This window comes from Ursus arctos, unplaced genomic scaffold, assembly GCF_023065955.2.
Source record: "Ursus arctos isolate Adak ecotype North America unplaced genomic scaffold, UrsArc2.0 scaffold_23, whole genome shotgun sequence".
Classification (NCBI taxonomy): domain Eukaryota; kingdom Metazoa; phylum Chordata; class Mammalia; order Carnivora; family Ursidae; genus Ursus; species Ursus arctos.
Window position 1 is genome coordinate 40,974,740 of NW_026622908.1, and position 122,839 is coordinate 41,097,578.

The window sequence follows — 122,839 nt, forward strand, 5'->3', positions numbered from 1 at the left end:
GGCCCGTGCTCTGACAAGTCCTATTCCGACGGCTGGTTAACAATTCTCCGTTGAATTTTAACATGAAATATCTTTTTGACGCAGCAAGGAGAGCAAAGTCCCTTAGGTGAAGGAAGGCCAGGCGTGCCCGCGCCGCCAGGCACATGAAAGGGAAGCTGCCCAGCGCTCTCCTTGACCTATTTAAAGCACTTTTGTTCAATGGGCTGGAGGCACCTGGGCCGGGGGCTGCAGTCAGGAGGGCTGCGGTCAAGGCCACCGCAGCTCACACGAGGAGGCCAATTAAAGCCACAGTGTGGTCACCCGCGAGCCCCAGCCACCTGCCCGCGATGGCGCCGAGCCGGCCACTCGCAGATGCCCCCCACCCAGCATCCCCCAAGTTGGCGATGGCTACCGCAGGTGGCCGCCCACCTGCTCCCCGGGGTCAGCAGCCTCGAGGCCAGAGGAGAGCGCGCCCCAGCGCGGCCGACGCCGGTGACTGCTCTGGAGCCGTGCCAGGGACAGGAGGCCGGGCTTCTGGGCACCAGGGCCCGCTGGGGCCGTATCCGAGGCAGCGCCCACGCGGTGCAGCAAGGCGGCGGGGGGGACTCTGCAAGTTGGCTTGGGGAAGGCCGCGTTTCTGTCCGAGGAAACCTCTCACTGAGTCTCTCGGCCACACAAAAGCAGAGCTAAAATCGGGTCCAGTGCAAGGGGAGGCCGAGCTGGCGGCTTGGAGCAGCAAAGGCGTCTCTGGCGCAGGCACCGAGGGGCTATGACAGGGACTGACTCGGGGCTGCCCCTCGGGAGGTGCTGAGCTAGGAGATGGGGGCACTGGGGCTCCAGGGAGAGGATCTGAGGATAGGGGCTGCCAATGGGAGGGGAGCAGGACCCCAGGGAGAGGGACAGGGGCGCTGAGTCAGGGACACTTGCCAGAGGCTTTCAGCGGCTTCCCGACATCCTCCCTGGCTACCCACCAGCCTTCATCTAACCTCAGAAGTTAAAAACAGAGCTACTGGAGCTCAACAGCCCCGGGCTGGGGTCCCAATTCTGCCACCGAGTGGCTGTGTGCCCTGGAGTCACTGCTCTAAGCCTCAGGTTCCACAGCAGTGAAAATGGGTGTAAGAATGGAATATCTCATTGGAAGCTTGTTGGAAGGATTAAATGAGTTAATACAAGGAGAGAAGGTAGAATCATGTCCAACACAGAATAAAGACTCAACGACCGTTAGCTATCGGCCCCATCACCACCATCATCACGAGACACTGAGGCACTTCTCAGCTGTCCAGTGGGGAATTCGGAGTTGAGCCCGTGGTCCCATGGGGGGCACATTTGCTGGTGATGAGGAGGAGGGGGGCCACTGTGTCCTTCCAGAAAGGGAAGTTCTAGACTTTCAGAACTGCCTAGAATAGCAGTTTGGAACAAGGAACAGGCAGGAGACCAGACCTTCAGAGGTTCTGGAGACGTGGTAACTCCAGGCACTACCACGTGTGTTGGGGGCTGTCTGGAGAAGGTGAAGACCCCCTGAGAACCACGACGTCTTGTCCTGGAAACAACCCCGTGAAGCAGGGTCTATGATGCTCTTTCCACCAATGAGGAACTGGAGGCTAGTCAAGCCCTGGTCTGAACGCCGGGTCCTGCTCTGGGCTCTGTCCGGGGCACAAGGACTCCGACCCGGCCCTTAGGATCCATGGAGCCATTATCTGACGAGGGAAGAGCTCAAAGCCAGGGCAGGGGCAGCAGGGAGCAGCTGAGAGGGCGGGGTGGGCTTAGGCTGATGGGCTGGTGGCAGTGGCCCTCGGACAGAAGAAAGAGCAAACAAGAGGAGACCGCATGCGGGCATTTCAGGAAGGAGCCGTGTCTGTGGGGGCCGGGCCCAGGCCACGTGAAAGAAGCAGCCCAGCGAAGGCTCTGAGGGTGAACTGGGGAGCCAAAGACTCCAGGCGGCTTGGCCTTGCCTCTGGAGCACTGCGGTGTCATCAAAGGCTTTGCAGGAGGGTGACAAGCTGGAGGCTGGCTGACACCTTCAAAGGGATCAACCCAGAGTACTCTCCCGGGATAGCCATCCTGTCTTAAGGAATCCAGCCCATGGAGATGAGGGAAGGGAGGAAGGAGATTGGAGGCTCAGATGCCGCATTCATACTGTGTCCCCAGTTCTGGGGACCCTGGAGGCAGGAGCAAACCCAGCTGGCTCTGGCTGCCTCCTCCTCCAGCCTCCTGCCTGGATTCTGCCAGCCCTGCTAGCCGCCTGGGGAATTTGCTGAGTCACTGACACTAAGCACTCCCGCCTGCCCTTTCTCTTGCCTGGCCTGGGACCAGAGGCAGCTGCTGACACCGCAGGACATCGGGGGTTGGGAGGAATCACAAAAAAACCCTACTGCACGATCCAGCCAGAAAGATGTCCACAGTGCACCGCCAGGTCCAAGAAAAACCCACGGTGACGAACACGGCGTCTGTACCCATTTTCGGGCGGTATACGTTCTCTTGAGAACACCTGATACTCTCCAAGGCGGGTTCTGGGCAGGGGACTGCTAGGCCTCTCCACAACGCCATCTCCCCTCTGTCTTCTGCCCATCTGCCCCACCCTCTGCTCCCCGTCCCTCTCTTCTCCCCCTGTCACAAGCGAAACCACTCACTTTTGCGGGATCATCCTCTTCCTGACCTCTACAAATTGGCTACCAGGGGCTCCGTTTCAGACCTCATCTCTTTGCTCCCTCCGTGACCTCACCAGTCCGGGCTTGGAACGCCTTTCAGGCCTCACGGTATCAAGGGGCTGACCCACCCATCCGGCCGCATTGTCTTCAATTTGCTTCTTTTCATCAGGGAGAAGATCCTCAGCTGAGATGGACATCAAAGGACCCTTGTGTTCTCGGTGTAGAGCTGTTGTCTTTGGGAAGGCTTCTTTCTCTCTGGGTACATAGTTTCATTCTAGCTTAGGGGAGAAGGCCTTTCAGAAAGTTCCTATCAGCTTCCAATGTGACCAGTTTCTGACCGTAGAGCTCCTTTTTTAATCCCTTCAAATATCTTGTTAAGTTGCAGTGGGAGCAAAGAGTAAAGATTCCTGGTAGTATTGAAGGACTCCAGGGATGCAAGAGGTGTCCCCAGAGAGGGCGCAAAAGGTATCACCCTCCCTGAGGCGCCTGGGTGGCTCAGTCGTTAAGCGTCTGCCTTCGGCTCAGGGTGTGATCCCAGGGTTCTGCGATCAAGCCCCCCATCGGGCTCCCCGCTCAGCAGGAAGCCTGCTTCTCCCTCTCCCACTCCCCCTGCTTGTATTCCCTCTCTCGCTGGCTGTCTCTCTCTCTCTGTCAAATAAATAAATAAAATCTTAAAAAAAAAAGATACCACCCTCCCAAGATCCAGAGCCACTCCCAAAGACGGCCAAAAGAAAGAGGACTGAGATGAATACCCCGAGAGCTGGCAGCAGGTGGGACGACCCTAGCTGCAAATGGGGTGCAACCCATGCTTCTGTCTGACCATATTTTGGGGCCCCCAACGCAACGTGGAGCTGCCTGCCTATACCAGAACTGATAACCTGAGCGCCCTTTGTAGACAGGAAGTCAAGCAAGTTCTCGGGATGTGAAACCAGACAGACAAGGAGGCTATGGCTGTCCCCAAGAGAGAAAAGATCGACAACCACTGCGAACCTGAATTTACAAGAGTCTGGATTTGGAAAGGAAGGGACAATGTGAAATTTTATCTTCCTTTTCAACAGGGCTCTACAGAGATCCGGGAGAGCAGACTCTGGTCAGAATTCTCACCGTTTGCACCTGTACCCCAATGTTTCTAGCAGCCATGTCCACAATAGCCGAACTATAGAAAGAGCCCAGATGTCCATCGACAGATGAGCGAAACGAGTCAATCAGGGAAAGACAATTACCATATGATCTCACTCAGATGTGGAATTTAGGAAACAAAACAGAGGATCGTCGGGGAAGAGAGGAAGAAATAAAACAGGACAAAATCAGAGAGGGAGACAAACCATAAGAGACTCTTAATCATAGGAGACAAACTGAGGGTTGCTGGAGGGAAGGGGGGCAGGCGGATGGGGTAACGTCGATGGGCATTAAGGAGGGCACGTGATGTGAGGAGCACTGGGTGTTATATGCAACTGATGAATCACTGACCTCTGCCTCTGAAATCAATAACACATTATATGTTAATTAATTGAATTCAAGTTTTTAAGAAGAGGGGGGAAAAAAAGAATTCTCACCCTTTGCCAGCTTCTGCCAGTTTTCCCAGGACCCCACCTGCAGTCTGCTGACACGGTGCCCCGGGCAGGAACAGCTCCATCTGGGGCCTAGAAAGTTGTTCCAACAGGCCCCCAAGCTTAGGCGGTTGGATTAAAGCTCAGCCTCGCAAGGAGAAGTCCTTGAAGATGTGAATTGTCCCAACAACAGAGAAGAAGACCGAGGACCGGGAGTGTGTGGGGAAGAGAAGGAAACAGCGAAGGAGACAGAAGCAGGTGCGGACGGTGCAGGCCCAGGGTAGTGCCTTCCAGAGGGAGAAGGACCAGTGCTGTGCTGGCTCAAGTAAGGGGAGCCCTGAAATCATCACCGAATGCAGCCTCAGTGAGGTCATTGGGGACTGGGGCGTGACAGAGACAAAAACCTGATGGGAATCGATCCAAAAAAGAATGGGAAAAGAGACATCGGAGGTGAATGCCAGTAACGCTTTTGTGGGATTGTACTAGAAATGGTAGCAGGAAAAGAGGTGGGTGCTGAAGAGAGGCATTAAAAGGGAGGGGACTTTTCTAGGATTGGGGGGGATGGCATATTTGTGGGCTTTTAAAATTTAATTAATTTATTTTTTTAAGTAACCTCTACCCCCAAGGTGGGGCTCGAACTCACAACCCCTAAATCAAGAGTTGAACGCTCTTCCAGCTGAGCCGGCCAGGCGCCCTAGAAATGGGCATATGTGTACATTGGTGGAAACTACCCAGTAGGGAGGGAAAGACAGATGCCAAAGAGGCTTGAGCGGGTGGAAAGGTGAGCTGCAGGGCACATGGCGAGGGGGCCATGATGAGGGGAAACATGGGGGCCATCAAGGTGGCAGGAGCAAAGGTGGAATGGTGTGGGAGGCGAGGCAGGTCAGAGAACGAGACTGTTTGCTTCTGATGACTTCTATTTCCTTAGTGAAATAAGGAGACAGGACATCTTTTGAGAGAGGATGGAGGAGGAGGGGGCATAAAATAGCTCCAGGTAGGGGGGTAAGCTCCCATCAAAGGCTAACAGAAACGCAATGCACCATCGCCAAGCCAAGACAGAAGCGAAATAGAGCAAGAAAATGCAGTGGGTTCAGCGAAAATAGGAACAAGGAAACAAAGACGTAAAGGGACAATACGGCAAAGAAGAAAACATACCGGAAGTGCACACGTGACCAATAAATGTGAACAGCCTAGAATCGCCAGTTAAAGTCAGAGTCTTTTTGTTTGGGTTTTACGAGAGGAGACGTTAAGCTTGGTTTGCAGCCCCGAACTAAGAAGCTGAACGTGCCCATGACCAGAGTGGACTCTAGAAGTATTTATACCGAAGGGTCAACAGCAGCGATCACTGTGGGAGAGTTTGGGACTGATTTTTGTTTTCTTTGTACATTTCCATATTTTCTGAAATTTTTGGAAGATGTGTACATTAATTTTATACTCGGAAAAAAAAAAAAGAAGAAGCTGCTGTTAAAACCAGCTGGAGCGAATTTTTACAGAGCCTGCACCGGCTGTCCAAATCCGTACTGGTCGCAAAGGCGCTTTACGGAAGGGTCCTTGCCCTCCAGGACCTAGCTGGAAATGAGACCGGCAGGATGGTAATAGAAGGGTGCAGGCCAGTGCGAAGATGGGGCTCCACTCCTGACTTAGAGCCCAGGAGGGAGGCAAGAATAAGCCAGCGGAGCCCCCTGGAGAAGGAGGCACTTACGGTGCCTGCAAAACGTGGCGCAAGGGTGAGCCCGGGGATGGCATCCCAGGCTGGGAGCCCCGGCAAGGACGGGAGCCCATTAACCAGCCCAGGGCACACTGGGGAAGCAGTGGGGGGAGTCAGGGGACAGAGGCCAGGGAGGCAAAGAGGTTGTACCTGGTGCACTGTGTGGATGGGCAGAGGGAGAGCGGGCAAGACAAAGAGCTGTGGGAAGGGAGTTACTCCTAAAATAGACAGCCTCATGCCCCAAAGCACAGGAGGAGAAATGGCTGGGTCACCGTCATTGCTCCCTTGCCCCTCCTCTAGCTGCCACACATCACACACACACACACACACACACACACACACACACACACACACACACGAGACGCTGCAGAGCCCCATGAAGGGCTCGGAGAGGGGGACAGCCAAAGGAGCAGGGGCATCAGTGGAGCAGACAACAGAGTGGGGGGCTGGGGGACACCCACGGGTAGGTCGGGGTGCAGATGGCTGCCGACCACGATGACTCGGACCCAGGCCACACACACACACACACACACACACACACACACACACACACACACAGAGGTCCTCCCAGCCCACAGATGTCGCTCCTGGCTCACACCAGTCCCAGGATCAGTAAGGTCCCCGGCCAGCGGCTCTCCTGCTTGAGCCCTGGAGAGTCCCCCTGTGAGGCAGGCAGGGGTGCAGAGGGGAGGCGACAGCCCTGCCGAAGCCTCCCCCACACCTATCAGAGACCAGGTGCCCCTGGCCAGGCCTCCCCGCCGGGCAGGAACAGCTGTGGTCTGGTCTCTGGGCCTCCCTCAGAGCTGGGTTAAACTTTGACTGGTTCCTAACCCCTGTTCTGTAAATGTCACCTGGTCACAGTTTAATTCCAGTGTGGGTGACTTCAGTCTCCACGTTCCCCACTTCCTGTAACCAGCTTCTCCTGGAGGTCCAGGGCCAGCCGCGTCTCTGGAAGGATGCTGGTGGCTTCAGGGTTATGCATCACAGCTCCTGGTCCCGGTTGGAGCCACCCTGAGTGACCGTTGCTGGAGAGACATCTGGAGAGCCCTGGCCCAGAGTCAGCGAGGCGGGCGGCCTCTGCCATGGCCCAGGCTTCTCTGCTGGAGAAGCAGGTGCTACTGTGAGGGAATCAGGCCCCCCGGCGTCGGCCCCTTTGCCTGGGCCAGCTTCTGTGACGTGGGCACCTCCACTGGACCCCCTGGGCAGGCTCCATGGCATTTTCTGAACTTCTGGACCAAGTGGGTGGCCTGGGCAGGTTCCAGGTTCTCCAGGTGGTGGCTCTGGTGGTCCCCATCATGTGGCTGACCACTCAGAGCATGTTGGAGAACTTCTCGGCCGCCGTGCCCAGCCACCGCTGCTGGGTACCCCTCCTGGACAACAGCACTGCCCAGGCCAGTGTCCCCGGGACCCTGGGCCCCAAGGACCTCCTGACCGTCTCCATCCCCCTGGGCCCCAACCAGGAGCCCCACCAGTGTCTCCGTTTCCGCCAACCACAGTGGCAGCTCCTGGACCCCAACGCCACGGCCACCAACTGGAGCAAGGCTGCCACGGAGCCGTGCGTGGACGGCTGGGTCTATGACCGCAGCACCTTCACCTCCACCATCGTGGCCAAGGTAAGAGCCTCTCCTGACACCTTCCTCGAGTCCTGGCACTTTAGAGGCCAAGGTCAGAGCTCCCATTTGACTGGATTCAGAATGGCCCCAGACTGGGAGGGACCCGCGTCGCCTCGGCAGGCTTCCTCACTCAGCACAGGTGGACTTCCTGCCCCTCCTCCAGCACATCGCCCTACAGGGGAGTCGGCAGCAGGGCTCCAGCCTGGAAGACTGGGTGGTACCGAGAGCTGGGGCCCGGGACAGCCAGGCGGGCCGGCTGCTGCTGCTTAGCTGTGACTCAGGCAGCTCTCCGCAGGGACCGCAGGGCCCACTTCGGTTGCCGGTCTCAAGGGGCAGGCGACTCCCCGGAGGCAAATCAGGCAAATCTGGGCAAGTGGGAGGGGCGGCCCAACCCAGCCAGGGGAAGGGGCCTCTTCACAGAGCCAGAGAGGCCTGGGGCAGTGGGGACGAGGCATGAGCTCCGGGTGGGGCTGCCGAGTGGGTGAGGCAGGGGAGAGCAAATGAGTCTCGAGAGGGCTTGACCCTGGACCAGAGGGCACTAAGGGGCCAGCCCTGCCCCACCACCCTAGAGGTCAGCAGGCCATCACACACACCTAGCTCCCACGGGCCTTCCCATCCAGCGCCTCTGCCCCCTCACCTCTGGGCTCAGCTCCCACTCCTCTCCCACCAGTGGGACCTAGTGTGTGACTCCCACGCCCTGAAGCCCATGGCGCAGTCCGTCTACCTGTCCGGGAGCCTGGTGGGAGCTGCCGTGTGCGGCCACACCTCCGACAGGTGAGTGCCCCCAGCTCGTGGCCTCGCGCCCCTGCGCTTCTACAGCCCTGGCGTCTTGCAGTGGGGGTGGGGAGAAAGCGCTCCTGGCGACAGGTGGAATGAATGCCTGCACGTGGGTCTCGCTCCTGACACCTTCCAGCTCTGCCGCTGAGCCAGCTCATACCCAGCCTGGCCTTGGTTTCCTCCAGGGCTGTAGAGGGTTCTCTCTCCTATCCAGAGTTCATTGCCAAAACCCGCTCGGCCCCAAGCCTGCCTTCACATGTGGCTTGAGGGCTCCCGCTGACGGGGAGCTCATTCTCTGCCCGGCGCGCCTTCGAGGTGCCCGGACCTTGGGGGCACTGCCCGTGCATCCCAGCCTTCCGTGGGGGGTAACTCAGGTCCGGACGCAGGCGTCACTTCCGCCCCAGCTCAACACGCAAGCCCAGGGTGGCCCGGGGCCCCGGGGCCGGTGCAGGGGTGCGCTGCAGACCCAGCCACTGTCTGCGTGTCTGTGCGCCTGCAGGTTCGGGCGCAGGCTGGTGCTGACCTGGAACTACCTGCAGATGGCCGTGTCGGGCACGGCCGCCGCCTTCGCCCCCACCTTCCCCGCGTACTGTCTGTTCCGCTTCCTGGCGGCCTTCGGCGTGGCAGGCGTCATGATGAACACCAGCACGCTCCGTAGGTCACCTGACCCGGGCCCTGCCAGGGAGGCTGGCGCAGGCTCCCGGCTGATGCTTGCGGTCTCCTTGCAGTGATGGAGTGGACGTCGGCGCGTGCCCGAGCCTTGGCGATGACCTTGAACTCCCTGGGCTTCAGCTTCGGCCAGGTGCTGATGGCCGCCGTGGCCTACGGTGTGCGCGACTGGGCTCTGCTACAGCTGGCCGTCTCTGCCCCCTTCTTCCTCTGCTTTGTGTACTCCTGGTGGGTGCCAGCTCCCTCCTCCGAGAAGACCTGTGAGCAGAAGGCCGGGGGTGCAGGAGGCCAGGGACGCGGCTGGAGGGGGGCTGGCACAGCTGGCGGCCACAGGCCCACGCTGCTCACCCAAGTGCCCGCAGCGCCGCTCCCCTCCCTGCTCCTCCCAGGTGCCTCCTCCTCTACTCATCCTCTCCCACCCCTTCCTTCCCATCACCTCTTGGCCCTTTTCCCTCACGCGTCCCTGCGTGCCTCGGCCCGCTTCCCACCCTCTGTGTGACAGCTCCGTGACTGGGGTCTGGGCATCACAGATGTAACATCTCCTTGCACCTGCTGTTTCCCAAGGCTCCCCCAGCATGGATAGCAGCCCCCGCCCACCAGGTCCCAGAGTCAGAGTTGCCATGACACGTCCTGTCCCTCCCTGTCCGCCCACCCCAAGTCCAGCAGGTCGCTGGGTCTTGTCGACTCTACCTCTAACATGTGCCTTGAGTCCCCCTTCTCTCCCCAGTTCCGCTAACCCTGAAGGACCTCAAGGCCCCGTGCACGTGGCACAGGCAGCCCCAGCCCTGGCTGCTGCTCCCGGGGGGACAGGGGCCTGGATGGGGGACCTGCCTGAGCAGAGGCCCGGAGGCAGGAGCTACCGTAGCGTGGTGGGCACAACTCAGTGGGCTGGGCCAGTGCAAGGGGTCTGGGCTGATGCGGAGGGCGGCGGGGGCCACGTTAGTGTTAGGGGCTGGGTCCAGGCGTGAGGAGGGGGAGCTGGGATGCGCCAGGCCAGCTAGCGTTCTGGCATGGTCGACAGGGTCCAAAGTGAGGCAACGGCAGTGGGACGGGTCAGGTGCAAGGGGTACTGGAGGTGAGGGGAATTGCTGGCTGACTGGGTACAGGTGGAGGGGGCTGGGGATGTCAGGACCAAAGGCTCTGCTCCAGGCCTGAGCCCCTGGCTGGGTGTGAAGCCACGTGCAAGGAGGGGCCCCAGGAGAGGAGCCAGCTCCTGCTGGAAGGTGCGGCCTTGAGGGTGAGCAGGAAGTCTGTGTGACAGCAGGGAGGCACCGGACAGGAGGGGACCCTGGGGGGCTTGCAGCCCATGCTAGGCTCACAGGCCTGCCCTCCTGTAACCGCTGGGGCTCCTTACTGCACACGGGCTCACCTGGGCCTGGTTTCCAGGTGAGGCAAGGGAAAGGCCACAGGGTCAGGAGGGAGGCAGGGGGGGAGGACAGGGCCTCCCAACCGCCATCCATCCGAGAGGGAGAAGGAAAAAGGCAGAAAGGGTGGCCTGAGCCTGGGGCCTGTGCTGCCAGTGAGGCCACCCCCCAGGGCAGAAGGAGACAGATGGGCAGTGAGGCTCATCCAGGCCAGGCCCTGGGGGCCACAGGCAGTGCCCCTCCCATCCCCCCCCCAAACCCCTGCAGGTGGCTGGCAGAGTCTGCCCGATGGCTCCTCATCACAGGCAGGCTGGAGCGCGGCCTGCGGGAGCTGCGGAGAGTGGCTGCCATCAACGGGAAGAGGGCGGTGGAGGACACGCTGACCACCGAGGTGAGGCCAACCCTCAGACCCTCCCCCTGCCCCCACACAGGGCCCCTGGGAGGATGAGGGTCAGTGGGAGGAGGGCCGGCCCAGTGCTGCCAGGGCTGACAGGGCACCCTCTCACCCCTCCACCTCCCCACCCCCGCAGGTCTTGCTCTCGGCCATGCAGGAGGAGCTGAGTGTGGGCCAGGCCCCTGCCAGCCTGGGTGCCCTGGTCTGCACACCTGGACTGCGCCTCCGGACCTGCATCTCCACTCTGTGCTGGTAGACACCCCTGCAACCCCGCCTCGCCCGTGGGCCCTGCCTCTGCCTCTGGCCTCCCTTGGGCTGTCCCCGGGGACCCTAGAATCAGGGCTCTCGCTGGCATCCAGTCAAGGGGCCTCTAATGACTCCCCTGTCGGTCCCACAGTCCTGACAGCACCTCCAGGACAGGGCGTGCAGCATGGCCACCTCTCCTCTAGCAGTCAGGCTCCCTGGAAAGCAGCCCAGGCCAGGTGGGGGCAGGTGGAGAAGAGGGGCGGCTGAGATGCCGGCTGGGGAGGAGCGCGCATGCCCCGCCCCCCATCTGGAGGGGCCAGGGAGGAGGGAGGGGGATTATCAGAGCCCAGGAGCCAGTGTCACCCAGCAAGGACTGGAACCACTGAGGCCACAGAGGAAGGACACGCTCAGTAGAAGCCTTAGCTCTGGAGGGGACACGGCACCCCGAGGGGGAGGGGAGGAGGGAATATCCTGGCCTTCCCGGCTGGCTGGTGCACCTGCGCCCCTCACCAGGGCCTCCATTGACCAAACCTCACCATGGCCAGCATCGGCAGGGGAGCCCAGGGAAAGGTGGTACAGAGAACACACCTCCGTGACACAGAGCGGGCAGGAGGAGGGTGGAAGGGGTCTGAGAGGAGCCAACGAGGAGCCCCGTCCCCAGCCTGACTCCACCGGCCCCGCCCGGCAGGTTCGCCTTTGGCTTCACCTTCTACGGCCTGGCTCTGGACCTGCAGGCGCTAGGCAGTAGCATCTTCCTGCTCCAGGTCCTCATTGGGGTGGTGGACATCCCGGCCAAGATCGGCTCCCTGCTGCTGCTGAACCGTCTGGGCCGCCGGCCCACACAGGCGGGGTCCCTGGTGCTGTCAGGGCTCTGCATCCTGGCCAACATGCTGGTGCCCTACGGTGAGCACGCGGCCTGGGCGCGCACGGCTGTGGCCCGAGGCTTCCCCAGCTGGGGGTTCTGAGCCAGGAACAGAGGCCCTGCCCCCCCCCCCCCCCAGAGGGCGCCGGACCAGAGCAGCAGCCTGGTTAGGAAGGAGGCTGCTGGGGCATCCGGGAGAGAGGGCGGGGGCCTGTAGCAGGCAGCAGGGGCAGGGATGGCGTGGCGGGGGTGGCATCGTGACAACCTGCGGAGATAAAATAAGGCTCGGAGCCAGAGTGCAGGGGGGAAGGTGGGGAGCAGGGGGTCAAGGAGGACCCCCAGGGTCTGGCTCCGGGTGTCAGGGTGGGCGGCAGTTTGGAGGCAGTGAATGTAGCCATGAGGTCACTCGGCATGTGTTCTGGGGTCACCCAGGTGGAGGTGAGTCACAGACACTGGGAGGTCAAGGAGAGGTCTAGGCTGGAGAAAGCCCCCATCGGGGCCCCTGCCACCAGCTTTGCTAACCCCATCTCTGTAACCCCATCTCTGTCCACAGAGATGGGGGCCCTGCGTTCAACCCTGGCTGTGCTGGGACTCGGGGGCTTGGGGGCCGGCTTCACCTGCATCAGCGTCTACACTGGTGAGCTCTTCCCCACCGTGCTCAGGTGAGGGGTCGCCCGGGGCTGGGAGGTCAAAGCCACAGTGGGCAGGCAGAGGGGGGGCCCTCACTGGTGTGTCTGCGGTGACAGGATGACCGCGGTGGGCCTGGGCCAGATGGCAACCCGCGGGGGAGCGATCCTGGGGCCTCTGGTCCGGCTGCTGGCCGTCCACGGCCGCTCGCTGCCCCTGCTGGTGTATGGGGGGGTCCCCATGCTGAGCGGCCTGGCCGCGCTGCTGCTCCCGGAGACACAGAGCCTGCCACTGCCCGACACCATTCAAGATGTGCAGAACCAGTGAGTGAACTCCGCCCCGGGACCACCCCCTCCGTCCCTTCAGGGAAGCCCAGGATGGGGCAGACCTGGCCACCCACGCCTTCCACTGGGCAGAGGGAGAAGCAGGGGTGCAGAAAGGGACAGACCTGGCTCAGAGTCACACCGTACGTCTGTTGGAGAGGAGAGACCAAAGGCTGGGTCTCCTGCCCTTCATCCCGCCATTTGCGGCCCTGATAGGGGGGCTGCCCCCCACTCCACCGTAAGGGAAGTCAAGGGGAGGGAAGTGTGTGGTCCTTCAGAAGAGAGAATGGCCAAGGGGCGTGACAGGCATGGCTGGGAGGCCTCACAGGCCCCAGACTTTACCCCTGAAGCCCCGGATGGCTGACAGGGCTGTCACCACTCCCCGCCTCGTACCCGGGCTCCAGAGAGCAGCGTGGCAATACTTCCTGAGTCTCGGGGAGACACAGTGCAGGGGTCAGAGGTCACACTGCTCCCACAAGATACAACCCTCTTGTCCTTCGTGCCTGAACAGGACAGTAAAGAAGGCGACACACAGCACCCCGGGGCCCACTGTCCTGAAATCCACGCACTTTTAAGCCTCCTGAGAATTCAGTGAGGCAATGCCCGGAGGAGCACGTTCCATCCTTCGGAGAAGCAGGATGGCAGAGGCCGCCGTCTCCAGAAGAGGGTCCGGGGGCTGCCCCTCTCCACCTAAGGAGCCACCTTCAACAGTGAAAGGGCAGAGGATGGCTTCCCTGGCTGGGGGTGCCCCGCGCACCCTCAGGGGACCCTTCCTCGTGACTGCGAGAAGCGGGACCCGCTGGAACCTGTCCACCCCCTGCTCCCCACCTCACGGCGCACGGCCCTGCGCTGTCCACTGCCCCCCGCCCCCCCCCCCCCCGAGCTCGGAGGCCACCATCACCCACGGTCAAAACTTCCCCAGCTCCTCCCACAGCCCCCAGGGCCCCCGCACAAGTCTCGGTTCCTCCGCTGTTCCCAAAAGGGAGCTCTGGCCCCCCGGTCTTCCCTCTCCACATTCCAGCCACAGGGCCAATCCTTCCTGCCCCTTCTCTACCTGACAAAGTCCCTCCGAGACCCAGGGCAATGGCCTCCTTCCAGGGGCCCAGGGCCCAGCCCGAGGCCCTAGTGAAACCCGTACCCACAGCCATGGCCCCTCACCCACACCTGACTCCCACCCCGCCAGCCTCAGAGTCTCCAGAGGGTTGGGTGGCCGGCTTACCCCTTGACCCCAGCTCCCACACAGAGCCTGGCAGGAGAGGCTTTGGTGCGAGGCAGACAAAAGAGTGAATAAAGGAACAAATGTCAGCCCCTCCCTGACTCCGGGGATGAGCTGTGGGTGAGGGTGGGGGTGAGGGTGGCGGAGAGCTCTGGGGAGCTCCTCCAGGGCCTGGCCCATTCCCAGGCCGGTTCGCCTGCCCTGAAGGCTGGGCCAGAGCGTCTGCCCTTCCCAGGCTTTGCTGCGGGCTAGCACCGCCCTGGACACCTCAAGGCACCCTCTGATCTTTTCCCAAACCCTTCAAGGAAGACAGCCCATTCTACAGAAGGGAAAGTAAGGCTCAGAGAAACCAGCTGCCCACGACCTGCAGCTGGGAGGGGCAGAATCAAGAGCCCAGCTCCGGTGTCCAGAGCCCCGCCCTGGCTACGACACCCGCCCCCCCCCCCGGCCCCCCGGCCTCAGGCCGCACAACTGGGCAGACAGTAATGCTTCTCGAGGCAGGCACCCCGCTCTCAGAACCAGCCGGGACCCCGCAGAGTCCACTGGCACCACTCACAGGAAAAGCCCGGGCAAGGGCTCAGATGGACAGGGATGGACGCCCGAGCTCCCCTAACACAAATGCGGGTGCAAGCGGCCCATCAGGGACCCCACCAGCTGCTGATCTACTGAGCTGCCCCAGACCTGTGCTCAGGTGATCTCTCCATTGCCTGTGTCACTGCTTCTGGGCACCTCCGCAAAGGGCTGTGCCCCTACACACGTGCGTGCGCACGCACACGCACAGTGATGGACGCAGCTGTGCTTGCACACGCGGGAAGATGAATGGAAAAACAGAAAGCCCTGCTTGCCCCTGGGAGGCAGGATCACTCCCTGGCCTGGTCTTATCCACCGCAGCCCCTGGGCCTCTTTGGCGGGGGGGGGCGGGGGAGCGGGCAGAGGGATCGTGCCTCTCAGCCATTGGCCTGTGGCCACCCCTCAGTGAAGACCCCCAGGACAAGGGGGGTGGGGGTGGGGATCATGTTTGCAAAGCTGCCCGAAGGCAAGGGTGTCTCACCCTGCCCTGAACTTTGGTCCTGTCTGCCTGCTGCCCAGCGGAGCCCCAGCTACTTTCTAATCCTTGTTCAACATTCTTGGGGCCCCCTGGTGTCTAGAAGCTTCCAGAAGAGAGAACCTGGGGTTGGTGAGAGATGGCTCCTCCTTTCCCCTTACAGCGTTCTCCCATTCACCACGTGGTCATAGCTATCCCTCTGCCCACATTCACAGCAGCCTTGCTCCTGGCCTTTCCAGGGGGTCCCAGTCTTCTAGAACCCAGGACCTACCTGCTCCCAACATGTCCTCCCCTCACTGAACTCCACAGGACCTGGAAGCTGGGAGGGTCCAGGGCCCTGCCCCTCTCGGGCAGCTGGGGGGTGAGTGTCATCACCATGGCGGAGTGGGTGCTGCAAAGGGAAAGGGGGCTCTCTTGGCAGCAGTCACAGGCCTGCTTTCCAGCTGCATGCCACCACCCAAATGGCAGGCCTTCACTTGGGACACCACAGGGAGCTCCTGACCCCAGAGACTACAGGGGCACCCTGCAACGGAAGAGCCAAGGGAACTGGGTATGGGAAGGAAGAACCCATCAACTACCCCCACAGCCTCATTCCCCCCATGGCGGTAGAGGCCTTAGGGTGGGGACAGGAAAGTGGCTCAGGACCCACTTTGGCCATTCTCCTGTCTCCAGCCAGGCCTGCAGCTCTCCCAGAAGGGTGTGTGGGGAGGGCAATGCAGGCTCCCTCGGCTCCAGAGCCGCCTCCAGGAAAGCGACATCTTCCCAGAAGAGTCCCAGCCCTGGCTGAGCCTGTGTTCCCTCCCCTGGGGGGTCGTGTGGTCTTCAAGGTCAAGGTATCAGCTAGACTCCACTTTGAGCTTCCTCCCCAACTCTGTCTTTGACCCTCCCCAGGTGGAATCCCCTGACATATCCCTACAAGTAGCAAATGTCAAGGAGCAAGCTTCCTGGAGTTTCTGTCACCCCCAGATGCTGTTTGCACACTCCTGGAGGTCACTGCCAGGCCAGCCAGACCCTGAGAAGCTCACCTCAGGCTCAGTGTTAAGTTCAACATCAGATGCCCAGAACAAGGAGCTGAGACTGAGGTGACCGTATCTCACAGATGGGTAAACTGAGTCAAAGGTAGAGTCCAGAAATCTTTCCTCTTACAACCAAGCCCTTGAGTGACAGGAGCTCTTAGCCTCCTGACACAGAGAGGAAACACCCAGTCCTATGGCCACATTGCAGTGAGCAGGACTGGGGCCTATCCTTCCAACGCCTGCACTGTCCCTCTTTCCTGTCCCCTACTCTGACAGACTGTTCAGGACCATTCTAGAAATTTCTGGAGTAAGAACGTTCCCTTCTTGGCACCACGGAACTCCTGCCTGCCTCTATTTGTTTTCTTTGGCTGGTGGTGATGGGGCAGGGGAACCTGAGATGTTTCCGAGCCTTAGACAGAAGGAGCAGCAGCCAAAGTCCCAGCGGCAAGGGACAGGATGCCCTGGCAAGACTGTCCCGAGTCAGGGCCTCCCCACCGGCTTCGACAGGGGGTTAGAGCTTACCTCAGTTTCCAAGACTGTGAGCAGTGGGGGACAAGCAGTGCCTTCCCCAGGTGTTGGTTCAGGAGGGCCAGGAGAGGCCAAGTCTATGGAAATCCACACCTGGGGGCGGCTGCAGGAGAACCCACTCTCCCGCCAGTGACAAGAGCCTGGGGAAGAGCCCTTAAAGGTCCCTGGGGAAACACCCCAAAGTAAGGAGGGTCCTCAAACAAAAGCCTCATTTCAGGATGGAAGGAAGGAGGGGGAGGCGGGGCTCCTGTGCACACCAAGCCCAGGACCCTGAGCGGTGTCCAGGCCTACACAGACCGGGCTTGGGAGGCGGAAAATGCTGCAAGAATGAGCTGGCCGGCAACGGAGCCGCCCGTGGATGGCAGCTCGCGAAGCCGATCCAATTGGCGGAGGGCGATGGCGAGCCAAAGGCCCAGGGAAGCGGAGCCAGGAGGGGGAGGCGAGATGCACTGAGCTAGAAAGTGGAGGAGACCTGAGTGGCGGAAGCGTGGCTGAGTCACGGCTCATGTGTCCAGTGGCGGGGCGATCCACCGCCACCACCTGGGAGATGAAGGCCACCCACACTCTCCCCCTGAGATGCCTGCCCGCTCGGGTCCTCACGTGCAACCCTTGCCACTGACAGGCTTAGCAAATACACACCGGTGTCTCAGCGTGTGTGGGACCGTGGGCCTGTTCAGTGTCTCCAGGAAGCAGCACACACCTGGGGATGAGGTTCCGCAGCCCCAGGAGCCCCCCAGTCAGCCAGCATGGACTGGAGGGGACTGGGGGAGGGGGGCTGCAGACCATGGGGTCCAGATCCTTAGGGATGCGGCGAAAGCAGGGACTTTGGAGTTAGGCAGAACTGGGGGTGAGTGTGGACTCAGCCACCGAAGCTCTTGTCACCCAGGAGTAAAACCACCTTCCCCCAGGGCCATGGCAAGATCCCTGCACAGGCAGCCCCCCCAGAGGCCTAGACCCCTGTGAGCCACTAGGGGGCCACATGATGCTCTTACCTCTGTGGGTTTGTCCTGACCCGCTGGGGGGGGGGGGGAGCCCACCCCATACACCAGCTGTTCCTCAGCCCCCTCCTCAGGCCAGGAGGGACGTGGGGGGGGACAAAGACAGGCCACCCCCAGGAGCCCAAAACCATGCTCAGCCCAAAACTCTGGAGGCTACTTACCAGCTCTCACCGGCCTCAGTTCGGGCCCCAACCCCAGCCCAGAGCCAGGACTGATGTCCCAACAGTACCCATCCCGAAAAAACTGCACAGGACCGTTGGATTTGGAAAGTTTTTGTTTTCTTTTCCCACACATTTCCGGGGTTGGGGTGTTTTCCAAGACTCAGACACATTTGTTAACAAAGAGAGAAAAAAAACTGGGGGAGCAGGGAGCCCGTGGGCAGAGAAGTGACCCCAGCAGTCAGCGGACAATGCCCGGCTCTCTCTTCCCTGGTGCCCGCGCCCAACGGGTGCCACAGGCTGCTGCTCGCGGTATCTAGATAATTTGTCTTTAATATATATCTGCATTTGCCTTTCCCCTCCCACCCGCCCCCCCCACCCCTGCTCCTCCAGCAGCTTCCCTATCAATGCACGTCGCCCGGCGGCACACAACAGAACAGGCCTTTCCTGGCCCGAGCCCCTTCCCTGGGCGGCACCAGGCCAGCGCCTCCTCCTGGTGGGCAGAATCAGGGCGCTGGGGGGGCCGCCCTACTGCCCCGCCCCGCCCCCGCTCCCCCTGCTGGGCTGCTCGGCCCACCCGCCCGTCCTTCTCCCTCCGACTCTGGAAACCCAAAGGTAGGAAAGGGAGAAACCAGACACACACAAAAAAAGAAGTGGAGAGGGAGGGTGGGGACAGAGAGACACAGCAAGCCTGGGATGGGGGCCGGCGGGCTTGGGAAGAGAAGGAAGGCAGGAGGGACGGAGGGAGGAAGAAAAATGGAGGAAATGAACAGGACGAGTGGTGGACACTTTACAAAACCCCCAGCCTTCCTTCCCGCCCAACGCCACCAAAATAAAACTACCCCCCCTTAAAAAAATAAATCAACCCAGGGCTGTGAGCACGTGCCCTGCCCGGGGCGGGCGCAGAGCGGAGAGGGACAGACAGCCCCAGGACTGACAGTGCCGCCGCCCAGGACGGCAGGAGGAAGGGGACGGGGTTTCCTTTTCTATTTTTTTCTTTCTTTCTTTTCATTTTTTTTTCTTCCGTTCGTTTTTTTCTTTCTTTCTTTTCTCCTTTCTTTTTTTTTTTTCCTTTTTGTTTTTTCCTTTTTTTTTTTTTTTTTTTTTTTTTTTTGCGTTTCCTCTTCGTGAGAGAAGTCTGAGGCAGCCAGGGAGCGGGTCCCCGGAGCCCCGGCAGGGAGAGGGCGCACCGTCCTCCCGGGCCCTCCCGGGAGGGGCAGCTGGCAGTGGGGTGCGGTGCCGGGGCTCAGACGTAGTACTCCTTGTCTTTGTTCTTCTTGGCCTTGCTGGGCGTCTTGGGAGCGGCCGGGGCCTTCTCTTTCACCACCGCCCCGTTGCTCTGGGCCGAGTTACTGATGTAGTTCCGGCTCTGGTCCACCTGGTAGGAGCCCTCGTCGCGGTTGCGGTACTTGTACATGGCGTAGAGAAGGATCAGAATGCAGAGCGCCGCTGCCGCCACGATGCCCACCACCATGCCCGTGGTGCTGCTGGACTCCCGGATCACCTCCACGGCGCCCGGCGGGCCCCGCTCCCCGGGCCCCGTGGGGTTGGCTGTGGGCAGACGGGGGAATCCGGGGGCGGAGGTCACGCCGGGGCGCAGGGGAGGGGGCCTCCGCGGCTCGAAAGACGTGGGGGCCCCGGGCCCCAGGGGTGGGTTCTCCAGCAAGGGCTGCAGCGGGTCTCGGTGGTTCATTTTGCCCGCAGGCAGGTTGGGGGCCGGGGCGGAGGGGGCTAGCAGCACCCCGGGGGCGCCCGTGGCCCCATCTGTCCTGAGGTTGGGCCGGGGAGCGGGTTTGCGGGGTGAGAGGAGGGTGGTGCGGTCCGTGACCAGGGGGAAGGTGGTGTAAAAGTCCTCGTCGTCCGTGGGGGGGAGGCTGGAGTCAAAGACCTCCCCGGACGCAAAGCCCGAGGCCTCGATGGGCTCCTCGCAGTCGCTGTCGTCCTGCTCGGCCTGGCACGGGCCCCCGGCGGGCGGGCGGCGGGCCGCGGGTGGGGGCAGGGTGTCTTGGGTGGCGCCCACGCCCGTGAGGAAGGGATAGAAGGTGGGGGGTGGGGGCACGAAGGGGGATCGGGTGGCCACGGGAGGGGGGTCTAAGGAGTCCTCCGTGATAATGGGCAATATTAACTCTCCTCCTAGAACAAGAGAGAGAAGAGAAAAGAGAGGGTGTCAGCGAGGGCGCAGGGTGCAGGCGGCCGGCACAGAGAGAGAAACAACAGCCTCACACACCCAAATCGGTTCCAATTGGCTTTGGCGGAGACTAGAGCGGGCCGGGCCCGCCCGCCAGCCGGAGCACTGCGCTTTAAGCGGGCAGCGGCTCAGATGCCCTGGGCACCCCACGCAGGGGCTCTGTGGCTCACTGGGTTTTGGTCTTTTGTTTGTCTTAAGAAACCAAAAGGAACAGAAAGGAAAGGAAATCGAAAAGAAACGGAAAAAAAAAAAAACTCTACTGGTTTAAGGCTTAAAAACAGATACAAGAGCAGCATTTAAACAAACCTAACAACAGTATCTTTTAGGGTTTTTTTTTTTTTTCTAGATTTTTCTCTTTTTTTGCTTTTTTTTTTTTTTCTTTTGTTTTTAAAAAAGAAGATAGCATACCACGGAATTCAGGCAACTTACATCAACAAATAGGCCGTGTGATTTTAGCATGAAGAAAAAAATTACAAACAGAGCTGTGTAAGCGGGTTCTCCCGGAAAAAATAAGAAAAAACAACTTTTCCGTACAACTTTTCTATCTGTTTGGTATCTCCCTCCCTCACTCTTCTCTCCCTGGACATCTTGCTTCCTCCTGAATACTCTCTCTCCTCCCTCACTTGTGCCCTCTCCCCCTCATTAAACACAAAGCTAAAATCTGCACAGTGCAGGCTGGCATTGAGAAACTGTTACCACCACTTGGTGTCAGCGTGCAGGGCGGGGGAGCAGTGGGAAGGAGGGCTGGAGGAAGAGGTGCATGACTGGCAGCTATGTAGGAATTGCTACATGGGTGAGAGGACTTGAGAGGGGATGATCATGGGAAGGAGCTCTGAAGGCTACTTGCAAGCCGGCCATGGGAAGATGAGAAATTGAAGGTGGGAGGTGACAAGGTCCATGAGAAAGAGTGGGCAAGGAGGAGACAGACACTTTGGAGAAGGGTCCTGTCCCATTGGACTTTGGGTGAGGTGGTGAGAAGCCATGTAGAGGCAGCGAGGTGGGGAGGGGGTGGGAGTGAGGGAGGGAAGTGGACAGGGACACATGAGTCCTGAGCTAACCCTAATTCCCCGACTTTCTCTTTCTTCACCCTCCACCTCTGACCCCCACTGGCTTCCCCCCTCCCCCTCCCCAGAACCCCCATGGGCCGCCAGGACCTGACCAGGGCTTGACTGCCTCTGGCCCTCTTATTATTGTTAAAACAATAATAAAACAACGGAAAGAAGAAGAAAGCAAAAAAAGAAAAGAAAATACATACACAGCCAACTGGGAAGGAAGCACTTGCTAATACAGGGCCCGGGGCGGGGGACTAGTGGGGAAGGTTTGGAGGGGGGTGATTAGGTCTCCTCTCTCCCTAGGTCTGATAACTGAGGTACCTTGGGCATAAACTGCAATTCCCATCAGCCCCAAAGAGTGAGAACTACAACTCCCATTAGCCCTTGGAGGGGTGTGGACTACAATTCCAAGCAGCCCCTGGGTCAACTCCCATGAGCCCACTGCCCTTTCCCCAAATACTGCAACCCACTGGCCTGGGGTAGAGCCAGCTGGAGTCTGGCTCTAGGGGGCTGCGGGGAGGGCTTCCTCCTCTTGGGCATCTCTGGGTCTGGCTGGGGTTGGAGATTTCCTCTCTAGCTTTCCCTCCACCCAAGCCCTGCCCCCATCTGATTGCGTCTCCCCAGTCTCTGCAGGGTGTGGTTTTCATAACTCCACAACCCCCTACCCCCTCCATCGGAAGCATCCCAGAGCCCCACTGCAGCCAAGCCAGCCATGGGCCACTGCCACATCTTTGCGTCCCTTCTCCTGCTCCTTGCACCCTAAGCCCTCCAGTCTCTGTGCTTGCTCTTCGAACACTGCCGATCTTCACAGCCCAAGCTCCAGCAACCTGGCAGAGCTGTCCTTGGCCACAACTAGCCCGCCACAGCCAAGATCTTGCCACTGAACTGACAGCCTGGCCGAGCTCCTCAGGCTGCTCCTCCTACCAGGCTCTACTCTCCCCCTGGGCCAGGGCTCACCTGCACCCCAGACTGTGAAGCCCCGGGGCACCTGGCCCTCCTGGGGCTCAGTCACACTGACAAACTGAGCCAAAAGCAGACAAGCATGTTCTGTGGAGCTGGGACCATCCAACACTGGCCTTTTATGAGGAGGATGCTGTGGCCTGCGGAGGGCAGGACTTCCCAAGATCACGAGGGCCACGTCTCACAAGGAGCCTGGAAAGGCCTGATTCACCCTCCCCGCGCCTGTGGTAATCTGCTGGAGTCTTAGCTTGATTGTTCACCTGGGAGGTCGCCCCGTGTGACTGTGGACAAGCTCTTCTTACTCTCTGGACCTCAGCTTCCTCATCTATAAAATTAGGGTACTGGGCTCCAGGCCCAGGGTGAGACCAAGGCCTGGCTCCCACAGACCTCCAGCCTATGGATGAATAATTTGTCCCCCTAACCCCTCCTGAGCCCTGGACCCACTATGGATGGCCCAGCACCCGGGTCCCTGGGTAAGGGCCGCACTCAGCTCTCAGCTCTTGGGGGAGGCTGGCAGCCTGTGTCCAATCATGGCAGGGTTCCCCTCCCTGCTGGACCATACCCCCTGCCCTCTTCCTGACTTTGCCTTCTGTTCGCAGCACCTTGCCCCCGCAGATCTCTCACTCATCCTTCAAGTCCAGCCAAATACCTCCTCTTCCAGAAAGGCTTGAGGCCCAATTGTCTGTCTCCCTAGCCCCAGCACTGGGCCTGGTACAGAGGAGGGGCTCATTGTGTTTTGACCAACGGAAGGGGAGGAATACTCATCAAGGATGTTCTCTGAACAACGCCAAGGCAACGGGGTTCTGAACGCCCCACGTCTCCCAGCCCATGGTCAGCAGGCACTGCTGAGTTCAGCCTGACAGGTGCCTTGCTCCATGGGCCCAGCTCTCATCCACAGCCGTCTCTACCTTTGATCTTACATGGGGCCACCAGCGGCTTCTGGCAGCTTCAGGATCAGGCTTGTGGCCCTCAACCAGCTGCCCATTGCTAGGGCCCAGGGAGGAGTCCCTTGTTGGGGGCACGTCATGCCCTAGAGGGGTTGATCAGACCAATCAGGGCACAGACCTTGTCTCTCTACTCTCTTTCTCACCCCCAGATAGACTGGGGGGGCGGGGGGTTTCAGGCCTTGGGCCACAGACAAATCCTGCCCAGCCTGAGCCCTGTGCAACCATTTGCCTCAACTGACTGGTTCTTTAGGTCCTTGGGGCACACAGGCCCCCCCCCCAAGTTCCCCCTGTGCAGTCTCCCCAGGCTCCAGAGCCCTCCCAGGCCTGGTCACACTGACTCTTGCCCCTGCCCTTCAACCCCAGCTGTGTCCTGGTCTCCATATCTGGGTCTCAGCCCTGTTCCTGCTCCCTCAGCGTCTGTAGGACCTGTCCCTGGGCCCTGCTCTGTGCGTGGCTGTGACAGCGTCTCCTGAGGGTGTCCTGCACTCACCCACATCCTCCACACCAGCCTCCATCTCTGTCCCCCGCAGCTCCTGCTCTCTCCACAAGATAGCATGCTACTGAGACCCCACACTGTCTTCCTTCCCCCATATTCACTCCAGCCGATCTGGGCCCTGCGGCCAGCAAGTCACATGCAACATAGGGTACTGGGTTCTCCTGGGGTCATACACTGGTCTGGGAGGGATCAGGCGAGCTTGCCCTCATGAGGGTCTAGAGGAGGGGAGGACCCCTCAGAGACTCCTCACTGAAAGTCCAAGCAGCGGCTCCCTGGGCCGCCCTTCCCACTGGGCACTGGAGGGAGCAGACTCCGGCACCACAGCTCTACAAGGGTGCACCCAGGGATGGGGTGCCCCTGGGAGTCTGATAAAGACCCTACGCCACTCCCGTCCCCTCCCCCACGTCAGGCAGCCACAGCGCTTGGAAGTACTCACAGGTGCATTTCTCACAGACGCCACCCCCCTCCACTCTTACGTTGAATGTCAGGGCATGTCAGTCCCACTTGCTAGAGAGAATTCCATCTGGCCAAGGAGACGAGCAGCCATTCCTGTGTACCCCTCCTCCCCCAGCTCCCCTACCTCTAGGGGCTGCTGCCCCAGCAAGCTGAGCTCTTTCTGCCTTTAGGACACAGAGGCTCCTGACTGGAAATCGACCCAAGAACCCCATTCCCACCCAAGCAGGTTGTGCCCACCCCCAAAGGAGCAAGGACAACTGAGGCCGAGTGTCGGAGCTCAGCCAGCAGCCGGCAGAGGCCTCACCCACCAGCGCTGGGTACCTGCCAGAAAGCCATTAGGCCACAGGGCATTTCGTGTGGGTTAGAAACAAGGCAGGGCCCTCGACATGGCCATGGCCCTTCGGGTGCATGACCTGGCCAACGGTATCTCTGTACACAATCAGAATAAGGTGTTCTGTCTTCCTGGGGGACACAGCCCTGCTCCCGGGACCGGGACAAGCGGCTTGGTGAGCAGAGAGCACGACTAGATTTCAGCCCTTACTCACCTGTTCCAGCAGGTGCGGTGGCTGGAAGGATGGAGCCCCACCCCGCTCAGACACCCCAGCCCAGCAACAGCAAAAATCAAGGCGGACGCAAGGTCAGGCGGGGGTGTGTGTGTGTGTGCACGCGCACGTGCATGCGCTCAGAGTCTGTTTCTGTGCACCTGGGCATTCGTCTCTAAGCCTGTGTGTGCGCGTGTACACGAACCTCGATGGACCTGAGCGCACGGACGGGGTGTCAGGGAATCTGCAGGTAAGCGAGCCTCTCACTGTGTCCACACCCGCCTCTGAGCCTGGGTCAGAACTCGTGTGCGTGTGCGAATGCCCGCCTGTGCCGCTGAGAACGTGTGAGCACGTAGGCCTCTGTGAGTGCCCCTTTCCCCAAATTCAATTTCTCCTTTTCCTGGCCACTGAGACTACATTTCCCAGCATCCCTTGCGATTGGGTGTGGCAACAGGCCTGAGCCGTGGGCTCTGCTGGGTACTGGCCCACAGAAGTCTCCTGTGTGGATCTCCGTGCTCTCTCCTCCTTCCGGTGACCTTGCAAACCAGCTGAACGCCGGGGAAGAGCCATAAGATGGAAGGAGTCTGGATCAAGCACCCCCTTGGGGCAGAGCCACCTGCTGACCAGGAGCGCCCTGGTGGGGCTTCAGCTGACAGAGAGACCTCCCTCGAAGTACCCACTGAGATTTGGGAGCCATCTATTCCAGAAACCAATGCTACCTGAACTAATACAGACACTGAACCAGAAATGTGCGTCACAAAAAACGGCAGCATGGGGCGTCTGGGTGGCACAGCGGTTAAGCGTCTGCCTTCGGCTCAGGGTGTGATCCCGGCGTTATGGGATCGATCCCCACATCAGGCTCTTCCGCTATGAGCCTGCTTCTTCCTCTCCCACTCCCCCTGCTTGTGTTCCCTCTCTCACTGGCTGTCTCTATCTCTGTTGAATAAATAAATAAAATAAAAAAAAAAACAAAAAAAACAAAAAACGGCAGCCTTCCCATAACAATCCAAGGAAACGGCTGGAAAGATGCAGAACCATAAAATGCGGGGGCAGGACATCCGGTTCAGACCCTGCTTGTGATGACCATGTGCCTGTTGAGGCTCAGGCACAAAAGGAACCTGCCAGAAAGTCGGGGTGACAGTGCTGGCTTTTCCTGTCTGCTTTCAGTCACATACCACAAGAAGCTGACGTTAGGCAAGAGTGGGTGGGTTTGCAAGCAGAGAAGGGAACAGAGAGAGCCCAGAAACGTGGGGCTTGCCAAGTGTCAGAAGAGCCCCAGCTTCCAACCCGCAAATCACAAGAGAGGTCAGGAATGGCTTTGAGGGACAAAGACCCCGGGAAACCTCCACCTGAATGAGGAGGGCTCAGCCGCGCCCCACAGATCAGACTACGGACGTGGCCTCCCCACCTACTGTTTCAAATGCCCTCAGAATAGTCACGACTAAATTCAGAGACAGGCAAGGAATCAGAGAAACAAGGAAATAGACGCTTGACACGTCTGTCTAGGTAAGAACACGGAGTATAGTTACCTTGACTGCTTGAGCCTTTGGGCCCCCAAACATGTAGGAGCAGGAAGTGGGCTGCCAACACCATGGGGCCCCACGAAGGACATTTTACCAACACCCACTTCAGAGATGGCCATGGAGGACAAGAACTGGGAAGAACCTCACGCCAGGGCCACAGACAGAGACGAGGGAGTTTCTCAAAGACAGGAGAGGCAGGGTGTAAGAAAGAAGCTTCCCCACTGCAGGGCGGGGGGGAGTCTCTCGCAGTGAGAGCTGGCTGGATTTCCTCAACGCTTAGAACTAGGGACCTCTGGGTGTCGTCTTCCATCCCTCCCTTTCTTGAATTAGAGTTTTTACTGTGGTGGCTGCCGCTGGCCCACCCCTGGATTCGGGGGGTGTGCTGAGCTGTGTGGACAGTGAGATCCGGACCACATATGGGTCCTCGGGAGCAAGTCTGGACCCAACAAGTGGGCTGCCACCTGCCAGACGCCCTCACCTTTGCCAAGAGGGCCCCAAGTGGGTGGGGCTTCAGAGTGTCTCCCTCGGGGAGGGGTGGCTGTCGGGAAGAGTGAAGTGGATGGTTGGTGACCCAAAGGCCACACTGGGCAGGTAAATTGCTAGCTGGTCCCCAAATCTGTTTCTGCTTCCTCCTGGGGGCACAGCAAGGCCACACCCTCCCCGCCTTCCTGGACGCAGAGCTGCGGCCACGTGACTAAGCAAAAGCAGCAGGTGTCCTGTGCGTCTGGCCCCCGGGCCTGACCCATAGAACCCACCCCTTCCTGAGCCCGCCTGTTGGTCACCTTCCACCACAACCGAGAAAGTCAGCTGGGGAAGGGGACGAGGCCCGGAATCAGCGCCTGCCGGGGAGCTGCCCACCCACCAGGAACGCTGGTTTGTAACCTTCCATGAAGGACAATCACAGGTGTTGTGGAGGTCACCGTTACAGCAACAGGTGTCACCCGAAGAAACGCTGGGATGCGAGCACATTTGTGCCTCCATGTTTCTGAGCTAAGTGTGTAGGTCTGAGCGAGTGTGTCTGTGTGTCTGTGGACTTGAGCCTGTGAACACCTCGGAGGGCCTCGTGTGTGTGTGTGCATGGGGGCCAAGGCTCAGGAGGGTGCACACCTATGGGGTGAGTGCACGAGCTGCTCCCGTGGCCTGAGCACACATGGGCGTCTGGGAATCTGAGTACGCACGTCCACAGGCACCCTTGTGGGTCTGAGCAGCTCGCACGGAGGTGGGCATTTTGCTGGGTCTGAACCTGGCTGTCTGGCCTGAGGGCCTGAGGATGGGAGGCCTTCCCCACGCAGCTCAGGCGTACGTCTGAGCACGGGAGTAAGTGTGTCAGTACCTGTGAGGGCCCCTGTGGGCAGTGTAGACACGTGTGTGTGTGTGTGTGTGTGTGTGTGTGTACACACCGCTGTAGGACTCAGGACGAGTCTGTATGTCTTGAGAGGTCTGAGCATGTGTGTGGCTCCCAGCATGTGTGTGTCTGAATGTATGTGTCTGAGTGTGTGTGCGTGTGTCTGAGCGTGTGTGTGTCTCTGAACACATGGGTGTGAACGCAAGAATGAGCCTCTGCAGGTCTGAGCTATGGGGGGCCTCGGAGGGTCACTCTCATGGGGCCAGGGGAGGGGGCAGGCGTGGGTCTAAACGAATGTCCAGATGAGCATGGCCCCTGGGGTCTGGGGACACAGAGCCCACCTCGGCGGATGTGTGCACACGTACCCTGTGGGTCTCGGCACACAGGTGCCTTTGGTGTGCACGTGGGCGTGCCTCAGTGGGAATGAGCCACACATGCTGGGACACGACATCCCTTCGAGGCTGTGTTTGTGCGTCCTGGCGCCTGTGAACTTATTCTCGGATACCGTAGGTCACGCGGGATACAGCACAAGTGCACACTTGGGTGGAGCTGTGCCACATGCTCCTCTATGAGCCCGGGCACAGATGCCTGCCTCCCTGAGCACATGCAAATGGGTGTGCATGTGTGTGTGTGCACGTGTGCGGCTACACCTCGGAGGGCTGAGCACAAGTTTCTGCACATGCGCACACGGTCCCTCTGAACCGTCTGTGAGCACCTGTAAGTCCGAGCACGCACGGAGGACGTGGCCGGAGCACGTGTGTTATGCAGGTGGATCTGTACACATGAATGTGCCTCTGCGAGCCGACTGCGGGGGTGGAACTCTGGGAGTCCAAGGACGCGTGTGGACAAGCTCATGCTGTCCACATGCAAGCTCGCACATGCACATCGCGAGCGTCTGAAATATGTGGGTGCCTCTGAGCGTGTGCATGTGATCCCAAACATTTGGTCTGTGCCTCAATGGGTGTGAGTGTGTGTGAGCGTGCCTCCGTGGGCTGAAGACGCCCCGTGTGTACACCTTGGTGTGACGAGCACATGTAAGTGTGAAACACTGTGGGTCTGAGCAAGTGGGCACCTGTGAGCGAGTGGGCAGGTGTGAGTTTGCTGCGAGATCCATAAATGTACATGCAGGGATCTATGTGTGTGCACCTCTGCGTGTGCACGTAAACGTGCGTCTCTGCGGATCTGAGTCTGGGTGTGCACTTCCTGTGCACCTCAAGGGGTGCACGCTCCGATCCCTGCAGGGGCCAGGCCCACAACATAATGTGAGGGTCAGGCTGGCTAGGACAGGGAGACATTACCCACTTTGCAGAGCATGCCCCGCTAACAGCGCTCCCATTCAAAAGAATCTAAACACTGTATCCGGCAAACAATACCCTTCTTTGACTGGATTGTCAGCCTCAGGTGAAATGCCCATGTTAGATGGTGATTTCACCAAGCTGCAAGGAGGAGGAGGAGGAGAAGAAGTGGGGTCTGGGGTCTGTGAAGGGGCCCAAGTCAAGAGAAAGGGTGGAAAGCGAGTAGGGATGATCCGAGGCTTGACAGCTGGATGCAGGGAGGAGGGTCTGGCAGGTGGGAGAGATGCAAATGCCCTGGGGTCCCTTGGTTCAGCCCGTGGGTAGCCACTGTCTCCAGCCAGGCTGCCTTCACCTCTAATGCTGACCTTGGAGCCCAAGGAGCTAGAGGAAAAACCCTCCCTGTACGGGGACACAGGAGGGCCTCTGGCTGGAGTCCCCTTTCCCTCTAAGTAGGGGAGTGGCATGGTCTAGATCAGCGCAAGGGGCTCTGGAGTCATCTTGGTGTTCACCTGGCCTCCCATCAAGATAAAAATCCCACTTGAAGCACTTCAGAGTGCAAATGCAGGCATGCGCCCTGCACGTCTCAGGGAGAGCCGGGACCTTCGGACGGCTTCCTCTGGAGGCTGGAGCACACACTCTGCCCTTATTTTGAAGCCGGGTGCCGGGCTGCCCACCGGCCTCTCCCTACCCCCCAGCTTCCATTCCTCCTCTGCCCTCCATCCTCCCCTCCCTGGCTTGGCCCTTTGACTGGGGGAGGGCGGCTGACCCTGCCTGCTTCAGCTCCACCTCACTCCCTTGTCTCCATGCAGCCTGAGGGAGCTCGGCCCCCAGTGCATACACTCGGCGCCACAGCTGGGAAACTAGAATCTTGGTAGAGAGCGTGTGGCCCTGGTATGGCCCGGGATGTGCTGCGTGTCCCCGCACAGTAGCCGTCTGGCCCAACACTCCTCTCCGTGGGGTCCAGGGAGAGCAGACCCCTCCTCTCACCCGGCAGCCCCCGCCCCTGCAGAGTGAGCACACGTGTGCAAACACATGGGACGGGGCCAAATGCCCTTCTCTCATGACCCGCCAGCCCTTTGTCCCCAGAGTCGTATCCCAGGACTCTCACGCGGCCATTCATCACAGCCATTTGTGGCAGGCCTGGGCTCGAGCACGGCCTCCACCTCCAGGAAACCCCAGTCCGGACGAGTCAGAGGGGTAAAGCAGAATCTGGGGGGAGTGCCACATTGAAGCTGCCAGATGCGCAGAACCTCCCAGAGCAACGGCAGAGCGTGAGGGTGCCTCCCTGAGCTGAGATGGCCTAGTGAGATGGAGCCAGATGGCCCCCCAGCGGAGGGGCCTCCCCACAGTGGAGGGCATCTGTTCCAGAAAGCACCAGCTCTTGGCTGTGGACACAGAGGCCTTTCCAACCCAATAGCCTACAGCTCCTCCAAGTGCCTCAGGGCACAGGACCACCAAACAACCCTCTGCAGCCCTGGCCTATGGTGTCGGGGCCTGTACCCCAGAACTGCCTCTGCCCTTGATCTCTGGAACCTGAGCCTCTGCCCCAAGGCTCCATGGTTTTTCTTGCTCTTCCACAGTTGCGGCCTGTCCTCAGCCTGAGCGTCTCCTCTGGGACTGGCAGACACCCCCCCATGCCCCCACCCCAGGCCAGATTCACAAGATATGCCCCAGTCACACTGCCCACCTCACCTGACCAATCACCTCCCCCAACCCTGCAGGCATCCGTCCCAACCTCCAGCCTTCCAGTAGCAACAGCCCAGGTGCCACGCATTGCAAGGTAACCAGGAGAAGTCTCTGGAAACCCAAGCCAGGGATGAGGCTCCCACAGGCTCACCCGGGCCACCACCAAGTCCTATGATCCCTCGCTGCGAAATCTGGCCACATTCAGTCCTTCCTCCCTCCCTTCGGCCAGCTGTGAGCACAAGGACCTCAGCCCCTCAGGCTCTCGCTCCCCCCCCCCCGCCCCCGGCTCCCCTCGGCCACCCCCAACCTGCTCAGCTGAGCAGCCTTTGCACCCACCACACGGCTCCGCTCCATCCCCACACTTCTCAGTTGGCACTCAAGGCCCACCCTTCCTTTGCCAGTCGGGTCTCTCTCTGGGGCCACACCCTTCTCTCCAGCTGAAAGGATCCAGCAGAGGCCTGGAATGCCACCCCCAGGAAGCCTTCCCTCCCAGCCCTGCTCTCCTGCAACAGCAGCTGCTCCACTAGAAATCTAGACCAGACCTCAGGTCCCAATCTCCTCAAGGGACCACACATCTGGCTAGGGGCGCCTCCCAGCCACACACTGCCTGACACAGCGCTGCCGTGAGGTTGGCCTGGCAGCCCTGGCAGAGTGTGTGGCCACCTCCCTGAGACCAGGAATGAGGAGGGTCCTGGATGCAGCCGAGATCGCCTCTACTGCTGACCCAGGGAAAATCAGGCCTCAGGGACTGATGGGAGTTGCAGTTCTGGACCCAAGAGCTGATGGGATTTGTAGTTCCTAGGCCTGCATTCCCCCACCTACCCCCCCCCCCCATACCCAATAGACTCATGGGAGCTGCAGTTACTCATCTTGCTAGGGAAAAGTCTCCCTCTTTCCTTCCCAGCATTCCTTGGCCCTGAACCCCAGGATCCCAAGCTAAGGACCTCACTATCTCATGGGGCCGGGGCATCAAAGGGCCATCAAACTGCCTTGCCGGAGGGACAATTTGAGGGACCTGGAGGGGAATGGCAGGAAGGCAGAGGAAGCTATCGGGGAAAGGTAAGGCCTGGCAGCAGGCCCCTTGGGCTGGGGCCAGGTGGCAGGGACAGTCGCCCCCCTCCCACCAGCGTCACCCGGGCCCGGGGCAGGGGAGGGGGGAAAGGCACTCACCAGTACTGGGCTCACACTCTTCCAGGTCCTCGTCATCACTTGGACACTCGGCAGAGGCCACCAAGAGGTCATCTGTGTTCTGTGGGCGAGAGGAGGGAGGGGTGGGGAAGAGGGTTCGGGGGTGCGTCAGTAGGCCCCAAAGTCACCTCTTGAGGCGTGGGGCCACACAGGAGATGGGTGCTGGGCTAAGACACACACCCTGGTCCATGCCCCATTTCTCCCATTGCTGGCTGGGTGACCGACAGCCCCCCCATTCCCCACTGTGCAAAGACAGACTGGCCAGTACCCACCCCGAAGCAGCTCCCACGGCTCCCAGGGATCAGTGAGATGGCTCATGCTGTGTCTTTTATTTCTAGGAAGCCGGGGAGACTGGACGCTGGACCTTGGGGTGCAGGGCTGGAGCAAGGGGGCCTAGGGCATCAGGGAAATGAGGCATGGGGGCCTCTGGAGGCCAGCACAGGCAGAGAAGGGGAGCAGGACCTGGGGGGGGTGGCTCTTGGCTCCAACCTCACTACCCCACCACCCTCATCTCTCTCCCAACCCCCTTCCCAGAGCCCGGAACCAGGCTGCACACAATAATTAGGGCTGTGGTTGCCATGACAACGGGAGTCGACTTTGTCAGCATTTTCTCTCCTCCTGATTGCAAAAAAAGAGAATCCCCAAGATGAGTGAATGTAAGGGGGTGGGGAGGGGAGTGCACTCAGGGTGTGTTAGGGAAGAGACCCAAGGAGGGAAACCCAGAGTCCAGGCAGGAATGGTGCCCAAGAGACTGCACGGTGTGGGGAGAGGCTCCTGAAGGCCAAGGGTGGGAGGAGTCCCGGGTAGGGAGGGCTGAAAGGGTCACACGGTGCCTCTTCTCCACTCCCACACCCCCCACTCCACCCCCCACCTTCAGAAGACGGGTTTTCCTTTTGTATCCTTGCTCCCCTGCACCAGCCTCTCCTGTGGGGTCTTCTCCAGCACAGTTGTGACCCCTAAGGCCCCCACCCCTCTCTTCCACCTGGATGGTCTGCCCATCACCCTCCCACTGAGACTGGGGGACCCTTCTTGCCTCTGGGCACTGGGCATAGTTGGTGCCCAACCTTGGGTAGGACCAGGCCTTTCTCCCAGGGCTCCCTGCTCCCTGGGGCAAGGCCTGGCACTCAGGGTCCCTAGCTTTTCTCGGCAGTAAAGGCAGAGGGGAAGAGGGTTCAGACTTATCTCTCCTGCCTGCATGAGGCTGTTAGCCAGTGCCCAGCCCCCCACAGCACAGACTGGCAGGGATGAGGGGACCTCGAACTCATTTACGAACACTGAAGGCAGGCTGATGGTGGAGTTGGGGCCCACCCCCCAGACCGCCCCCAGACCTCTCCCTCACCCTGGGAGCACAGAGTTCTCTCCAGGCACAGAGGCTCAACAGCCTTGGGCGATGAGGGACAGAAGTAGCTTGGGCAGGGGGGCGGGGTGACTGAGTAAGGTCTCCTATGCCAGGTGTGAGCCGTCCCTGAGCCACAATCATCAATGGCAACAACCAGAAAACTCAGCTGGGCCCCCGAGTTGCCTCCATAAGTCACACATGCTCAATTGGCTTTTGGCACCAGGAAAGCCAGGCCTGTCCTGCCCCATGAGAGCCTCATTCCCCAGATATGCCCCCCCTCCAGGTACAAGAGAATATCAACTCAAGTCACTTGGGCTTGACCTGATCCAGAGAGGGCAGCTGAGCTGGAGGGGCAGGCAGTGGGGAGGGTAAAGCACCAGGGAACTGTCCGCACCAACACCCCCCTCCGATCCACAGGCACAGGGAACCCTGAGGCTGCCAGGCCGGGGCACCCACTCAAGGTCCCGAGGAGAGGACCCGAGAAGGCAGTGGGCTTGGAGTCCCACTGTGAGGACACCGGCAATTGGGGAGACACTGTTCCGGGCCTCCGCCAGCCTCCAGAGAGGGGAAGCCACCCCCAGCTGAGCCTCTGGCCCCTCCAGGGCGGTCTCCTAGGTGCCTGGCCAGAGCAATGCCACCCTGGTTGTACCCATCTCCTGCTCGCTGCCCACACCACACCGGGCCCGGCCTCCAGTATGGGGCAGGCACACGGTCATTCCACCTTCACCCCAGTCCAGACTTCCTCCCTCTTAGGTGGTCTTCCCTGGTCTAGCTGGAGTACCGAACTCCCCCTTAATGCTGGGCCTGGCCCCTAGAAACAGTGACCACCTTCCCATGTATAACATCCCTGGTCCCCAGGGCAAAGGCCACTTCGTGAAGAGAGGCCTTTCCCACCTCACCTGAACCATCACCATGACGACAAGGATGAGAGAGCAGCCTCCAGAATCCCACCAGACCCCTCAGACCCTCCCCTGGGCGCCACCGTTGCTCTGCAGACATCAGCCCCATCCCCCACCTAAGGCCTCGCTCCTCGTGCATCAGCCCCAAGGGCCCTCACCTGGGTGGTGCTGTCCCTCAGCGTGGGGGAGCGGCCCCGGCGTGTGGTTGTGGTAGCCATGGTGGTGGTGGTCTCCATGATGGTGGTGGCCATGTCGGCCAGCAGGGTGGTGGCCGTGGTCTCTGCACTGAGCAGCACGGACGGCCCCTCCCCCACCAGGCGCAGGTGGCCCTCAGTCCGCACATTGGGGTCGCTCTCGGCGGCCAGCGCCAGCACCTTGAGCCCATTGTAGTAGAGGCCGGACACCTGGCCCTGGAAGGGGCGGCCCTGATCCCGGCCCCCGATCTTGATGGCAGCCTGGCTGTTGAAGATGGTCAGCTGGCGGCCTGGTGGGGAGGGGAATTGGTGGGGGCAACAGAGGAGGGGCAGGCAGCGGGGGAGAGATCAGAGAGGGATGGGGAGAACAGAGGGAAGCCAAGGGAAGGAAAGAGGACCGAGAGGGAAACCAGCAAGGGGGCGGGGATGGGGGGTTGGAGAAATGAGGAAGGGGCAGACACCAAAGGGAAAGTCCTCGTCAGCCACAGCCCCCAGCCCAGCCAGGTGGGGAGCCCAGAGGGGGAGGGTCCCCAAGGCACACATGGGCTGGGAAAGGGAGCCCAGCTCCCCCCTCTCCCCACCATGCTCATGCCTCTGACCTTCCCATCCCCCTCTCCTCTCCTGCTCCAGGGGCATCGCCCCCCCAATTTCTTTCCCTTCCCTCCATTTGATCCCCATCTTCTCCCTCTGCTTCCCCAAACGTCCCACACCCAGTATCCAGCCCCGAGCCATGGAGCCCTCGGAAGCAGCAGACAGAGGAGACAAAGAGGCAGAGACAGAGAAGGAAACTGCCAGGCTGAGTGGTCAGTGCGTGTCAAAGCAGAGAGGGAGGCGACACCGACGTGCCAGAGGTGAGGACGGTGCGCAGGAGGAGGGCTGGCGTGCGCGAGGGTGGGAGCAGCCACGCAGACCCCACTCTGCCCTGCCAGCCACCACCCAGCCCACTGACCTCTGGCCAGGCTCCCCTCTCTCCTCCCCCCTCCAAGGCCCAGCCGCTGCCCTGCCTGGGGAACCAGGCCCTGGAGAGCAGAGGCCTTCCTCCCCGCCAAGACGTGCAAGCACAGAGATGGAAAACGTTAAAGGGACCTTGCTTCGCTCGCTGACAGCCAAAAAACACCGCTCCAGCTCCAGTCTCGCTCCCCACTCAGCATGACACCTCAGCATTCCCACCTGGGTGGGGTTCGGCTGTTGTTTTTGGTTTTAGTGGATCTGGGGGTCGGTTTAACCCTCTGAGTTTGTTGCTTTGGTTTGGTTTTTAGAAAAGATATTTATTATGTTTAAGTTTAGATTTAACTTTGGTTTTGGTGTTGCTTATTTTGGAAGGAGGGGGGCAGAGGAACTACTCCATTGCCCCCTGCTCCCCTGGACCTTCAGCTGCGGGCGCTGGGGGGTTTAAGACCTGGCTTAGCCCTTGTTAGCCTCTGGTTAGTGCCTCATTAAAGATCTGGTTTAGAGTTAGGTGTCTGTAAGCCCTGCCCCCAAACCCTGGGCTGAGGATAGTCCAACTTGTGAAACCCACACCCTCTTTGGAAACACGGGTTCCCTGGGCCACCAACCATCTGTCTGGTCTGCAGTCAATGACCGTCCACGGTGGGGGGAGTCTGCTCGGCCCTCTGCTCGGCCTCTCCGCCTCTGACACCCTCCCTCTGCCCAGCCCCTTACTCCACCCTGGAGCAGCGTCCCCATCTTACAAATGGGGGAGCCGGGGCCCACAAAAGCTGAGCACTGGTTAGTAACAGCTGGAATACCAGACCCAGAGAGGAGCCTGAGGACTACTGAGCCGGAGACAGCTCCCAGGCATGAAGAGGAGAAGGCTCACGGTGGTGGAACAAGTTTGGGAAGCAAACACTTCACAATTAAACGACAGGTTTCTTTCTCACAGGACTTCTCAGAGCCTTTATTAAACCAACGTCCATGTGCTTCTCCAAGAGGAAGAAACGGGATTCGGCATTTCCCAAGCTCATTTTACCACAAATCTCTTTCTTGAGAAGCCTCTCGTGGGACTTAGGCCTCCCCGGACATGTTCTAGAACTGGAAATGGACTCATTCAATAAATATTTATTGAGCACCCACTACATGCCAGATGCTGACAGAAAATCATCCCTCCAAGAGGGCCCAGATCTTGTTCTTAAACACCTTCCTGCTCCTTACGTCATCTCATTCTCCCAGCAGCCCCCAGGAGGTAGGCTGAGGGGGCGGAAGGGGCTCACCCCTCCTGAGAAAGGGGAAACGAGCTTCTCCTTCCACACTCTGGGAAATACCAGAGCATTCTGCCCAATCTTTCACTTTCTAGAAGCGGAATTAGAGATCTAAAGAGAGGATGCGGCCCCGCAGCTAGGGAAGGACCACTGGGGTCCACCATCCCCTCCACCACCCCTCCCCCCCAAGGGCCTGTCCAGCTCTGCCTACCTGGGGTCACAAGTTGTCCCAGCCTCAGCCCAGGCTGCTCCCCTGGCCTGATTCTGGGAGAGGGAGGTGGGTAATGGAGAGTAACCTACGTAGGTTGGCGAACTTGGCCCCTGCAGCCCTACCCACCACGAACTCCTCAAAGGGTTAAAGTTCACCCCGCTGGCGAGAGCAACCCAGTGCGGCTGGGGGCTGTAGGTTTTAGCGATGTCTGTGACAGTCCCTTTAACTTTTTGTCCTGTTATGGATTTATCACATCTGGTTATCAGTATGTTTAGTCCCCGCTGGCTGTGAGGGGGGCTGGAGGTGACGTTTGGGGGTTTTAGCTGGGGCAGGCCCCAGGGGACATTTAAAAGCACCGTTATCAGCTGGTTAGGTGGGGCTTTAACAGCTCTACTTCCCCCCTAGAGTTTAGCCTTAGAGGTACAGAGCTCGCCCCCTCTCCGAAGGGCATGGGATGGCTTTGCCCTTGGCCCCAACTTCCCTTGGTGACAAGCGGCCTTCTCCCTCACACCCAGCAGTGCCTCGCTGCTCTAGGTAGCCACTCGGCTAGCCCATGCTGTCTTCCTCACCAGCTCCGCAGTTACAGAAAGCCCTGTGGGACGGCCGCCCCTGCCCCTACCTCCTAGGGTCCCCCTACCCCCGCCTCTGTTACTTCTAAGAGGCCTTCTGGACCAACGTGGGCCCATTCCAGAGACTGTGCCCCACAGCCACTCCCTGGGGAGGGGGGAGCTTTCCAGTAGGATGCGAGGTCCCCATGCTTCCCTTTCCTCCTGGGACGACCCCGGTGAACCTTTTCCACCCTCCCTTTGGATCCTAGGGTCGCACTTCCTGCTCCTCAGAGCCCTGTGGCCGGCCCTTCACCAAACCCCGCCCCCGATCTGCACGCCAGCCTGCTTTACCAGGGTGGGCAGCCTGCTTTACCAGGGTGGGTCGGGAGGCTCAGCTCCATAGTCCCGCGGATTATCCTAGACCATCCTGGCTTCGGAAAGAGCCCAAGGACTCCCTGTCTCCTGAGCAAAACCCCAGCCCCGTCCAAAACCACCGCTCTGCTTCTAAAGACACAGACGACTGACTCCAGAGAGGAGAGGGGGGCATCCCGGTGGCATCATCAGGCCTCCGCTGAGGGGTGGGCGATGGGGAAGGCACGGTGGGGAAAGAGAGAGCTCTGCACCTTTAAGATAGTGTTTTTAAAGTTAATTAATTAATTAATTAATTCTGGTTAATTACCTTTGTCGAGCAGCCACTCATCTACTACTCGACCAAGCCGGTAGGGGATTCTCTGTCTAGCAATCGCCAGGCGCTCGTTATCAAAGTTTCCTTGGAAAAGTTTAGAAAGACAGTAGGTTTCTCAGGCGGCGAAGTCCAAAGGAGTTAGCAAAGTAATTACGCATTTCTCAGGAGACTCAGAGTAAAGCAGCAACACCCACCGGAAAGGGGGGGAAGGTCCACCCAAGGCAGGAGAAGAAGCGCTGGGTCCCTCGTCCTCCCGTCCCCTCCCTAGGCTCCTGCCCAGAGCCAGCCCCACCCGAGGGGCACGAGTGACCCAAAGAAAAAGACAGGGACATAGAAGAAAAGAAAAGGGGACGGAAAGAAAAGGCAGCTGGAAGGTCAAAGGTCAGAGGTTAAACAGGTTTATCTGCGCTCAAGCTGTTGTGCACACCTTCCTTCCCCAACCCAGAGTGGGGCGGTGGGGGCAGGGAGGGGCATTTAGCGGGTTTAAGTTAGGGGGGTGGGGGGCCTCAGTGGCCCGGCTGGTTACTGAGTTTAGAGGGTGGTTTAGAAGTGGGAGGGTTGGGTTACGTGGGGTTTATGCGGCATTTAGGGGGTGGCCCGGCACTCGTACTTAACAGTGACATTTAAACCACTTCTCCAGGCACTCAGCTCCCTTTCCCTTCCGTGCTCAGCTCCCCGCGGCGCCCCCTTTGACAGCTCACCCCACATCCCTACCCCACCAGCTTCCACCCCGATCCCTCGCTCCCTGAAGGGCCCACCGCCACCGCAGCCTTGTCGCCCTGCCCCCCACCCCATCTGCCTGCCACCACTACAGGTCACCCTGCCACCCTGCCACCCCGCCACCCCACCCACCCCTCTCCCCTTCTCCGCCTCTTCCGCAGCCATCTTGCTCCCCTCAGCCTGCCCTGGTTCCCTCCCTACAGGGCCCCCCAGCCCCTCTGTCTGGAGGCTCTCTTCCCCCGTCTCAGTCCCATTCCAAGACTCTCAGCCTCGGCTCTGCTCTGGTCCCCTTTCATTTCTGTCCTGGGGACCCAGCCCAGCTCCTGACCCGCTGTCACTCACTAGACTTTCTCCTTCAGGCTCCTTCCCCCAATTCCTAACCCCACCCCTTCTCCACCCTGCCTGTCCCTCTCTCCACTCACCATTGTCCAGGCCCTGGAGATGGGGAGGGAAGATTGTGCATGTGTGTGTGTGTATGAGAGAAACAGGGTGTGGAAAGGGGTTTGTCAGCGTGCCTAGGAGTTCGGAGTGCTCCTCCCCACCCCCACGGGCTGTGGATTATCCAGTCTGTAGCTGTGGAATGGGAATGACTTCCTTTGGGAATCTGGCCACTCTTCCCATTGAATCCACATATAGTGCTCCGTAACGTGTCGGGGGGCGGCTTTCCTGCTCCTCTCGCACTGCACAGCTACTCGGGCCCCCAGTGAGGCCTGGGCCCGGGCTGCCGTGGACATCTCCTGTGAACAAGCAGCACACGGCATGCCTGTGTGTGTGTGTGTGTGTGCGCGCGCGCACGCGCGTGCATACGGCTGCTCCCTCCCTAGGTGTTTCTGATGCAACAAGACCCTGCCTTCCCTACAGATTGAGGTCACAAGCGTTTGAGTAAAAAATAGATTGTTCACTCATTTAGTCACTCAACAAACATTTCTTGAATGCCTGCTCTGTTCCTGGTGCTGGGTATTAGAGATGCAAAGGCGAAGGCCTGGCCCTTACCCGCAGAGTGCCCCAGCCAAGCAGGCGAGACTGGCAAGGGACCAGCAGTGTTCTTCGTTCTGCTAACGGTAGCACAGGGCATCCCAGCCTGGGGATGGGAGTGAGAGGGACCAAAGAAGACACTGGAGGAGAGGAGCAGGGGCCAGAAGGGAGTCAGGCAGGGCAAGCTGGGCGGGCACGTATGCAGAGCCACAGACTCAGGAGGGCAGGAGGCTCTTAGGGATCTCCTGGGTGTGTCTATGCAGTTGTCCCTGTGTGCGTCCCGAGGGGAAGGGAAGAATGTACACCTGTCTCACTGGAGCACGTAACAGTTCTAACCAAAGCTCCGTTTGTTGAGCACCTCCTCTATGCCATGCCATTCTAGAGCTTTCCTTGGGTTATCTTGTGGGATTCTCATGGTATTACTACAAGGTGCCTATTAGCCCTATCTTGCAGAGGTGGAGACAGATTCAGAGAGGCTGGACGCCTCGCCCAAGGCCACACAACTTGTCAGTAGGAGTCCAGGATTAAAGGAACTTGGAGTCTAATAGCTGAGTCTCCGTGCTCCCGAAAAGTCTGGAGGCCCAGGCTCTGGGCCGGTGCCCTCTGCCAAGCCAGCCTGACAGCATGGCTCAGGCTGACACTCGGCTTTGGTCAACCAGGTTTCTCAGCTTTGCAGGTGAGGGGGCACCCAGTCGTCTTCCCCACCCCGGCCAGGGGTCCCTGAGCGGAGAAGAGCAGGCATGAACCCTCCCACCTGGCCTCTGGCCTGCCGGGCTCCCAGGGAAGAAGGCCTGGACCCGAGTCACGGATGGATGTGGTGAACCCTTCATGTCTTCCCAGTACAACCCTATTCATCCCAGGCTGGGGACCGCACCGCTACTGAAGTTGCCCTCACGTGTGTGTGGCTGACAGAGAGATGACTGCAGGGCGATCACACCTGCACAGCCTGGCCTATGTACCCGCAAGACTTCACACAGGAGTGTCTACGGGCCCCTGCGACCCCACACGTGCCCAGAACCCGGGTGCAGGCTGGCATCCCTCAGTAGGGCTCTTGTTTCTCCTGCATCGGTCTGACCTTATGAGTCTTTGCAGTCATCCGTGTGTCTGTGGTTGGCTGTATGTCCATCAGCCTCTGTATTTCTTGGGGCAGGGGCAGGGGGGCATGTGGTTCTCTTTAGCTCCAGAGAGTGTTGGGCACAAGCCTGCACGACTGGGAGCTGGGAATCTAGCTGGCGTGTTTCTGCCAGCTAAGCAGGCCCATGAGGGTTTGCACACCTGCACCGTCCCTGTCCTTCTGCCCACACCCTTCTCAGCCTCTCTGCCCCCGCCTCGGCTGTCACTTCTGCCTCAGGGAGGGACTGAGGCTGCAGATGCTCTCCCTTCTCCTCAGTCGCCCCCGGGTGTGACTGTGCGGGGTCGCTCAGCCAGATTATACCACCACAAGTCTGCATTTCTGCAGTTCTCCCTGCAGCGGCTTCTTTCCCCTCCCTCTCGGTCTCCCGCACTGGGCTCTCTTCCTCTCCCTCCCGAGGCTCTGTCCACCTCTTCTCCCTCTGGCTGGGTCCGTGCCACAACGTTTCCTTATATCTCTCTGCATCACTCCAGGGCTGCCTCCGTCTCTGCTCCTGTCCCAGTGACTGTTCCCATCTCTCTCCGTCGCCCCTCTCCTGGCTCCCCCGCACTCTGAGGCTCTTTCTCTGCCTCCTCATTTCTCCCGTGTCCTCATCCCCTCCCTCCCCTTGCTCCTCAGACCTGGGTTTGTCCTGGGCCACCACAACCATCACACTGTGTGATGCTGTCAAAAGAGGTTGTTTGCATTCCCGTGCTCCCCCCTCCTAGCCGGTGAGCTCCCTGCAAGCAGAGGTTGTGGTCTGCCCCCCGTGTCTCCCGAGGCTGCCACCCAGGAGGCTCCCAGTGAAAGTCTGTGGAATGCGCTTGCACTCTTGTCACTTGGTGTTCTCTCCCTTTCACCGTGTCCCTTATTCCCTGAGACACTGGGGTTCCTTTTCCCTGAGCCTCCGTGGTCACGTCTCTTCCTTTATCTAGATCTCCTGATATGAATCTTTGATTTGTTCTTTGTAAAGACCTTGGTTCATTCCTTGGTTCTGTCCTTGGAATCAGGCCTGCCTCCTCGCTGAGATATATTTCGGGTTACTTACGGATCTTCTCTCTTTGGTATCTGCATCTGCCTCCTCATTTCTGCCTGTCCCTCGATTCTAAACCCATCCTTTCCTCAATCGTGTCAGAGTCTCCCTACTTCTACCCCTCTTCCTCTTCTCTTCTCCCCCACCCCCACCTGGACCCTGGCCTTGCAGCCTTCCCAGCTCAGCTCTGCCCTCTCCCTCCTAGCCCACCGACTCCCAACTCCCACCACTGCGGTCTAGCTCCGCCTTGCGAATCCTGAGGTTGCTCTTTAGCCCCGCCCCCGCCCGGGTCCCCACTAACCTCAGCTTTCCCATGGCCTCTCCCCAGCACAGCCGGAAACCTCTCCGCTTAGCCCCGCCCCCAGTGCAGGCAGAGATCCTATAAGCGGCCGCCCTGTCAGCCCCGCCCTGCCAACGCCCCGCCCCGCCCGAAGCGCCTCCTCCGAGCGCCGGCGCCGCCTACCTGCCGGGTACCGCTCGTTGACCGGCCAGCTGTCCACCTGCAGGGTGGCGTTGCCACCACTTCGAGTGAAGCGCACCACGTGGTATTTGCCGTCGCTCACGATGGCGTTGGGCTCATCGATGGTAATGTCGTCCGTGCCCACGTTAAAAATCACCCCCACAGTGCCCTGGTCCTGGGGACAAGGAGGTAGAGGTCAGCAACCAGGAGGGAATAGCCGTTCACTCTTTCTAGAACTCCACCTGTGACCACCACCGGCCCAGATCCGTGGCACTTCACAGCTTCACAACGCACATCTCCCAGTCATGCCTTTGCTGATCCTCTCACCCGCCCAAAGAGGTGGGCAGGCTTGCCTCTTCCCCACATGCAGGCAAGGGAGTGACCTGAAATTCAGAGAGGTTGGCACCGCGGTGGGGTGCAGAGCCTGGACCGGGAGCACTTCCACTAACCATACCTGCCTCTTGTCTTTTGGTTTGTTCAGAATATTCACAAATGTTCACAGGGCATCCATTCTGTGCAAGGGCCACTGAGCCCAGGGCCCAGACGTGGTGCCAGGACCAAGCTGGGGGCCAAAGGGAGCTCAGAGGGTAGAGGCCTCCCTAAGGCACGACCAACAGAGAAGTCCGTGGAAGCCAGACCCGTGCCTGAAGAAAGTCTGGCCTCCCTGCTCCCCACAACCCCCAGCCTTCAGCCTCCCCTTCCCTGCATAATCAGCACTGAGCGGTCCCCAGGGACCCCGCACTAGGCAGCTCAGCAGGCTCCACGTTGGTCAGGCCTGAGTGTGAAATCATAGGAGTGGAGGCAGGGGTCTGAACTGTATATTCTGGGGTGGGGGGTGGGGAGGGTGGTGAATATGGAAAGAAATCAGGAGGACAAACCAAAATAGACTTACTAAGGAAAGGTGAGCTAGTGGGTGTAGGGTTAGAAGATGGGGCTGGGAGCTGAGGAAGGACAGGAGAGGAAAGTCAGAGACCCAGGCCTGGAGAAGGGGAGCAAAGAGTCAGTCTCAGTAACCTCTGGGACGCAGGGTCCCATGCTCTGGACAGGGCAGGGCCTGGGGAACCTTACAGAGGCCACCCAGGATCCAGTCCCAGAGGAGTTCCATCGATGGCACTGGTGTGAGAGGGAGCACTTCACTGAATCCCTAAAATGTGCCGGGCCCTCTGAGGATACCTCGCACACAAGTTCTCGTCATCCCCACAGCGACCCTCTCAGGAAGCTTATGGCATTCCCGATTCACCAAGGAGAAAACTGAGGTACAGGGAGGTTGAGTAACATCCCCAAATCCACATCACAGGAAAGGAATCCAGATTTGAACCCCAGTTGGCCTGACTCCAAAGCCAGTGCTCTCTCTCCCCTACCCACGAGTCTAGGGAGACACTGACTCAAACTGCACGGGGGATGATCTGAGCAGCTACTGAGGCCAACCCACCTGAGAGAGGCCCTGAACCTGAGCCCCTATTCCATTCTTCTGCACTTCCCAGCAGCCACTTGAGCTCAGCCTCCTGAATCCCCCACCCCCCTCCTCCTGCACAGGACAGACACCCACACAGGCTCACTTAGGCCCCCTGAATCACACACAGTCATAGGACCCAGATCATCAGAGAACACACACACACACACACACACACACACACACACACACACACACACACACCTTGGGTCTTCCTAAAAGACTACCCCAGTCCAGCCTGGGCATGAGGGCCCATTCAGCTGCCAGCTCCTGTATCCAACAGAGCCAAGGAGCTTGGTGGCCCTGAGGATGGGATGGGGGGCCTGCAGATGGAGTGGGGATTGGGGTCTTGCAGAGACTTGGACACAGGGTGGCCAGCTATGGCTCACTTGGAGATCTAGGCCCAATCCTTTCCCCACTCATGGGTCTAGTTCTCCCCCTCTTAGAACCTGGGAAAACCAGACACACACACACACACACACACACACACACACAGATATCTGCATGTAGCGTCTCTCCTCAGATGCAGTAAAGCAGGGAAACTGAGGCTGGGCTCACCTAACAAAGAGTACTCGCAAGCCCCACGCACCCACCACCCACAGACTGACAACATCCCAGGGAGACGGGATGATCACATGCTCCCCACACACATGAGGGGAACAGCCGATGCTTCTCAGTACTATTATTAGCAATAACATCGCCCAGAATAGCATCAGCCCCTTGGACACCTCAGAGGGTTTCTCCCCATGAGGCTCAGGCCAGGCAGTGATGGTGGTCAAGGAGCAGAGGCCGCCTGGGAGCTGGGGTGTCGGGGGGCCAGCCAGGGCGACTAGAAGGCAGGACACCCGGGTTTCCTAGGAGGCAGCCGAGCTCAGAGCCATACGCTCCGGGGGAGAGGCAGCTCCCAGAGCTGCTCCCGACGTGAAGTCAGTTGTCACTTCTGTTAAAGTCATTAATTCCTAATTCCCCAATTACCTCATTAGGCGGCGGTGGGGAGAACGCGGCCGCTCCTACAGCAAATAATTATGGGAGTCAAAATTAATTTGGCAAAGTGGAGCGACGCTTTATTAGAAACGTCAAATTGCTTTTCTCTTATTTTGCTGCCGCCTCCCCACTCTCTGAGAGCTGCTAATGACGCAGCGGTGGGAGCTGGTGTGTCACCAGGAGAGGAGGGCCTTGGGGGCTGCCCCCCAGGGGCTTCAGCCCATCAGGGCCCAGCGCTTCCCTCAGGGTTGGCCTCTCCCGAGGCTCCCACACTTCCTCCAGGGCGCCCACCCTCCCCAGGCGCCCCACCCCTGCCTTCAGCAGCACCAGGCACCAGGCCTCACTCCTCCATAACCCTAAGCCCGGTGAGGCCTGGGGGAAACGCTGGGAGAGAAGAGGGGGGGTCCCTTCTCCTTGCACCCCAAGCCCCTACACTGTCTGTTCAGTGCTGGGGAGCCCCGTCTCCTAACACCACAGGCACAAAGACACACAGGGGTGGTCAAGGAGGCAGACCCAGGGCACAGGAAGATCTAGATCTCCAAGTGGCCAGCTGTGGCTCACTTGGAGATCTAGGCCCAATCCCTTCCCCACTCGTGGGTCCAGTTCTCCCCCTCCTAGAACCTGGGAAAGCCACACACACACACACACACACACATACACACACACACTCGTATCTGCATGCAGCATCTCTCCTCAGATGCAGTAAAGCAGGGAAACTGAGGCTGGGCTCACCTAACAAAGAGTACTCGCAAGCCCCACGCACCCACCACCCACAGACTGACAACTCCCCATATCCTCCTAGAACCTAGAACCACAGATGATCGGGCTGTTGGCTGACACCGAGTGCTCCCTGTTGGCTGGGCCGCGTCCCGAGGGCTTCACACACACAATCTCACTGGAACCTCACAGCCTCCCTTTGTCCTTTTACCATCCTGTTATCGGGCCGTGCCACAGATGAGGACGCTGAGACTCATGGGGTGACTGCACGAGGACAGAGCTGAGACTCAAACCCAGGCTGTCAGCTCCGAAGCCACGCCTGGCCTCTTGTGACTGTGTGGAGAGAGAACACAGCCCTCACTCACAGACAAGGCCATGGAGATACAGCGGCACCTGCCACGGGGTCAGGAGACCGGAGTAACAGCAAGTACCACTCCCCTGGGAAAGGCTCACATGGAGCGACACACGTGATCAGAGGCCATGAGCCTGTCCCCCGCAGTCCCCCAAGGTCCCACTGTCACTCCTGACTCCATCAGTATGCACCCAGCCCCACACGCCACACAGAGTCATGTGTGCCGTCCACAGCCACGGTCTCTCACATCCAGCCGGAGACACTGTCCCGCTCACACAGGCACGAACCTTCTAGGCCTTCTCCCCAGGCGACTCGCCCCTCCACACCCCTTCCCTACACGCTTCTCTGCCTGGCCTCCCCCGTCCAGCGCCCAGCGGCTGCCGCTCCCACTCCTGCTCCACTCAGCCCACGGGACATCTCACGCCTCCTTCCTTTGCTCCCTGGTGTTGGGGGAGGGGTGTACAGCCAGGGGACCCTGAAAAGCTGATGGTCACGGAGGGGCTAGTTGCCACAGTCCAATCAGATGGGGAGGGGCCAGAGCCCAAACATGCTTCCTCGGTCCCCCTAAAGCCCAGGGCCCCCCACCCAGATCTTTCTGGCACATAGAGCCTGGCCGCCCTGCTCAAACACCCAGCTCAGGGGTCCTGGCCAGGGTCAGCATGTGGGATGCAGACTTAGAGGTAGAAGTGGAGATGGAGGTCAGAGGCCCAGGGTTAAGACCATGGGAAGGGGACAGGGGAGAGGCTAAGCGCAGAAATGAAACACAGCAAGGGCAGAGGCCACTGGGAAGCATGTGGGGTAGGACTAGAGATGGGGAAAGGGTCAAAGAAGAAAAGGGACTGCCTGAAGACCAGAGTTAGGATAAAAACTGAGAGGAGCCGTGAATATGTTGGGGGGGGGGGTCGGGGCATGGTATGACAAGTAGGGGGTATGACAGGTAGGGTGTATGACGGGTAGAGGGGTACGGTGGGCAGGGGGTATGGCAAGAATGGTGGATATGGCATATGGTGGGTAGGGGGGTATGGCGGGTTGGGGGATATGACGGGGGGTGTATGGTCTGTAGGGGGGTATGGCAAGAACGGTGGATATGACAGGTAGAGCAGATGGGGGTATGGAGTGTAGGGGGGTAGGGCGAGTAGGGCAGATAGGGGCACGTTTGGCAGGAGGCCCAGAGGGAGACACTGGAAAGCAGCTGAGGTTGAGGAGGGGAGCTGGGCAAAAAAGGGCAGAGCCAAGTGGGACAGGAGGTCCGGGTGGGGATGTGGCGCTGGGCCAAGAGGTCAGAGAGGAGTGAGTGTGGCCAGAGAGGGTATAGGGGAGGCAGGGTAAAGGGGCCGCTGGGAGGGCAAAGGTCATGGGGACAGAGGTTAAGGGCAGAGCACAGGCAGCCGCAGGGTCCATAGGCAAGGAGCAGGCATGGACTGCTCGGGGGCCAAGAGGTAGGAACAGAGCGAGAATCCAGGCAGGACACAGGGGGCCGCCCTGGGTGGTCTAGCAGTGAACAGACGACGGCCCTGGGCAGTTACCATGTGGGGATGCTTCATGGCCTGCAGGAGAATGGCCAGAGGCTCAAGGAGGCCCTGTGTTCAGGAAGGTCAGAAGCCACAGATGGAGTCAGGGAGTGGGGAGCTGGAGAGCTTCAGATCAGCTAGGGTGGCTCTAGGAATGCATGACACGAAGGGAGTGGGTCTCAGAGGCAGAGCCACGCAGAGGGACCTCCGGGAATTGGGGAACACATGAGGGAAGATTCGAGGTGCTGATCCCATGGCAATGAGGGGACGAAGACCGGGGGTGGGGCCGGGGCAGGGGCCGGGGCCCTGGACCCTTACGATGTGCAGCTGCAAGTAGTCTCCGAGGCCGGAGGCACTGTCCACCCGCACCAACACAGCACTCCGCTGGTGCGTGCTGAAGCCCACGGCCAGGCGGTCCATCCTCGTGCTGGGCCGGTCATTGGGGGGCCACGTGTAGGTGATGAGCGCTCCCCCCTTCCCAAAGATGTATGTAGTCCCGGCTGCAAAGAGAAGGGAGAAAGGGAAATATGACTTCAGGTGAGCGAAATTGGCAGGTTCTCGGGGCCGCAACCAGAGCACAGGGCCACCGGGCTTGGGCTGTGATACCCACAGCAGCCGCCAGGCCCTGCAGTGCTCGGGAACAGTTGGCGGGCGGGTGCCCGGTGAGAGCCCGTGCACGAGCACAGACAGATGTAGCTGCCTCATCAAGAATTCTCGCTTTAATTACAGCAAAACAGAGAGGCAACAGAGAGAGGGACACAGAGAGAGCCCGGAGCGAGGCTGCAAGGGGACCGAGAAGTGTATGGAGGGCAGGCAGCACCCGGAGGGCCTGGGCCCCACCAGCTCAACTTCTCCCCGCTCTGGCAGAGGTGACAGATTCGAGGTGTGTGCTTCTGTGGGGCCAGGCTGAGCGGGCACCAAGGCGAAAGGAGCCCCAGGCGATGGCGAGAGGCGCAGGGGCTGTGTTCAGCTCTGACTCATAGCCCACAGCCTGGCACCCTTCCACCACCTGCCCCCACCCACTCCCAAGCCCCTGGAAATCCTGGTCCCAGTTTGCCCAGGACTCCTTGCTTCAACTCCCAATTAGGGGGCTGCCTTCCCAAAAGAGGGGGTGCCTGGAGCCTTGCCCAGCAAAGAAGAGACAGATATTGGGGCTGGGGGGGGGTTGGTATGGAATAGAGACTGACAGCCAGAGGAGGAAGGAGGCAGAGAGACAGATGGACAGAGAGGGACAGAGAAGGGTGTAGGTGAGAGAAAGTGGGAGAATGGGAGCCAGAGATGAAGGCTCCCTCTCCCTGCCCTCCCCCACCCCACCCTCCCTCCCCCTCTCAGTCTCCTCCATCCGGCTGCCGGGGGCGGGTGTGAGGTCCCTAACGATCTCAGCCCCAAAATAAACCCCATTAGTTGCCATGTTCCCTCCTGCGGCTGACTGGGCTCCCTGGGGGGGTGGGGGGTAGGGGCAGACCGATGGCTGGGGTGGGGGTTGGGGGCTGGTCACCCAGTTTCCGGGAAGGGAGTCTTGTCTGGGAAGCCTTAGAGGACTAGTACTCTGGGGCCTTCAGAGAAGGAAAAAAACAATCTTGCATTCTTTAGAACATAAATGGAGCAGATGAGATTCATAAAATGATTAATTAAATAATTAGCCACTAACGACTCCTCTCAAAGCACTTCTTGGGGGAGAGGGGTGCAGGGGAGGACTTATCCGGAGACAGGCAGGTGGGTCCTGACAGCAAAAGCCTGAAGTAACCGGGGAGGAAAGTGGGGCCTTCAGGTAGGATGGCAAGCCCTGGGGTCAAGGAGCTAGGAGCCAGGGAGGCCAGGCTCGAGGAGGGCCTGAGGCCTGAGACACTTGGGAGGCACACACCCGCTCCGTCAAGCCAGCAGCCCAGCTGGTAATACTAAGGCCAGGCCCCTCAAGCACCTTGGGAGTCTCTCACCTCAGGGACTGGAGCCCCAGTGCAGTTTGGACCATCAGGGATGAGGGGGCGCTACTCCAGGAAGCTCCTAGGCCCCTCAAGGAGACTCGACTCCGAGGGCCTTGGAGGGAGGCGCCCTCTGCACCACCTGTGGGCCCAGGACCGAGCTGAGGAGAGAAGGGAAGGCTGCTGCCTGGGTCCCAGAGAGGCAGTGAGGCCAGCAGGGGCTGGGGGTTGGGGGGAGCAGGAGCTGTTCTCCAGAGCACTTGTCATCAATGCCCTCCATCTCCCCAGATCTGGCTAGAGAGGAGGGAGGACCCCGGCCCCAGGGCAGCGCAAAGCAGACAGGAAAGAACCACCCTGATGCTAATGACAGACCTGTCACTACGGCGGACAGAGGGAGCGTAGCGCTGCCCCCTGCCCCCTGACCAGGTACCCTTTATACCTGGGGGCCCTGGGGGCCCAGGGTGAGGGCGGAACCCTCAGGACGGGGCCCTGGGATTGGGGAGGAGAGCTGGCCGGAGGTAGGGTACACAGCGAGCCACACCCCCACCCCGGGCGGGTCACTTGCCCGGAAGGGGCTGGGCCTGCAGGCCAAGAGCAGGGTAGGCGGCAGCCGGTACGGCCTCTCCACTCCCAACACTGCAGCACTCTGAAAACCCGGCTGTTTCCATGGCAACCATCATACCCAGGGTCCTCCCTTCCCCCTCCACTCATAAGCTGCAAGTCCAAATTTGGGGGGTGCGGAGGGCCAGGGGAACTGAGATTGCTGACCTTCCTCCACACACCCCCCCTCCCGGCCTCCCTGACCCGAGGCCGCTGCCTCTTCACCCCATGGGCTCCAGGGCCCCCCAGTCAGACGCAGGAGGGGCTCATTGGGTCTCTCGGTCCCTCAGACCTGCCATACCCCACGTCCGTGGGGCCTGCTCCCAAACCTCCCAGGTCTAAGGGAAAGGAAGCCCCTTCTCACGGCCCCACCCCAGGCCCCCAGACAGCACATCAGCTTGGAGAGAACCCTGCCTGAGGCCGGAGAGGGTCTGAGGAGCAGGCAGGCCCCACGCTCACAGGGCAGGGAGTTCTCTGGGATCAGAGGCCCCGCGGGCACCCATCCCCCAGGGACGCACCCGCAGACCCCACACACAGGCGACGACACACCCAGCGGCACACAAAGACCAGTGCGGGGAGGCAGGCTGCGAGAGGAGACACGAGGCAGCCGGCGAACATGGCGGGGAGCGCACAAAGACGGGCCTCCGCAGGCAGCGAGGACAGGGCTCCGGCGCAGGACAGGACCGGCCACACGTCCCCGCCCCCGAGGCCAAAGGGCACCCCGCCCCCAGCCCTCCAGCCCCCAGCCCGCCCCCGGGGTTTACGGCCCAGCTGTTGTAACACTGCAGCCAGTTTATTACGCGGGGCGGGCCTGTTAAAGCCTAAGGGCGTTTATTACGCTGTGGGGGAATCGGGTGGAGGGACGCGTCTTGCTGCTTATTGGACTGGGGCAGCAGTAATTACCCTGGGGAGACATCTCTCCCCCCAGCAGGGCGCTTCTGCCAGGTGAGGGGGGCAGGCAGGCGGGCAGGGGGGTGGGGCCCCGCTAGGTCCCTCCCTGTGGCTCCGGGCTGGATCCTGAGTCCTGAAGGTAACACCGGGCTCCCCCCCCACCCCCCCGCAAGCTGTCCTCTACACCCTGGCCACCAGACTCCCTGGGGCATGGAGACAAGGAGCCCAGGACACCACACCACGTCCAGAACCTCTGAGAGGTTCCGGAAAGGGCTCCGGGGGCGGGGTCTAAGCCAAGTCCCAAAATGTTACTCTAGGATGGCCCAGACCGCTGTCTTTGACTTCCCCATGTAGCTAGTGAGCTACATAGTGCCTGACAGAGGAAAGGGGGGGCGCCAACAACCCTGAAGCCCAAGACAAGAGAGCCTCTGGCCACACACAAGGTGCCACGGGCCCAGGTGCCCACCACCAACGGCCCAGGGCTGGCGCCTTCTGTCCACACCCAACATAGTCTGGGCCTCCTGGACCCCGAAATTCACTGATCCCAGTAAAACACTGAATGATCAAGAATCTTCCATAGAGTTCCCACACACCTGCATTCTAGAAAAACACAACAACCAACCATTAACAATGGTTAGCTAATGCAGACCCAAACAATAAACTCATTCCACATAAAAAAAACAAAAACAAAAAACCATAAAGTGATGCCCCGTGGTTAAAACTACCTGTGCAGCCCCTCCGTCTGCCCGCCTCCCCTGCAGCATCAGAAGCCATGACAAAAACCTTCTAGTAGACCTAGAATCACGAGAGGCTAAAACTCCTGTACAATCCAGAAAAGCCGTGGTCCTGGGTGCCCACAGCCCATACCAGCGGTTTATATGGACCTCCACAACCCAGGGGGACCCCCACAGGTCCACATCCCTGGGCTCAGCTCTCTTGATCGAGAATCCCAGAACAATATCCCCTCAATTCTTATGCCCATTCTTGGCCATAACCATCCAGTCAGAAACCCAAGGTAACACACCCATTTTCAGAATCAAAGTCAATGTCAGCCCCCTGTAGAAGCAAGCTGGAGGGATGAACCAGAACCGCTGGAAGGTACTGACTCAGGACTGAGGCTGGAATTGACCCCTCCACCCCTGGCTTCAGGGAGTAGCAGAAGTGAAGGTCGGAAGGTCTGAAAGGCTCCGAAACCAAAATCGGGGTCAAGGACCAGGAGAGTGACACCCCCTCGGGGCATTTTTAGGAGCCAGGTGTACTGGTCCCCCCCACGCCCAGACTGACATCAGGTGCAGGGGTGTCAATGGGTGTCTGGCGGGTCGGTAGGGATATTATGTAATAGGAGGGATTGGGGGTTGGAAGGTAAATGGAGGGAAGGAAGGCAAAGAGAAATACAGGGAGAAGCCAGGAGAACAGACATGGAGACGCGAGTGCAGAAGGAGAGGCTCCCTCACACTGGGGGATGCTAGGGAGATGGTGGGGCAGAGAGGACGGATCTCCCAGGGCCTAGAAAGCTCTTCCAAGCTGGCCTCTTCCTCTAGCCAAGCATGGGGTCCCAAGAGAAGCCTGCCCTTTCACCTCTCCTCATGACTAAGGTCAGCAGAAGTGGGGGTCAGCCATAACAGATGGCCTCCTCCCTACTCTTCTAGCTGCCCTTTGACCCTCTTCCCTCCTCTCACCTGCCAGACCCTTTCCAGCTCCTCCCTTCAGGCTCCCACCTGTCCTGCAGCGCCCTCCAGCCCCTCCTCTGCTGCCATGTGGCACTGGGCAGCCATTAGCCCTCTTGGGGCTGTTCTTCTCCTCTGCACAGCAAGGGGGTGGCCATCTCTGAGGCAACCCCAACACCAACATTTCATACACCACCACCACCACCCCCCCCATGCTCTCTCCTCCATTTTCTCTCTCCTGGTCTCCCAGCTCTTTGCATCCTGACTCCAGCTCCATCATTGAGCCTCCCTGTGCCACTCAGCTCCAAGCAAGGCCCCTCCTTCCAATCTGCTCACCTCCCCTGGGCCAGCTCCTCTCTTGGTCCCTTCCTTTTTCACCTCTGGCCCTCTGGCCCTCCCCCCAGACATTCTCCCAATATCCCTGCCTCCCCTTCTGAATCTCACCCCTCCACGCCTCACCTCAGTGCCCACAAGGACCATGTCCTATCTGGGCCCCTTTGGGAGCAACACTGGGTCTCTGGGGAGCCAGAGAGAACAATGAAGAGGAGGGAGGAAGGCACAGAGGGCCAGAGAGCTCCTGGGGAGAAAAAGGGAGTCAAGAGCCAGAGAAGGTGCCGGCTGGGGAAGTGGAGCGAGAGAGAGAAGAGAGAGTGCTACATGGAGAGGACCCCAGCTGGGACAGGGACAGAGATGAGTGGGAGGGACACTGCGCTGGGGAAGAGAGAAGAAAGCAATGGAGAGGGGGCTGGGAAGAGGCCACTCTTGGGAAGTGAACAAAGACAGCATAGAGGCATGAAAAATGAGCTAAAGACAAAGGAGGTGAGCAGGGGAGAGTAGAAACAAGGTGAGAAGATTGGAAGGGACATGGGGGCAAAGTTTGGAAGCAAGGATGGACAGATGTGGAGGGCACTGGGGAGGCAGAGGGGACCGCAGACACGGTAGGCCCTGAGGGGCATGGCTGGGAAGGGAGGAAGATACAGGCGTGGAAGATGAAGGGGGAACAAAAGTGGAGTAAAAAAAAAAAAAAAGAGAGAGAGAGAGGTGATGGATGGGCAGAAATGGGAAGTGATGGAAGTACAGAAATGGGAGGCAACAGGGTACAGAGTGAGAGCTGGTGGCAGCACAGTGATGAGGGGCCAGGAGAGTCAAGCTAAAAGGTGATGGGAGCTTGGAGATGTCAGGACACCATGGTAGTCAAGATAGGAGGTGATGGTGGGACAGGACTAGGAGGCAAAGGAGGTACAGAGATGGGAGGTGATGGGGGACGGGTCTGGGAGGCAAAGGAGGTACAGAGATGGGAGGTGATGGGGGATGGGTCTAGGAGGCGAAGCAAGTACGGAGATGGGAGGTGATGGTGGGACAGGTCTAGGAGGCGAAGCAGATACAGAGATGGAGGTGATGGTGGGACAGGTCTAGGAGGCGAAGCAGATACAGAGATGGAAGGTGATGGGGGATGGGTCTAGGAGGCAAAGGAGGTACAGAGATGGGAGGTGATGGGGGACGGGTCTGGGAGGCAAAGGAGGTACAGAGATGGGAGGTGATGGGGGACAGGTCTGGGAGGCAAAGGAGGTACAGAGATGGGAGGTGATGGTGGGACAGGTCTGGGAGGCAAAGGAGGTACAGAGATGGGAGGTGATGGGGGACGGGTCTGGGAGGCAAAGGAGGTACAGAGATGGGAGGTGATGGGGGATGGGTCTAGGAGGCGAAGCAGGTACGAAGATGGGAGGTGATGGTGGGACAGGTCTAGGAGGCGAAGCAGGTACAGAGATGGGAGGTGATGGTGGGACAGGTCTAGGAGGCGAAGCAGGTACAGAGATGGGAGGTGATAGGGGATGGGTCTAGGAGGCAAAGGAGGTACAGAGATGGGAGGTGATGTGGGACAGGTCTAGGAGGTGAAGCAGGTACAGAGATGGGAGGTGATGGAAGTGCAGAAGTGGGAGGTAAGAGAGGTACAGAGATGAAAGTGGTGGGGGTCCCCTCTAGAAAGTGATGGCAGTGTACAGGGAAGGGAAGTGATGAGTGGACTAAAATGGGAGGTGATGGGGCCTCTGGGATGGGAGGTGACAGGAGGTGTGAGGTGGAATGTGAACGAGGGACTGAGATGGGAATTGATGGGGTCTGGCACGGAAACGAGGTGAAATGGGAAGACGGTCGGACGTGGAGGTGATGGAGAGTGCACAGACTGATGGTGTGGGGTGCAGTGATGGGAAGTGAAGGGCCACAGAGACCAAGGAGGACAGAGATGGAAGGTGGCAGGTACAGAGTCACAAATGGCATACAGAGACCCTTGGGGTTGGAGCTATGAAGTGATGAGGGGGCTGAGACGGGAGGTGATACAGGACAGAAACAAGAAGTGACAGAGATTGGAAATGGAAGGTGATGAGGTCTGAGAGGGAAGATGAAGTAGGTTTTGAGATGGAAGGTTATGAGGGGCTGAGATAAGAGGTGACAGTAAGTGGAAAGTGATAGAGGACTGCCACAAGAGGCGATGGGGAGACTGGGCAGGGAGGTGATGGGGAGCCTGGAGTGGGGGTGATGGGGTGATAGGGAGACTGGAATGGGGGTGAGGGAAAGACTGGAATGAGGGGTGATGGGGAGAGGGACTGGGAGATTACAGGGAGCCTGGGTTGGAAGGTGATGGGGAGCCCAGGATGGGGGAACTTAAGCTCCTAGCAATAGAGCTGTAGAGGTGAGAGATGCTGGGGGTCAGAGGTGGAGGTAGGGCAGAGATGAACGGGCATGCAAAGGAGAAAGGAGGCTGAGAGAGGCTGGGACGGTGGAGCCATCTGGGAGGTGAGGGAAGGACGGTAGGGGGTAAAGAAGGGAAGGTTGCTGGAGGAACAGAGGTGAAACAGAGACGGACATGGCGAGGTGAAAGAGGAAGAGATGGGACATGTCAGAGGCAGAGATGACAGATGGGGCAGAGGGGAGCACAGATGGGGGGACACAGATAAGAACCCGGGTACAGAGACGCTAGAGCAGCCATGGGAAGGTAGGGAGAGGCAGAGGTGGAGGGAAGGTGGCTGAGAGATGGTAAGGGGCAGAGATGGAGGAGATGGTGAGGAAGAGAGACCGGGTAGGGGAGAGCCGGACAGAGGATGAAAGGACAGAGATGGGGAGGTGACGGGAGCGGAAACAGGAAGGTGATGACAAACCCGAGATGGAGAGAAGGAGGTGAAGGTGAGGCAAGAAATGAGTGATGGAGGCAGAGCTGAGGGCGAGGAAGGAAGGGGCTGATGGAGAGGCGAGGGTGGGGCTGAGAAGATGGGAGCCGGACATGGTAGGTGAGGGAGCGCGGGCCCGCAAAGCGGAGGGGCCGGGCTGGGCGCGCACAAGCCGGGGTGCGGCCCGCGGGGCCGGGGCCGCGCGCACTGGAGGCCCGGGGGGGGGGGGGGGGCGGGGGGGCCAGCCGGCCACGGCAGCGCCACTTACCGTGCCCGCCGCGGGTGAGGAAGGGCATGCGGTTGATGGCGATGGGCACGGTGCCGTGCTTGCTGTGGAAGTGGTGGACGTGGTGGGTGGTGCTGAGGCTGGAGGAGACCCGGGCCCCCTCGGTCGCCCCCAGCAACAGCAGCAGCAGCAGCAGCGGTGGCAGCAGAGGTGGCGGCGGCGGCGTCAGGGGCCCGGCCAGGGCGGGGGGGCGGCGCAGGCACCCCCCCGGCCCGCTCCCCCCGGGGGGCATTTCGGCCCGGGGGCGGCCGCCTCACAGCCCCATGGCCGGGGGCGGGGACGCGGGGCTGCACAGCCCCGCGAAGCCCCCCTCCGGCTCCGAGCCCCGGGAGGGGGGTAAGGGGTGAGGAGAAGGAAAACCAGAGCCCAAGCCTCGGTCCGGAGCCAACGAAATCAACTGGATCCCGCCGGGGAATCCGAGGTCCGCGGAGCGGCAACGCCAAGGTCCAGGACGCCTGGGTCCATCTCGAGGAGCTAAGGGTCTGCCCGCATCCCGGCGGGGTCGGATCGGCGCAGAGGGCCGTCAGAAACCCGGGGGAGCGCCCGGGGGAGGGGGCATGGTGCCGGGAGGAGAGGCAGGAGAGGCGCGGGGGCCAAGCAGGGATGGGAGAGCGGGGGAAATCCTGCGGAAAAACCGAACCGGGGGAGGGGCACTGGAGGGGAGAAGCGGGAGCCCGACGGAGACTAGGGCCGGCCGCGCCGCTGCTGCCGCTGCCGCCCGACGGAGGCCGGGGGAAAGGAGGGAGCGGCCGAGGTGGGGGGGGGGGGCGGGAGAAGGGAGGAGGGAAGCAAATCCGGGTGAGGGGGGAATGAAGGCAGGAGAGGAGGGGAGAGGAGAGGAGGGGAGCGGGGCTGAGCAGAGGAAAGGCGCGAGCCTGCGAGATTCCGGCGGAGAGATGGAGGCAGCGGAGTGTTGCTGCAGAGGCTGAGGGCTGGAAGGGAGAGGGAGGGAGGGAGACAGGGAGGGAGGAAAGGAGAGGCGTGGAGAGGGGAGGGGAGAGGAGCGCGGGAGGAGGAGGGGGCAGGGCAGAGGGACCCGAGCGGCTCCCGATCTGCGGGCGGCGCTGGGCAGCTCCGCGGCTCGGCACCTGGCTAGCCCGCTAGGCGCTCGCCTCTCCTCTGCGCGCGCCCCGCCTCTCCCCCGCGCCCGAGCGCGCGCTCCCCTCCCTCCCGCTCCAGAGACGGGGCCCTGCTGAATAATTGAACAGGACTGAGGCTAGCAAGAGAGGCAGCTCTTTTCCTCCTCCTTCCCTTCCCCCCGCACCTGGGCGAACCCCAGTAGTGCTCTCTGGTCCAGCGCGCAGAGATGTGGCCACGGCCACCTCTGCACGCACCCCTCGGAACACACGTGCACGCTAGGATGTGGACGGGTATAGAGACACCCACGTGCCCATACAGGCACCAGTGAGCGCGCAGGCACACATAGGCTCAGACACATACATGCATACATGTGCTCATAGATACTGGCACAGGGACTCACACTCAGCGCGGGGGAGGGGCACAGGGTGTACACACGCACAGAGGCACACATACATGTCCGACCACAAGCGCTGAACAGCCAACATACACAGACACCTCCTCCCAACTTACCCTCCAAAAACAATGACCCAGAGCCTCAAGGTATTCAAGAGTAAAACATGTCACACACGGATACAGTCTTCTCACCACCTCCCCAAAAGAATGCTCCCCCTACCCTCTGCACATCCCTGCTGGACTCCTCCAATCCTTCCTCTTGACTCCCCCTGCCCCTCCCCCAGCCTCAACCTCTCCATCCACAGAGTTTCCAGGACACCCGTCCACTGAGTGTCCCACATAGGACAAAACCCTTCCTGGGTCACTTATGTCCAGCTGAGGAAGCCACTTCTTCGAGGTGCCCCTCCACTGGGATCTGCCCCTCCCCGGAGTTTTGGGGTCTCTGGAAAGCACTTGTCATAGCCCAAGAAGTAAGTGCAGAAAGTCTCCCTTCCTTTCACCTGGATATGACCTCTGCACCCACGTCAATCCGGGTTGGGTTAGGACCAGGGAAGGGGTTGTGTGTGGGGCGGGGGGAGCCAGAGGGTAGAGAAAAGAAAAAGGAGGGAGGTGAGATGGACCTGGAAGGAGCCAAAGAAATAGTGTAGTAGAGTGGGGAGGAGAGGTGGTGAAAAAAGAGCAAAAAGAAGAGCGGGTGATGTGAGAAAGGGGAGAGAGAATGGGGGCACCCAGGGAGGAGAGGGCTGGCTCCTGCTTATCAATTCTGAATTCCGTCTTGGAGCAAAAACTGTCACCAAGAGCCGCACATGTACTTCGCGCCGCTCCCGAATGCCGTCAGCACCCGGGACAGCTCCTCTGTTGCCACTGCCACCTCCCCAACCTCGTGAGCTGACGGGGGCGGTGGGGGGGCGGCACCCCGTTTGGCCCCAGGCTCAGAAGTGAAGAAGGGGGTCCTCAGAAGAGAAGGCTTCAAGATGCTACAGGGCTCCAGGAGGGAGGAGAAATGGCAGCCTGGGAAGCAGGGCTGGGGTCCCCCAAAGCCTTGTCCTCCTGCCCTCTCCATCCCATTCTTATGCCCCTGGCTTGGGAATAGAGACTGACAGAGCTCTGAGCAGGCAGAAAATGTATGGTCCCAGAGGGAGGGAGGGAGGAGCCGGTGGTGGTGAAAGGAGAGGAAGGGAAACCGCCTAGAGGCCAATCAATATCAGTGAGTGGGAAGTGGAGAGAGTTGGAGGAGGTGATGTTGGGGAGCGAGGGGGGAGACAGAGGGTACAAAAGAAGAGAGGTGTGTGAGAGATCAATAGAGGCTGCAAAGAGGGACACAGCAAGAGGAGGAGCCGAGAAACAGAGACGAGAAACAGAGACGGGGCAGAAACAGAGATGGGGGCAGACATGGTGAAGAACTGCCTGTCTGTGAGGGACAGGCTCTGGAAGACAGAACCCCCAGCAGACCTGATGGGGCGCCTGGGTCCCGAACCCCAGCCCCATGGCAGGGAGTGTCCCTCCTTCTCTCTTCCCTTCCTCTCTCGCTTCATATTCTCTTTTTCGTTCTCTCCCCTTTCCTCTCTCTCATGGCAAGGATGGGCTCCCTCCTGTGATCTCTCCTGCCTTCCCAGAGCAGACTAATGAGCTTTAAAGGGACACAGAGGTCCCTCACACCCCTGTCACAGATGGAGAAACTGAGGTCACAAGTTGGGAAAGGCTGTCCTGAATGAAGGTCAGACGTCTCCTCATCCCAGTCTCTACCCCACGAGACAATCCCACCCTCTAAGGACACCTTGGCCATGCCCACCCTCCTTCCCTGTCTTCAGGCACTGAGCCCCTTGATGCCCAGGGGCAGAGTGAACTGAACAGGCCTCTTGGCCAGGTTCCTGCGTGGCCTTGAGCCTCAGTGGGGCCCGGACGAGACCAGCCATAGAGAGGCAGCATGAACAAGAAACAGCTGAGGGAGCGTAGAGAATTAGGAGGCACCCCCAGGGAGGAAGGAAGTATGGTTTGGGAAGCAATGGCAGAGCCCCCAGCCCTAGGTTCCTCCCCTGCCCTTCTCAGAAGGTCCCCCAAGGCTGGCACTCGGAGAAACAGCAGGCAGAATACTACCGGCTGCCAGGCTGCACCCACCTTGTCTTTACCTGCATGGCTCTGCTCAGGCTCTGCCACCAGACACACACACCAGTGCTCGGGGATGGTGATTCTTCCTGGGACATGCCCTTCTCCCCAGCCCTGATTACCCCTGCCTCCCGCCTGCCTGGAACCTGGAGAAGCTGTTCGGGCCTCTCTTCCCACCCTTGCTAAAAGATGGCATGACTCCCTAAACCCCCATCAATCACTAGACCCACTTCCAGAAGGCTCCAGGGGGTGGGAGTATAGTAGTGACAATGGGCAGCAGCATTTCTTGACCTTGATCCCTTGCACCCCAGGCAAGAAATGCCCACTATTAGCACCACCAGCACCCGGGACTAAAAGAGCAGCAGGAGGTAAGAGAGGCAGGAGCTCCTAGGGCCTAGCTGCACTCTGCCGCTAGCAGCCTAGCACTTCGGGCATGGAAATGGCCTCGGTGTCCTCATCAGTTAAACAGGACTGTCGGTCTCCATCCCCCTGCCTTCACTGAGGAACAAATTCATAGGGCCTTGTAAGCTGCCAAACGCTAAACAATCAGCAGGCATTGCTACTATTACGCAGCAAAGTTACCACCATCTACAGCTCTCCTGTGCACAGCGAGCGAGCTGGTCAGAAAGAGGCCCAGCCCTGTCTTTATTCCCCGGCAGCCAGGGCTCGAGTGTCCCTGAGCTGGCCATCATCTGGGGGCTTGGGAAGGAAGAGAGAGTCGCATGTCAGATGAGAAAATCCTGGAGACAGGAGGGGGATGTGGAGGTTCTCAAGGCTGGGCCATGCCTGAGAGCACAGGACAACGCTGAGGGAGACGGGCTGGGCATATTTCCAGAGGAGAAGGAAAAACCAAGGCCTGCCCAAGAGCCCAAGCCCTGGAACATGCAGGTTTACCCCGTAAGAAAGTCAGGACTCAGGCCCAGATGGCGAAGGCTCCAAGGCCTGGCACAGAGACAAAGGCACCCACCCCAGTCCTTAGCCCAGATCTATTATTAACTACCCCCCAGAAATCCACCAGAAACCCATCCAACCTCCAGGCCTCAGTTTCCATCATTGTAAAATGAAGCCCAGTGCTGCGTGGTGTGTGTGTGTGTGTGTGTGTATCTTTCCACAGACCTCTGACATGTCACATCCCTGTTCTCTCAACAGGGCTACCCCAAGGAAGACCATTCAGGGGATGCCTGAGAAGGCTGCCCTCTCCCTGGCCACTGCCCCCAACCCAATCGTCCAAGAGAAACTCCACAGCCCCCCTCAGATAGGAGGTCGCCTCTCCCCACTGCCTGCCCCAAGCTCTCACCAGCTGCTGGCCACCAACCCACCAGGGAGGGGCCTCAAACAACAAGCAAGTTGGCAGACAGATGCCCAGATGGGCAGGAGCAGAACCAGACAAGGACACTATGGAGTGTCCTTGTGGCACCAAGGGACAACCTGCAGCTGAGATTCTCGGGACGGGGGTGGGGGGGGGTGGGGGGGGAGAGACCTGTACAACCGGGGTCTAGAGAAGCCAGCTGGGCCTGGCCTCCCGGGAACCTTGTGAGCCTGCCCCCTTGGGAGTGGGCCCACCCTGGGCAGGAAACGAGAGATTTCCACTGCACGTTTCTGAGGGCCCCAGAGGAAAGGGGATGCAGGCCCCCCGTCCTGCGCCATAGCGTGTATGTGGGATCTACAAATAACACACGGAAGACCGTCACCCAGATCTCCCAGGGAGAGCAAGAGAGGCTGACGCCTTTGGTTATAGGCGAAGGGAGCAGTGTCCAACCAGCTCCGACCGAGGAGAGGAGGCCATCTGTCAACAGACCGCCCCAGACTCAGCAGCAGCAATCCTGCACAGGCCCAAAGGACAAGACTCCGAGAGTGGACAGCAGCCAGCAGCATCCCTCTTGCGCTCTCGTGACAGGAAGGGATAAGAAGGAAGCAAGCAGCATGGCTTTTGGAGACCCCCTCCTCCCAGACAGTCCCCGCAGCTGGGCACGGACCGGGACCACCCCTACCCCCACCCCCGGGTACTCACGGTCGTTGCAGACAGGGCCTCCGTAGGAAGTCATGGTGCAGTCACAGGTGAAGCCATCCCACTGCTGCAGGCAGACGCCCTGGTTGGCGCAGGACTCTTCGGTGCAGGTGGTGCTGGGGCCTGGAAGAGGCGGGACGAAGGAACACCCCCCGCTCAGCCAAGCCCCCTCCCTCCCCAGGAGGTGTGGAAGCTTCAAGCCAGACAGGAGGTCCGGCTCTCAGCCCTGCCAGACCAGAAGGGCCAAATCCTGACAGGGGCATGGGGGGTGGCGGGGTGGCAGAGGGGAGGGGTGCCCAGGGATTGCTAGGCTGGGCCTTGAACTGTGATAAGGGGCCAGGGTGAGGGGCAACAGGAAGGGCAAGCGACCCTTCACCCCCTGCGCCCCTGCCCCAGAGCCGCCCCGGGGCGCCCCTGCAGCTGGTCCTCCTCCAGCCTACACTCACCGTCACAGCCCCTCTCCACCTGCCCGATGCGGTGCAGGGCGTCAGCAATGAGGTCTGGGAGGCGTCCGTTGAGGTCCACCGAGGCCAGGCAGCCCTGGAAGCCATCCCGGGAGGCCACCAGCTTGGGCAGGTTGCCGAACATGTTCTTGCTTAGACCACCGATGTACAACTCCCCTGCAAAGGGAGGGGGGTCAGAACCTCAGCGGCATCCTGGTCCCCGTTCCTCTCCCAGGACACCAGCATCTGGTTGACAAGTCCTCCCAGCCTGCAGCGTCCCCTCCCAGGCTCCAGTTTCCATACAGAGATCCCACGACCCACCCCCACCTCTTCCTTCTTCCTTCTCCACTTTGCCATCTGTCTGCTCCCCTCCCAGAGAAGCCCAGATGCCCAGGGCGGGCTTGCTGGCGGGGGGGGGGGGGGGGCAGCAGCTGGAGGAATGGGCTCCATGCTCTCTCCCACACATCTGATTCCAGTTCCGGCCTGTAATCAGGGCCTTTCAGAGATGGGAGGCCCTATCCGCGCCACTCCCACTCCCCCCCTTCTCCCTGTTCCCCCGAGCTTCTTCAGGCCTCTCCCAGCCAGCCCTCACGTCTCTCCCAGGTGCCCTAACTCAGCTCCCTTTCCCCAACAACTGGGGCTGGGCCTGGGACTCTGCGTGACTCCAGGAAGCAGTTCCCCTCGGGGACAGCTGACCCCACGCACCGCCGCCTGGCCATATCCCACCCGACTGCCTGCAAGTCTGGGCCAGCCCACAGCAGAGCCCATGGCAGACCTTGGGCAAGACCGTCTTGGACCCTGGCTCTTTGCAACATGCCAAGAGCCCGGCCCCTCCTCAGGGTTGCCGCCATGGATTATCTGTGACACATTGCCCCCTTCTGGGAGCCGGGGGGATTGTCAGCACTCTGGCGGCACCTGACCAGGCTACCAGCTCCAGCTCTGCCTCCGGCTCACTTGGTGACCTCAGGCAAGCCATCTAGCCTCTGAAGCTCCCACTTTCTCCTCTCCCAGGAGGGGGGTGAATTCGCTGATCTCAGACAGTCTGGGTCCCATTGACACGCAGGGGTCCCCATGGGGCTGAGGGCTGCTTGGGGCCGGTAGAGAAGGTCACTCATGTTGCCCCAGGGGGCTCTGAAGAAGCTACAAGCCTCGTCTCCACTCCTGTTCCAATGCCCGGGCTCTAGGCTTCTGCTCCTTCCATGCTCTCTCAAGCACCGTTCTGGGGGCAGGCAATGACTACGTCGAGAGCTTCCCCGGAGGCCTTGGGGAACGCATGACCCTGGTGTGACACAGAGCCTACAGGGAAGCCTGGGTCCAAAAGAGCCCCCCGAGTTAGCCTAGCCAATGCCCAATGTATACAACCAAGGCAGCAGGCGGGGAGCCCACAAGTGCTACTCCCTCTCTCCTTATCAACTGCCCCCTCCCACCCCACCCAGGGGAGACACCTGCCAGGACCATTCTCTTTCCAGCCCTCAGCCAAGCCAGGCTTCTCCAGCTTGGAGGCCCAAGAGGCCTTCAGAAGCCCTGGACTGCCTACTCCTAGCTCCAGAGTGAGGCCGCCAAGCTCCCCAAGAGGCACATCTTGTGGCCAGGCTTTCCATGTGGAGGGCAGCTTCATGGGAGAGCGGAACAGAAAATGTCAGGCCGGACATACAGCAGAGAATGGAAATGAGGTGGAAACCGTGGTGGCGAGGGAGCGAGAGGATCCCACAGCCAGCGGTGAGCTCGCTGCGGCCAAGGTGGGGGGGGGGGGGCTCTGGGTTAGGGCCAGGCCTTCTCCACAGGCCCCAGGCCCCACCTTTGAGATCGAGGTTTCGGGCGCCATTGGAGTGCTGCGTGACCGTGCGGGAGTCAATCTTGAGCGTGTGCACGTTGCCCGGGTCCCTGGACACCACCACGTTGTGCCACTGGTTGTCATTGACTGGTTTGTCTGAGTTCCCCTTCATCAAGGACGGGCCATTCCCCAGGTCAAACACGTAGTGGATGTACCTGCCCCGTAGTAGGGAGGAGACACTGGGTCAAGGCGGGGACCGTGCTGGGAGGGCAGGGTAAGGACGAGCTGTGGCCGCGGGGGTCCCAGGTACCACGGGACGAAGGGATAGAGAGGGAGACCTCAGAGCGGAGGGACCCAGCCCCATGGCAAGAAGACTCTGGTGTGAAGTCCCATCATGGGGAGGACATGGGGATGGAGGGCCACGGAGGAGCCGGCTCCTGAGACAGCCTCAGAAGGGGAGCTGGTCCAGGGAGAGGTTAGTGGGGACAGCAGGGCCCTCTGGGGGCAGGACAGAGCTGCTCTAGACTGGGGTCCTCTCAGGCAAGAGAGGCCACAGGGCCTGGGCCCTGCCTTCTGCCTGCAGAAAGGACCTGCCTGAGCCCAGACAGTGAACAGAGAACAGATATAACTGGGAGCATCCCGGCGAGGCCATAACTGGGGAGTCACCAGGGTGCAAGAAGGGGGTGGTGATTTTCCATCTTGGCCTATGGCTGGGGACCTGAACCTTGAGCTGTGGTTCAAGGGGCCTGGATATCTCAGCCAGCGGCTGGGGGCCGGATCGTGGTCAGCAGGGGAAGGGGATCCCTTCCTCGCCTGCGGTGCCGGGCCCAGCACCTCACCCTTTGACCAGCTCGATGACAATGAAGTCATTGCCGTTGCCCGAGTTGAACAGGAGAAGCCCGTCAGGAGCTGTGGTCTTGAACTGGAAGAAGAGGTGCATGGAAGCGTAGGCTTGGAGCGTGGCGAGCGCCAGGTAGCTGCTGCGACTCTTGAAGGTAACCGGATCGGCCACGATGGCCCGCAGGCCGAAGCGAGCATTGAGCTCACAGTAGGTGATGTCGCCGTCCTTGCACTGGTCCATGTAGGGCTGGCCGTTGAACACCAGCCCGCTCAGGTGCCCGATGAAGTTGGAGGGCACCACGGAGATGAAGCGCCGCTCCGTCATGATGCCGGTCTCGATGTTGTGGAACTCCAGCCGCGTATGGGCTCCCGCCATCTGTCCTGCTCGGGGCCAGAGACAGAGATGAGGCGGGCGGACTGGGGGAGCACTTCCGGGGCTGGGCCTCGGGTCCCCCAGGATCCTCCCCGCCACACCAGAGCCTCAGGGGTGGCTGGGAGCTGGGCCTTGGAGGAGCCATGAGACTCACTGGTCCAGCGCTCACGGGCATCCGGGGCCATGCCACCTGCAAGGAGCACCCCCCCCAATATACCACCCCTCGGGGAGAAATGGCCGCGGTAGCTTGCCAGGACGCTGCCCCAGAGAGGCCCAGGCAGTTGTCACCGAGAAGAGAGCCATCCACAGTTCGCTGGAGATGTACCCGCCTCCCTGGTCTCAGAGCGCTTACCCTCGACGGTGACGTTGTCCACAGACAGCTGCAAGCTCTTGCCACGCCTCACCACCCTCACTGTGTGCCACTCGTTGTCATTGAGCTTGTGGCCCGCGAAGAGCGTCTCGGGGCCTTTACCTGCGGCACCAAGGGGGGAGTGAGCACGGCGCCCCTGCGCACCCGCCTGTGCCTTCCTGTGCTGCCCCGAGTGCACGGAGTCTCACCCCTATACACACAGGTGCGCACAGGTGCGCGCATACACCTACGGCCCCTATTCAGCCGAGCCACGCACCCACACACACAAGGACACACGCTCCCACGGTGGTTACACACTCCGTCATAACTCCAGAGAACAGTACTGCCACTTTGTGCGACTTCCCCGGGTGTCATTGGAAGGGTCCAATGGGAAAGTTGCCTCCAGCCCGGTGCCCTGAGGCCCTCACACCCACAACCGACATTCTCTTTCCAAGTCTTCTAGGGAGCTTCAATGTCAATGTGGTCAATGTGTGTAGCCAGCAGGGAAATTCCCAGCATATAGGCATAGACCCAGAATTTTCCAAAATACAGAGCATCACCGTGCTTGAGCCCTCGCACAGACACGCAGCTCCCCCATCCACGGCGGACCCCGTGGGACCCTCCTGCACACAACTGGTTAACGCCACACACCTGGACATGTGACCACGCAAGTGCTGCCAACGTGGCCAGACAGGGGAACGTTTCTTAGGCATTATGACCATTCACTCGAGACCAGGATTATCCGATCCCAAGTCTAAGACAAAATATATTTCTCTTTAGAATGATGCAACACCGTGCTGCACGCCCGGATCACCGGGCCCCCCAGGGCTCAGGCCAGCGGGGACAGGGTTCACCACCACGCATGCGCACACAGGGACCAAACACACACAGAGACACGCTGAGCACACACAGCCCCTCTGCCCTCCTCTACCACACTCCTGTGCTCTCCTGCACAACATCGGAGCACGCTGTGCAGAAACACTCTCTGAGACGGCACATTGAGCACACTGGGATGCTCCACACCTGCTCTCCATCTCACCCCGGCTGAGAGCCGCCCTGTCCCCCTGAATGCACCTCAAACGTGGCAGAAACTCAGCCCTCATCCACCACAGGAGCTGTGGAGGGCTGAACTTTGAAGCCCTGACCCTGCTCCCCGCGCTCATCTTCTTTCTTGCGTGCCTCGCCCTCCCCCTTGTGGCCACCTCTGGAGATGCAGTGGAATGTCCCAGCTCGGCTCTGGCTTCTTCTGGCCATAGGGTGGTGGGCCATCCTGCGGCAGGTGCCACCAAGTCTTTGCCCCACCCTCCTGAGGACTAGAGATACAAGGTTTCCTGGCCGTCCTCTTCTCAGACCTAGGGAGCATGCTGACCCAGGGCCCTCCACCAACTCTTCCTGGTTCAGCGTCCCTGGGCCCATTCTGCCCTCCACAGCCACCCCACCCCCACCCACCCTCATGCCTGCTCCCCTCCCCGCACCCACTGCCCAAACCCCACACAAGCTAGTGAGGAAGGCTCTCCTCCCCCCGCGATCCCTCCCCAGATCCCAGCGTCCAGCATCCCAGGCCCCTGGGGGCTCTGCAGAAGAAGAGGGAAGCCACTTACTGGGTGCGCAGCCGACGCGCAGGCAGTCTGGGGGGGCCATGGGGCGGGCAGAGGGGGAGGGGAGACAAAAAGGCAGAACAAGTTTTTTTTTTTTTTTTTTTTTTTTTTTTTTACATCCTTCACAGGCAGGGGTGTCTGCGGGCGGGGGTTCCCCCCCGGGACCACTTTCCGGGGACCACGCGTGCCCAGGTGCCCTCTCCCCTTCCTCAGTTGGACCCCTGTCCCTCCTGCCCCCAAGAGGGCTCCAACCCTCCCCAGAGCTGGGAGGCAGGGCAGTCAGGCGATGGGAAGAGGGCTTGCATCTCCCTTAGAGGGGCCCAGGCCTCTCGTGTCTGAGGGAGATGGGCACCTTGGGAATCCCAGTCGTACAGGGGTTCATAGTGGGGCTGCAGGCTTGACCAACCCCACACCTCCACATCTCTGGGAGGGAGATGAGTGGGGAGGGTCAGAATCCCTGCATCCCCTGCTCTGGGACGACTCCCTGCTCAGAGCCCAAGTTGTGACACGTCACTCCCCATGGCCCCTGGACTCTGAGCAAAATGGAGGGGTCTGCCCCAGGGCTCCCTTCCCGAGGCCATCCACCTCCCAAAGTCCCAAGGGGCCAGCACCACCCCTCCAGGAACCTTCCTTCTATCCTTCCTAACATGGAGGATGCCAGGCTGCCGCTGGGGACTGGAGTGATCAGTCACCCTGAAGAGCAACTTGTATCAATCTGTTCTCCCAGGGAGGGGCCAGGGCCTCAGAGATGGGGATACCAAGGCCCCCAAAGTATGATTTCGGAGGACGCATAGCAAGTCAGGGACAGGCAGGCACCGTAGGCTAAGTCTCCTGTCCCTGCCCCACCCCAGTATTGTTATATCCTATGACTCCAGGGTCAGGAGGCCCCATGTGGTCAGAAAGCACTCTACACAGAACCACAGCCCCAGGGCCTTGGGACAAATCCCCCCTCAATGGGACACATTACCCACAACGTGTTAGACAGCCAGCCTTGCAGAGGGAATGGAACTGTAGGGTCCTATGAAGTTGGGACTTAGGGCTTTTTGGACACCTGCACCATGCCATCAGACCCAGGCAGCCTAGGGCTGCAGAAAGTCCTTCACCCTGAGGCAGAGGAGCTGGGTCCTAGTCTCATTATGTGGCTGTGGGCAAATCCGTTTTCTCTGAGCCTCAGCTTTCCTCCCTATGAGCTGAAAACAAGAAAGAAGGGTTCAGCAGGCAGGCCCTTGTCTTTCAGAAAAGGGGCAGTTTCCAGCAATATCCTGGCATCCTACAGCTCCTCCCAGGCCAGGCTCTGCCCACACCTCTACACCCAGGAAGCAAAGGCAAGTGGGGGCATCTGGCATCCCTTGGGCCCCGGAAGGTTCCTGCAGTGGAGGTGAACAGATTCCCCTGCGGCTCTGGGGGCACAGGCCCCTCGGGCAGTACGGCTGAGCTCCACACGCGTTGTCAACCGCAGCAGAAGAGTGGGGGGAGCAGCCGGGACCCTGAGCCACAGCCTGACACCAAGGGAAAGAAGAGGAAGAAGAGGAAGGCCAAGGAGCAGATTCAGGGGGAAGTCAGAGGCCCAGTGAGAGGAAGGAGGTAGAGAGGATACAGAGAGAAAAGAGGAAGGAAGGGGGAGTTGAGGGAAGAAGCTAGACAGAGGGAGGGGAAGAATGTCAGGGTGAGGGTGGGAGGGTGCCAGGCTTAGAGTCAGGTCACGGGGGCTCTCTTTGGGCCAGCAGAGTCTTCACCAATGAAGGGTCCAAAAAAGAAAAAAGGGGCTGGAAGGACAGGCTGATCCCCTGTTGGGAAAAGCTCAGATCTTCCCCTTCCCAGCAGGGGAGCACCAGGAGTGGGGATCCATCTGTCCAGAGAAGAGGTGTCGGCTCCAGGTCCACCCCCTGCAAGGACCCCACCCTCAGAAGCCCCGCTCCAGTGGGGTTTGAGGACAGCGAACAGCCTGTGAAGATGGGCACTACGGGAAGGAGCCAGCACCATCCAGGAGGCACGCATAAAGTGGGGGTGAGAAGGGGCACCAGCCCTCCGTGCACATGCCTGCCCAGAGCCCAGCTCAGGGAGCATTAGCTAGTGACATGTTAGCTAGTGATCTGTGCCTCAAATTCCAGGAAGGAACAGTGACAGGTCTGTGCAGACCCACCAAGGTCCTGACTGGACATAGAGACCAGGATGAGGGCGTGAGTGTGTGAGGAAACAGGTGGGAAAAGTCACCTGCATGTTAAGGAACCCAGGATAAAGAACCAGGCTTCCCATCCCACGCCCCACCTGATCCCCCACCCCACCCAGACCCCACAGATCCCAGATTGGAGATGGTGGGTCCAAGGCTCCTGTGCAAGGAGCCTCAGGAGCCCACAGGCCAGAAGCTCATGTCAGAAGTGACATCGAAGAGCGGCAGTACGCAGCCCTTCAGAGCAATCTCCCCAGCAGCCCAGGCTACGGGAGGAGCTCGAGAACCACTGACAGTCGCCCCAGGGGGAATGAACCACCCCTCCGTGGCCTCGGGGATTAACAGGCTTTGGAACGTAACACGTATTCAGCCTGGCTTAGGACAAGAACGAGTCAGGCTTCCTCTGTATGGCCTGAGAGGGCAGAACTAGGTCCCCGAGTGGGAACTTCAGAAGGCGCGGCTGACACGAAGGAAGAATGACCCAATGATTAGAGTGGCCACCAGAGGTGGGGAGCCCCTGACCTGGGCAGACGGAGGAACTAACGGGTAATTCACACATGGGGCAGGGCGGCGGGTGGGGCGTACTGGCTGGAGGAGATCATTTCTAAGGGTGTTTCCAGCTTGGAGATTCTCTAATTATAATGCACCCTGCATGTCAGCCTCAGGGCCAGCTGGGTCTGCAGGGGCACGCCTGGTGGAGGGCAACAAGGGACAGGCCAGGCTGGGCAATGGCCTGAGAGCCCATACCAAGGGCAAAAGGACTCAGGAACACAGGTCACAGTGGAAGAGGGTGAAGAATCCAGGGGACTCTAGTGTTCTCTGGAAACAGAAATCAACCACCCTGCTCAGAGCTTAGAGTACTTGTTCAGTGTCTGCAGGCCTGGTGGGGGCCGAGGGACCGGACAGGAGACACAGTCTAGTGTCTCTAGCACCCTCTGCCCGGAAGGAGGCCTCGGCTCCTGGTTGGCCCTTTCTGGCCCAGCAGACGCCCCGCCTCCTGAAGCTGGCACCGAGGGCCTCCTCCCAGCTGCCCTCCCAGTGACCACCGGCAGCCCCCAGGCCTGTAAGATTTTCCTTCGAGAAGGCTGGGCGAGTTTCTACATATGCGTCTTGCATCTGTATAATGCCTGCACTCCCGTTATTCCATTTGAGTCTCAGAACTACCACAGAAGGTAAACAGAGTGAGGATCCTTAACCTCATTTTACAGATAAAACAGAGGCCCGCAGAGAGGGGAATGACTTACCCAGCAGGCAGAGACCGGGTCTGAAACCCAGATCTCCTGGCCCCAGGCCCAGCACTCTTCCCATCAGAGCCTGAGGCTGAATGGTTGGGTGTGGATCACGGAGCAGCCACACGCCTCCCTGTACGCGTGTCCCTCGGTATTGTGGACCGATACATCTGCCCCGAGCACTTGGTCACAGCTCGTCAGGAGCCACATTAGAGATGGCATCTCGGCATGGGGCCCGGCACAGCCAGGGGTGAGCAGCAGGGACAGGTGAGGGGTGGGAGGCCTGTCTTGCTGGCCGGCATCCTGAGGGCCACCTTGTTCTCTGCCTTCTAAGTACTTCTGAGGCACAGACAGAAAAGCATGCCGATGGGAAAGAGAGGATAGATCCTAAGGGTGAAAGGTCCCAAGGACCCACCAGAGAGCATTTTCCGGGCCAGGGACACGGGCTCCTGTCTAATCTAAAGGAACCCAAGCTTCTTCCCCAAGCACCTAAGACAGCCCAAGTCAGGAAGAAGCATCTGCCTTCCCTGCAAACAGAAGGCCAGAGATGTTCCCTACTGTATCACTACCCAGCACACAGAGCCATGTGCTACTGTGCGGAGAACACACACTTCCCAGGGCGAAGGAGTATGTCATGCTGGGTCTGGGTACACAGTCCAGGAATGTCTGAGAAGCACGGGGCCACTCATGGGGTCCTGGGCTGGTGCCTTCCTCCTGTGACCATTTCAGAGGGGCCAGGGGTGTTGTACAGACCATGGGACATTGGCCAAAGGGTGTCTCCCTTCCCACTTTCCCCCTGCAGCACTGACACACCACCCAGTCTGCGGGCTGTGATGATGGCCCGAAGCAGACCTTCACGGAGCCCTCCCGTTCCCCAGCTCTGAGGCCCTGGCCGCCTGCCCACCTTCCCGCCTCCAGCCCCCGCCCTGCTCGGCAAATCCTTGTCCTGGGAGGACAAAGACCGAGTGGCCAAAAGGGGAAAGGGAAAGACATAGTACAAATTTATTAATGAGGCAATGGGTCCCCAAAAGGCCACAGTCTATCCCACAAACGGCCTAGAGACCAAAGTTAGGGTGAAACTCCAGATTGAGATTTAAAAGCTCAAAGCTCTGTGATCTGTCCAGGTGAATGTCCTAATCTGCTCAGAAGAATCCTACTTCCCTTCCTGCCCAAGACCCAGCGAGTGACCCTCGTGGACTGAATCTTCCTACATGGCAGGCTCTTGGGTGCTATACTTCTAGGCGCTTAGCGAGGCTAGTATGAGATGGACAGTCGTGAGCCCAGCCGGGATGGCTCAGGACCTCCAACTTCTAGTGTTCCCCTAACTGAAAGCCCCACCAAGGCGGGATCCTCGTATTTGCCACTGTCGTGGTCCAGGGGCAGAAGACACTGGCGCTTACAATGTGTCCCATACGGAGGAGCTGAATGAGTGCACCTGCTGTTTCCTTTCGGCCCCAATGGGCCTGATGGTCCCACCTGCACAGACACCCTGGGGACTGCCCGGTGAGGTGGGGCCTCAGCCTGCTCTGGGCAGGAGCAGAGAGGGCGAGCCATCTGATGGCAAGGGTCCCTGATGCCCCCCACCCCCCAGTCTGTTAGAGGCAATGGGAAAACACTGTACTTCTGGGCAAATGACCTGGGTTTGAGTCTGGGCTCCTTCCCCAACCCTGCTGGCTTCGTGATGTTGGATGAGTCAGTATGTGAATTTCACGATCTATAAAACAGGCAAAGCAAAGCCCACCGGGTGATCCTGTGGCTTCACGGGGCAGCCATGGGACTCAAACGCGAGAGCAGACAAGGGAATATACGTCCCGAGGCATCCAGCGTTGCCTGCGCCCCTGTGCACACAGACAGACACGGCCCTTCAAACGCAGAGCAGGTGAGAGTGGCTGTGTACCGGGCCAGGTCCTCCTCACCTCCAGATGAGCTGCCCTGAGCCCAGGCTTAGCACTGCTAGGCATCTGCGAGTCCTTCCCAAATGAATGAACCAGTGCAAGAGAAAGTGGATGAGCCAACAACCAAGGATGAGCGATGTTGTGACGTGTGGATGCAGAACAGACGCCAGCAAACCCAAATGAGAGTCCCAGGAGAGCGGCGGTCACACCGAGACACACTTGGGTGGATGGCACGGCCCTATTGGGGGCACCCCGTCCCCAGTGCTGCCGGACATGGAGCGTCCCCTACGCTGCACACCCTTGCTGGGGACAAAGCTCTCAGGGGCGCTGACCTGGGGTTGGCACCTCCCCATTTCCCACTCTCGGGGGCGCCACCACCAGCTTCTCCAGACAGAGGGGGTGTGGTCAGAAGCAGGGACAGGGAAGGGACCAGAACATGGGGCAGGGTGGTTACCGAGGTTGACCGTGAGCTTCATCTGGCCCCCATCCAGCTCGAGGCGCAGGGTGTCGGCGGACTCCCTGGAGGTGGTGGCCATCATTAGCCCGTAGGCCCGCTGGGACATGAAGCGCAGGGACACGTCCTCTGCCTCCGTGTGCATGGCATTCGGCAGCATGATCTTCATGTACATGGAGCCATCATAGCTCAGGACCGTGGCCTCTGCCCCAGAAGTGGGAGAAGAGGGAACCGGGGGACAGGCGAAGGCCAGCGGAGGGAGAGAGAAGACCAAGAGGATCGTTACAAGGATGACACACCCAGGGCTGGCCTACGAGGGGCACCCCAAGGAGGAAGGGGCCCAAGGATGGGCAGCGGGGACACCTGGAATGAAAACCAGCCTCACCTCTCTCACAGACCCGCCCCAGAAAGCCAGTCCCAACGCAGTCACAGACGAAGCGGTTCCATCCCTCTCGACAGATGCCGCCGTTGCGACAGGGGGCAGAGGCACACTGCTTCAGCGTCTCCCGGGAGCAGAACGGGGCGATGCCCACTGCCCCCTGGGCTTCGGCCAGGCCCCGAAGGTCTCGGCTGCGCCCGTCTATGAAGAGGTCCCGCACACAGCCCACGTAGCCAGCCCGGAGCGCCGCCGTCCACACTTCCGGGGGCAGAGGCAGGTCCACCCGCCCCCCCTCTGGGAGACCGCCTAGGTACAGCTCGCTCTCCAGGTCCAGAATTTCGCTCTCCCCAGTGGCCAAGAACGGTGTGCTGCGGCTGTTCACCGAGATGGAGCCTAGGGATCAAGGGAGAGTGGGCCTCAGTGACGAATGCAGGGGTGAGCGTCAACACGGGCCGGAAAGGGACCCCTGGCCTCCCACCCCACACCCTACAGCAGCCTTGGCCCAGAAGCTCAGCCTTATTTGCTGCTGCGGATACTACTCGACAAAGATTTCAAGTTCAGGAACTCAGGTGAGCCAGCCCAGCCCAGCTGCAGTGTGCCACGGGCCTCTGTCCACGCTCCTGCCTCTGCACCCGAGTGAGTCCTCGGGGGCTGCACAGGGGATGAACATGTCCCAAAGGGCTGGAGTACTCACAGGTCATTCCCCCGGCCAGTCCCTTAGGCCGCAAACCAGAGGCAGAGGACCCTAAGGAGGCTGAAGAGCTTGAATCCAAAGTGTTTTCCTCCTACTACCATTTATTGAACTTTTATGACCATATGTCAGGCACTCGGCACTTCTCTATGTCAGAGTCTCAAGGTAACCCTAGGAAAGTAGCCCTTTACAATCCCATTCTGAAGCGGCAGGTGAGGCTTAGGGAGTTTGGGGAACCTGCCCAAAGCGCCACAGGGGGTAAGGAGTAGAGGCAGAGTGCCATCCAGAGCCTGCGTGGTCTAACCCTCTGTCCGGTGGACAAGATGGATAGGCAGATCCACTCCCGAGGCCTGACACAGGAGGACAGCCAGGAGAGGGGCGGCCAGGCACAGAGCTCCTGAGGTATAGGACTTCTTTAGAAGGAAAGGCTGGTTATCTTAGAAAAAAGATTTGGGGGGTGCCTGGGTGGCTCAGTCAGTTAAGCATCTGCCTTCAGCTCGGGTCATGATCCCCAGGTCCTGGGATCGAGCCCCACATCGGGCTCCTCACTCAGTGGGGAGCCTGCTTCTCCCTCTCCCTCTGCCTGCTGCTCCCCTTGCTTGTGTGTGCACATGCACGCTCTCTCTGACAAATAAATAAATAAAATCTTTAAAAAAAAAAAAAAAGAGAAGAAGAAAAGAAAAAAGATTTGGGATGAAGTGGGAGCTCCAAAACCTTTACTGAGATCTCTAAGAAGTGGAAGCCTATGCATTACAAACTCTTCTGTTTATACATTTCTTTCTACACTTTTTTCTTTCTCTGTCCTTTCTCAAGAAGAATTCCTTTTTTATTTTTTTTAAAGATTTTATTTATTTATTTGACAGAGAGAGAGACAGCCAGCGAGAGAGGGAACTCAAGCAGGGGGAGTGGGAGAGGAAGAAGCAGGCTCATAGCGGAGGAGCCTGATGCGGGGCTCGATCCCAGAACGCCGGAATCACGCCCTGAGCCGAAGGCAGACGCTTAACCGCTGTGCCACCCAGGCGCCCCTCTCAAGAAGAATTCTTAAAAAAAAAAAAAAAAAAAAAAAAGTCTTTGGGCACCTGGGTGGCTCAGTAGGTTAAGTGTCTGCCTTCAGTTCAGGTCATGATCCCAGGGTCCTGGGACTGGGCCCCACATCAGGCTCCCTGCTCAGCGGGAAGTCTGCTTCTCCCTCTCCCCCTGCCCCACCCTCCCACCCACCCCCCCAAACCATCCACTTGTGCTCTCACTTTCTCTCTCTCTCTCATAAATAAATAAAATTTTTTTTAAAAAGTCTGCCTGTCTGCACGGGGTTAAAGAGAGGTAAGGAGGGTTTGGTCTACATTAGGCCTGACTGGGCAGAGATCTCGGACAGGGTAGGGGGTGCAGTAGGAGATCAAAGCATGAGTACAGGGCGTCAAATTCAGGAAGGAGAATGAGGGCCTCCTCTATGGATGGGTCTCCTAACCTAGAGCACGTTCTCCTCTGCTCAAAACCTTTCCTGAGCCAGAGAAATCATTCTCTTGTGCCCCATTTTAATAACATGGCCCTAGCTTTTCTCCCCTGACAAGTGTCAGAGGCTCCAGGGTCTCGCTGCTAAAACTCACTCCCCTACCAGGCCCCCAAATATGGCCCTCTGATCACCCACATCCCTCCTGGTAGCAGAATCCCCAGATGCTGGCTCTAGCCACCTGCTGTGGGGCCTCCTGGACATGGACACTGCCCAGCTGGACTCAGAAAATGAACCAAATGGGGGAGAAGGAAGAAGGAGGGAAAGGAAGGGTTGGGAAAAGAATGTATAATAGAGTCAGCAAGAGGAGGTTAAAGTGAGTCCAGCCCTTGCTCCAGATCCTTGCTCCAAAACATGGAAATGTAAAACCCAAGTGTCCATGGACAGATAAATGGGCAAACAAAAGGTGGGGTGGTGGTGTTTATATGCAATGGAATATTATTCAGCCATGAAAAGGAAGGAAATGCTGACACCAGCTACAACATGGATGAACCTGGAAACACACGAAGTGAAATGAGCCAGACACAAAAGGACAATTATTATGTGATTCCATTTACAGGAGGCCCCTAGAGTAGTGCATTCATAGAAACAGAACGTAGGATGGTGGCTGCCAGGGGCCGGGAGAAGGGGAACAGGGAGTTAGTGTTTCACGGGGACAGAGTTTCAGTTTGGGAAGATGAAAATGTTCTGGAGGTGGATGGAGGTAATGTTGTACAACAGTGTGAAGGTCCTTAATGCCACTGAACTGTGCACTTTAAAAATGGTTAAAATGGTAATGTTACGTGTAATTTAACACAATTTAAAAAAAATCATGGAAAAGGTCAAGGAGAGCTTTGTTGGGATGACTGCCCCAAGTCTGGGTTTAGGTGCATAAATGAACGTGGGACATCAGAAATGGCCAGAGCTGGTCAAACAGTGACCCAAGGACCAGCCAGACCTGGTATGTGGGCTCTAGAGATTGGTGGGAGGCTAAGGAGACCACCTCATGCAGGGAGAGGGGAGCAGAAGGCCCTGGGGTTCTCTGCAAGGCCTGGGCAGACTTCCAACCTAGAGAGTCACTAGTCACCTATGGGGAAACCCTGGGAGACAGCGAGTGCTCTGTGAAGACCCCCGGATGCCATCACAAGACAAAACCAGGGGATGAACCCATGTAAAGCCTGGGGAAGGTGATGTTTCCCTGGAAAAGAGGAAGGAAGAAACAGCCAGCCATGAGAGGCTGATGTTTCCACGAGCCATAGGGCTCCTTCCTCCCAGGAAGGTGTGTGGGGGGAAACAGCCCCTCAAAGGCCTGGTGCAGTGACAACTGGGGGAGGGCACAACAATTTAGCTAATGTTGGTAAGTGCTTATGTTGGATAATGTGTCAGTTCTCCTTTACGTCAATTGGTTCCCTCGTGATCAACAAGATGGAGAAGAGTGAAGAGAGAATTGGGCAGAAAACAAGAGGATAGGAAAAGAAGACCAAAAAGGAAGAGTAGAGGGAAGGGTGGTTGGAAGCAACAGAAGTTTCAAGAAACAGCACCTGCCTGGCCCGAGCACTCTCTGCCCTGCTGCTTTATTGTGCTGGAAACCTCACCAGGTGGGAGTGTCGGGTGCTCCTGTGCCCCTCTCCCCAACAGCACGAGCTCCCTGGCAGCGAACAACTGTTCCGTCCGCTACCATCCCCAACCCAGCACCTTGGACAGCACCTGGCACACCGTTTGTACTCTGTTAAGTACTCGTTGAGTGATTTAAAAGAAAGTTGCATGGACCTAGCTAGAAGGGAGGCATGGCTGGGAAGATTTTTGTTTGTTTATTTAAAGGAGAATGGGGTATCTAATCTGTGTTAGGCACTATGCTAATGCTTTTACAGATATTCTCTTATTTTCTCCTCTTAAGGAGCCCAGTGTAATGGTTCCTTTTATAGATAATGAAACTGGGGCTTCAAGGGGCTGAGTAAGGGCCTAAAGTCACACACACACGGTAAGTGAGAGAGCAGAGGTAGGAACCCAGCTCTGTTAGCTCCAAACACTATGCTCTTCCCATCAATGCACCATGACAGGAGGGACAATGAAGGGGCTGATGGCCAGGAGGAGGGAAGACAGCAGTGGGAGGGGCCTGGAAAGGATGGAGGAGTGGCCAGGAGAGTGGGCGTGGCCTGGAAAGGAAGTCAGGCGGGGGTGGGGGGAGTAGAAGGGGCCCCCACCCCCCAGGCCTCCTGACCTTTGCGCCCGTCCCTTTGGAAGTCCACGTGGCACCACTCGCCGTCATTGACCTTGCGGCTAGACGCCCGCAGCTTGATTCCCCCAGAGCCCATGTCCAGCAGGAGGTAGAGGTAGCCGTCCAACAGCTCCATGGCAAAGTAGTCAGCCCGCTGGGCAGAGCTGTGGCTTCCGGCCCCAGCCCCAGCCCGCCGGCCCTGGCTGAAGAGCAGCAGCCCATTGGGCTCAGTGGTGCGGAAGTCTAGGGAGATGGAGCCAGTGCGTTTGGCACTCCAGCGGGGCAGTGCCACAAAAGCCTCAGGACTCTCGAAGGTCACGGGGTCGAGGGCAGCCACATCCTCGCAGCGGAATGACAGGTCCCCCTGCAGCTTCATCTTGGGGTCCCCTTCCTTTGCCAGGCGGGATAGTTCCAGCTTGAAGTCATTATTCTTATAGACCACCTGCAGGGAGGGGTGGGGTCAGGGATGAAGGGCAAAAGCAGCTCAGGGCCTGGCCACTCCTGCCCAGCAGCAGCAGCCACCGTGGGACCCTATCATGGGGGGCGGGTGGCCTGCTCAGTGCCACTGGATCACTGGCCTGGACCTCCGTTCTGGAACTTCACGCACAGAGGCTGTGAACAGACATCTCCCTTGCCCCACTTATGGTCTGTGCTCTGTCCTCCCACCCAGCCTAGCAGGGCGGCCCTCAGTACCTGCTGAATTGCGCATGGTTCATAATAATGGCAAGACAATCACTGCTCACATCTAGTGGAAATCTTCCAATTGACAAGGTATTTTTATTTACATTCTCATCTGCCCCTCACACCCACCCTGAGAACTAGGTACCAACTACTCATTTTTCAGATGAGGAAACTAAGAATTAGGCCAACAGACTTGGCCAAGGTCACAGAGCTAGTGGGGGGAAGAGCCAAGACCAAACACAGGTCTTTAGTCTTCACATCCCGTATTCTTTCCTCTGCACCACTGCTGCCCTCGAGGGTCCTCTGAGAGGACGGGGTACTTCGGAGGCTCACGGAAATGAGAGGAGAGAAACTTCTTGATGGAGTCAATGATGCTTAGGTTTTAAAGAGGGGAGGTCTTCCCCCACCTGGCCACTGGCCAGCTCAGATTAAATCACACTGAACACAGGAACCAAAGGGTTTTCTGGCTGACCCCAGACCCTTCCTAGCCCTACTCACGTCCTTGAGGCAGCCCATAAAGTTGTTGCTGACGGGTGAGCCCGGCAGGTCAGCCGTGTTGGGACTGCCCCCAATGTAGAAGAAGTCATCCGAGCCCAGCATGGTGTAATCCTCCTGCGTGTAGCCTGTGGTGGTCAGGATCCCGTCCACCGAGATGGTCACCTGCCCAGCCCAGGGAGGGAGGGGGAGAGACAAGGAGACAACCGGCATCAACTCCCTGGGAAAAGCCACGGGCTGGGCAAGGGAGGGGCCAGGGGGCTGTGGGGGAGGGGGACCCCCCATTTTTATGTCTGCTTGTCTTGGAAGAGGAACAGTGGGGGGAGAGAGGGAAGGCAGGAAAGGAGGTAGCACAAGATTTGATGGTTTCAGGGTGGGCTAAGGCCTGCCCCACAGCCCCCAACTCAGCAGGCAGAGGCCTGAAGGGTACTGGGAGTGCCCACCATGAAGAACAGAAGAAGCACGTCCTGGAAATGGCTCCAAACAGGAGTAGGGACCTCAGGACAAGGCCCCGTTATGGGGGGGTGCAAATGGCATCCTCACTCCCTTCCTCTTGCGGTGCTCTCTGGACCCTCATGTGATTTAAGAGCATCTTTCATAAAGGAGGTAGAGAACACCAGTTCTCCTTGGATCTTGGTGGCTTTGTCTCAACCTGTGGCCGTCCCTTCGGGGCACTGAGAAGTCCTGTCTTAGACCGGCAGGGAAATGGGAGATAGCGAGGGCATGTGGGACAGGAGCTCAGATACTACTGGGGAGTGCTGGAACATCCTGGGGCATGCATAACACCCTCAGGGCTGATTCCCACCACCACCCTAACATCAAGCGTTCCCGTTGGTCCGTGCCTTCTTCCCGAGTCTGTGTCTTTATTCCCCAGGCTCCTCTGTATGCGGGTGGCTCTCTTGTCTCCAACGAGAGGGTAGCCCTTTATCTATTCATCAACCTGCCCTCGTTTCTTTGTTATCTTCCCTACTAACCCCACCCTCATTACTCACGGCCAGGTTAGGGAACAGGGGGACAGGGCTAACTTCACGATATCTTAGCCCTGGGCTGAAAAGTCAGCTAAGAAAGCGAAAAGTCAGCTAAGAAAGCAACGTAAGGAGGGGGGAGTACCCGATGTTCCAAGGAGAGGACAGGGGCTCAGCAATGGCCTGGGGAAGGCAGAAGTGACCTTGGCGGGGAGTGACAGATCCAGGGAACTCTCTTTCTACCCCCTCCCCAGACAAATGCCCACGTGGCCCCGGAAAAGTTTAGCCATAGGAGCAGCCCACAAGGGCTCCAGAGATCCAGCAAGACTGTGGGGGGAAAACCAAGGGCTTCAGGACCATGAGCGCCCCACTGTAGGGAAGCTGTGGCTTAGGATGGTCACCTGGGAAGAGCGGGCAGGCTCCTACAGGAGCCATCAGGAAGCTGGCTCACGGAGAACCCAACATTGTGCTTCCGCAGACCACAGCTCACCCCTACTTCCCAATCCCCAAACATGCTTCAGGACCCTCTTTTCAGGCACAGTCTGGAGATTTGGGCCTTCCAATCACATCCTGTGATGTCCCCACCCACACTGGACCATACGCACATGTCACCAGCCATCTTCCCGAGACTGGTCTCCAGGGTTCCATTGTCATGGGGGTGGGAGGAGGATGTTAGGAACTCATAAAGAACATGGGCAGAATGAGGCAAGGGACCTTCCCCCACAGGGCCCTCAAGTCCCCCTCACTCACAGTGAGTGGGGGTACAGCTGAGCAGAGTGAGGGCTGAAGGGGCCTCCTCCTGGGAACCATCAAACCTTGTGCTGGGGGGACCAGGTTCAAGGACAGAAGGTCTTTGTGGGAGGGGGCAGTTCAAAAGCTTTTGAATCTTATTTTGAGGGGAGGGCTGGTCATTATTGTTTTTATTTCTTCTTCCCTCCACCCACCTGAGGCTGGGAAGTAGGGATCGGGGTGGAAAAGGGAAGGGTCAAAGTATTAGTCACAAAAACATGCAGACAAGATTAGGATGGGCAGAAGGGGGATGGGGCAAGGGAAGAAGGGGACTGGGGTGAAGGGGTGGGATAGGACAGGGAGGGGTGGTAGGTGAAGGGGTCTCCCTAGGACAAATTCAGCTCTGTCCCACCCTGCACCTCCACTCTTGATCCCACACCAAGACCAGAAAATGGGCCACTAATTGGTTCCTGAGCCTGTGTCTGGTCACCGCAGCTAGACGGTCAGCTCCTGAAGGGCAGGAACCTGGCCTGACACGTCCCTGTAACCACATTAATCGCAGCACGATCCAGGGGACACATCATGGTCATTAAAGGCAAACATCAAGTCACCTCGTGACCCAGAGAAACACTGGGCTCTCACCACCTGTGTCCCATCTATAAGCCCAACACCTCAGGAGCCCTGAGTGGACAGAGCCTCCACCGTCCGAGACTGCTCTAATCGGGGGCCCTGGCTTCTGTGTAGGGGGAGGGCCCCACTGGCCCCCAAGGGCCTCAGGAGGAGGCTTCCCTGGCCTTCTCAGCCTTCCAGCTCCCCCGGAGCCACTCGGCTATGTCCTCCCTCCCCAGCCCCAGCAGCCAGGGCACCAGCTACAGCCATTTTCCTCATCCTATGGTCTCTGTTTGGCCCAGCCCATGCAGTGAGTTCGTCTGCCTTTGCCATTCTAGAGTTAGAAGGACCTGACCTGTGGGGAGCACGCTCCTCAATTCCCCTTCAGACTGGGTGAGAACCTGACCTTGCCCACTCTCGCTCTATGCAAACCACCGCCATGTGGTGCCCCTTTTGGAAAAGGGCTGCCTTAATCACCCTCCTATCTGTCCCCCAAATTCACAACTATTTTCTAGAGCAGCCCTGGCCCAGGGGCTGAGGGAGAGGGTAGCAGGAGACAGGGTGACACAGGGAGGTGCATGGAGGAAGGGTGGGGTCAGCCTGGGGGTGGAGGAAGTAGAGGGAGAACGGGGGAGATGGGCACTGGGTAGAAAGGAAGCCGAGAGTAGGGGGAATGGAGGACAATCTCTGGGGAAGGCAAGGAGGGAGATGACGGAGATTAGTAAAACCCGACTGTTCCCTCAGACAAATCAAAGTCCAGACACAAAAATGGCGGGTTCGTTAGTAAAAGCAAGAAACAGGGGAGTAATTCCCCCGTCCCCCTCCACCCCAGGGGTTTGTGATGCCCCTGCCCCCCAACCCCCCCTCCCCGCGCAGCTTCTGGAAGGGGTGGGGCCGGTGGGGGAGGAGGGCAGGGGGGCCGTGCGAGGAGCAGCCTGTGCAGCTGGACACATGCGGGTTAGAGGGCCAGGGTTGGGAGCCAGGCCCAGCTGGAGAGGAGAGAGAGAGGCAGCCGCAGGTGAGAAGGCATGCGGGGCCAGGGGAGATGGGGAAGAGCAGAGATGGAGGCGAGGGAGCGGTGGGTGCAGGAAGGAGAAGCTTCCTTCCAATGGAGGAGGAGAGAGGAGCCACCACTAGGACAGAGACATTTATGGGTCGAGAAAGACAGGGGAGAGACACGAGGCTCAGATCTTCCTCACCAGAGGGTAACTCAGATGCTCATGCCCACCACCCATTCAGTACTGACCACTGACCCAGACACACCTGCTCACACACCACATCCTGCCGAAGGCAGCGGGAGGAAGTCCTGACCGGCTCATTTCCAAGCATCCTCCTTTCAGGCTCAGGACCACGGCTAGCACCCGAGACACAGCAGACACTCGGCACCCAGGCCACACCAACCCATCAACCTGGACAGGTGGGGCCCTGAGTGAGGACTGAGGAGGCCAACGGGAAGGAGCCAAAGCTCTGCCCTGGAACAGCCATGAACAGCCAGGGAAGAAGGGGTGAAGCACCCAAGACACGGGAGCCCAGCCTCCCTCCACACCCCAGGAGCATGGAGGGAGGCTGGAGGTGGCCGTAAGGGGCAGCCTCTGACCCGGGCGGGGTCGCAGCCCTCCCTGCTGGGCCCACCTCTCTTCGGCTCTACTCCGCCTGTCTCCTCTTAGGCCGGCCAGTGGGATGTGAAACCGGGTCCTGACCACAACGGTCCCTACAGGTGCACTCCATGCCTGTCCTGACCCAGGAGGAAAGGCTGAGGGACAGGGAAAGCTGCTCTGGCATCATCCAGAGCCCTTCCCAGCTGCCTGCTAGGATCACAGGGTCACTGACCCCCTTAGGAGGGGGATTTATTCAGGGGAGAATAAGATGAAGGGCCGATGTTTTTGACTTGTGGGTGGGCTAGATGGGTTTCCTGGGATTTTGAAGGCCGTCACCACTGTATGCAAAATTGTCTCATTTGTCCATTGCTGTCATCAGATTCTCAAAGGGATCCAGAAGCCAATGGTGGTTAAGAACAACAAGTTTAGGAAGAAGGCCCAGGCCTCCCCTTAGCAGTAAGTGGGGTGGGAGGAGGGCTTGAAGACAGGATGGCCGAGGGAGGTGGTGCAGGCCCGCTACCTGCTCAAGTTCAGCCATCTGTTTGGGGTCGGGAGGAGCTGCAGGGAGAATCAGGTTGAAAAGATCGCAGCAAAACGCCTCGGCCAGCAGTTACAGCCCTACAGCACCTCCTGACATCTGGATTTGATAAAGTTTGGCGCTAGAGGGGAAAGACTTCGGGTCAGAAACCTTGGGTTCGTCTTTCGCCTTTACCATTTTCCAGAACAATCTTTGCCTCTCATCTGTAAAGGGGGTGCAACAACCTCCATCACTCGTACTTCTCCCAGGCTGACGATGCGGATCGAATGAGATAACAGAAGTGAAGGCAGCGGACGCTCCATAACTGCTATGTGGTCCCCCCGGCTTTCTCTGGGCCTCAGTTTCCCCATCGGTTAACTGACAACAGTCTCTGCCTGATGCCTCAACCTAGGCATTTGTCAAGTTTAAATCATATTCAGGATGTGAGAGCTATTTAGCAGAATCAAAGACCCCAGTGTGTGTGCAAAAAAACTATTATCATTTTTACAAGAAAACTGCCATCATCCTGACCACACCTGACCCAAACCTCTCAAAGGGACTGGCCTTTTTGGTCTGTATCCACCCTCTCCCCCAAGGAGGAGCGCTCCAATAACAAGAAAAGAGACCATATAAAAATGAGTTAGTAAAAATAAATCCAAAGCCAGCAGGCACTGGGGCTGAGGAATGCCTGAGAGTAAGAACAGGGTGAAGCCCGTCTCTTTGGGGGCTCCATGCTCCAACTCCAGTCTTCCCCTGAAAGGGCTGATCCCTGGGGACAGATTTTCGAGGGTCTGTGAAGCTCCTCAGACCACCGAGAGGCAACCAGCCCGGATCATCAAGCAGTGACGCTCACACCGTGGACTTTAAAAACTTAGAATGTAGCAGGAGCGTTCCTTGCCAGGGCTGAAAACGGACAAGGCCATCTGCCTGTTAACCAACTTTGCCACGTTCCTCCACCTTCCCTCCTCCTCCCCAGGCCAATTCCTGAGGCATTCTGGGGTTTCACGCAGTTATTTTGAGACTGATTCCTAAGAAGGGATGGTAATAGGATCTCCTGTGGGGCCAGAGATGCTGGATTCTCCAGGGTTTGCTATGGGAAGGGAATCACTTCTCTGCAAAACATCCTCAACCCTGGAAACCCTCAGATAGATAATCAGTTAACATGTTATAAAGATGAATAAAATCATAATTTCCTTTGCAGACTACATATGCTTTCACTTCTAATGCCCTGCTTGATCGGCACACTGACCCCACGAAACAGGCGATGTATGTTATCAGCTGTTCAGTAGACGAGCAGACTGAGCTTTGGCCCAAGTCCGCGTGGTCAGTTTTTAACTGAACCGAGACCAGAAGGAAAGTCTACGGAGTCCTGATTCTCAGATGGCTTTGCCCTGGTGTTTGGGGTGCGCCACACGGGTTTATCTTGCCTCCTTTCTGTCCCCAAAGTCACAGGCTGGCTGTCCAGTGAAGCTTTATAAAGAAAGAATTCCAAATGCACAGCTCCTGGACTGGCCTGGCCGGACGGCTAGACAGCAGCTAACTTCTAGAAGCAGCAGCTGGAGAGCAGAGCCTGTGTGTGGCATGGCGCCGGGACCACCACCTGGTTCTACTGGAATACCAGAATGCCTGGGAGTGACCAGCTGAGGTCTTGGATCGGGAAGGGTTGGGATGGCTGCGGCTGTGGGCACTGTCTCAGGGACAGGGCAGAGGACAGGGCCACCACGGGTCTGTGGGTGCAGGGAAACACGGCCCACGGAAGCATCAGGACAGGCCAGACGGAGCCTCGCAGGTCGAGCCCCTGGGGAGGTGGGGGAGCCGTTCAGACTGGAAGCCCCAGCTAGCAAGCTTCCCTCGTGGCCAGCCAGCTGCCCCAAGCAGCGCGGGCCCCACGGGAGCAGACACGTCCATGTGCAGGGTCCCCAGCCTGGTGCTCAATCACTCTGCATTATTAATAGGCGATGACTAACTGCCGACTGCAGCAGAGCCGGGGCGGGCGGGCACGAGGGAATCCCAGGGGATGGCACACACCACAGCCCGCGGGAACACACTCCAAGCAAGGCGAGGAGCAAAGGGCCAGCCCCAGCTCCTGCGCTGCTCCTGCCCACCGTGGCCCCAGACTTGAGGGCCCGCCCCCACTGCTTGCCTCCACCCAGAGCCCTTCCCAGGCTCCAGCCTCCACACAGTCCCGCAGCCCGCAGCTCACACCAGCATTCACACGTGTGGAGTCACCAGCAGAAGCCCACAGACACACAGCACAGTCTCCCACTAACACCCCCTAAATGTCACACCAACATTTACCCACAGTCGCACCCACACACCAACACACACCAGCTGCGTTTACGCAGACACCCACATTGACACTCACCGGGACTGAGCCCAACCCAAACAGAGGAGTTTGGCAACAGCTAGCCCCGCTTCCCCCCTACTGCACCTCCTCCTTTCACCCCCTCACCATGGAAGGTAACCACCCCGTCAGAGGCCATGCGGGACAGGCAGGGGACTGAGGTCCGGGGGAGATGGGGGGGAAGGAAGACAGTGTGAAACACAGTGTTAGTCAGAACAGCAGAGCGGTGGGGGGAACTGGCCGCTATCCCTCCTGGGGGGAAAAGACCATTCATGCCATGCAAATGTGGGGGGAGACGGAACCACGAACCCTCAAGGCTGAGGAGTGAGGGAGGGGATGCCACCTCTTCCCTGGAAGCCAGCATGGGACAGCCCCCAACTGGTATGAACTGGTCCCAGGCTGCTCCGCATCTCCCAAGGCCACCCTCCCCCCCTAAGGAATCTGCCCAGCTGGCTGCCACTGGAGGCTCAGCCCCAGCCCCGCTCCCAACCGGAGGGGCCGGTCCGGGAGCTGACAGTGAGCAGAGCGTAGCATGTCATGGGATGGTGTTTTCCATGGATTTTCAGGAGACCAAGAAAGAAACTAAATCAAAGAGAAAAAACGAGGGAGCGGGGGGTGAGGGGGGAAAGGAACAAAATAAAGCAACAGAAATCAGCAGCCTGGCATCGGGGCTGGTCTAACCAGAGCCCATGAACATGGGACCTGCCCCCAGGCCTCTCTGGCCAGGAATCTGAATTCAGGAGTCAGGGTTAGGGCAGGGACAGGCCAAATTCCTCGGTTTCCATTTGTCTTTTGGATTTGAGTTCGGACCAAAAAAGAAAGAAAAGGGAAAGAGGAAAACTAAACGAGAGAGAAGCAAAATCTAAAGATTGTCCAGGACGCCAAAAACAATCGGAAGAGCAAAACAACCAAAACCAAATGGGGAAAGGAAACAAAAGAGGGAGAATTGAACAGTTAAAAAAACCCACGGCAAACCAAACGGTAAGACAATTAGAGTGATATCTACCAGATAATGCAGTTTGTTTACCATAGCGTGTCCAATCCCTGCGTGCTTCACCGGAGATATGGGGGAGGGGTGGGGGTCAAAAAAAAACAACAACAACAACAAGACAACAACGAAAGAACAGAACGAAAAGAAAAGAAAAATAAAATGACCAACTGTGAAACTCAAGGAAGGAGGAAAATTATATATCCATATATATTTGGTTGGTTGTTCAGACCCTCCCACCTTAGGCTCAGCTGAAGCATTTTGTTTAAAGAAAATTAAATTATAATGGGAGGGAGAAAGAAAACACACAAAAAAATTAAATCCCTTCTTCTCCCAATCCCCCCTCCCAAACCCTCCTCTGGATTCCTCTGCCCCCCAACCCCTCCCGGAAGAGCCGGCTGCAGAGAAGGGGAACAGTTAAAGACCTTGGTTAGTAAAGAAGAAAACAACAAAAGAACTGGACCAGGAAAGCAACGACTTAAAGATGGCCGACATTCCGCAATGAGACAGAAAGGTTAGTTCGGTTTTTCACTCATACCTCACCCCACCTGTCCCTGCCCATCCCTTGGTCCCCTGGGTTATAAGCGTGTTAGTAACACACACAGAGTCGGCAACGGGGTTTTCCAACAGAGGGTGAGAGAGGGAAGGCAGGGGGTTAAGAAGCAGACCCAATTATGCAGTATTAGTAAGTCCTTTCAGCTGAAATGTTAGGGAGTTGAGGGGAAGGAAGGGGGGGGGGACAAGGGATATAAGAAAGGGATGGGCTATTGACTCGGGTAATGGACAATGGGTTGTTGGCCAACTGGTCAACCAGACGGCCCTCTAGAGAACTGGCCGACTGGCTGACCAGCGGCCATATCGAGTTAGTGGGTTAACTGGTTGGTGATGGGCCAGCTGGCTGTCAGGCTGGGAGAAGGGTGGCCAGCGCCCCTAGAGAATCACAGCACTGGCTAGAATGAGGCAGTTTCATTTGGAGGCGAAGGGAAGAGGTTCCCAAGGAGCGTAGGAAGGGATATAGGGGTCTGCTTTTCCTGGGCATGGAGGATAGGCAAATCGATCCAGGGAGTCATGGCAGGGAGGGGGCAGCTCCTCCTTTATTGTTTCTCTTCCTTGAGAAAAGAAGACAGAGTCGCCACCAGAACAGGGAAGAGGAACCCTTGCCCTCCATGGGCTGTCAGAGGGTTCACTTTCATGGCGTATCTCATCCCAAACCCGCCTCCCTCTCCTCCCACCCTCCCGCCCATAGCTGATCCCTCCTTCCCGCCTCATTTGACTTTCCAGAGCCCAGGTTTTCCCCAAAAGTCCCCCTAGTTCTCCAAATACCCCACCCTTATTGTCTTATGGTCCTCTAGGCAGCCATCCACCCTAGGATTAAATGCCCCCCACACACACCGCCACCCCTGCAAGCCCCTGGAATTGGTAAGGCTTTCCCAGCAGCCCAGCCTCCTTCCATGCACACCCACAGACCCCCGAGCCTCCACTCCCCACAGGCAGCACCAGAAATCCATATCCCCCACATACCACACCATAAAAAGGAACACAGAGGCCCACCCACCTCTCAAACCCCTTACTCTTCCCTAAGCTATAAGCCAGCTTCTTCTATCCCGGGCTCTAGAGTCCCTAACCCCATGTGTCTCTGATTATTTTCTCTTCTCAAGGCCAAAGGCAGAGGCAACAATCACCTTCCAAATAACCCTTGTTTTTGTGGAGGAGAAATCAAAGGGACTGAGGCAGCTTTGCTGAGGGTATCAGAGACGGTGGGACACCATTGCTCGATGTCTATTAAACACTAACCTGCACACCCAAGAGTGTGATTTCGAGAAGTATTCCAGGGCAGCTCTATTAGTTACAGCTTTATTATCAACGGTGGGCACAGGACTAATTCAGAAAGACGATTAATAAGGACCTCTTATAATGAAAAATAACAGAATTCGATATTTACCAGCTAGAAGAAGTGCCGAATAACCAATATCAATTATTAGTGATGCAGAAGCCGTTTACATAACAGGAAGGCAAGAGTCGGATGTTGGGTGCAGTGACTGGCTCGAGGGGCTAACCCAAGATACGAGGATTAGTGCTGCTGGCTGGAGGGACTGTCTCCAAGTGAAGAGGCCAACCAGTCAGGACAAGGGACAATTAGTTTCAGGGCAGCTAAATTAATTGCATCCGAAAAGGTAAGAGTTGTCTGATATCCCTGACTAGTCAAGCAACACAGAAAAAAAAGACACGGCGGGGAGCAGGGAATTGGAGGTAAAAAGCCAACTACTATTACTCTTTCTGAACTAGAACTGGTTATGGAGACTAAAATAAGAAAAAAAAAAAAACAGTTTTCAACTTTCTTGGACAACTTTCATTTTTAACAAGTAGAACAGCAAATTCAGAAACAGGATGGAGAGGCAAGAAAGGTGAGTTCAAAGTCTGGTCCTGCCACTAATGTCAGGACATCTTGGCTTCCTCTGAACAGGCTGGAGTAGGTGAGGCAGGGGCGGGTCCAGAACCCAAAACCCACGGCGATTGTGGCCAAATTAACTGGAGGGGAGCGGGCATCGGAACCTATTCCTGCTGGCCTGTGTGCGGCACAAGGAAGGGGTCCACAGCAGCTGTGCCTTCCCGAATGCCAGGATGTAGAACACTAACGCTTCCCACTAGCACATGGTGAATGTCCCCACTCTAGGAACAGAGGGCTCCTGGAGTCCAGGAGCGCAAGAATGACAGCACAGGGGGAAGGAGGAAGGCATCAAGTCACGGAGGGGAGGGCTCCGCCGTTATATCCAGGGGCAACTTCGCCCCCTCTCCACCTTGAACTTTGGCTGTAGCGCTAACCCTCAAGAAAGCCAAGACGGGGACTCTACACAGAAATCATCCATCACAGAACTCAGGATGGAGGCAAGCTTTGCAGAGCTCAAGCAAGAGCAGCTCGGGACAGAGAAGAGGCGCTCACTCTACTCCGGGATCGAGGGGACCCATTTTTCAGAGAGAGACGCGGAACGCTCAGATGGTTTCAAGACTCCGGAACGTCCCAGAATGGAAGATCCGCAAGACAAATGACAAATTCAAGAGGCCTTTGTATTTTGCACTGGTGACAACTGCCAGGCTCTCCCGGGGAGGCAGGAAAAATGGGCGTGGCTTCGAGAGCAGACAGGCTTCCAATCCTCCCCCGTCCTGAGCGGATACCTGGGGGCAAGTTCTCTAACCTGCTGAGTCTCGATTTGCTCATTGATAAAATGGGACTATGTCCCACTGCACAGGATTGTTCATGAAAATCAGGCGAGATACAAAAAAGCAAAGAGATGATCAGCGTCTTCCGAGAAACGCTGTAAAAATAAAAAAATTAAAAAAAAGAACACAGTCCTGAGACAATTCAGAGGGGTGGAGGGAGAGGCTTTCTTTCCTCTGGCTTTGTAAGGGAAGAGGAGTCGTTCCCAGGCCATCAGAGGCAGTTCGATATTCGTGTGAAACGGATCTGCTGGGTCCTCGTGTCCAAAATCTCACCAACCGGCTTCAGAAAGCGCCTAAAAAACCGCTTGAAAAACAAGTACAAATGCTCACCAGCTGCTGGTTTTAAGCCCTCAAGGAGCACAGCACCTGGTAGAGAGAAGAAAGGAACACAAATATTGACCACGCGGCAGGAACGTGATGACAGGGAACGCAGTGTCCCATCGGCAGTGTCTCCCAAGGGGGCCGGAGGGGACACACTGTCCTAGGTTGAGAACCACAGCTCTAGAGACCTTGTTCTGAGAAGCCCTGAAAAAACAGGCAGGGACTCGAAGGGCCTGGTAAGGAGGGACTCGGCCACAGGCTGGGCCTCGAGCGGGGTCAGGGAGCCCAGAGCACAAGCACAATGACCTTCTCGGGGATCGTCACAGTGATCCGAACAGGACTGCACCTCACAGGTACGGATGTGGATCCCTCCAGAAACCCTTCCTAAAGAGCATTCTCAACCAAAGCCTTTACCAGCACCCTCTTTGATCATGAAGCCTGTGTTGGGGTCCGCATGACCAGACTCTCCTCTGACTTGTCGTAAAAGAGACCAGGGGAAGGGGCGCCTGGGGGGCTCAGTCGGTTAAGCGTCCGACTCTTGATTTCAGCTCAGGTCATGATCTCAGGATCCTGAGATCGAGCGCCATGTTGGGCTCCACGCTCAGCTGGGAGTCTGCTTGAGATTCTCTCTCTCCCTCTCTCTCTGCCCCTCCTCCTACTCAGGCTCCCCCCCCTCAAAAAAATAAATAAATCTTTAAAAAGGGGGAGGGGCGCTAAGGGGAAATGATTTCCAGCAGTTAGCAGCTTGAACCCCGGACTCTGGGAGCCCCGGGAAGAGGCCACCCTGGGTCACTGGTTACACTCGCTGCTGCTGAGGCCAGGCCTCCCCCGCCTCCCCAGCCTCCTCTCAGTGACTCTCCAGTTTCTAGAACTTTTAAGGTCCCTGCGGCTCCCCGGGCACTTGCGTAGCTTTGCTCACTTTTCAGAGACTCATCCTGTCTCCTCGAGCGCCGAAGGGCTGGGAGGGCACGGACTGCCTTTTTGCCCCGTGTACCCATTGCGGGTGCACAATACATTTGTTGACCAGCGACACGTGGATCGGGACCCTGGGCTTGCAGCGTGGTGCCAGAGGGCAGTACCAGGTGACAGCGCCGTCCCGCGGACGGAACACCAGCAAGAAGCGCCAGAGCGACTCCCCGCTCCGCCAGCAGGTGCCATGTGTGTGGCACCTACAAGTATGACAAATGTACAGGTCACACCCGGGTGTGCTCAGACAATAGTGGCAACACGGGACCACCCGCTGACGGGGTCAGAGAACGATGGACATGAAGCACGGCACTGCACCGAGGAGGCCCCCCCCAAGCTTGATACCTCTCGGAGCACCGGGACCACAGAGAACAGGCACTTGGGTAGGAGTCCCACAGCCACGGGGAACGGCAGGCTCGGGGAGGAGCAGCAGGGTTATTCACGGAGGCCTCCCAGCCGGGGGAAGGCGCCCAAGGAGAAGGGTTCCCCATTCGATCAGCCCCCAGTGGTGGTGAAGAACAGGTAGGAAGAATGTGAGGTCAGCCAGGATCCTGACTCGCAGGGAGGAGCTCGTCGGGGAGGAAGGGGGGAGAAGGAGCACGGAGAGGACCGTGCCGAGGAGAGGCAGCGGAAGGCTAGCTGCCGCCAGCTAGAACTAGGAAGTACAGAGAAGATAATAACTGGCAAGAGGAGGCCTAACCCAGCAGAGGTTACGTGCCTCCTGGGACAGAGACGGTCCACATTCCGGGCGGCCCTCAGCCTGCTAGCAATGAAGCTGGAAGAGCTTCCCTGCCACTCACTGCGAGAAAAAGCACTGCATCTGAGAGAAAAGGACCAGCAGAAGCCCGGGCCCCTGTCTGAGGGAGCGGAGAAAGCAGTCAGGAGGTGGGGACGGGCATCCAGAGGCACAGTGGCCACTCTGGGTTTGAAGAAGGGTCTGGCTGGGACTCTGCTTGAGGGGGGTGCTTATCAGGGCCGAAAACAAGCTCGCGGGGCAGGGGGAGGCGTCAAGCAGAAGCCTGGCCAGAGAGATGGCCTCACCCACCATAGTCACCCTGGACCTTGTAAGTGACACAGAGGCCACGACGAAGATGACAGAGCTGATGCCCTCTCCGGGTGGTCCATCTGGGAGCCGGAGCTGAGGAGCCACCGCAGAGAAGAGTCTCGTTCTTCCTGCAGGGGCTGACCCAAGAGTCTCCTCTGGGCTCCTGCCCCGGAGGAGAGGTGGGGCCAAGCATGCCCTGCAGTCCTGCTCTCCCTCACACCTGCCGCACCTCTACCCTGCCCGGACCCCTTCCCTGCCTCTGCCCTGGAAAGGCCCCGCAGGAGGGCAGGCCACACTCTGTCCCCACGCCTACATTTGCACCTTTCTGCCCTAGAGTCAGGGTACCCACAGCTACCCAGCCAGAGCCTTTCCACAGGCTCCCAGGGCCCACCCATCCAGGCTCTACGGCCCTCATCCCGTCTCCCAAATTGCCTTCCTGCCGGGTCACCTGACTTCTTAGCCTGGGCCCTGGAAACCCTATCCTCCACCACCAGTATGAGCCAGGCCCTTCCCCTCCCCCTTCCCTCAGGCCCCGGCCCCGGGCAGCTCTGCAGCTTCCTCTCCACTCGGCTTCCGGTGCTCGCAGCCTGCCCGCCGCCTGCCCGCACCCTGAGCCTGGAACTTCTCCAGAAGCACACCTCGCGGGCCGGGCCCTGACGCCTCACACCCACGGGCGCAGGCCGCCCCCTCGCCGCGGTCCCGTTGCCCCAGCGCAGCTGGCCCCCGCCTCCTTCTTGCTCCCCCTACCTGGCGCAGGTTTCGGGTGACCCGGACGTCGTGCCAGGCGTTGTCGTTGAACTTGCCATTGACGGGTTCCACGAGCGCCTCGAAGGCCCCTGAGCCCAGGTTGATCACCAGCCAGACAGCGCCAGACTTGAGGGACAGGTTGACGTAGTCGGCCGACTTGCCCGTGTGCAGCATGAGCCCGTTGCGTTGCAGCGTGCGGAAGGCCAGCGTGATCTCGTCCGTGCTGCTCTGGATTGGGTTGTGTGACAGGTCGTAGCAGAAGAACTCGTTGCCTTTGAAGGTCGCCACGAACTCCTCCTTGCCTGGATGCCACGGTGTGGGGAAACGGAGAGGCTGAGTGGGGCAGGGCACGCCAGACCTCCCACGGCCCCTCCAGCGGCCCAGCGCAGGTCCCGGGCACCAACGGGAGCCCCGCGGTCCCACCGGTAAGCCTCAGGCCCTCTTCCATCCCCCTGCCTGTCCACCCTCCTCTCTGGACCCGGCCGTCTTGACTGTCGCAAGTCCGCTTCACCCACATCCATTTCCAAAGCGGGAGGCTGCTAAGTGCTCTCACACTGACGGCTGACAATTTAGCTACCACAGGGCCAGGCAAAGAGGACGTTCACACTCTCTCCTCCCCGGGCAGCCCTCCGTAGGCCACTCCCCTGAACAAAGGGATGTGGAAGAGCCTCCACCTGCCTTCTCCCTGGAGGGCCTCCCCTAAGGCTGGGGCACTGACAGCCCACCTCCCACCCCTGCCTCTTCTCTGGTGATGGTCATTCTCAGTTCCCCAGGGCAGTTTCAGCCTCACGTGGGGGGATGGGACCAGCAGGCCTGTTGGGCAGCAGGGAGCAGAAGAGGAGATGGGGAACGGTGGGGTGGGGTAAGGCATTGGGAAGACACATAGGAAGACAATGCAGGTGACAGCGATATGCACTGGGGAGCTGTGGGCCACAGCCTCAGGCCAGCTACCATCCCTAGCTGGGTCTTCTGCAGACAGGCCCTAGGCAGAGAGCCTCTGAGGGGCCCCAGAGGGCAGGGCTGGGACCCCTGAGTGCCAGCAGATGGCTCCGGGTCTTGCGGGTGTGCGTGTGTGTGTGCGCGCGTGTGTGCGTGCCTGTGTGTGTGTGTGTGTGTGTGTGTGTGTGTGTAAGCACCCGGCACAGGGCTCCCTCCAAGGGCACTTTTCAAGCAGAAGCAAAAACAGACTGAGAGACCTTGGGGATGTGTAGCGTCTGTAAGTGGGTGACAAGTGACAGGACAACAGCTATGTGCAGGGACGCTGGGGTCCCAGCCCCACACTTTCACAAGCCAGAGCATGCACAGAAGGAAGAGAACGGGACATGGAGTCAGGCCAGAGCAGAGGACCTGGACGTTGGACAGGGACTCGCTTCTCCCCAATGCACAGCACTGCAGTGGCTCGTCCCACCCACCTCCCAGGGTAGATGAGGGTGGGGACGGCCGGCCTCAGGCCTTCGTGGAGCACAGGGGTTCTCAGGCCACCAGGCCCAGGAAGCAGCGGGGTGCAATGCTGGGCCGCATGCACAGCCCTGCGAAGGCACCTGCGCCCCTGTGAGCCCGGCCACAGGAGCAAGCACCACGCGTGGGAGCGGCCGCGACCCGGTTGCACTTCCCGCAGATGCCTCTCCCCGGCACACAAGAGCCCTGCTTCTCTCCCTCCGGGCACGCTGCCCGTAGACTCCGTCCTCGCTGCGTCCGGATGCCAAGGCACCAGCTGCTGCCCCAGAGCCTGGCACCGCACTCACTGCAGCTGGCAAGGCCCGGTTTCCTGAGGCCACGGGGCCGTGAAGCTGGGGGGGCAAGAGCAACATGGGGACAGTGGGAACCCCACTCTGCCTACCTTCGAGCTCCGGCGAGAAGGGCCAGAAAACGAAGGGAACTCAGGCAGAGACAGGAAGGGGATGTGGGGAAGAAGGGCAACGCAGAGGGGGATCCACAGAGAGGGGGAAGGATGGCCATCAGGGGCAGAAGGGACATGGAGCTGCTCAGTGCGCAGACACAGCAAGAGGTGACAGAGTGAAGCAGTCTGAAGACAAGCGGCAAGCCAAGAGGGGACAGGTGAGGGGGACGGAATGGGGCCAGCAAGGAAAGGGGGACAGGGGCCTCTAGGGAATGGAAGCCAAGGCTTTCTCAGGGCCTGGCCGTTTCCATAGCAACCAGGCCTGCTGCCCAGGCCCTGGCAGAGCCAGGGGGCTCAAGGACCAGAGAAGGGGACGTGTTTGACCTTGGGCTTACCACACGTACTAGTCCTCCCCAGAAGCCAGGCCTCCCCTCCCGTTCCCTCACCTTCACTGCGGTCAAAGGAACTATCATTAAAGGGAAAGTCAAACAGAAAGAAAGAATAAAGCAATCACGTGAAGAAGTGATGGGGACAGAACAAAAGAGACCGGAGAGGAGGGCCAGGGGATGGACCACAGCTGCCAAGGCGAAATGAAGAAACAAGGCCGTTCCTCGATTCCTCCAGGCTCTGCCTCGGATCTCCTAGGAGAGGAGGCAAAGCCAGCCATGGAGTTGGAGCCGTTTACATGCTCTCCAATTCCGCCAGCGACCTGGATAGGCCCAGAGATGGACAGAGGCTCGGAGCAGCCAGACAGCGGGGATAGAATTGGAAGAGAGGGACAGAAAGGAGGTGAGCAAATGTGAGCAAGACACCCCAAGGATGGTGGGAAGGACAGAGACAGACTCCAAAGGGGGAAGAGGGCAGCAGGACCTCAAGGGATTGATGGGGGGTCTCTGTGGCCATAAGGATGCCCACCCAGGGTGCTCACGGAGCGCAAACCAGACCTGGGAGGAGCCAGACCAAAGCACCAGGGGGCGCTCTCCCCCACCACCATGCGCAGACCCCAGGGGACTACACCTCCCAGCAGGCCTTGAGCAACAATTGCAGCTCCTGATGCCCACCCCTCTCTCTGGCACAGGAAGGGGGGGTCAGGGCTGATGCTGGTTCACCTCCCATGGTCTGGGAGTGTGGAGCCCCACAAGTGTCCCCAGTCAAGCTGAATGTGGCTAGAGACCAGTTGTTACAGTCCTGGACTTGTAAGAGCCATGAGGGACAGAGCAGCAGCCTCCTTTCCCGGCCCAGCTCAGAGCCCTCCTCTGGGAAGGTCTCCAGCCCTCCCTCGCCCCTCCCTACTCTTAAGCACTACAGCTGTCTGTTCTGCTCATTTGGCACTTACTGCCTAGTAACATCTTGTACTGCTCCCTTGAGAGGAAGTGTGATGAGAGAAAGAAGACCTGGGCACTAATGCCGGCTCTTCTACCAGCTTGGTGACCTTGACCGAGAGGCAAATCTCTAAGCCCCAGCTTTCTCCTCTGGACAAAGGAGCTGACCGCCGGCCTACCTCACAGGTTGCTATGGCTTCTAGAAGGAGAACAGATGGGATAAAGCTTCATAAACTGTAAACTACTCCACTAATAAATGACTCTTGCACTGGTGTGACTTTCTCTGCGTGTGTGTGTGCGTGTGTGTGCGCGCGCACGTGTCTGCCTCTCTCTAGATGAATGAATAAGTTAACTCCTCTTGGACAAAGTCTGCACTTTTCATACACTTTGCGTGGACCACGCTTTCTTGTAGTGATTTGTCAGAACGTCAATGAGCCCCTTGAGAACAGAGACCACTCACCCATTTAAAATAAACTTGCTGAGCACGTGCCCACACAGGAGCCAGGAGCTGTGTGAAGCACTGGGGGTGCACACATGACAACACCCCACCCCTGCCCTCAGGGAGCTCGATGGGGGGGGGGAGGCAAACGGGGAAGTGACAGTAACGATGCAGGGTGGTGAGCGACAAAATCGACGTGTAGACAAGGGTGACAGCGAGCAGCGTGGGGGTTTGCGTGGAGCGTTCAGGGGAGACTTCTGGGGTGGAAGGCCCGGCCACTTTCTCAAGAGTGGGCTGAGAGAGATACAGAATAGCTGGCAAGAAGGCAGGGACGGCGGAAAGCCAACCACACAGCACGTACTAGCGAGCGCAGACGGGACTCGGGACTCCATAGCCCCAGCACCTGGCACCCCCTGAGCTCCTTGAGGGTTGCTAAACTGCCCCCCGAACTCCTTAGGAAAGAGCATCTCTTCAGGGAAGCAACCTCCATGCAGAAAAAGTCACTGAGAACCTATACAGCCCTTAGATGGCCTGAAGGCCTCGGGCAAGCGTCGGCTTCTGCGTCTGCAAACCCAGGGCCAGGAGGCCTTCCACAGAGGGTGGTGAAGGCTCATTTAGGGGATGCATACATATTATAAAGGTCTCATCTCTTAACCAGAATCCCCCTAGGCTGCTGGCATCTAGTGGGCTTCCAGAATTTGATGGTTAAATGGGGGCGGTACCCTGCTTCTTCACCCTGCTTCCCAGATACTTTCTAGGGACAGGCCTGAAATTCTGCCACCAAAAGACATCTGTGTTCTAGAAAAAAGGTCATTCAGACAACTGGGATTTGGGAAAGAAATGGAGGTTTGTGGCCCTTCACACCAGGGCAGGTCCCAAGGATGCAGGCCCAGCCATCTCCGTGGACCTCAGAGGGGGGACAAAGGGGTCCAGCTTTGTTGACTCAGCTGCCACCCTCCAAAGGATGTGCAGTTAGCCTGCAAGGGGTGAGGGCTGGGCTCTCTGGGGACCGTGGGGTCACTGACCTTTCGTTGGCTGGTGCACCTCGCCGGCTCCTCCTCTCCCGGCCCCCCCCTCGGAGAACAGTAAGGACCCTACTGGAGAAGCAGAATTGGGGAGTCAGGCACAGGGGGCTACCCAGCCAGCCCCAACCCAGCCTTGAGGTGATGGAAGGTCCTCTCCAGGGTAGACATCCTGCTTGGAGGTACAGGTGGGGCACGGGGGTGCTGTTCTGGGGACTCACTTGCTTCGGGGCCTCTGGGGAAGGAGCCAGATGACAAACCCAGTCAGGCCCACAGACCGCATGAGACTCACAGCCACCAGCTCCTGCCCTTGGCCCAGGGTTGGGGAAACCGTGGGGAGGAGCAGGGGTGGGGGGGGCTCCCTGCTGCTTCAGAAGCTCCTTCTTCCCAAGAACATGCAAATAGGCCAGGCTTTAGGACCTACAGGCCCCTAACCTTCCACTGCCAGGTTCTGCTCACTGTCCCCCTCCCAATTCTGCATCTTCTCGCACCCTTTCAACTCCTTCAAAAGCCTGACACAGGCACCCCTCCTCCCAGGCCTTCCTGATTCACACACCAAAGGCCTCTTGTGTTCTTGGCCTGTCCTCAAGGCAAACCTGGTTCTCCGCCTACACCTGGTTCACATAGTAGTGAGTGTTCTTACTGTCACCTCTGTCTCCTGCTTTGCCAGTTAGATCACGGGGCTTCCCAGGGCCAGGGCCGTGGTTTCGGTCCTTTCTTTGTGCCTTCAGCTGGGCTACGCACACCCAGAGAGCTTCTGCCTGGCTGGACCTTGTCACGGATGTGGGGAAGGCCTTTCTCAGGGCTGACTTCCCACTCCCCCCGCCCCACCCCCACGCAGCTCATCAACACCCAGGCCTCCTCTGCAAAGCCCCTGCAGACACGTGTTATCACATCTGGGCTCCAGGCTGGCTTGAGCTCTCCACCCACCCCTGCCAGTGACTCGTGCACTCAGCGCCTGGCTCCCAGGCCCCCACACCTATTGCCGGACCGCGTAGGATGGCTTGCAAATGGAGTGTAAAAGTCCATGTCTGGGCCCTTATTCCACCTCAGTCCCAAATCCCCACAAGTAAAGCTAGAATCACACCTGAGCTGTGGACCTTTCGGGGGGGGAGGGGGCGGAGCTCTGGATCCCTTGGGTCTCCATCTACGACAAAGGTGCGCCACCGCCAACACCCCCAGAACCAGGCATTGAGAGCCAAGAAGGAGGTAAGTGAGCCACCCGGGCCCTGACTACCCCCTCGGGACGTCCCCTTCCCCCACAGCTTTTGCCATAATTTCACATCCAGGCAAGAATCCCAGGCCCCTACCTTCCCAGACCTAAACATCCCAAATTCCAGATCTGAGTGTCTCCCCACAGCCCAGTCTTCATCCTCTAGGCCTCCCCTGCCTACACGCTAGAGAACCCCCTCTATGGAAGATGAGCCCTGACAGAGGACCGCCCTGGGCTTGGGGAGCCGCCCTGGACTTGGGGAGCCTAAGGGTCTGGAGTACCTGAGCTCAAGAATCAGTGATGGGGAGACCTGGGGGAGCTCGGCCCTGGGGCGGGGGGGTGTCACAGTCAGGATTCCTGGGCCGTCAGGTTTGCTGAACACCAGGACTTTTAAAGATGGTAGGGACTTGGTTGAAGGGAGGCTAAAAATAGAGAAGCAGCCCCAATGGTACCACCAACTGAAAGGCCACATAATCACTCACAAGTCACCTCCTCTCTCTGGCCCTGAAAGTCCTCATCTGTCAAACGGGGTCAAGAGATGTTGGTGAGGGCGGATGGTGGGACAGCTGTGCAAAGGGGGTGTCCCGCACCTCCATTCCCCTGTCTCTCCCCGTTTGCTGCCACTGTGGACAGAGGGGACACCCCGTAGCAGCAGGGGGAGGGCGGTGAGGCTGCCTAAACGCCTCTTCCTCCAGCCCGTGCTTTTCTCTTTGAACTTGGGTCCACGGAAAAGAAAGAATGATCAGAATGAGTGGAAGGAAATAAAACAGCACCATGAGAAGGGAAAAAGAAGATACACTACCAGGAAAACGCAAAAGAGTGACTGGAGACAGCGGCAGGAGTTACAACATCTCTTGATGTCAGAAACCAAGGTGAGATGAGGGCGGATGGAGCGTGGCAGGGAGGGCGGGGGAGGGGAGAGCACAGATGGGGGGGCCAGCCCCGCCCCCACCCCAGCGCCCCAGTCCCGGAACACAGAGACAACAGAGGCAGCGGGCAGGAAGGGCAGGAAGGGCAGGAAGGCGCTGGGACAGGTGGAGGCAGGGAGAGGGGGCAGGGAGAGGAACAGAAAATCCAGTCGCAGGTTGGGGGCAATCCAATCCAATCCAATCCAAACCAGAACTTCAAACCATACCTTCGCTGTTTAACGTCAGGTGAGCCGGACCTTGGAAAGGGGAAGGGGAGAAAGAAAGAAAGGAAAAAAAAAAAGGAGAAAAAAGAAAGAAAAGGGGAAAGAAACAAAGAAAAACACGAGTCATCAAAATCAGCCAGAGAGAGGGGGGAAAAAAGCTTTTACTGCCACAATTTAAAAACCCTTTTTAACTTGTGACAGGCATCGAGGGGAAAGCCCCCAGCCCCGGAAGCTGAGGAGAGGGGCCCCGATGCCGGAAACAGGGTGGAGGGCATGAGGGGGGGACAGAGAGAGAGAGAGAGAGTGGGGGGTACCAGACGGGGTGAGGGGGTGCAGGCAGAACCGGAGGAAGGGTTGGGGCAAGGAGTCACTGCAAGGGGGGAGAGGAGATTTTGGTTTCTTTTTTTTCTTCTTGCCGGAAAAAAAAAAAGGAAAAGGAGGAGAAGCATGAGGCTGGGAGGGCTGCTTTTTCCTTTTTCTTTTTTTCTTTTTTTTTTCTTCCGGGAGGCGGAGAGAAAAAAAAACAGTCAACGAGAAAAAACGATTCAGATGGAGAAGAAAATAAAACACGACACAAAAATCAAAGCCACCTGGAGAGAGAGAGAGTGTCCTGTTAGCGCAGGATTAAGTGGACAGAGGGGACCTCCAGCCCCACCCCCTACCCCGTGCCCTCACCCTGTGAGCCTGGTGGAGAAAGGGGGGGGGTGCGGGGCCTGGGCCTAGAAGGAATCTCCCACCAAAGTGGGCTGTGGAAAGGCACCTGTCCAGCCCCAGTCCTCCCAGCTGCCCACCTCCCCAACAACCTCCATACATCTGGCTGAGCTCCTGGATTCTACGAGGAAAGTGGGGCTCGGGAGGACAAAGTCACAGCAGAAGCAGACAGGAGGACGGGAAACGCTGGGGCACAGATCCCCAGCCTGGACCCTCCACAAGGAGGACTAGGAGACTAGGGCCCGCACTCTGGGACAGCAAGAACCAAAGAGGACAGCCAAGGCCCGTGGGCAGGAGGTCTGGCTCTCTGAGAGGTCAGAATTACTCTACGGACGCCCTTTCTCTGGCCCCGGCCCTCTCTGAGATGAGCCAAAAGCTGAATTTGGAAAACGGAAAACAGAAGTCCTAACTCCAAGACTCTGGGCAAGATGGGCTGGGATTTTTTTCCATGGTTACCTTGACCCCTTGCAAAGGGCTTGTCAGCCCTGACCCAGGCCTTCCTAAACCTTAGGGGGAAAGACTCCGGCCCAGTGGACCAGCACCCTAGTCCCCGGAGAACACCGGTGGCAGAAAGCCCTCCCCCAGAGAGACTGGCAGCACCAAGTCCGGCAGCAAAGCTGAGGCCCTAGGGCTCCCTGACAGGACCAGCCAGGCCCTCCCTCTCCCCTCACCCTTCATCCCCGGTCTCTAGCCAAAAGGGTGGGGAAGGAACAGCCCTTGGAAACCATCCCAGTGCTGTGGCAATGAGAGGGTGGCCCTAGGGACAAAAAGCCAGGCCAGAGTGGGATTATCCAGGTAAAGAACTCCAGGAGCCTCTGAGACAAAGCAGAGGCCGAGATGCCTGTGCTCCAGGAGGTCAGGAAGGGAGTGGCCAGGGGCCAAAGGCCTGGACCCTGTGGGCAGAGGTTCACATCACCCCCTTCTCCTCTCTTGGGGCAAAGGCATGGGTCTTCCCCCACCTGTGCGTCTCAGGCCAGCTGGGGGAGGGGACCACAGCTGCAAAGGGCTGCATCAGGAGAGAACAGCTCTTGGGAAGCCAAAGGTTTTACCCACAAAACAGGGGAGGACCAAGCATTTGGACTGAGTCTTATTCCTTGCTCTGAATCCCCCCACAAACTTTCCCCAAGGTCTACCAGCATTTTCTTCCAAACCCCCTAAATCCAGGAGCCAGATCCAGAGCCCTAAACCTTCACCCAACTCCTCCAGGCAGAAACAGCCTCGCCTGTGGGCCCCCATCCTTGGAAATCCAGGCCCAGGAGCTGGAGGCTCTAGGACTGGCCCTCTGTCCCCCGCAGGCCTGTGTGGCAGCGTGGGGATGGGGATGCAGCCAAATCTCTCCCCTAGCAGACCCTTCCACTGCCCAGCTCCCAGGCAGCCTCATTAGCATGCGGCACTCTCCCTCTGTCACCACGGCAACCAGCTGCTCAGCTCCCTCAGGCGTGACAGCACCAGCCATCTTGGTGAAGGGGAGGCCGGTTCCCTGCCCTGTCTACCCATGGCTCAGGCCAGCCTGGCCTGCCTACGCCCCCCACCGCCCGCCCCTGTCCCCCAGGCCTGAAATCTCTGCTCCTTCCTCGTGCCCAGCCGGCCTAGGTAACCCCTCCCCACATCGACCTGTGGCATCAGCCCCTCCTCCCACCCCCTGGAGAAGAGGCTGCCGGTGATAGATGGCATTACCAAGGGTCCTTTCCTAGGGCACTTTATCTGGCTGCTTCTGGGTCCTCTCTCCCCACTACAAGAGGCTAGGGAGAAAGGAGAGGCAACCAGAATCCCCAAAAGGAGACGCTGTCGGGGGCTGGGGAGCAGGATGGCCCAGTTCCTGGGGGAAAGCTAGGCCTGAGGCACAGCACTGAGGGATGGGAAAAGAGGGTGAAGGCGGCACGGAGGACTCCCAAGACCTCAGCGGCAGAGTCCAGAGCATTGTGCCATAGAGGAGGCCCCAGCCCCCTCCCCAAAACCAGCCCCAGTCTCACTCCCTGCCCTTCTACCAGAAGCCCAAGAGGACCAGCCTTTAAAGAAGGAAGATGGCAACAGGGGACAAGATTGAGAGACACACAAGCAGACACGTCACAGAGAGACACACAGATGTGCCACACCCCTGGGTGTGCACACACACACCCCCAACATGCGGGCCCCTGCACTGCCACCCCCAAACCAGCAGGCCACCATGCCGCCCCCAAGAAATGGCTCGGTGGCATCCAAAGGGGCTCATTCCCCACTTGTCCCCAAGCCCAGCTTCCTTCCTTGTCCCCGTCTATCCTGCCTGCTTGGGAAAGAACTGATGGTCCCTCTTCTGTCCCCTCCTAGCTCGGTCACCTCTCCTCAGCAGCCCCTCCCCCCCTGCTTTCTTCTTTGGCCTAGCTGTTTCCCCTCCCTGAGGTCTCTCCTTTCTGTCCCTCCCTCCACTTCCTCTTCCTGCCTCTACTTACCCCTCCTTCCTCCCATCTCTCTGCCCCCTTCTTCCTCCCCACAAGCCTCTCCCTTCAGGCTCGTTCCCCTCCCTTGCCCTCCCTCCATCTCTCCCTTTGTTCCGGAGGAGACATGACATCAAGAGCAAGTAAAAGTCACATCAGCACTAAATCTTATCTCCAGCCCTCAGAAGGCTGCGTCCACGCAGACACACAGACTCTGTCACGCACACGGAGGTGAACACCGACACACAGATGCAGACACAGATGCAGACACTCCCCGAGAGGCACCCGGAGATGGGGGCCACGCCACAGAAGACCTGAGGACAGAAGTGCTCACACTCCCGCACACACGCAGGCACGAGCACACACGCATAGCGGGACCGACATGCACAAAGGCACGCGGACACAACCGAGCAGCAGAGCCCGCAGAACACGTGTGCACACAGATACACGCTCTCTTTCTTGCTCACACACACACACACACACAGATGGGTGCCCGCCCTCCAGGAACCGAAGCCACCCAAGGAGAAGAAACATCAGTAAGAGGCAAGCCAAACCATGGACACCACAAGGAAAAATGGATTCCAGCCCGCACTCCAGCCAAAAGCCCTCCCGTTCTTTCTCACCCAGGACTCCCCCATCCTGGGCGCCGTCCTCTGCCCCTCTCATGCCAGGGCCCAGGCCCAGGGAGCTCCTTGCTGCCTCCCTCCCACTCTCACCCTCTTCTTGCTTCTCCAGGAAAAGAACACGGGACAGGTTTGGGGATGGGAGCCCACCTCCCGCCCACCTGGCTGCCTGCCTTCTCCCCGGTGGCCACGTGAGCTCCGGGGCAGCCCAGCCTCCACGCCTGGACCAGCCCACCGAGCCTTCCCATGTCCCCGACCTCGTCTGCCGAAGAGGAGGAAAAGGAGCAGGGCACACCAAAGCAAGAGCAGACAGCTCAGAGAATGACAGGAGCCCAGAGAGAGCCTGGGGAAAGACAGACACAGAGACAGAGGTCCAGAGACGGAGCCCTGGAGAAAAAGAAAAGTAAAGACAGAAACCAGAGAGAGTGAGAAAGAGAAAAGGCAGACGAAACAGAAGACAGGGAAGGAATGGACAGAGGGACTCCAAAGGAGGCCGGCTCCTGCCCTGGCGCCGAAGAAGCAGACCGCCCCTGCCTACCAGCCCAGGGGCCAGGGGCCTGCCCAAGTGTCAGAGCGGAGAAGCTGCCACCCACCTACACCCGTGGACCTGGGATGCAGCCCTCCACCCTCTGCCTGCAAACTTCAGACCCAGAGGGGACTCCGCCCAAGCAGCCCTCAGCCCCCGGCTTCGTGACCCTCTCAAGCTCCCTCCGCTGGGCTGGGCAAAAGGGTGTCTCCTCACTCACTTCTGGGCACTTCAGATCCTCCAGCCCCGTCCCTGCACCCTCACTCCCATCTCCTCCCTAAAGAAGAGGACATGTCAGGAGGCAGACTGGCCTGTGGAAAGGCCTGCCCTCTGCCCGGTGGTTCTCCCCAGGAAACCAATAACGAGGGAACAGGCAAGAGGTGGGGTCGAGGTAGCCAAGAGGACCCCCAGATATCCTTCCCCGAGAGGGCCCCCAAACATGGGCAGGAGAGGGAGCCCTCAGGTGGCCAACGACACCCCCTCACAGAGGACCCCACGGTGATTGATCTGCCACCCCAATGACCAAAAAGCATCACTCACCTTCCATGGGGTGTTCCTCTGCAGGCCGGCGAGGTTCAGGAGAGGGCAAGGCAGAGAGAGAGAGAAGAAAGGAGGGCTGGTTAGTGTGGGTACCGAGGGCAGGGTTCCAAGGGGGTGAGGGGTTCAAGGTCCCCGAGCCCACCTAGGGCCTGGCACAAGTCACCCAGGCCGGAAGGGCATAGAGACGGAGCTGTCACCTGAGTCAGGGCCTCACACGCAGGGTCACATGGTCCTAGAGGACCCACGTCTCATGTTACGTTTCAGGAAACTGAGGCCCAGAGCAGGGAAGTGACCCTCAAGTTCACATGGAGAATGGGAGACAGAGCCCGGAGTGGCAGGCAGGCAGGCTTGCCTCTCCCAGGCACGCTCCTCCCCTGCATTCCACGCTGCCTCGGAGACAGATGGGGACACGCTCACACAGGGCTTACCCGAGACACACTCACACTCGGTGACACACTGACACACATAGGCGCTCAGCGATCCGGAGACACGTGTCATCTCTCACACAACCCACACTCAAAGCCTTTGCACACACAGATGCAACCAGCCCCGCGCCCCCAGGGGAGAAAAGTCATCCACACGCCGTCAGGTCAGAAAGCACAGCGCGGCCTCAAAGAGCCACGTGTCTCCCATCCCATCCCAGTCACTCCACCTCTCCGAGCCACCTGTCCCTCCTCTGTAAAAATGAGACAGGCAGACTCGAATGTTTCCGAGGCCCCTCTGGCTCCGGTTCTGTGATTCCAGGACAAGCAGCTGGGGGAGGTGAAGCGCCCCCCTCCTGCCCCCACCGGCTACAGGGCCCACTTCAGTGGCGGGAGGGGGTCAGAACATAGTGGACAACACTGGGCCCATCCCTAAGTCCCTAAGTCTCGCCACAGCCTTTGGGTAGCCAGCCCTCCCCTAGGCGGGGTCTGCCTGGGCCTGGGTCTTGACCTCAATGGGTCTTGACCCCAGTGGGTCAAGAGAAGATGGACACAGTTCCTTCCAAGAAGCTACAACACCCCAAGCAGGTCAGGCTCTGGTCTGCCCTGGGAGAAGGCCAGGTCACCCCCTTCCTGAACATCTCTCCCGCACCCACCTACTAGGAGACTTTAGAGGAAGCAACAGGTGGGCAGAGAAACAGCACAACCTACAAACACACAGACCCGACGGGGAAACAGGCACACACGCACACGCGTGCACACGCACGTGGGCCTGCAGGCCTCAGGATACACACATACACACCCAAACCGCCGCTCGGTGCACATTCATGCCCGCGTGCACGCACCGTCTCCTACCTCCGGCATATTTTGTGTTATTTGCTCAGTGGCTCTTAGGGGGTTAGCTCTACTCCAGAAACACATGCTGCCACTTATCAGACCTTATCCCACCTCCTTAATACACACACACGGGCTGAATGCAGAATCAATACCCACACAGTGGTCTAATACCTAATATTAGACACATACCCCACCGCCACACCCCACACTCCCTCCGCCGGCTGAAGACTCCTGCCCCGTGATGAACACGGCCCCCTTTCTCTCAGTCTGTCGACCGTCTCTCTGCATTTCACACAAGCCTTTACCTATCTGCGTGTGTCACAAACACAGAGCTGCTTTTACCTGCTTTTACCCCCCAAAAGCCGTGCCTACAACGATTTTCTTAAATAAACTGAATCGCATTGCATTTAGGGCAGGGGTTGCTACGCAGGCTAGAAAGGGGCCCTCAGGAAAACCCCTGGGTCTCTCGAGGACCTCAATGGGTCCTCATGGCGGGACCTCTTGGGCCCCGGTGTGCGAAGGCCCTGGTCAGGCAGCACCATCATCTCTCCAGCACCTGTACAAACAAAGAGGCATGGTGATTTCTAGAGAATCCAACATGGCTGGTATTTCCAGACGTATGGCCACATACATGGGCCACGCTATCTTCAGGAAGGGGCAGCGAGCAAGCTTGGTTTGCTGGCTGCATGAGCCCTCCCTCTCCTGGCTTCTGAGACGCAGCTCCTAGAGACTCATTGGCCTCTCCTTCTCTGCTGCTCCTAGCTTTCTGCTGATTCACCTGGGTCCCACACCTGCCATCACGGACCCTGCAGGCTCAGTCCTATGCCTTCCACACTCCTTCCTTCCCGCTGCCCTCCTTGGCGATGGCTCACTTCCGTGTGTTTGTACCCTGGGCTTCTTCCCCGGGTACAGGTTCCGCATCCCCATCTGTCCGCTCAGTAATTACTCAGACAGCTCTCCGACATCCAAACCCCACCACCAAAGCCAGGCTCGTGTCCGCCCCCGCAGCCAAGGGCCCGTTGCCCTAGATTTTGCAAAGGCACTGCTTTCAGCCAACACTTCTTGAACGCCCACTAGGTGCCCCCCAGTCTGCCAGGCTCGAGATGCCATTAGTGAGCCAAGTGGCCAGCACCCTACTGACCCCCAACAAGCGTCTCACGGCATTACCCTCCCGGCAACCTCATCAGCTTGGTGGTATTACCTACTTCCTGTGGGCAGGGAAAGAAACTTGCCCAGCAGCACAAAATCACCTCTGACTTTGACCACCGTGCTCCTAGGTCAGCCTAGCCCACGCCCCGCCCTTCACCTCTGGTTTCCCACAAGACCCTTCTCCTGGTTCGTCTCCCTGCCCATCCCCGACTAGGCTCTCTTGGCACGGGCACCGGATACAGCTGACGAAATACTGCTGTGATCAACACACACACACACACACACACACACACACACACGTGAGCACATGCACACGCGCTCAGCACTTTTCAGTGGTTCAAACCTTTCTTCCGTGTTCTCATCCTATGTAGCCACCTGCCTTCAGAGAAGTTCTACCCGGGCTTCTCACACTCCACATGCCCAAGATGGACCTCCTAACCCTTCCCCCACAAGCCCTCTCCTCCCGCCTGCTCTCCCTGATCAAGGTAGGCAGCCAGAAATCAGCCTTGCTCTTGTTTCATACCAGTCACCAGGTCCTGTCGGTGCCACCTTCTAAAACCCTAAAAAAAATCAACAAAACTCCTAGAAATGCTTTACATCCCTCCATCCCTTCCCCACCGCTGTCCAAGGCCAGACCCTCCTCAGATCCTCTCCCCGAAACATTAATAAGCCTCTTCAGTGATCTCCCCCTACAGCCAGTCTTTCCCCCCTGAAATTCTTAGTCCACATACCACCAAAGCAGTCCAACCAAGCCACGACCCTACTTAAAACCCTTCCAGGCTTCCCAGTGCCTCCAGGATACAGTCTGATCCTCTCAGGCAAGTCCATTGGAAATTCAGCCATGCCTCCCTCCAACCTCCATTCCTTCAACAATCCAGGCTCCAGCCACACCCAACTGCTGTCCACTTCCCTAATGTCCCACATTTCTGCATGTACTGTTCCCTTGGCTCAAAACACCCTTCCCTATTCCCACTCCTCCCACCCTCAGCTCCCTGAGAAAGCCAGCTCCTGTTTTAAGACCAGGTCAGTATACCTCTGTTTGTGTTCCCAACTGGCCTCGCAGGCAGGGCTAGCCGCCCCTCCTCTGTGCCTGCTCTCAATACGAACATTGAATCATTATTTCACTTTATTGTATCTCCGATGCGATTGCGTTCCCACGTCTGCTTCCTGGCTGGACTGTGTGATATCCAAGAGCAAGGACAATGTCTCATTCATCTCTACCTCCAGCTGCTTGCACAGTTCCTGGCTCAGAAAAAGGCATGCCTATGTTTGTTGAATGAATAATCACATACTGAGTACTTCGTCAACGGATGCTGCCATCACTCTCTCGTAGAGTTGGGGAAACTGAGCCTCACGAAGTGGAAGAAACTTGTCCCATGTCCCACTGCTGGTGAGGGACAGAGTCAAAATCTGAACCCGGATCTGTCTGGCTTCCCATGGCCTATCTTTTTGGCCGGAAGTCAAGACTTTTAGAAGCTGACCTGACTCAACAGTTCTGATCTTATCGCCCCCAAAGCACAGCCATCTTGGTCTCCTCACCCGCCCCCGACACACACCAGACTCACATCGCCTAGACAGGCTGTTTTCCTGGAGGGAAAGCCCTGCCCATTCCTTTCCGCCTCCACAAATCTCCCTCAGTCCTTGTTCAAGGTCTAGCCAAGTCCCACCTCCTCCTTGCAGCCTTCTCTGATCACCGGGGTTAACGATCACAGCCGCCTTTATTGATCATTTAGAATAGCGCCTAGCCCATATAACTCACTGAGTCCTTGCAACAACATCATAACCTCCATGTCTCTGAAGAACGATGTGCTTAAGTAAATTGTGCAAGCCGACCCACAGCAAGCAGCAAACTCGGATTGGACCCCGGCAGCCCTCGCTCTTAACCACGCTGCCGTTTGAGGCTTTCCTTGTGAGTATCTGTCTCATCTCTGGGTTCTCACACCAGCCACTCCCTGAACTGCTCTCCCTCGAGCCCGGAGCCATCTCTCTCACAGCAGAAACTGTCAGGACCACGGGTATCGCATGTTACAGCCGAGAGAGTGGATCCACATACGTGACCTCATTGACTCAACTTTCACGCACGGAGGTCTTATCCGCCCCACCAGCGGGCATATTGTTTTGCCTAACATGAACTCAGGATTCCAGCAGACTCGTTATCAAGGACAGCGAGGAAGAGCAGAACAAAAGGAAAGACAAAGTTCTGAGCGGCCAAAACGAACATCCTTGGCAGAGGTGATGCATTAAAAACCATTATCTCCTCATAGGAGAACCTCTCAGACCTTACCCAGAACCCACTTACTGGGGGTGACCCACAACCCCAACATGCTTGGCAATGCTGATTTCCAAGTTTGCAGACAAAGCGGGGAGGGCGGGGGGGAGGGGGAAGAGATGTGAGCTGCCGCCCGACAGCTTCTCCTAAGGGCGGAGGTGGCAAAACTCAGGAAAAGCTAATATAAGAACTCCAACTGCAGCAGTCAGCCATCGTTTCAGGCAGGGACAAACCCCAGGGAAGGAACCACTGTGTGACAGTCCAATGCCTAAGGGGGATTCACGACGTCCTGAGTCATCCGGAAAAGGTTAGATCACTTTCCAAATATTATGCTTAGGGGAGGCAGAGAGGTGTGCGACATATCTCAGGAAGATTTCCATCTGAAATGCTTTCAGTGTTGGTGAGTTGTATATTTTAACGGGCTAATGCTCCACTTTCCAGGGTGAGTTTCTCCCCAAGGGCCCTGGAAGACTGGGGTTTTACTGATTGATTTCCACTGCCCTCTCTCGGTGCTGGGACCGCTGGCTGGCAGACACAGGAACACCCTCGTGGCATACTGGCTTAAGGGAGAAGCTGTGACCTGAAGAATGTGGGGTGGTTACTGACTTCTGATGAACACACTGTCCCTAAATACCCCCAATAAACCACACGCAAGTAATGCACAGACACAGCTGACCGACCGCCTGAGCTTTGAGAGGCAGCGTGGACAAAGGTGGGGGGGCAACCGCCCCCCCCCCCCCCGGAGTCAGCCCAGGGTTCAGATCCCAGCTCTTCCGTCTCAGGCGGTAGCATGAGGATGAGATGAGAAAGTTCAAGGCGCAGCAAACGCTCACTAGCTGTGAGGCCCCAGGCTCTACCCCCTTGACTGTGTGATCTGGTCTCTTTTTGTTCTAATGGCTCCTTCACCATGTCTGCGGCCACTCCTCTCCAACTGTGGACTCCTCTGAAGTCTCTTCACCTTCTCCTTGGCCGCCTCATCCAATTCCAGAGCTTCAAATATTTTCTCTCTCTACACACGCGCCCGTGGCACCCAGGTCTCCACCCACAGCCCCGCCTTCAACGCAAAGCTCGGGTCTCACATTTCCAACAGCCTGGGCGCCTCTGTCTCGGAACACCGAGGGACATGGCAGTTCAACACGTCATGATCTGTGGCCCAACCCTGCTCCCCTCCCGCCACCACCCCCTTTCCTTTTACGCCTCTGAGGCCACTGCCCACCACCACCGTCCTTCTAAGCAAACCTGAAACATCATCACCTCTGCCTCCTCCCTGCCCCGCCACGTGCGACAGGCAGGGTCCCAAAACTTCCATGCCAAGAACAGCTCCCGAGCATCTTCCTCGCCACTCCCGAAGACCACCAAGATTCGGGGCCTCACAATCTCCCTCCTGAGCTATCTTCCAGCCGATTTCTCCACTGTCTAACTCTGCTGCCTATGGTCCTTCGACACCAGACTCCCAGCCTCTGATAAATGGCTCTGACTATTCACCTATCTGCTCAAAATTCCTTTGTGGCTGCATTTGCCGATACTCGGGACGCAGCACCAATAAACGTTGGTTGAATGATTTAAGTCAAAACTCCAAGACCTGGCTTCAACCTGCTTCTCCTGCTTTAGAGTCCACCCGTTTGCTTATATTCTTGGGGTCCCCTCAATGGACGGGACGTACATGTCCCTCCCTCCCATGCCTTTACTCTTACCGGTGCCTGTGCATGGACTGGCCTCCTCAAACCAAGCTTACTCATCCATGGTCAAGGTCAGTCTTCAAAAGCATGTTTTTTATTACTGACCCCTCTCCCCCAACTTGTAAAACTATCCCCTTCCTCAAAACACCAATAACACTCTGCTGGTAATAGTAACTACCATCTACTATTATTACGTACCAGACATTGATTTAATTCCCACGACAGACCTCTGAGACAAGCATGCTCATCTCCATTTACAGGTAAGGAAAAATTCCTCTGAAGGTTAGGCACTCACCTGATGGGGCGGGCCTAGTGAGTGCGGAAGTCAGATTGAAACACAGACGTGAGACTCAGGAGTGCACGGTTTGCTCACTAAGCTGAATTGCCTTGCTACATCTCTTTGGGTATATACCACACCATTTTCTTGTAAAGATCTTATTTATTTATTTGTCAGAGAGAGAGAGAACGCATGCACGCACAAGCAGGGGAGGGGCAGAGGCAGAGGGAGAAGCAGACTCCCCGCTGAGCAAGGAGCTCAGGGGCTCGATCCCAGGACCCGATCCCAGGACCCGGGGATCATGACCTGAGCCAAAGGCAGATGCTTCACCCACTGAGCCACCCAGGCGCCCCTAGACCACACTATTTTGTGTCTTGTTCTTTTGCTGGGGTTTATCGGGCATTTTCTATGTGCCAGTCACTATTCTAAGCACTTGACATGAATTAGCTGATTAGCTCCTATAACAAGTCTGTAAGGTAGGTACTATTATTGCCCTCACTTTCCAGGAAAGGAAACCAAGGCAGAGAGAGATAAAGTCCAAGGTCACTGCCCAGGCAGTCGTGGCTACAGTCTGTGCTTTTTACCACGGACTGGACTGCTTTTTATCTGCTTCTCCAATTAAACAGCCGACGCCCACAGCAGCAACTTACTCATTTCCAACCCCCCTTCAGCCCTCAACACGAGGCTCGCACAAAGGAGGCCTTGATAACTACTTACTGAATTCCATCACCTACAAAACGTAGGAAACACACGTCTGAATGACATGCCTCTACCTCCCTGCCTACTGGCTTCACACTCCTCTCCCAAGCTAGGTGCACCCCTGCCCCTCCGTCCTACACATCTGTGCCCCCATTCCACTCGGGGTCTCCCACACACCTGCACACCCTCTTCCCTGATCACTTTTCAGCCCTTTATCTTCACACGTGAGGGACAGGAGGCATTCCCACGCAAATCACTGCACCAGCCCCGTCGACTCCAACCCCGCTTTGGCAGGTAATCAGCAGTGGGTACACACACTCAGTGACTCACACTTAGCTCTCTCTTCAATGACCTGTGGCCAGACTCTTCCCCCCCCCCCAACCCAGAGAAAAAAGAAGCATATTTCCTAACAGGGAGGTTCTCAGTCACTGGGTAGGCCCAGACCCAGGAAGGCAGGGGCGTTATTCCAAAGAACCCCAAATCCAAACGCACACCAGGTACTGAAGGCACGTTGCTAGGTCTTGCATGTAAGGCTACAAAACTGTCTTCTAATGTACATTGGATTAACCACAATGGCAACTACAACATGGAAGACATCGAAAAGCTTTCCTGAATTCATAGTAGCTTTGAGTTGTCTCTTTTCACAACGGACAGACACAAAAATAACTCCTATTTGGAAAGGGTCCTATGAATTACTGCTTTTTAAAATGCCCACAATTTCAAAAAAGTTGAGACTCATTCAAAGCAGATAATCATGACATGAGGGTAACTTCAGGGGGAAACTTGCGGACTCTGGCCCTCAAATCAGTCTCAGGGATGAGGAGCCAGGCCTATTCCACTTAAAGTCTTCCTCCTCAGCCCCCCTACCCAAGGGTGGGAGTGCATTCCTTTCCTCCTTGGCTAGATGAGAAGGTACTAGAAGTGTAATGAGCACAGGATATTACAAAAGCTGCCCAGGAAATAGGAACAAATATAAGGAGAGGGAATGAGGTCATGGGGTGGGGAGAGGGAGGCAAATCAGGAGGCTTGTCACTGTGCTTGTCACCTCCAGATACAATCAGTCTTTACGACCCTGTGCCCAACCACAGCGCCTATCTGAAAATATACGTAGACATATTTTCATATACACATACACAGCCTTTGTTCTCCCAAATACTTTTTAATATTTCTTCATTCTACAAATTTTTATCAAACACCCACTAAGTGTCTGGTACTGTATTAGGTACAAGGAATACAGAGAGGCAGATCCCTGCCCTTTTATCTCAGACAAAGCACCACCCCTCCCTCAACAGCTACCAACACACACACATACACAGAGGCAACCCTGCCCCAACCAGCTGTCTGACACCCACCTAATACCCCCTTTCCCTCTTCTTCATGAATCTCACACACACACACACACACACAATGGGTCAGATATGTAGCCATCTCTCCCAGCTCCAACACAGCTAACACAAACACTGATCCAGCACACCCATATGATACACAAACTGTCCCTCCCACACACAGGTACTCCAGCACATCTCAGACACACAACCACACAACCCATACTCAGAAGCACACACCTTTTTCGCTCACTGGGAGCCTCTGGCCAATAAATCCTTTCAGGGGATGGACACGAGGGTCTGGTTGACCAATGTGCCCCTGGCTGCATTTTTCATACACTCGGGCCCAATTCTGCCAGTGAGTCCATGGGCCAGCTACTGAAACCTCTCTGTAGCCCAAATTCCCTTTCCATCAAGCTAGAAGGGTGGTTCATCGTATTTTCTTAGAAAGGCTTGGAGGGGAACGGTCATAGAGATCAGAGAATCAAGTTCAAAGTCATGCAAGGAAAGATTCCTCATGGAGTTCCAGTGTCTGACCGAGGTTTCCCATTAAGACACACGCACGTGGGTACCCGCACATGAGCACACGCCCTTACACTTGAGTACTACTCCCTCTCCTAGGCACTGCACTCCTATCTGCAATCACTGCTCTGCTGAAGCAGACCATCCGCACATAACACACACAGAGCCAGACCCACAGCCTCTGCGTGCAGGCGAACACACACAGACACATACTTTCACAGTTTAGGGAGCACCTGAACTCCTTGGAGAAAAGGTGAGAAGGTGTCAGGTTAACTTAATACACACAGTTCCTGAAGATATATCCCACAACCTTATACAAATAATCCCACAAAAGCAAGCCAAACACTTTCCTTAAGGATACCTCTCCCACAATCACAGATGAACAGTCAAAATACTGTGCATCCCAAACCCAGGGCCACACGAGCAGACTCGGCTCCTCCCATGGCTGTCCACATGCTGGCAGCCAGGAGGACACCCAGCCCCAAAGCAGTCCTCAGGCCTGGCCGTGCTAGCTTGAAGGCACACATGCACACGCGCACACTCCCCAAAAGACTACCGCTCGGCGGAGGGGGCAGACACACATAGCTGCTAGGTGGCCCACAGCTTCTAGGGGTCAGGGGCAGAGGAAAGCAAGCCTGCCACCACAGACCAGGGTCGAAGGAGATGCCCACCCTCGCCCCCAAACTGACGGGGAACGTCTCCCTCACTGCCTCGCCAGACCAAGGTACAACAGGTGTCTTCAAGTCCCTCCTTCCCCGTCCCCCTGAACCACAGCCCGCAGGGACCTGGGCCTGGCACCACCCACGCAACCTGTCCCCTCTTTTCACTCAGCTCCGCCTCTCGAAGCTGGGGAGCCGGTGGAAGCTCTCCCTCCCTGAAACCTCCCTTTCCAGGCACGACCTTGCCATCCCCACTCTCCCTCACCTGCCCTCGCTGCATGCCCTTCTCCCCACGCCCAGGCCGTCTTCCTCCCATCTGCCCCGCCCTCACCAGCCATACTTGCCATGCTTCTCTCTCAGAAGCTCTCAGATTCGCCGCCGGCAGCACGCAGCACCTGCTCCGCCCGCCTGGGCCCGCCACGCCCCCGCCTCGCAGGCCCCGCCCGTTCCGGCCCCACCCACAGCCCATCACGCCCCGCCCCCCGGGGAAGACCCTCCGGCCCCTCACACCGCCTAGCCTTCCAGGCCGCCCACACCGTCAGGGCTCCTCCCAGGCCCCAGACCTGACGCCCCTATAGTCCCCCACCCCAAGCCACCCCCCCCCCGGACAGATCCGGGCCACACACTCCCTCACACACCCGGACCCACAAGCCCTCAAGCGCCTGGACCCTCGTCCTCCCGCCAGCCCCTCGCAGGACCAGACGACACAATACTACCCACAGGTCGCCCCTCACCAGCCACGTCCACACAGGTCACTGGCTAGCCACACGCTCCCTCTCGGGACCGGCGTCCTCACCCGCCCCTGGCAAGGACACGCCTCATGACCCTCGCGTGCTCGTGCACGCTGTCACACGTCCTCAAGCCCGAGCCCTCGCGCCGCCCGCACCCCCTCAGGCCGCGACCCCGCACCAGCGCAGGCAGCCCCTCACTCCCGAGCCCAGGTGCCCAGCGGCGGCTCCCCGGGGGCTCACCTTCGCTGCAGAACTTGCCGCCGAAGCCCGTGTGGCTGCAGTCACAGCCCACCTCGCCGGGGGCCAGCACGGTGCAGAGGCCGCCGTTGGCACAGGGGTTGCGCGCGGGCGCGCACAGGGGGTCGGCGGCGGCGCCGCGCAGGCCCTGGCTTCCCAGCAGCGCGGGGGGCCGCTCGCCCAGCTTCAGGTTGGCCAGGAGGCCGCGGAAGGGCGGCTCGTACTTGACGGTGCTGAGTGTGAGCGCTGAGAGGCGCACGTCGGGCGGGATGCCGCCCACGAAGAGGTCGCTGGCCACCTGCATCTCACGCCGCTTCGAGCGCACCTCGGCGGCGCGGGCCTCGCCGTCCACCGCCAGCGCCGTGCGGCGCGCATCGCGGGTCAGCAGCACCATGTGCCAGCGGTCGTCGGCCACCGGCGTGTCCAGCTGCAGCGTGGCCGGCTCGGCGCACGAGAGCGTGAAGCGCAGCCGCAGGCGCCCGTCCACCAGCAGCAGCTCCAGGAAGTCGCAGTCGCCACCGTCGTCCAGGTAGAGCAGCAGCGCGCGCGTGGCGTTGGTGCGCAGGCTGAAGCTGAGCTCGCCGCTGCTCGCCGCGCCCGCCCAGCGCGCGTAGCGAGCCCACTGCCCGGGGCCGCCGCCGAACTCCAGGCTGCCGGCGCCCGCCGCCAGGGCCAGCAGCAGCAGCAGCAGCAGCAGCGGCGGCGGCGGCAACGGCGACGGCGGCCGCCACGGGCTCCCGGCCGCCATGCCTCCGGAGGCCCCGGCCCCGCCCGGCCCCCGGCCCCGCTCAGGCTTCAGAGCCGCGGGCGCATGGGGCGGGGAGGGGGCCGGGCGCCCCCCGCGCCGAGCGGGGCTCCCTCGCCGGCTCACAGTGCCATGGGCCCGGCCTCGGGGCGAGGCGCAGAGGCCCAGGTACCGACTACCCGGGGCGGCGGCAGAGGCGCCCCTCCCCCGCTGCGGGTTCCGACGAAAGATGGGGGAGGGATGCCTGCGGGGAAACAGAGAGGAAAGGGTTAATGAGAGGTTCAGAGGAGGCTGACTCCCCCATCACACCAGCAGGCAACCAGTTGTTTCCTTTTAGGACTTGAGGAGCCGGCCCTGACCCGGAGAGGGTCCCAGAGCAAGAGACACCACCCTAGACGGTAGGACTGGGGGCCCAGCACTTGCAGAGAAATGGCACTCATCAGGGTAATTATTAATTTGAGATGCGAGCGGGTGGGTAGTAGCATCTTAAAGTTCGATAGAGAGCCCAACCCTGTCGCCCTCACCCTCGCCTGCCCTCAGGCCCAGGGCCAGCTCCTGTGAGTGAGGCCTGGAGACCCTCCACCCGCTGGTGACCCCAGCCCCTTCCACTCTGAGCCACCCAACCTCTGTGTGATGCTCCCGCCACCAGCCAGCCAGTCGAGGCTCTCTCATCAGCTCCTGATGCTGGATAATGAAGTTGCTAAATAATTCATTGGGATTAATTAAATGCCAATTCGTCAATGGGATCATTGGGTAACCTGGCTGAGAAGGGGGCTAGGGAGAGAAGCCAGCTAGGACCCAGGCATCCAGGCCCCAAACCCTCTCCATCCATGCAAGGACACACATCTCCAGTTCCCCCCAAACAACGCTCACCTCTTCCTGGGCCCCAACCCCACTGCTCACCAGCCTAGATCCTTCCTAAACCTAAATGTCGGTCACCCTCAACCTCCAGTTCCCAGTCCTCAGCCTCAGGCCTGGCCCAATACCTGGGTTCTCTTCACCCTTCCGTTCCACCCCCTCCCCATCCAGGGCTGGGGGAGCCACAAGGAGGCAGGCAAGCTTATTTACATAAAATTGCCTTTCTGAAATGATTACCCTTGTAACGGGCTGTCAGAGAGCAATTTATACCCCACACTGGGGAGGGGAATTTGCATCTCGTTAAACTCCGAGTCGTAATTATTTATATCCAACAACCCTCCTGAATATTGCATTGATTTTATTTTGGGGAGGGAGGAAGGGAAGGAGGTGGGGAGAAGCCTGGGAGAGAAGCAGGGAGGGGCCAAAGTTTAGGAACAGGCAGGGAAAGATTGAAGTTAGGGGGAGGGGGGAATCACAGGAAAAATGACAGAGACAGAAGAGTAATGGAGGAGAAAGCCTGATGGGGAGAAGAGGAAAGAGACGATAGAGAGAATTAATCCAAACAGAATTTGTCAAAGCCCCGGATGCTGGGCATTTTTACAAATGGCATTTAATCACTCTGAGAAGTCCCGCTATTCCCATTAACCACTGGGGAAGCCCTCATAGAAAGTCTAGGGACTTGCCCAAGGTCACACCGCCTGTCAGCGGGGAACTGAGACTTAGAACCACGTGTGTCCGACTCCAGTCTCTCCACAGAGGAAGCAAAGGGTGGGGCGGCCACAGGTGTAGCTCAGGGCAGTGGGAACCAGAAGGAGAAGACGGTGAGGGAGAAGGTCGCGTGGGTGTAGTTCCTTTCTACGGGAGAAATCTGGGGAATGAAGGGAGAAAGAGAAAGCTAGGGGCCCCCTAAAAAACCATAGCAGGGGAGTGAGCAGAGAGTCACGGGAGGGCAGGGATGGTTGGAGTGACATGTGTGCCGAAGGAAGAAGGGGCAGAGAAGACCTCAGGAGAACAGTGGGAGAGTTTGGGGAACCATCTCCAAGAGACCCTCAAAGTCCAGTTTTCAGGTCCTTCCATCTGGCTTCTTCTAACTGTTGCCCCACTACCACCACAACCCCCCCCCCACTCCCACAGGCATCAGTGGGAACTCAAGTGTCCTGCCTCACTGACCCTCCAAGGGCTGCCCCTTCCCAAGCAGGGGACAGAAGGCGATTCAGACAGACAACCCCCTCTCCCTCCGAACACTGTCCGGGTTATATATAGCTTTGCCACTGCCTCTCCTCATTGGGTAATGGAGATAATTAACATGCGCGGGCTAATTAGCCAATCAAATTAAATGCAGCACCTGCTCCCAGGCTGATTGACGCCCTTAACCCCACACACATGCACCCCCACCCCCGCCCAGGGGAGGGGGACCCTCAGGCTTGGGAGACGGAAAAGCCAAACCCCTCTTCTCCAGAAGGGGCAGGGAGACCCCCAGCGGAGGCAGGGGACAGAAGACCAGAAAAATGACATCCTTCCTCCCTCCCCCGCTGGGGTCTCAGTCTCAGACTGGCCCAGCCTCTCTCTGCCTCTCTCCCAACCCCCACCCCCACCTCCGGACACATTTTGGGGAGGAAATTAATTAGCTATTGATTTCCACTAGCAGAGGGAATAGGATTTCGTGCTGCTGTCCACTCACCCCTCAGCTCAAGAGAGGGAGGGGATTAGTTCCCCTGCCCCACCCCGGAACCCAATCCCTCTGTCATACTCACATCCCCCACCCTCGAGGGAGCTGACAGAGGGCTTCTTACTGAAAAAACCTCGGGGCTGGGTCTCCCTGGTTTGGGAAGCTGGCAGAGTGAAGGTTGGTGAGGCTGGGAGGCAGATGCCTGGGTCCTAGGAGCCAGAAGGAATTTACCTGGAGGCCAGTGTGGGCGGGGGGAGGCAAAGTGCATGAGAGTCCAGGAGGGGCTGACTCCACGGGGCGGTGTGTGCCCAGCTGTGGAGGGAGAGTGTGGGAAGGGAGCGGGTACTGTGCTGTGAGGCAGCTGTGGGGGCAGAGACTGGGCTCATGCGGTGTGTCCAGGGAGGGGCGAGGGCAGGGTCTGGGAACCAGGGCCCCTCAAGACTCATTACTCATTCTCCCCACAGCCCACAGCTCTGCAGCCCAGGCCAGCCTGGCTCAGTGCCGGGCACAGGGGCTGCCGGCCTGGCCAGGAGGAAGCCCCAGCCCTTCCCGGGTCCTCTCTCCAGGGACTCAGAGTCCCTTGGGGCAGCTGCAGGCCTGTGAGACAGCGAGGGCCCCAAGAGGAGCGTGTGCTAAGTGGACACCTGGGTCCCTTCCACTCCACCCACAGTTCCCCGGGAAACCTGCTGCCCCTCCCCTCCCCGGGACTAAGCTTCCGCTGACCCAGCCTCCCACCCACCCTTCCTCCCAGGACGCAGGGGGTTCCCACAAACCTAGGGCCGACTAACCTTCCTCTACTCCTGGCACACAGCTCTCCAGCCTCAGATCTCCTTGCCACGGGCCCGGCCCAATGCCCTGCACAGCTGCATCAAGTAAACGGTTCCCCTGGATTTGTACTGGGCAATGGTCCCTCCCCCACCGTCCAGGCACTGCTCCCCAAGACCCCCTCTTCTTCTCCCAGTGCCCACTGTCAGTGCAAGGACGCGGGCCAGAGCAGCCTCGGGATATCCTGTCTGCTGAGTGACGTCACCGCAGCGCACACTGCCAGCGCTGCTGGCCCCAGGCCACTGGTCCTCTGGGGACCTGACCTCTCCCATGTTGCCCAGGACTCTGCGCCCAGGCAGCCTCCTAGAGCCTCCTGCCCACAGATAGACTCTGCAGCCTTGAGCCGGTGGGGAGGGGAGCTGTGGGGGGAGGGGGTGTGGGGTGACTCGGCTACTCTCAGGACCTGGTCTCCTCTCTCGCCCACCGAGCTCTCTCCCACAGACTCTTTCTAGGTCTTCCTAGGCTGACAGCCACCTTCTCGTCTCCCACGGCCAGGCCAGGCCAGTGCCACGGCAGCACGTGGGCTGCAACTTCTGGGCTCCCCAGGGTGCGCCCGGCACCTGCTGGACCACCACACGCACTGTCTCAGCCAACCTCCAGTTTCAGGGCTTTGCGGAGCCCACTCATCAACCCCGGCTTACGGACCGACGAGCAGCCTGGGCTTAGCGCGGCAAATCCATTCACCCAAGTGCGAGCGTAGGTTCGGGGCCTGCTGGCTCCAGCGCCTGTGGCCTACCTACCGCCTTGCACGGTCCACAGGCCACAGGGAAGTATTGAGCCCCGAGCCCACCTTTCTCCACTCTGGCCTTCACAGGGGGCCACTGCCCTCTACAGACAACCCAGACTGAGTGTGCCCCCGGGACCGAAACCACAGAACTCAGAGCTCATGGAGTTCAACCCTCTTGCTTTTTCTGAGGTGGAAACTGAGTCCCAGAGAGGGGCAGTGACTGACCCGGGGCCACACACACGGCAGAGCAAGGCTAAAACAAAGGTCACTGGCCTTCCATTCTAAGAGTTTCCCGCCGTGCCCACCATTCCGGACCTGGGCTTTCCGCCAGACCGAAAACCTCAGCCCCCATACCAGCAGGGCAACCCGAGAAAACAGGTGCACATTCTGGGAGGAGAGGCAGTCCATGCCCATTCTGGCAGAGGCCCTGGCTGGGGGCCTTCACCCCACATCCACCCGCCCCCATCTCGGGCCACAGCGATACCGCACGCGCACGCGTGCATGCACACACACCTCCAGCCATGGGAATGCCAGCCTCCCTCTGGCTCTCTTCGCCTCACGCCAGCTCCCTCTCATGCCAGCTGGGAGTGTGACAGCAGGGGCCTCCCCCAGGCGCCAGGGAGGAAGAGCTGGGTTTACACACATTCTGGTGGCCCCAGAAGGCAGCCCATGGACAGGTGGGAGAAGTGCGTGTTAGGGGGAGGGAGATTTTGGCTCGAGCTAAAGAGAGGCTTGCTGGCAATTTAAAGCCTCCAACAGTGGAGTAGGCTGCCTCCGGGGGGGTGGTGAGTTCCCTGTCTGTGGAGGTGTGTGAGCTGAGGCAGGATGACTACTGCTCAGACTAGCTCAGGAGGGGGCCCTGGAATCCTATGGGAGGACACATCACACTGCTTGAGCCCTAAGGTCCCTTTCGGTCGCAATGTGTTTTTTGGAGGGTCCCCTTTCCTCCCTAAAATCGCAGGCACACTTGGTGGGCTCCAAATGGTTCTGACCTCCCTCCTCTGCTCCCTCCTTCCAGCCCTGATGACTTTTTTGGGGAGACCTAGAGCATGACTGCATCTGGCCACACCTCAGCAGTGGGCAAAAACAAAGCAGTAATCAGAGGCACTCACTCCGGAGCCTGGGTTCAAATGCCAAGCGCCACCCGTTTCTGGCTGTGTGACTTTGGGCAAATTACTTAGCCTCTCTGGGCCTCAGTTTCTTTATGTGTAAAACAGAGGTAATACTGGCGTTGTCAAGATTGAGTTAATATATGTAAAGCACTTTATAACAGTGCCCAGCATAGCCTAAAGCATGTGTCGTGTTAATGATTACTTCTGAAACTCCTCAGCTCAGCATCCTGCAATTTGCAAAACTCCACGTGTCTCATGTCTCCTTTGATCCCACTAGAGCCCGGTGAGGGAAGCAATCAAGGCAGGTCTTATCACTGCCCCCTTTTGCAGGTGGGGAACCACACTCTGAGAGGAAAAGGGGCCCCCCAAGGTCACAGAGCTTGGAGGTGGCAGAACTGGGACTCAAATGTTGCCCCCTGGGCCCTCACCGATTCTGCCGGGCACCTCTTCCTGCCTAGGATGGTGGGAGAAGGTCTAAAGACCAGAGGGCGTCCCGTAGCAGCAGCGCTGGAAGTGAGTGGCGCGTACATGGGCGCCCCCTGAGCAGGTCTCCGGGTACACGGAGAGAAGCATGCAGGGGGCTGGGCACAAGGGGCGGCAGCTCGAGGCGTGCATGACGAGGCTGTCGTCAGGTGTGGGGCTGAGGAGTTGGGTGGGCTGGGGACTGAGGTGCAATTGAATGACTCGGCAAAGTGGGGGCTGGGGCGCAGGTGCTAGGAGCTTGGGGGCCAGGCAGCGGGAGTGGTGAGTTCACCCCTATGCCCATCCCTGAGCTGTGAACAGCTGCGGGACACCGACCTGGGTGGGCACACCCCGGTGATGCAGAGGGGACAGATGGTTTCCAGGGGCAGCCTCGTGAGTAAGCAGGAGGTACCTGGCACTGTTCCTAAAGGTACCCGTGACAGTGTGTGTACACGTGTGTGGAAGGTTATATGATCATGATGAAAACAGCGGCCACTTGCCGGAGGGTCGCTCCGCTCCTGACAAATACACGAGCTCAAAGTTCAGCACACTTAGCCCAGAGCCGGGCTCACAGCAGGAACGCGGTGTATACAGTCGTTACTATTACTGGCACCTCATCCAGTCCTTGCAAGAACCCCACGAGGTAGGTATGAGGACCCCCATTTTACAGATGAGGACCTGAGGCTCACCGAGGGGCAGAGCTGAGCCCACGTGGCGTCCCCACGGTGGTGGCAAGAAGGCTTTGTGAATGATCAGGCGCTATGCACGTGCTGGGTTATCTGCTGAGCGGGTCCCTGAGCCCCACGGGCCTGCCTGCCGGTGTGGATGGGGCCGGGCGGGGAGCCGCCCCGACAGATGGAGCAGCAGGCTAGGTGGCGTGTGCGACACATGGTCGGCGTCCCCCTGGGGGCTGAGCTCAGAGCTGGGAATGAATGGACAGCGAGGCTCCGGCTCCAGCGTCAGACAGGGGTAGGGCCTCAGACAGGGGTAGGGCCCCCGAGGATTAGCGCTGGGGGTGGGGTCCTAGAAATGGCAGTTTCTGGGGAAGGCCAGGTGTCACTGAGTGATGGGGAGGGATTGTGGTTGTGGTCAGGAGGGGTAGGAGGGCCTGGGGCTTGGGGGGGCTCTCACAGGATACAAAGATGAGAGTAAATGAAAGTGGGGAGCAGCTTAGGGCGTGAGCCAGGGCATAAAGGGTGTTAGCAAGCATGAGTGTGAGCTGGGGTGCACACACACAAAGGCCTGAGGCAGCGTGGTACCATGGCACTTCGTGGTGCCAACTGGGGCGGGGGGTGTCCAAGAGGGTGCGTCCCGGGGGCGAGGGTGTGCATGGAAGGGTGCAGGTGTGCTGGCATGACCGTGGAATCCTGGGGAGGTGAATGGGGGGGTGGGGGGCTCTGTGTGTGTGTGAGAGAGAGAGAGAGAGAGAGAGTGAGGGCTGACTGTGCAGAGCTGGGGCTCTGGGGCAGGTAGGGGCCGTGCGTGTGTCATGTTCATGAGCGCGGGGCACCTGGGGGAGGTCTCTGAGGCAGGCGGCGAGGTGGCAGTCTCTCCAGGCGGGGAGTGTAGGCGGTGTGCTGCCGGGAGGAGTATTGTGTACGCAGGTGTGTGTGCCTGTGGAGGTGTGTGTCTGGGTGGGTGCCACTGAGTGTATGTATCAGTGTCAGGTTGTCTGTGTCACTGACAAGGGCGGGCAGGAGGGAGCAGCTGGACCCGGGCAGAGACAGAGCTTCCCAGGGAGGTCCCTCCCAGCCCCTCCAGAGCCCGGCCCCGGCCTCTCAGGAGCCCATCCTGTGGATTCAGCCCAGACCGAGAAGCCAGGAC

At 58.7% G+C, this 122,839-nt stretch overlaps 2 protein-coding genes across 10 annotated transcripts; one reads left to right on the forward strand and one right to left on the reverse strand.

Moving 5' to 3' along the window:
• Positions 1-6,745: 6,745 nt before the first annotated feature.
• Positions 6,746-14,064, forward strand: SLC22A12 (solute carrier family 22 member 12). The gene is made up of 10 exons (XM_026483335.4): positions 6,746-7,498; positions 8,169-8,272; positions 8,775-8,929; positions 9,004-9,172; positions 10,576-10,699; positions 10,839-10,954; positions 11,637-11,851; positions 12,364-12,472; positions 12,557-12,760; positions 13,272-14,064. The coding sequence occupies exons 1-10, from the start codon at positions 7,097-7,099 to the stop codon at positions 13,333-13,335; spliced, it is 1,662 nt and encodes a 553-aa protein (XP_026339120.2). The 5' UTR covers positions 6,746-7,096; the 3' UTR covers positions 13,336-14,064.
• Positions 14,065-18,864: 4,800 nt separating this feature from the next.
• NRXN2 (neurexin 2) lies at positions 18,865-115,365 on the reverse strand. Of its 9 annotated transcripts, none has more exons than XM_044378466.2 (22): positions 114,621-115,365; positions 103,812-103,829; positions 99,001-99,030; positions 96,656-96,724; positions 92,030-92,331; positions 85,771-85,794; positions 77,985-78,146; positions 76,809-77,247; positions 72,417-72,803; positions 72,032-72,235; positions 66,287-66,313; positions 64,689-64,808; positions 63,963-64,344; positions 63,148-63,338; positions 61,353-61,526; positions 60,910-61,029; positions 47,108-47,289; positions 41,776-41,947; positions 37,468-37,557; positions 33,796-34,121; positions 31,382-31,460; positions 18,865-19,272 (listed from the first exon to the last, which is right to left on the reverse strand). In XM_044378466.2, exons 1-22 carry the CDS (start codon positions 115,363-115,365, stop codon positions 18,968-18,970), a joined length of 4,548 nt encoding a protein of 1,515 aa, XP_044234401.1. In that variant the 3' UTR covers positions 18,865-18,967. The 9 variants fall into 9 exon arrangements, with proteins under 9 accessions (XP_044234401.1, XP_044234400.1, XP_057173107.1 ...); XM_044378465.2 differs by having other exon boundaries at positions 96,656-96,727; XM_057317124.1 differs by having other exon boundaries at positions 18,865-19,854; positions 96,656-96,727.
• Positions 115,366-122,839: the final 7,474 nt, after the last annotated feature.

Excerpts from the sequence above, each read along its gene's own strand:
- NRXN2 (XM_057317123.1), bottom strand. The coding sequence starts at position 115,365 with ATGGCGGCCGGGAGCCCGTGGCGGCCGCCGTCGCCGTTGCCGCCGCCG. Across the intron at positions 63,339-63,962 it reads GTCATCGAGCTGGTCAAAGG|GTACATCCACTACGTGTTTG; the intron begins GTGAGGTGCTGG and ends ACTACGGGGCAG. Across the intron at positions 47,290-60,909 it reads AGGCCCTGTCTGCAACGACC|CCGGGACTACATACATCTTT; the intron begins GTGAGTACCCGG and ends TTCTCTTTGCAG.
- SLC22A12 (XM_026483335.4), top strand. The coding sequence starts at position 7,097 with ATGGCATTTTCTGAACTTCTGGACCAAGTGGGTGGCCTGGGCAGGTTC. Across the intron at positions 7,499-8,168 it reads CCTCCACCATCGTGGCCAAG|TGGGACCTAGTGTGTGACTC; the intron begins GTAAGAGCCTCT and ends CTCTCCCACCAG. Across the intron at positions 10,700-10,838 it reads AGGACACGCTGACCACCGAG|GTCTTGCTCTCGGCCATGCA; the intron begins GTGAGGCCAACC and ends CCACCCCCGCAG.